This window comes from Phaseolus vulgaris, chromosome 9 (genome assembly GCF_000499845.2).
Source record: "Phaseolus vulgaris cultivar G19833 chromosome 9, P. vulgaris v2.0, whole genome shotgun sequence".
Lineage (NCBI taxonomy): Eukaryota > Viridiplantae > Streptophyta > Magnoliopsida > Fabales > Fabaceae > Phaseolus > Phaseolus vulgaris.
Genome location: NC_023751.2, coordinates 29,079,973 through 29,202,074, shown reverse-complemented (window position 1 = coordinate 29,202,074; position 122,102 = coordinate 29,079,973). Strand labels below are relative to the sequence as shown.

Below are 122,102 nucleotides of genomic sequence, written 5' to 3'. Positions count from 1 at the left end.
TTTTGAACAGCAAGAAAAGTTGATTATGCCTCTTAAATCTTTTGATAAACGATTATGTAGTTTTTTTAAGACAACTGATAATCGATTATGTTCATGGTTTTCTAGATTTTTATTTTTGATATTTTTTTTGAATATTTTTTCAGACACACTTTGATCTTGCTAACAATTGCATTGTTTTGTGATTTTGTTTTACTCTCTTGAGATATGTGTGATTTTTTTAAAAATGTATGTTTTTATTTATGTTTAAATTTTGTTTTGATGTTTATTGGCTTTGGAATTGAATTTGTTTAAATTATTTTAAAGTAGTTATTCATGTAATTAGTTTGTAATTTTAGATGTCAATATTTACGAGAAATTTATTAATTATATTAGTAAATTAATTATTGTGTGAAGTTGTTTATGTAATTGTATATTGGAAGGAAAAAAATTGATCAAATATCAATATTTATTTTATGTGAGATGAATTGAAATTATAGATATGAATATCTATTTTAAAAATATTATTATTAAAAGGATTATAAAAAAATTCGTAGTAATTAAAAAAGTTAGAGAAAAAATTTGAATTTTTAATAATATGTGTAGATAGTTCTTATTTTTTTTACATTTAATTTTTTATCAAAAAATATAATTATTTATTTAAATAAAATATTTTTATAGAATGGAAATAGAAATTTTTAATGTTTTTTTTCTTAGATTTTACATAAATTATTAATGTTATAATTACAAAAATTATAAAAAATGTTGTAGTAATAAAAAAAAAGTTTAGAGAAGAAATTTGATTTTTTAATAATATATGTAGATAGTTCTTATTTTTTGAACAATTAATTATTTATAAAAAATATATTTATTTATTTAAAAAATATATTTTTACAGAATGGGAATAGAATTTTTTAATTTTTAGGTTTTTTCCTTTTAAGATTTTACATAAATTATTAATCTTATAATTAAAAAGATTATAAAAAATGTTGTAGTAATTGAAAAACAGAAAAAGTTTAGAGAAGAAATTTGAATTTTTAATAATATATGTAGATAGTTCTTATTTTTTGAACCTTTAATTGTTTATAAAAAATATATTTATATATTTAAAAATATTTTTTTACAGAATGGAAATAGAAATTTTTAATGTTTAGGGTTTTTTATTTTATTTTAGATTTTACATAAATTATTAATCTTATAATTAAAAAGATTATAAAAAATGTGTAGTAATTAAAAAAACAAAAAAAGTTTAGAGAAGAAATTTGAATTTTTAATAATATATGTAGATAGTTCTTATTTTTTTAACATTTAATTGTTTATAAAAAAATAGATTTATTTATTTAAAAAATATATTTTTACAGAATGGAAATAGAAATTTTTAATGTTTAGATTTTTTTTTCTTTTAGATTTTACATAAATTATTAATCATGTAATAAAAAAAATTATAAAAAATGTTCTAGTAATTAAAAAAACAGAAAAAGTTTAGAGAAGAAATTTGAATTTTTAATAATATATGTAGATAGTTCTTATTTTTTTTAACATTTAATTGTTTATAAAAAATAGATTTATTTAAAAAATATATTTTTACATAATGGAAATAATGATTAGGGTTATTTTTTATTATTTTACATAAATATTTGAAATTTGAATATTTGTACATAGTTATTATTGTTATTATAGTTATTTAATTTGATGTAATTGTTAATTATAATTGACAAATTTAATTTGTGTATATATTTATATCACTTTTATTATATTACAAAAATGAAATGATAGAGTCATTTACAATAATTTTTTTATTAAAATTAGGTTTTAGGGTCACTATATTGGAGTAGTTTTACACTGACGCGGTAACCGCATTCAGTATGTTGTATTGCCACTTACTCGTAATCATGGTTCTGGATGAAAGTTAAAGATTACATGGATAACATTATGAATTCAGCAAGACATTATGACGAGGCAGAGATGGTATATTTTGAGGAAACGGTTGCAATTTATGACAATCTTATTGCGACGAACATGAATTTAATTTCACAAATCCAATAACAAATTAATAAAATACTAAAGGTGCATCAGTGATGATCCTTTGTATGATTGCTTTTGGATTGAATTTGTTACGCATGATGCGTACTAGAAGCAACTCTATGAGTGAGTTCCAACCACAAAAAGAGCGTCACAGACAAGAATTGATGGAGTACTTGGTTCACACTGAACAATGTCGTGATATTATTCGCATGGGACCGAAAGTTTTTCTTCAATTATGTCAACGAATACGGAGAATTGGACTTGTTAAAGATTCATATTGGTCAACCGTGGAAGAACAAGTTGCTAAATTTCTGCACATTATTGGGCATAATGTGAAGAATTGAAATGTCATTCTTTTTCCATCGGTCTAGAGAAACAGTTTTCCGTCACTTTCATAATATTTTGAGTGCAATTTTAAGGTTGGAAAGAGAATTCTTAATTCAACCAAATGGAACGCTTGTAGAACCGCACATCCTTAACAATAGTCGATTTTACCCCTACTTTAAGGTTGGTTTATGATAATATTATTTTAAATCATGTATAATGTTTTATTTATTTTGTGTTTAATTAAGGTTATGAAATTTGGTTTACATTAGGATAGTTTAGGGGCCATAGATGGAACTCATGTACGTGTTAAGGTTGCACGTGCTGATGCACGTCGTTTTCGAGGGAGAAAAGATTGGTCAACCCAAAACATATTTGCAGCTTGTGACTTTGACATGAAGGTCACTTATGTCCTAACCGGTTGGGAAGGAACTGCCTCGGATTCAAGGATATTGAAAGATGCTTTGGTACGAGACGATCCTTTGGTTATTTCAGAAGGTTAATTTTAGAGGATTGGGTATGCACAACAATAAATAGGTTATAGTAGTATATACTAACGCAACTTTCCACAATCTTTGTGTGGAAATACTATCTTGGTGATGCAGGTTTTATGTTAAAACCAAATATAATAACACCTTATCGCGGGGTTAGATACCATTTGAAAGAATATTCGCGAAGAGGGCCACAAAATGCTAAAGAGTTGTTTAATCTTCAACATTCATCACTTAGAAATGTAATTGAAAGAACATTTGGGGTGCTGAAAAAATGATTTCCAATTATAGCCAGTGGGGCTGAGCCATATTATGATGTTGATACTATGACAAAAAATTGTTTTAGCTTGTTGTATTTTGCATAACTTTCTTCGCGAGGTCGACAATGATGAGTCTCTAATTGAAGTAGATCATGAATTGTTACAAGAAGATGTACAACTAATCCCTACCCATGCTCGTGAGCATGATTATAGGCTAGGGTGTCATATTAGGGACACTATAGCAAACGAAACGTGGGAAGATTATGTAAACAATTAATTTGATGAAAGAATATATTTTATGTTTTCTTCCAATGTTTGTCATCCTAACTTTATTTAAGTAAATTAGATGGATCGCGGGAAGAATGTTGCTCCAAATTCATCAGGTGGTTATCGAGAGTTCACTAAGTGGACGACGGAGATGAACCTAATTCTGCTAAATGCAATTATTAAAAAGGTACATCAAGGATGCATAATTGACGGTAGCTAGACCACTCAGGGATATACTAACATTGTTATGGCACTACACGAGGCTGGATTATCAAATATTAAGAAAAACCATGTCAAAAACTGTCAAAAAGTTTGAAGGACAAGTGGAAGAAATTACATGATTTGTTTGGTGGATTGAGTGGTTTTGCATGGAACCAAACCACCAAACATTTTGAAGCGGAGGATGAAGTTTGGAGTGACTTGATCAAGGTACGATGATAAATATATTTTACAACAAATACATTTGACTGCACATTAGGCATAATGTACTAATATGTCACATTATTTAGGTTAAACCATTTGCGACGAAATGGCGTGTCAATCCCCTTCGCCATTATAACCTAATGGAGGACTTGTGGTCTAATGACAGAGCCACAGGAAATCGGGTCAGGATAGCCCGTGACATCAATTCACCTCCTGACATAAGTAATTTCAATGTCAACCTTGACGACAATAATATGGATTATATACTCGAGCAACCCAACTTTGAAGAGGCAGATGACTACGTCCCACGGTCACCTGCTCCTCATATTCAATCAAATGACACTCCCTCAAACACTCCTTCTATACCTTTTGCGGGCTCTGTGGGCACATCCTCATCTCGAGGATAAAAAAAGAAAAGGGCCCACCATGGACAAAATTGATGAACATTTTGCTTTATTGAATACAAATCTTCAACAATGTGTTTTGTCAATGAAAGATGGAAATCAAAATGCCTCTCAGTTGGTTGACATTGCTCGTGCACAAGCAACCGGAACACAAGATATAATTGTGGAAATTAGACGAAGAAATGACTTATATGCTGAGCATGTACACCATCATCGTCGCCATGCATCGTACAAATTCTCTGAGTATGATATTTGGGCAATGCTGATGGAGCTTAACATCCAGGATGAACAAGTCATGTTTCAGTGCTACGAGTTTTTATGTGAGCATCCAGGAAGAGTTAAGCAATTATTTGAGATGCCATATGAGCGTCGTATAACAAAGTTGTTTGCATTTATGACTAGGCGTTGATTTCATATATATGCGTCCGCGTTACCTTCATGTCTTTCAATTACATGTTGTCGTTTTATTTCATTTGACTTGTTGTGTAATTTGTTCGTGTATGTTTGTTATTGGATAGTTATGATCAGAAGTTTTAGTATTCTAGTTGAAGACTTCTAGTATTTTCTTTTATAGGGTAATGTAATATTCAGTTTATATTATTGTCATAACTTTCCTTTACTTAAAAATTGGGTTTCATATTTCATGTCATGAATATTTCTTTTTTTAGTAATTGCATTATACATTGCATCATCATCCCAGAAACGCCACATAACCCGTAAGGGTAAAGCGCCAACAGAAGATCATGTCGTTCGTCCTCCCCCAACAACGGAGATTGAAGAAGTACTTGATTATTCAAGATACTTTACTACAAAATGGCAAATGATGATGTTTGAAAATATGTTTCATGGAAGACCAGTCTTATCTCCAAAAGCTATGCATTCTCCATTTTTTGCTACTCCAGGGTTTGAATTCCAAAACCTTTTGAATTTCCAACGTTTACAACCTTTCCTTGAAATGAAACTTTCGTATTATGAGACTTGGTTTGAGTGTTTTATACAAATTTGAAGATCACACCTCTTGGTGACCTTGCCATTGAGATTTGTGGAAAGCGAATACACATTAATCAATTGGATTGGATGAACATTGTCGATCTCAGGTATGACGATGTTAAGTTAACCCCTGGGACGATCCCTGAGGAATGTAATTATGATTTAGCCTTAGCATTATCGTCCACGATTCGTGAAGATGTTCAAGGTCAGAATGTCAAAAATGCTGGTAGTCTGAAAATGAATAATCGACTATTACATTACACATGAATGCATATCTTGTGCCCTCATGGGAGAAACTTCGCACAACTATTAAGTGAAAATATTTTCATGATGTGGTGCATCAAAAATAATATATTGATTAATTGGTCACATTACATCATGCAACACATGATGAAATGTCGGATACCAACATGTTGTTGGGGCTTTATCAAGATCGCTTGCTAAAAATATGGATATTATCTCACCCAGAGAAACAATGACAAGATAATCATTCAACCATAAGCACCCCACTAACATATCTTCAATTCCGCCAGTGCCAAGACAAGTCAAAGTTTTCTTCACCTTTTCGATATTGTCCTCTGATATGTCCCATACTTTAGCAGAATTGTCCGCAGACACAATCAACACCTATATACAACATTACAACTATGGATCAGACTGTTATTACTCAAAATGTGCATTGCAGACTTGAACAAAAACAGACAAGCAAAAAAGAAATGGAGGAAAAACCTAACAATTCAGCAATTATAACAATTTTCTTATATACATTCCTAAGAGATTACCTAGCCCAACATTGAACTATGCAAATTGTATCAACATGCCTTGAGGTGTCTAGCAATAGTACAAGCAATTTGGAAGACTTTTCTTTATATATTTACTTTTATACTTAAAAGATATTTGGAAGACTTAAAATCCCTTACACACATCACTAAACTCACCTACTACACTCCAATACTAATATATATCAGTTCTCGCATACCAGTTTAGCAATGCTGACAAACACACACGGTTGAAACCTTCTTATAGAAAAGTGAGTGAAATATATCCTTTAACTCAATCGAAAAGCTAGTGGGGATCCTTTATCATATGTTCTCAATATTCTCTTGCAATTACCATTTGGAACAGAGTGTTCTCAGTAAGCGCAAATCACAACTTAAGGTGTGTTTTGTAGCTTATATAAATATCAATCTACCAATATGTGTATTGGCTTATTTGAGTTTTTAATAAATTTGAGTCATACAAAGATGATCATTACTTGGAAGTTTTTGGATCTTTCAACTGTCACGGATTTACAAATATTATGAAGTTATGAAACAAACCACAAAATCGTTAACAACACAACCATTTAAAAATAATACAATCCTTACTAGAAGACAAAGAAGGTTCATTTTAATTTTCGCCTTAATGTTGCAATTGTTAATGTCGATGAGTACAACTGACACATTCTTTCTGCAATCGTTGCTACAGAGAAACAAAAATAAAACACACATCAACATACAAAAATAAGGTAGTCTGCAATTAAGAACCACAATAGATTTCACAAATTAAGAACCAACACAAGGCAAAACAATCCAGCAGGAGATTTCAAAGATAAAGTTATAAAGCACAAACCTAAACAAACTATGGCGGACAAAATTTGAAATCGTTGCGAGGATGCGGCGATGGCAGACAGAAGAAACGATGACAATGGCGGATAGTGAAGGACGCGAGAGTGAATGTTAGGTTTAGGGCGTGCAAGAGCGAGAAGATAGTGAATGAAAAAGTGAGTGAAGGCAAGGTGAGTGAAGGCAAGAATGAAGGGCAACAGTGAAGAGAGTGCAAAAGTGTTTCACGAAGAGAGTGAAGGGAAGGGAATAGGGTTTTGTGAAGAGAGGGTTTGTGAAGAGTTTGCAAGAGAAAGGGGGAAGATTCATGTTTCATTTCAAAATCCAATGGAAGGGTTTGTCAAGAGTTAATTAATTGTATTTGATCGGTTTTTATTTTGGAGGAGAATTATCACAGTTCAAAATGTCATATTTTGAAGGACAATTGTGGTGGTTATTAAGATGTTGTATTATACAGTTACTTGTGACAGTTATTAATAACCCTCATATTAAAACTGCCACTTTATACACGATTTTTTGTAGTGTAACACACATCTTGCTGGTGTATGGCTTCGACTTGTCAAATGAGCAAGCAATATGCTAGGCTGGAATCATTATTTTGAAAAAGAGTATGACAAAATTAAATATATTTCAACTCAATGGTGTATGGCAACTTGGTAGGCCTCAGTAGGATGACGAAGAAGATGATGAAGAGGATCAATTGCCACAACAAGATGTTGAAGGTGATCAACTTGAGCTGACAATCCCCAATCAAACCAAATTGTTAACCCAAATTTTGTCCGAGATACAAAACATGAATACCCGCATTGACAGGGTTGATCAAAGGATGTACCGAATTAAGGATACTCTGAATGACATTCGACGTCATCAATGCCATTGATTGTGTTATCATTATGTTATTGTCATTGTTATTTTTATTTCTAATTTTCATGTTGAACATTAATGAATTATTATTGTTATTGTTATTTTTGACGTTGAACATTGACAAATTGTTATTTAATATTAAGGTTTTATGGTACTTTTCATGCTACTTATTTACATAATGATATTGTTTTGAATGTAACTTTTTTAACATTTTATTTCTATTATGCATAAATCAAATTTGGGTTTCATTACCTAATACGAAACTTCAACAACATTGGTTAAGTAACCTTCAATGTTTGTGTATCACAACACATCATCGTTTAGTTGTACTGGTTGTAGTGTGCAAAAACGTGGTACTTTTACCCATGCTACTGGGAGCACAAATGTCTTCGTTGCTCCTATTTGTGATTGTGGATAATTTTCTGTTTTGAGAATAACAACAACAGAAGAAAAAATGTTGGAAAAAGATTTTGGGGTTGTCCCAACTACAAGGAAAAATTTATTTAATTAGGTTTGATACAAACTTAAGAATGTTATTTTAAACTTATTCATTGTTCAATTTCATTCTTTTCTTGAAAACAAATTAGAAGTGTCATGGCTCTAGGCTGTAATTTTTTCAAATGGTGCATTGAAGACGTTGCCGAAGAAAAAGATGCAATTATTGTCATATAACGAAATAAAATATGTCTTCTAGAAAACCGTTTGAAGGTATTCACAAGAAGGATTAAAATGTTATTTGTGAGGATGTCTTTTCTTTTTTCTAATTAACATTATTATGTTCTTCATGTTTTCATAATTTCAAAATTATAAACAAATTAACACGTGTTTATCTCTTTCCGAATCAAAATTAATGACTTTATATTATATATTTTGACAATTACTTAATATTCATGCTATGATCTAATGATAATAATTGAAATCCTTATTAATTTTGTATATAAATATATATATATATAACATAATTTAAAAAAACATAAATAATATTAAAATTATCTAAATAAATTAACTTAACTAACAAAATTAATTTAAATTAATAAAATGGAAAATAATAAAATTATATTTAAATATAAAAATTTATTTATTTATTTCTTTGAATTTTACATTATTTTTTCTTTTATTTATAATTACACTTTAATCTATTTTCATTAAATAAAATATGCACAAAATTAATTATCATTTATTTCTTTTTTTTATATACAAGGGTAAATTTGTAATCTTACAATTAACACAACTAAAAATAATTCAAAATATCCTTACACCATTACATTAATCACATATTTCAATAAACTTTTCTGACATATCCACTCCCCACACCCTTTACTTTTCACTTTTCCACACCCTCTAACCAAACAAAGCATTAATGTTTTCTGCACATTTTTTTATGTAAATTTATTGATTGGATATTACTAATTATTTTTTTTAATTTAATACAATAATTTTAGAAAGGAAACTATCTCTCGAAGATGTTTAATGTCTAATATTTATTACTTATACAAACTATTAATTTTTTTTGTTATATATATAGTCAATTTTAGATAATTTTTTATTTATTTGTTTAATATGTACCCATCATATATATCATATATTTAATGTTTCAGTGATTTTGATCTCTACTTCAATCCAATATTATTTCAATTGTGATTTTTTTGTTTCTCTATCAATTTTATACCTTTTTTTAATGACGAGATAATATTAAATTTTTATTTCTTTAAAGATTAGAATTAAACCATAGTAGGATATGTCAAATAGCATGTCAGTGTTCATATTATCATATAATATGAACAAAAAAAATATAAAAATTACACAATTATGATGTATAAAAATTATAAAAAAATAATATATATATATATAATAACTTTTTAGTCTTTAATAGGAAATAGATTTTTTCATAGAAATTTTAAAACGTCAAGAATGTTTAAAATTTTATTTTATTCTATTTTTTATGCACATAAAATCAAATAATAAATTCTTCAAAAATAAGTATTAAGTATACTCATTATTACTAAGGTTTGTTTATAATAATTGAAACTAAACTATAACACCACTGATTTAGTAAGAGAAAAGAATTATTAAGTAAAACTATTTAAAAAATGAAAAATATTTTAAATATTTCCTTAAAGAAATGGATATACTTTTATCCTAAATTATAAAGTAAATAATCAAGTTTCCCTGAAATCTTTGTTAAAAGTTATAATAGAAATATAAATTTTACTATCTGTTTTTATTAATTTATATTTAAAAAAAATATAATTTCAGGAATTTCAACAAGTAATCATTTTATAAAATGCATTTGTCTTAAAATATAAACAGTAAATAATTTTATCATGAAAAATATGTAAACAAGTAAAACTAATTTTTTTTTTCCAGGATGGTATTAAATTTTTTATCAAATCACATTTTTAAATATTTTATTAAGATAAAAAATTGATATGTCAGTAACATGAATAGATACATGTTTATTAATCATTTTTCACTTACAAAATACTTTTTATAATTTTATTTAAAATGAATATGATAAATATAATACAAATCTTCGCAACGATTCCACTTACCATCTTTTCATTTTTCCCACACTTTACTTTTTGTTTCGTATTCTTATTTTCATTCAACACAAGCACAGAATAAAAATTCGGTGAGGAAGTTTTGCACAAACTTGCAAGGACCGGAGTCTGTGAGGGTATGAACACAGAGCATAACAGATTTTGTGCTGTGAAATGGAATTGAAAGCACAAACTAAATGTTTTCTTCCATTTGTTGTTGTAATGTTGTAGTCAGAAAAACTTTTTTCTTAACCCCTTTTTTCTATTGTTTGCTTAATACCAAGTATTCAAGCAAGACATCACCTTTTTGTTCTTCTAAGTTCTTCAACACAATTTTTTTTTTATACTCCTGTTTATAGTAATGCATTTCCAAAGCTTTTCGGTTACATGCATTCATCAATACTTTTTCAGTTTTTTTTTTCTTCAAAAACTTTAATATTAAAACTTCTTAGGATTCACCCTTTGTGGAACTGTCTTCTTTTACAGTTCACACACTCCTCCAAGAGATTTTTTATTTTTATTTTTTCTATACTCCTGCTAATGCTAATGCATTTCCAACAGTTTTGAGTTGCATGCATTCCTTTGTTTTTTCTTTTTTCAAAAAATTAGATATTAAAAGCTTTTTAGGACTCACCCTGTGTCGATTTGTTTTCCTTTTCAGTTCACACTCTTTTCCAGAAGAACAATGCAGCCACACAAGGAAGATGATAATGTAAACAAAGAAAAATACAAGAGCTCATTCTACTTTTATTTTCTTGTTTTTTTATTTGTTTATATTTTTTATTTATTTATTTATTTATTTATTATTTTTATTGATTTTTTTTTTTGCTGTTACTGTGATTAATATTATATTGGTGATTAGGAGGCTGCTGGGATTTGGTTATTTTTGCTGCATTGTGTTGTGTAATTTGTTTGAAATGTCAAAATTTTACATAAATAGTTACTTACTACTTCATTAATTTTGAACAGTGTTATTAATTCTTCCTTAAATACATCATAAATTTGACAGCTTTTACATTTGAATCATTTATGGATAGTGGGGGTTTGGCTGATCTTACAAACCAATACCAATTTCTTCACACTCCTTTTCTTTTTTTTTACAAGGTGATAATCAATGTGAATGCGTTTTTCAATGTCAATGCTTTTTTTATTGAAGATACAATTTTGATAGTATGTTCAAGATTGCTACATTATCACATATGAACTTCACTGGTTGTGATTTCATACATTTTAATTTCTTAACCATTCATGTTTAGATTTTCCATTTCACTTGATAATTACAGTTTGATTCTGATTTTTCATGGATAATCCGTTCACCCAATTAATATTTGCACTATACTCTCTGCATGTCCCTTAATTTCAAGAAGTAAGAATTTTGTTTAGTCTTATCAAACAATGGACATTCATGTTCACATTAAGCAAAGAAAAATTGGTGTTTTGTTAGTAAGTTACCTATTTTTTAACAGACTTTCGACAACCCTTTGTTTTTGTAGAAGTTTGACATTTGAATCTACATATTTATCTTTTGTTTTGCTTCTTAGAATGCAAACTTTTTTGTGAAAAGGAAACATAGAGACACATTTTTTCTTCATTGGTTTAGCATGTTTGCAAGACATTGTACTTAAGACTTTGTTTTTTGCTGTTCTTTGTTGTAGATTTTTTTATTTAGCGTTTGTTATTCTTTGCAGGCTGAATGCTGCGATATATGTGGCGCTGTTGGTTGGAAAGAAACACTGCTTACTTGTTGTATATGCAAAGACAGACGTGAACATGCGTAATAATCTCCCACATACCATTCTCTTTTTTTCTACTTATATTCCTTCTTTAAATGTCTTGATATCTCGTTACATGTCATTTCCAAACCATTTCAGTTATTGCATGAGATTTAATACCTTAAAAATTCCAAGATACTGGGTCTGTGAGTCTTGCTCGTGTGTGTCAACTTCACCACCTGAAGAGGATCAGGGTATTAGTTCAAGGGCTTCTAAAATGCATCAAACTGGCAAAGCTGCGAAAGTGAAGTCACTTTCAGAGGATGAAGTCATTAGACTCTCTTCTGGTCCAGCAAGTTGTACTTTGCTAAGCTACGGGAAGACTGTTGTTGGGTCCAATTCATCCTTGATTCCATATTCAAATTCTCCTGTTTCATCATCTACTATGGAACTTGGGAAACATCCAAGAGATGATGAAATACACAAGAAAACAATGACTAGTAAACATGCCTCTTTCCCATCATCAAAAGGTGAGAGTTTTTCTCCACCTTTGCTGCCATTCCCATTCTTTTATTTTCTCTTAACATTTATGATACATGTTCTTATTCCCAAAAACAGAATATCAAGTGGAGGTTGACTCTGTCTTTGCTTTAATCTGAGTTGATGGAATTGAAATATTGTGCTTATGAACTTGCGCTTATTTATGGAGTGGAAATAAGTTAGACAATTCGTATGGATCTATGGCCTAACCTGATCTATTTATTTGTATGATATAATTAAACAGAAATAGTCTTTTAATTTAATAACCTTGATTGTTTTTAAAAGAGTGTTATCATAAGTTTACACTAGGAGTTTACACAATTAGTTATATAGAACCAAAGTGTAACTGCATTTTGGAAAAGTGTTTAATGCCTTTGCTTTGCAAATTTACCATGAAATTTCTTATTACTATGAGACAATGAATCTTGTAGGGGAAAAGGTTTAATAGCTTGTTCGTTTTGTAAATAATGATAGGAGTATATACAAGTAGTTACTACTCATAAGTACAGATATTATAATTCCTGGTTTGTGTATCCTATTTTAGGAATATTATTATATACAATTGAAGAGAACAAACTAATTTATAATTTCTCTGGCTTAGTTTTAGGAGAACAATAAATATAATTTAGGATATAAAATATAATTTTGTCTAATGATGTCCAATGTTTTTTCTTCTTAGCTTTTTGGGTGCCGTGCAGTGTTGTTTTTTATTAACTGCGGATAAGTGTGGAACCAGAGTGTGACTAGTTTAGAAAGAATGTTTAAAGCATTTGTTGTGCAGCTAGTTTACCACATGTTTGTTGATTTGTTTGTACGAGTCTATAGATGTTGTAGGACCACCAAAGAAGTGTTTAGGAAAAAATCAGCGACCAATGGGTGGAGTGACACCTGCTAAAAAAGTTCAAATCCATGATCCTCAGAAAGAGAAGCCTGCAAAAGCGGCACCTTTTGAAGCTTTATCTGCAAGGAAATCTTCCCCTATTGTCTTCTCAGGTAGGATACTTTTCTTGTCTGTGTTATATCTGATGTTTTTTTCCGATTGTTTGTTGCACCTATTTCAGTCTATTCGTGGAAATATGGGCATGTATATTACTCACATTACAGTTTTTGGGTTTTGAACCTATCATCTTGTATTTTATTCCTTTGTCTTTTGCTCTGTTTCTCTCTCTCTCTCTTCTTTAGGTGGTACCCCTTTTGCTAATGCTGACTGTAACCAGTCTGACATTGAAAAACATGACCAGAGTATTCAGCAAAGCTTAAACCTTGATTGCAAATTTTTACCCTGTTCGATTGCTACTTGGAGGTATGTACCTCTCTTCACTTATCATTGATAACTATTTCCCTTCAATTACTCTTCCTTTAAAATTCACATTAAGCTCCAATCTGTACTGACAGATGAGAATGAAGTCTCAGATTTCCTTTCAATCTTATGTTACTATTTATGAATTACAATGATATCTTTCAAGCAGTTTCAGTTTCATCAATGGTTATGCACATGGGTGCATAGAAACTAAATACATTCACATATCTGTAGTGTACTTTTGTGATCTTTTCTCCAATTTCGAATATATATATCAGTAGAAAAAGGTTTGCTAGGTGAGATTGTTATGGGTACCACGTGCAAGTGTCAATCATTTGAGCAAGTATTATATGACACCAGCTTCATTATCTGAAGGTTACAGTTTTATTAATCTGAATTTAACATGCTGTTGACCATTTTCTAGGGGTCAATTCCAAATTATTCATACCGCTGGACTTAGCACATTTTATGATGGGTTTGAAGCCCAACCACCATTCATTGTTAATCGGAAAGCATTTGCATTTTCAAGAGAAATGCCATCGGTCCTTAAATTGGAGTCACATACTGCTTTGAAGGTCTTGACTGACATATTCCAAGATGATTCTCCTAAGCTTCAGGATATTGCATTGTACTTCTTTCCATCAGAACAAACTGAGAGGTTAGCTTTTACTTCATTTTCATTTCCTTTCTCTCTTTTGGTGTCAGCCAGACCAGTACTCATTGTTTAAGCTATTCTGTTTATACATGTTCTCGATGTAGGTCAAGAAAGAACCTGAACAGCTTATTGGGGTTTATGAATGCCGAAAAATCACTGCTGAAAAGTTATATTAATGGAGTGGAGTTGCTGATATTTACCTCAAATCAACTTGGCATGGACTCAAGGGGTATGTAAACTCTTTCATGCATTAAATCTTCTCTGCCACTTCCTTAACATCCTAATCTACAATTCCTTTCAAAGAATATTTGATATCAAATACTAAAATTTTCTTTTAAAAGCTGTGTTTTGTTGAATTTGTTTGTCCAATTTGCCCACATGACTCAACCAGCATTTATTATTACATTTTTTCTTGGCAAAGATCTCATCAACTAGTTTGCACAGGTGATATTGCTGCAGTAAACAATGGACAGTTCCTATGGGGATTCTTTCGCAAAAAGAAAATTGATAAAACTATTGAAAGATTTCTTGAAATGGAGCCAGTTAATATGGTGAGACCTGATCATCACCTTGGACTAGTTACACCCAAATTGGAGTTTGATAGCAATCTGGATGTTCCTCCAGGCTTTGAAGAGTTACCAAAAACGTCTTCTTGAAACTTGCTGCGGAAGATCACGACCTAAAGAGCACATGATTTGAGACCTTCATGGTGGTCAGTGGCCACCTTTTCAAACTTTGAGCAAACTTAACTAGTTGAAGTAAAACATTTTTTGGTGTTTCTATACTACAACCTTTGAACTCGGTTAGAAATATCTCGAGGTTTAGCTGGTGTTAGAATTTGAGAAGTTTGTCCGATGAATTTTTGTTATCATTTGTTGTTTTTTTCTAAATTAAAAAATATTTTTTTCTCATAACATGAGAAGATGAATAGTATTCATTTTAAATGGAGTGAATTTGTTCTAATTGTGAAAATTTTCTCATCGTAATATCTTCCAAATTTGTTCCTTCTCTTGTCCAAATTTATTTCGCCGTTACTTTAATAATATCTTTCATTGTTACTTTAATAATATTGTTAACGGTTTAATAATATCTTTCATTGTTAACGGTTTAATATGGATTGTTTCTTCTTGCACCTTCATATTTTCTTTTGTCACCTTCATACACAACATGAAAATACTTTTTTGTTCTTCTTGTGTCACTCTCATAGAGTAGTTTCTGGATTATGTAATTCGGAAACTCATTTGAAAAAAGACTTCTGGATTACATAATTCGGAAGTTAAATAAGACTTCCGGATTATATAATCCGGAGAATAATCATGCATCTGAAAAATGGCTTTTGGATTAGGTAATCTGGTAGCTAATTACAAATTTAAAAAATGACTTCTGGATTACGTAATCCAGAATATTATAAAGGAACATTTTTGGAAATTTGGAAACTTATGGAGGTGAGAGAAGAAAGTATGGAGGTGCAGGAAGAAACAGTCTTTTAATATGATATCAAGACAAACCGTCTTTAATAGTCTTTAATGATATCAAGACAAGAGCTTTAAATATTCTTTGTGGAATTGTGATAAAAAAAAAAAAGAGAACAAAAAAAGTCAAAATAGAACTTGTCTCCAACAATTCCAAGAATTTTCATGAGTGGGTTACAAAAATGAGAACTTGCTTGAGAGATCAAAGCTTATGGAATATAATGGAAGACAAGGGTGTTTCTTTTACACCCCATCAAAGTTCTTCCTGCACCTCATAAAATAGGTGAATGACCAAAATACCTATTTAACTCGTTCTCATCCTAAAAAGCTCTTTCCAAAATACATTTAAAAAGGTTATTTTGGAAAACACATTTCGAAACGTATTATACAAGTTATGGAAATCTTATTCTCAATTTTTTTTTTCTGAAAAATGTTTTTCATAATACACTTATAAATTTAGAAAAGAGGTGTTCAGAAAGATTCTGAAAAGGCTAATCTAAAAATCATTTAAAAAAAAATGGTAAAATCATATTTTCGGATATTAATGGGATGTAGGAAGAACTTTGACGGGGTGGAGGAAGAAACATATTGTATTTAAACTCCCTTTCCTAAAAATTCAACAGTAGCACAACTAAAAAATCACGATGACGAAATAGAAAATAAAGGAAGAGAATTTGTCATCATATAAGTAGCTCTACATGATCATTACATTAGGAACTGCCAAAGAAGTTTGAGATTAATTGAAGAAAAGTTTTAAAAGAATGATAGAACAAAGAATTCAAGTTTTAAATTTGAAAAGAGAGTTTAAAGCAGTAAGAATGAAGGAAAGTGAATATTTTTTTTAAAAAGTCATTATTCAAATTTTAAAGGTAGTAAGACATATAAGGTTGTTTGGTGAAGAGCGAACTGAGTTTTATCAAGTGTGGTGGAGAAAGTCTTAGTTTGACTTTTTAAGAGGATTGAATAAAAAATATTTTTTCTAAAAGAGAGCAAGGATTTCTCCATGATAATAGTAACAAAACTTCTAAATGCTTTACAAGCTACTAAGCATAGATCATCTTTTATAATGGAGGGTAGTATGACTTATTAGGCCTCAATTAGAGAGTTTTCACTAAAATTAGAGTGAAGCATAGAACATATGCAACATATAGTTTTTATAGAGTTAATATAAGATGCGTCTAAATGTGTGTTTGCATGAAACAACTTTAGCGCATCTTTCGAGAGATGTTTAATGATGATAATAACTTATGATATCTTCTTGGTAGACATGAAGACGAGAACATTCTTCGCAACACATAATAAGCTTAAAGAATTTCATTAATTACAATGTTAATTTAAAAACTCTGTTCATATCATCTGACAAAGGTTTTGCTTTAGACGAAACAAGAGAACATGTATGATATATTGTTTGTTAGAGAGAGCATTTGTCTCTCATGATTTGTTTAAAAGTTACTATCAAACAGACGAAGCATATTTATGTTTTGCACTTTATTTTAAAATACACATTTTCTTTTCTTCAATGTCAAATTAAAGAAAACAAATTATAATCACTTATTAGATTAGAATACAGAATAACAATTAGATAGATGTTAAATAATTATAAAATAGAATAAAAATGATAAATGTTTTGATTCGATGAAATTGAGGATTGCATTTTCTAAAATGCAATGCTTCGTTTGAATAAAATCATAGAGAGAGAATGAAAATATCTTGGAAATTTAAACAAAAATGTTGGATATTGAATGAGTTGTTGAAAGAGAATATTTTTTTTTCCGTGAAACTAAATTTCTTCAAATAAAATGAAACTAAGGGTCAAAGATAACAACAAAAAAAACTTTTTATGTTACCAGTAAACTAAAGATTTATGTGATTGAACACTTGAAATTAACAGTCAAACATTCTCATGTGAGAAATATAAACAATAAATAAATATATTAGAAAGAGTACAAATAATCAAATGTGTGTATGAGAAACTATTTTATTCAATGAAATTAAGGTTTGTGTTTTTTAAAATGAAATACATCAATTGTACGAAATCACACAAAGAAAAAAAAATGTATAATCAAGATTGTGATAAAAGAGAAAGTAATTAGTGGATTTGAGTGAATGATATGATTTCTGAACCAATTGAATAGTTGATAAAGAAAAAAAAAATAGCGGGAGAAAAAAAGAAGGGTTATGAAACTAAAGACTAAAGAAAATAATAAATATAAATATTTTAGGTTATCTAATAAACTATAGGGGTTTTAATAATTTAGAACAATGGATGGTATAAGGATGGGACAACAGGTATGGGGACGAGCAGATAAGTACATACTAATAAGTGTCAAATTTTAGTAATATTTCATATTAAAATATAAACACTTATGAATATTAATTGATAAAATAACCAGTAATTTATTCGAACTTTTATGTATTGAGGTGATATTTAAATATAATATTTTGTTCTTGATTGATGATTGGTATTGTCATTTTATTTGTAATGCTTGTTTTTATGATCTAGATCCTTATATTTGACTGGAAAGTACTTCTAAGTTTTTGACACAAATGATAATGCTTAACAAAATGTAAATGCTAGGAATAAATTTGAAATGTTAATTGCTATCAACGTCTAATGGTAATGATAAGAAATTTTTATAAATATGCAAGAAATCGATATTTAGGAGACTCTTTTAATAAATTTATATGCGAGGAATTGATATAAATAATTTTTATACGAACTTCAATATCAATATAGAATATTACCATGCTATTCAAAATACAAAAGAGTAAGAAGGATGAACCCCAATCCTAATTTTCTCAATTGAATCAACAACTCTTTACTTTGTTTTTATTTAAGTTTCATGAAAACTATTGTAAATATCAACTAAAATCAAATTATTGTACATATTCTTATACTTAGTGAATGTTACTATTAGTATTTTAAATAAATGTTTCTTGTGGGTTTGATATCCGTCCTTAGTGATAAGGAATTACTTTTGACAACAGAGTGCACTTGCCCTAAATCAGTCATCACATACACATCCTTGTTTCCATATCTAATTTAAAAAATTAGGTATTTTTCATACTTGTACTCGATTAATGCAAAGATTCTTTGTCAAAATCGAGATGGGTTCAAATAAGACCTGTTTGTCATACCTAGGTGCAAACCTCACTTTACTAAGCTAGTTTTGTTAGGTTGAGTTAATGTTAAATTTTACTTTTTTTAAGATGATATCATAACTATTCATAGTTTATTTTAGTCATGTTTGTTGGCCTATCATAATAGCCACTATCAAATTTCCAACTGGTCTTATGCTCGAGATGTTCGATCCTTGCCACGAGGGGTATGTTGAAGATCTAACATCAACTAAACATAAAGTATATTGGAGAAAAATCCAAAATCTTATGATTTTGGTTAGTGTTGAAAATAACTAATTATAAACCGAGTATACTTTGTTTTTAAGACGTAGCTTACTTCAACAAATGGAAGACGCAAGTGCAATACAACATTATACAATCTTAATTTACATATAAACCTTTTTACAAGATCAAATGATGTGGACATATATTTAAACTAACCTCGTGCAACACAAAAATATATATATATTTATTCTATATCGCAGATAATGTTTTTACTCCATGTACCAACTCATCCATGTACCAACTCATCTACTACACAAAAACATTTACAAATACCTCCTTGTCCTGTGTATAACTATACTTTGTTGAATGGGAATTAAGTTACTCTTTTGAAAGTATTTTTCCTATTCTTAAGGTCATTAAAGGAGTATTTCTCATGTTTTTTTTAAGGAATCTTCCTGGAAACTAAATCATGTTAAGTTTCTCTTAGAAACTTAGTGGGTTTAAAAAAATTTAATCTCCTCCTGGAATCTTCCCCTACAATTCCTTGTTATTTGCACCAAAGTCTGAATGGTCTTTGTCACCTATCAACATGAACATGAGAGACACCACTCCTTATTCTACCCATATATGTCCAAATTAAGTCATATAACAATTCATAATGTAATTATAAACCATGCATATATATTACACATTTAATAAAATATTTTTTATGCATAAAAATTATTTTAGATTGTATAATCCAAAATTAAATCCAAAAATATATTTCAAATTCCACCATCCGTAAGATATTTGTATGCATAAAAAATACTTTTCAGAATTCAATTTAAAATACATTTCTTAATTTCAAAGTATACTACTAATTATACAATTAAAAAAATACATTTTTATGCACAAAAAGTACCTTTTAGATTCTGTCAAATCCAAAAAAAAAATGTATTATCAATTTCACAATCTTGAAGGCATTATCAACTCAACGCTTTCATATTGAAGATTTGTAACTACTTCCTATATTCTGCAATATAAAATATTCATGGATTAAACAATACAATAGTATCACGCAATATTAATAAAAAATTAATTTCTTCACCAACAGTAATGGGTGATGACAACAATAGATGTGGCAGATGGGAGTGACAGCGATAGTGAACGGAAAAAGAGGTGTAGAAAGGATGAGATAGTTAAGGTCATCTTTTAATAAACACTGATAAAGATGCTGGAAAAAATAATGGATAAAAAAAGTAATTGCCTATCCAAATTTAGTACCTATCTTTTTTCATGTAAAATATTTCTAATATAGTAGCTAACCAGGAGAACATACCCAGTAAAAATACGACATTACTTTAAGATTACCCACGTTTTCAAGATATTTATTAACATTTGAACAAAATTAAAACATTTTCTTTCAAATTACATAACATAATTTATATTTTAAAAAATTACTCTAAATTCAAAAGACAACGTATTCAACTTTCTACTTAATATCAGCCAGATTGAATTGGCACAAATTGGACAAGACAATTTTGAACAAGTTTACGATTGTATTTTCAATGTAATTTCTATGTAATTATTGTGTATGTTCACAGTAATGGGGATCTAATTATCACTTGTTTGAGCATGTAAAAAATTTTGATATCACACAACCTCCCCTCTTCGTAAAAATCTGGATGGGAGGTAAAGTGTGATTCCATGAGAATCTTCTAAGAAACCTCCTGCAGTGATTTCTTGTCTACTGATAATCTGCGAACATCTCGCAAGTTATCATTGGACACTCTTTCATTAAAATGATCTCTGAGAAATTCCACAGCCATGAATGTAAGTGCTGAAGCCGGAATGTACCATGTAATCCTGGGGATGCTACCCCTGAAAATCCCCTTCATGCCTTCTGTGGCCCATATACTGCAAATTGCATCCAACCAACCACTATACCTAAGGCAATGGTAGAAAGCAAATTACCACAAAGTTAGCTTAAATAAGTCAATAAAAAACCTTACCGCTCAGCTCACTCAATTGGCACAAAACCATGTTTGTGACTATCAATAAAGAAATATGACTAATATCCAGGTGGAGGCACACAATGTGCATGCCATAACCTGTTCAAATATTTACTAAAGGAAATGATACCTCAAAGTTGAACCCTGCACTTGCAGTCTTGTTTTAACAACATCCAAAGGAGTAGTAAGATATGCGCTGAGACCTGTTGAATTATACTGAACATACTGAGTTTTATGGAAGACAATGAACACTGCAGCACTTAACATTTAAAGCAGAGCACTGCACATACCACCCGCTAATCCTCCTAGAACCAGTCCCTCGAATGAATGGTTAACACGCCAATTTGGGCTAGATATCCCTTTTTGCTCTACATATTTTGTAACGTCTTTCAAAGCTTCATAGAACATGACCTATACAATGAAAACAGCAATTTCATATAAACAGAAAAGGTATGATGGTTGTGAGTAGTGACTCTATTTACTGAAATCAGGACCGAGTTGATCACCAACACAGCCATCAATATTTAAGTGTGTTCATTCCAATTGACAGTAAAAATGCAAACAATCTCTTTCAACCATTGACGAGGTAAATACATTGTTTCAAAAGTTTGCACAATATTATAAAGCTGGGACTAGACACTGGTGAAGTGTTTGGAATTTAACAATATTCATTTGAAATAAATGGTTCACAAATAATGAATTATCAAAAACAATATGATTGTACATCTTGTATCATTCCCAATAGCAGATTATTAGGATAAAATATATTCTCAATATCTACATAATAATTAGGAAAAAATATCTTCAAAATCTTCCAATTTATTTTAGCATATTTTTATTTCCTTTTTTAGAGGTTTTGGTTATTATAAATAGAGATAAAAATGTAATTTGTGATTGATATCAATAAAATAATTCTTTAGTTTTTAACTTCGGATATTCACTCTAATGTTCGGGGACTTGTTTTAGAATCTATTTTTGGAGCAAAATGGTTTGTTACTTTCATTGATGATTGTACTTTGTCATGTGGACATACATGACAAGTAAACCTGGAGTCTTTCAAATTTTGTTAAATTTTTCCAAAATCAATTTAGAAAAAATATCAAAAGAATTAATGGTACTTATTAAGAAGTGAAAGCCTAACTCAACCTCATAAAACCAACTTATAAGATGAGGTTTGCATCCACTTATATACTATGAAATGTCCTAATCTCTAGTCGATGTGGGATCTCCAACAACACTTAATATCATGATAGTAAGTATCGTGTGATACACGATTCGATTCTACTTTCTTATAACACGAATCGTGTAAATAATCGTTTTTGCTTCCGTATCGCATGATACAAGTGCGAATTGTTCAAAAAATCACAGAATCGCAAATCACTTATGTATCATGCTTTGAATCGTGCAGTGTATTTGGGTTTGGTAAAAACCCTAACTTTTTTAACCACAAACTTCAACTATGATTTCCCTCTTCTCCTCCAACGGCCCAAACATAGTGACGCATGGAGAACGACGACGAGAGCGAATGACAAGGAAGCGAACTGCAAGAGGAGCGAGAGGAGCGACAGGAGCAAGTGACGTTCAAGTTGCGGGAGATGCATACCAACTTGTGCTCTTCCTTAATCTGATTGTCAAGTGGTACCATGCGAAAAGGAAGAGACAACTGCAGTAGCAGTAACATGCCCATGGAAAATGAGGAGGCACTCGTGCAGAAGACGGCCATATAATCCAACCCAATCCAACCATTATAATATTAACCTAGTCTGGCCAGTGATACAATCACTTTTTTATAATGTGGTTGTGAGTATTAATTATATTTTTACATGTTTATGTCTTATGTTATATTTTTTAAATGTTTATGAATCTTACGATTCACGATGCGAAACAATTCACGATTCGAAATATAAGCTCTCCGATTCATGATTCAACTACTATGCTCAATATGTGAATCAATAATTCTTCACTTTTGCCTCATAAAGGTATTCTCAAATATTAGAGTAGAATAGAATGATTTTATCGCTAGGAGTACATCATATATATATATATATAAAGAGAGAGAGAGAGAGAGAGAGAGAAAGAGAGAGAGAGAGAAAGAGAGAGAGAGAGAGAGAGAGAGAGAGAGAGAAAGAGAGAGAGAGAAAGAGAGAGAGAGGGGATAGGAAAGCTAATTTTTAAAATATTATAACAGCACTTAATATAATCAGGTCTAGTCCCTAGTATTCAAGAATATAATCAAATCCTTATTATTCAAGGATGTAATTAGATCCCTATGATTCAGGAATATTTACATTATACACTTTAATTATAATATGCTAAATATGAAATGATAAAATATGATTGATGACAAGTATTGTTCATGAATTAACATATGTTAACACTCCACAACAAAACAAAGTTGCAGAAAAGAAAAATCATCATATTTTAGAGATGGTTAAATCCCTCCTTTCCTAGATATTTGTTCCTAAACCTATTGAGGATAAGATGTGTTAACTGCTACATACCTCATTAACAAACTATCCACCCGTATCTTAAATAATGTTATCATCCTGATAGACGTCGTGTCTATATAATAATGGATGTCACCTTTCATGAAACAAAATCTATTTTTGTCAGCCCTATGCTTTAAGGGGAGAAAACACTTGAAGCGAAGGAGCTCTCCTCTGTCACTACCATATTTATGTTAGGATCCAAGTGATGATGTCACCACAAATGGGATCAAACCAACCTATAGTGATGGATAAGAAAACAAATTCTTTGGCAAAAAACATTAAAGAAGACAACACTTTGACTCCAAAGCAAGAATAGTAGCCTGACTTGGAGGTGAGGATCCTTGAAGGCAATAGTGAGGAGGTAAGTGTTACTGAGGATTTACCGCCCCATTGCGTTGAGAAGGGGAAAATGATTATGTTAAATGTCCTATCTCTAAATATCTCTACCGTGACAATCTTTCTAATAGAAATCGAAATTTTATCATTGTCATTGATGCCATAAAAATTCCTACCTCGTTCCAAGAAGCCATGAGAAGTGAACATTGGACTCATGCTATGAGAGGGGAGATGGATGCATTAGAAATAAACTCAACATGGGTGATTATTGATAAACCAAGAGACAAGAAGACAATAGGATTCAAATAGACATTTATATTGAAACACAAGGAAAATAGGTAAATAGACAAGTATAAAGCTAGATTGGTTGCAAAGGGGTATTACTCAAACTTATGGAGTTAACTATGAGGAGACTTTTCTCCTATACCAAAGATGAATACAGTTCTAGTTGTTCTTGCTCTAGCAACTCATCTTGGAGGGGAATTACATCAGTTGGATGTGAAGAATGTCTTTCTTCATAGACATTTAGAAGAAGTGTACATGGAGATTCCTTCCAAAATTGAAACTCATGGTGGAAGGAATAAGGTATGCCTCCTAAAGAAGGCCTTATATGGTATTAAACAATCTCCAAAATAATGGTTTAGGAGATTTAGAAAAACAATGGTTTCCTTAGGATATAAGCAAAGTCAAAGAGATCATACTTCATTCATAAAACACTCTGTTACAGGTAAACTTACACTTTTGATGGTATTTGTGGATGACATCATTATTGCAGGACATGATAAAATAGAGAAATTGGCTTTAAAGGAAAAAGTGGCGGCTCAATTTTATAAATACCATTCTTGATATCAGAATATACAAAATGTGTCCATTATTTCAAATCTTTATGTTCAATAATACATTCCTTACTTAAATTAAACTTATGATTTCATAGCCCGTTCGATGTGTAGCCAGCAGTACACAAAAAGACGATGCCTTGATCAAATTGGACAAGACATTCAACAAAAATGAATAGAGACTAAACAAAATCTTTTCATATGCTCACAAAAAAAAATATAGCAGATTATAAAAAGAGCATAAGTAGTAAAATCGTGTGGGTAACATAATACCATTAGACCAGCAAACGGAACGTCCCTTGCCAGAGTAGATAAATATCTGCAGAAACAAGAAATATAAGGAATTAATTAAACAATTGACTCATTATAAGATAAGGACTCATTCACAGCTTGCTTTTTAAAAAACTCAAACTTCTTCGTGACACTAGTACAAGACCAGTATTTTCTAGTGTGTACCCTGCATATAAACCCTTTACGCCCTGTGTTTTCCATATTGAGCAGCCTGCGTGGATCATTCCAGTATAATAATCATACATTTGTGTGCCAGGATTAATTGCAATGCCATTTTTCACAGGAACTGAACTCCAAGATGTAATTGTGCCTTGAACCTGCATGCGTTGTTTCATCACTTCACATGGAACATACACAAAGGAACCTAGAGTGTCTCCTGAAAATAGAGAGAAAAACAAGGTAAATTTGAGCCCACTAAAATGGTTAAAGGTGTCATCTCATGCTCACAAAACCTTCAAATTTGGAACAAGAACAAAATTATAACACCAGGATGATAATCATTTGAATATTTACTTTCCTTTAAAAAGAAAAACTCGGTCAAACACCATTCAAAGTAAGCTCTAAAAACTAAAAGTTACTTTTTCAAAAAAGCAAAACGAAAAAATGATCTTCCTTAAAAGTTAATTGGGGGATCATCCACTTTTATAAAGAAGAAAAGCTAAAAAATGCTAAGCCAAATGCTACATGTGAAAATATATAGAATGTGCTACGATAATCGATGATGTCCAAAACAGAATACTTAGACATCCTATAACTTACTGACGAAATAATTATACAAATACAACAACAAAAATGGGTAGTGCATTAGAAAGAATAACAATAAATCTTAAAATGTGTACTTTAAACTTCACTCAACCTGACAAAACCGACTTGCAAAATAAAAATTGAAAGCCACTTATATGTTATGATTTGGTCATATTTCTAGATGGGGGATTTCCAACACACTCTCACAATGAAGATTAGACATCTTGAGCGTGGGATTAGACATTTGTAGGTAATCTAATAGAGTGGCCCAATACCAAGTGGCACGAAAGCCTAATAGCAAAAGGCATGAAGGCCCAAAAGCCCTTCTTAGGATAAGCTTTGATACCATGTAAAATAGAAGGTTGCTCCATGTAAAATTTCTCATCAAGAACACCATGCAGAAATGAATTTTTGATGTCAAGCTAAAATAGAGTCTAGGGACAAATAACTTCAACGCAAAAGAGAAGTTGGATAGATGTCATTTTGGCAACAAGAGAGAGTGTTTGTATACTCTTGTCCATAGATTTGTGTGTATCCCTTGACAACCATGCGAGCTTTATAGCAATCAATTTGACCATTTGGTCATGTTTTAAGTGTAAAACCCTACACCCAACAATTGATATGTCAAGTGGAAGTGGAACCAACTCTCAAGTACCACAACTTTGAAGGACACACATGTCATCCATCATTGTTTGTCACCACACTAGGTGAGATAAAGCTTAACCTGAACACTTAAGAATAGGAACAAAAGATAAGAAGGACAAACAAGTAAAATGCATGGTGTAAAGCCAATGATAACAAAGGCTAGTATAGTGGGGAGACCAAATCCAGAATGTCAGGGAAGAATTAGGCATGGCCACTATGTTATTATCTATCGAAGATGGTCCCGTATTGGAATGTTAATAGGTTGTGGGCAGCATTGATATACCTAAAGTGGTGTTGGAGAAGTCATCTAGTGATGAAGAAAGATTGACAAAAGGTGGGAAATTGATTAGAGATGATTATAAGAAACATTTCGAGCAGGAGATTAGATATTTATGAGTAGTCTAATAGTAGTCTGATAGCTAGTAAGATAATAGGTCCAACAAACATTATTAGGATAGGCTATGATACTATGATACCATCTTAAACTATAGGAAATAAAGACAAGATGTTGAAACTGTGTATTTCTGAGACAACAAGAGTGCTTTATTTATATTGAAAAAACAGAATCAATACAATAAAATAGAAGAAATATGGTATCCTCTAATACATGGTTCAAATCTGCTTACCAACAGCTCCAGCAATGAAATTCGCCCAGTGGCCCCTAAGTCTAGGATGTGAATCCTCAATCCACTTTTTTGTGGACTCTATGACACCAAAATATGTTGCACCAGTTGCAAGAGATCCAGTAATACCAGGTATTGCACCCCTGTAAAAGCCTATAGAATTTTAATTAATCACAACTTCACAAGGGACAAATTTCCAAGTTAATAGTCTAAAGTATATGTTACAAAATTCATGAATAAGTTTACAACAACAACAAAGTCTTATAGATCATGAGTAAATTTAGATAGAGAAAAAGTAAGAGTTGAAGTCATTGCTCATCTCTCTTAAAAGTTTTGATTATAAGTTCTGAAAGAAAAATAAAATTAACTCACACATGCATGAAATGCCATTTAACATAAGGAAATTCATTACTAAAAGCCATAAAAAATATCCATAGCAGGAACAAAAATATTAAATGATCAAAATAGCATACCTTTTAGTCCATCAACCTGCCAGACATGTTGCACCATCTGCAATATGTTTTTCTGGTTCTAACGGATGAATGATGTTCCAAAGAAGGAGAAAAACTTTAGAAGATGGATATATGAACAGCTCGTAACTTTTTAAACATGTCGACAATACTGTCTAATTCATCTATAGGCTGCCATTATACCTGAAGTCCATTTAGAATAGCTTGACTTTGTAGTCGGGTTTTAATGGTATCCACTGGATGCATCACTCCTTCTCCAAAAGCACCAGCAACAGCTCCCCACACAAACTCTCTCCATACTTCAACAATATCATAAGGTAAGAAAAGTAGTAACCGTATATTTAAAAAATAAATGATTTCATACACAGATTATTCTCCAGTCACACAGTAAAGCTCTGTTGGGGAGAGATGAATGAGAAAATGAAAAGGGGATTAATGATAAAAAGTGTCTAAGGCAACGAGATCAGATGTGTGTCCCAAGCTAAGAAAAGGCTCAATTTCCTCATAAGGCTGTGCCTCTGCCAACCAAAACTCAGATAATGATAATATAACAGTTGAATTGCTCAGTCTAGACATATCATATTAGTGTGCATGACATATTGTAAACATGTCAATCCATTCCATTAACTATTAAAAAGCAAGATTATGTGCCATAATATTGGAACTCACACAAACAACTTTCAATTGAATAACTTAATCTCAAATCTGCAACAACTAAACCTAAAACCTTATGTTGAAATCAAGAAGCCATGACTCCAAATTCAAACATATTCAACAAATTTCTATTACATTTGTGAGATTGAGGGGAAATCAAGCACATTCACGAACTTTTGGTTCATTTCGTAGCATTTCATCCCTTTGATTAAATTGCAAAGAACATCTGTTCAGCATCAATGAAGTAGGAATTTTTCCTAATCCTAACGGAAATTTGTACCCTCCGCTTTTAAAACAACTCGTTAATTACTTTTAATTATAAAAATCAAAACCTATCATGAATACGAATTTGGTTATCGATGGAAGCAACTGCTTACAGAAGAAATGGTCATGCGAAACATTCTTCGAAGCTTGTGCTTCGTTGGAAGTGATCCTCTGAACCGCCATAGACAAATCAGTAGTTAGACATCTTTTCTAGGGTTTTCAAAGGGGTTTAAGCAAAGAGAACAGGTTCAGAAATGCTCAAGGTGAAAAAAGTAAAACAATAAATCACTTAATAAAACTGAGAAAATTTTCAGAAATATATATACATTAATTTATTTTCTTTAAAAAATTAGATTAATAATTATATTTTAGATGTATTTTAAAAAAAGTTACTATGATTTATTAGCAAATTCTTCGTGCACCATCTCAATTTGAATCTATAATATATTTTGAAAAAAAATTCAGAACATGAAATCTAAAAATATATTTTAAGAAAAGATTTCAAGAATTTAAAAATTATTTTGAAAATCTAAATCCAAAAATATATTTGAAAAAAATATTTTAAAAATATTTTTTATTTACACCCTTTCATATCATTCTTATCCTTTCACATATGGTGCATATTATAGTTAATAAAAAACCTATATGTTTATTGTCTCCTTTTTTTAGAATAAATATGTTAACAATTTATGCATGTGTATTTTAAGATAACAGTAACTTAATAATATATTTGCTGATAATTTTTTTTTACTAATATATTCATTTTAACAATAAGTGAATATAAATTATTAACAAATTAGGAAATTCTTTTTATCAAAATGAGAAACTTTGGAGTTTTTTAGTGTAGAATAATTTTTTTTGCGCAATATGCTTATTAATATTTGAATTATTAAGAATAAATTATATCTAAAGCATTTGTTATCTTCATTAGGCTTAGTAAAAAATCTTTTAAAAATATATTGATATTTTGAATCGAAGCCAACAAATAAAAACCAGCTGTCAAAATGAATATGAAGAATATTTTTATATGCTAAGTAATTCATACATTAACTTTTGGGGGTCCAAATTTCTATTCATCTATTTTTATCACCATAGATCTCATATATTTTAATACTTTTGCATAGTTTAATATTTCTAGGGCATGTAATATACTTATTTTATTATTTTGATCTTATAATTTTTTTACCATTTTAGTTCATACAATATGAATATTTACTCTTTTAGTTTTTGTCTTAATTTATATATAGTATTAGTTTAAAATGAGATATTTAATTTTTTATGAATATTTTCAACATATTATGTCATTATCCAAAAAAATTAAAGTTAAATAATTTATAAATAGTTTTTAATTTAGGTAAAGAAATGTTTCCTTTTTTTTATTTTTAAAGATAAGTTTAAAATAAATGTATTTCAGTTTAAAATATCACGAACAAGTCATATTATTATTCTAAAAAAATTAATTAATTACAAATCCTGTGTAATGTATATGACATATTTATCTATCAAATTAAATAAAATATGATAAAGAAAATTGAATATGTTTTTAAAAAGTTAACAATGTTTTAATCCATTAAATTTGAGTTAAATATATTTTTAACATTAAAATAGTTTTAGTATCTATAATTTTAAGAAAAAATGTTTTAACTTGTTTCTTAAATTTGTTGACTTTCTAAATTAATGAATATTTAACGAATGAAACAAAATATTAACTTTAAAAGTGGTTCAATAGAACTGCTTTTTTGAAGAATTCTTTTAAGATGATAGGCTCGAAAAGGATAATCAAAGTAAAATTAAAATATTTTTTCAAATAGATTTTACAAAATAAACAAGGTTTATAGAAGTGTATTAGATTAAGAAAATAAGATATTTTATTTTTACACATTTTTTATCTTAACATTATTTTATATTTAGTTTTTTTTTTCTAAACTCTAAATAGTTTAACTAAATAAATAACCTCACCTCACACTCACTCTCCTCTTATTTCCATAAATTTTCACTCCATGAAATAAACAAAGCCTTAATTTGTTGGAATCACATTTAACGAGTTATGGATTAGATTTATCATCATTGTTTTGATATCTCAATATTTTAATAACTATTTGTTCATATTTATTTTATTTATAAACATTGTTGATGTCTTATAAGTTATAATATTAAGAAGCATTGAAAATATTAATTTTGAATTTTTTAAAAGTTAAGAAAAAAATAAAATATTTTATACAATGAATAAATAAACCTTTAAAAATAGTCTTTACCAAAAAAGCTTCACCCAAAAATCTTTTAAAAAATATTAGACTTGTTTTCTATTAGTCACATTATCACTTGTAAGAAGATCAAAATAAATTAGAAATAGGAATAAACATATAAAAGTTAATTATATGATAACAATTTATTTTTTTTGCCACACATTATCTTTTTCATTAAAAAGACTACTTCCTTTTAATGTTTTATGTATGAATAATAATTACACGTGTCATTTTTTCAAGAAATGAAAAATAAATAAATTATTTACAAATTTACAGCGTTTATTATTTTCTAGTATTTACTTTTCTATAGGGGAATAGAAAAGTGCGTGCGTGAGGCTTGTGACACAACGCAACATATTACATACATATGCGACCACATTGAACATTGTTAGCATTGTTCCTGAACGAAAACAAATAGGGACTTCTTCACTTGTTTCTCTGTAACACCGTTAGGGTTTCGCAAGAGCGATCACGAACGAACGAAGATGGCAATGGCAGCTGTTCTGCGTCGCGAAGGGAGGCGTTTGACCCAACCAATCAACGCGCTCCATTCCTCTCTCAACTCTCAGTCAGTTCTTACTTTCTCTCATCATTCCTCAAATCTCAATTCCACCCTCTTGCTTTCCCTCTTTCACAGATCTCGAATTTCTATAATCGATCTTACACGCTAATCGTTAACGTATTTTTGACAGAGACCAAGCCCCACATGGCGCGCGTTCCATTTCCACCCAAATAGGTACGATCCGCTTTCTTCTCCCTGTCGCCGTTTCTTAATTTCGTCTTGGAATAAGCTTTCATTTTTTTTTTGTATGTGTTTGATTGTGTCATTGTGTTGGACTTGAATGAGTGTTGATTTGTGATGGTTTAATGAAATTAACGCAGTGAGGAACCGAATGAAGAGTGTGAAGAATATCCAGAAAATCACCAAGGCCATGAAGATGGTTGCCGCATCCAAGCTTCGTGCCGTCCAATCAAGAACTGAAAATTCCCGTGGCCTCTGGCAACCATTTACTGCTCTTCTCGGTGACAATCCCAGTATGTTCTCTTATCATTATTGTTATTATTATTTATTCTTGTTGTTATATATACCCTATATTGTGATCTAAAATACGTATGACTGCTTTATTGGATTTTTATGAATTGGCTAGGATTGTTATTATCAGTAGAGAAGTGTTACTTGTAGAACAAGGGTGTAAGGGAGAAAATTAAAAAAAGAATTGAATTGTAACAAATGATGTGATGGAAAGATATTGACACAAAAATTGATATTGTACAAATTATTGTATTATACTGCATCTCTTGTTATTGTTATTATTAATATTGTGATCTTTGTTAGGATTTGGGATCTTAAACATGTGCAACTGTTTCATTAGATTTATGTGTGTGAATTTTATTTTTCTGATGATGTCCTGATTTTCTTTTGGTTTTTGTTATTCTAAGGTGTTGATGTTAAGAAGAGTGTTGTTGTTACCATATCTTCGGACAAAGGTCTTTGTGGTGGAATCAATTCTACATCTGTCAAGATAAGCAGGGCTTTGCAGAAATTGAATTCCGGTAATTTTTGCATTTGTGTCTGTTAAAGACTTTTTTACTGTGTTGCTTTTAAAATATTAAAAGTGAGGTGTTTGGAAGTGTTAGTTTCATATGTGCAGATTTTATGACCTTATATATCCGAATGACAATTTGCAACTAGACAACTGAGATGCGATGAAACAAAATCATTTTGCAAATTGAGTTTTAACTTTAATGATTCAGAAACCACTCAATATTTTGTATCCTTTTATCCAATTGATGAGCTTATGTTATTTTCAACGTACACAACTTTTTTTGTCTGTAATATATTTTAGTAGGACTGTCTACAAGTCCTAATGTGTCTCTAGATTTTTGTACAATCAAGAAAACAAGGATAGAAGATCCTTGTAATACATGCTTTTGAAATATTATTTACCTTGATAATTGGTTGAAATTAGTAGATTATATGACTTGAACAGGGGTGCATTTGGTTTTAAAATCTTTAAAATCTTTTAAAAAGTCATAAAGTTAATATTAAGTGTAAAATCTAGCCTGGCTGATCTTATAAGACTTTAGGTGTAAGGGTGTGTTAGGATATCTAACATTAGTTAGGAATATGGTCAGAATACTACTTATAAGACTTGTGTAATCATTCTTGATCGAGTATCGTTTGGTTCAGATGGGCCAAGTTCATTTTTAACGTAGTATCATAATCAATCTAGTTTTAATATTAAGCCATGTATGGAAGTCCAGTCCTACTAACTTCATTCTCTAGATGTTCGTCTACAGTGAAGGGTGTGTTAAGGTTTCTCGTATTGACTGGAATATGGGCATAACTATTTTGGTGGTTCAGCTAAGCCTGGTCCATTTCTAATAGTAGTGTTGCTCACCTTTTTTTTTCTTCCTTTTTTGCATTCTGACTTTTACTATTTAAGGTATACAAATATTTGACTCCTTATTTTCATGACTTCTGTTATTATTTATTTGTCTTAGCTTAAGATATAACTTTTGCATATTAATTATGGATATATCTTAAATTTTGGATACTTCTTTTTAGCATTTTATTTGTAGTATAGATATTTAATTTGTATGTCCAATCTTTAATAATAGAAGGCATCCCGCCATCTGCTTTCTCTCTGTTCTGAAATTTATAACCACGGTTTTAATTATGTGCATATTTACTACAATAGGGCCTGATAAAGAGACAAAGTATGTCATATTGGGAGAGAAGGCTAAGGCCCAATTGGTGCGTGACTCAAAGAAAGACATTGAGCTCTCCCTTACTGAATTACAGAAAAATCCTCTGAATTATACTCAGGTTAGCTTGTTGTGTCTCTTCCATCCAATGATTGTTAAGTTTTGCATAATTATGTTTGTGCCTCTACATTTTTTTTCCAAGAGCCTGCTTTTGTTTTAATTCTACGCTATAGTCTGAAAATTCAGTTTTCTCTGAATTGATTATACTACAGATGGTAATAGAGCCAAGATTATCAAGATTTTGACAGTTTGGTATTTTAATTGGAAACCTTTTTAAGGATAATAGGAATCAAACAATGGAAAATATAGAGGTTGAGGCAGACAACATAGACAGAATATATTATAGATGTGAAATTTTAGAATTGTTTTGAATCTTAAAATACTATTTCTCATATTTTTAATGCAATTTAAGTTCTCTGCTCAGCTTCTTAAAAATTAAATTCTTAGAAGAAAGATTTAAATTATGACCTTCCCGTTATTGGTTTTAATAATACATTTTTTGATTGAGCCTAATATCCTCATTGGTCTTTGTAGCCAACCTGTCTTTGTTGAAACGAGCTTGTTCTTGTTGAAATTCAAACATAGCACATGTTTAGTTCACCAATTTTTTGGGGGACTATATATATATGTATGTATATTGACCTCAAGTCCACTAAGATAGAGCATTGTTAGGTCAGTTACTGCATCTTGGAACCACTTTTCAATTCCCACATATGATGTTCTAACTTCAAGTCTACTAAGGATGAGTATTGTTAGGGTCAATCAGCGCATCCAAAGCATTTCTGTTTTTGGAGCTTGGTAGCCTTGTCATGGCTTTGTACATAAAAGGCGAAGGGAGAAGATGTTTTTAAATTGTCCTTGATCTCGATTCTTAACAGAATAAGCAGCTAAGGAAATGTTTTTCATCCCTAATATAACCATATTGTAATACTTGATTTTGGTGCCTGCAAATCAGAATTGTCTCCAACATATTTACATTTTAATTAAAACATGCTTGATTTACTCAATCTTTCATTGAAATATCTCTGTTTGTTTTATGCTATTTGTTGGATCTTTCAGGTGTCTGTCCTGGCAGATGACATTCTAAAGAATGTGGAGTATGATGCATTAAGGATTGTTTTCAACAAATTTCAGTCTGTTGTTCAATTCTTGCCAACAGTGTCAACTGTACTATCTCCTGAGGTACTTCTATTTATTGTATTTTTCATATTGTCTGCAGTATTAAAGTTGTCATTCGAGTCCCATCATCTAATCGTGCCAACATTTTTGCTTTGATATTTTAGGTAGGTTTTGGAAAGATAGACAGACTTTGATATTCTACCTTTTACTTTCAACTTATGAAGGCAATTTTCATGTAGGTTATTGAGAGAGAGGCTGAATCAGGAGGACAGCTTGGGGAACTGGATTCATATGAGATTGAAGGTGGCGAGACAAAATCTGAAATTCTTCAGAATCTTTCTGAGTTCCAGTTTTCTTGTGTAAGTAATTTTAAAAACATTGTGACAAACTAACTTTTGGTGCTTTTTTTTTGCTTTACTATAATGATATTAACCTAAACATCTGGTATTGGTCTATTGAAATTTTATAATAACGTTTCTTTGACTTGATTATAGGAAATAATAAGTGGATATCTTTTCATACATAACAAAATGATGGAAAAGAAAAAATATCTTTTAAATATCCCCACTCTATATGTCTGCCTTTCCTAAACTCTGGATATTAAAATATCTTTACAAGAGAAAAACACCCATGACGAATTGACTAATCATTGGAGCCAAGGGCAGGTCTATACATGAGGGGTCTATGGGGGTGGATGTATGCATCCTTTTCTCTGCAAGGGAAGAGGTTGTTTCTGGGATTGGAATTAGTGACCTCCAGATACTGAGGCAACAACCTTATAGAAGGGATGTTTAAAATAGAGGTTGTTTGGTAAAGATGAAATATGAAGGAAAAAATACAAAGTTGGAGGTCCCATATAAAAAAAAATCATTTTTAGAGAGGGGGTAATTGAGTAACTTACATTGTTAGTTGCCCATATTAACCTTTCATTGCACGTCTCACTATCATTTGGTTGCAGGCTTTTCTTTACGACCATGCTTTTCTTTTTTACATTATGCAGGTCATGTACAATGCGGTGTTGGAGAATGCTTGCAGTGAGCAAGGAGCAAGAATGTCAGCCATGGACAGCTCTAGTAGGAACGCTGGGGAAATGCTTGATCGTCTCACCCTTACTTATAACAGGTCTCTCTTTCTTTCTCTTCTACATGCCCATCTTAATCGCTTTCAACATTCAATGCTTTCGTGGGAAATATTTAAAATGATACTCATAAGTCTAGACAGGTTTGGTGATTGAAAGAGAGAGAGAAAAATAATAAGTATTAATAAATACGTCTTTTGAAGTTAAGAGGGTTCATGTATCATTATTTTTATTCTTTGATATAATTCCATTATTATCTGTCAATTCAGTTTTGTACTGTGTTTTGACTGACTGGTCTCTGTTCATTTTGTGGCAGAACTCGTCAAGCATCTATCACCACAGAATTGATAGAGATTATCTCTGGAGCTTCAGCGCTGGAAGGATAATTGCTGGAGAGCAATCTGTAATATATTCAACAGTGGCGATATCAAGATAATATCGTTGGTGCCACATTTTTTTAATCTCTCACACCTTCGACTTCTGTAATAAGTGTTCCATGGTCTGATCCATTTTCAGGATTCCCTGGTTGAGACTAGATATTACTGGAATTGTGATTTTGATGTTATGGAGTCTGTTTTTTTTTAACTCGAAATGCCTGATCATAAGATTTTCCCCCATTCTAATAATGATGGGCCTTCGTTTCTTCTACCCCCAACATATTGTGAAACAGTTGGAAAACAGTATTTTATTGAAGCCGTGCGCTGGTTTGTGTTATTCCTGTAGGATTAAGTGAGATAAAGTATTTTTTTAATTGAATATTTGATCAAATTTGTTCTCGGAAACATTTGACATTTAACAGCTTATTAATATTTAGAATATGCAAACATTATCTATTAGCTGTAACTTTTTTTATATTTTAAAAATTTACTTCATAAAGTTTTATTATTTAAATTGTTAAAACTTATTTTCATTGTAAAGCTTGGTCTTCTGTTTAAGTATAGAGAATTAAAGGAATTCTTTTGTTAATTATAAAGATAAAAAATAGGTAGTTGAACTTTTGCGATTAAATAAAAATATCAATTTTGGATTTTATAATTCAAAATACAAATTTGTATTGTTCTGTACTTGTAATTAATTTGTATTTTGGATTATATAATTAAGAATATAAAATTTATATTTTAAGAATGGAGAATATATTATATTTCGGATGTAAAATTTAGAATATAAATTTTGTATTAAGGATTGTATATTTTTGAAATATAAATTTTTTATATTCTAACAATTGAGAATATATTATATTTTAAATTGTAAAATTTGGAATATAAATTTTGTATTATAGATCGTATATTTTGAAATACAATTTTGGTAAATACAATTTTGGTATTATGGATTGTATAATTTGAAAAGTATTTTAATATTATTTTAAAATTAAAAAAAATTAAAAAAAAATTTGGATATTTTTTAAAGTATGGGAGTGTAGAAAAAAATATACGTGTATTGATAACATTGATTAGAAAAATATGAACTTGAAGAAGCTCAACCTGATGTGGAGGATGAAGCATATATCCTAGAGTGTGTGAATAGGTCATTGTTGGGAAGTTATGAGGATTAAGTGACGATGCAACTATGAAATGATGTGGTAAGTAAATATGTTAAAATATGATAAGTGAATGTAACTTTTTGTTTTGGAAATTTGATATTGTTTTGGTTGGTTACGAAGAATCATGGTGAGTTGAAATTGGTTTCTTATAGAAGAAAATGAATAAGATGGGTGTTTTTCATGAATGCATATAAGTAGTAGTGAAATTGTCAGGCTTAGCTGGTCTTGTTGGTGCAAGGTATGACACAGAAGACAAAAACAAATGTATATACAAATACTTTTCATCTACTTATAGGGGAGTTGATCATCAATTTTATGATGTGTCAAATTTGTGGCATTTCTTGATTATCGAGCAATTCTACATTTACCTGAGCTTAAATGCAATTATGATGATGAATTTGTTAGTAAAGTCACTCTATGTTGATTGTGGCACAATAACTGGTGATACAAGGCACTATTGGGGTGGTCACGTGGTCTAAGTTGATTGAGGAAGGTCTATGAGGAGATATGCAACTGATAATGGATAATGACTATTAGAACGTATTTTCTCCACCTTGTAGGTTGCATCATAGTGTGACATCAATTAGTGTGTCTTACATGTGATTTTTTTTAAATTTAGGGCACATTAGGAGATACTTGTGGACGACAATTGATATGACCCACATGTATAATCAATTGTGAGATGCTAGTTACGCATATATGAGGTAGCTAGCTGGGTATGCCATCTTATTACAAGCGTAAATATTTGAGCATTTCTATGTTTTGGACAAAGACAAGTGCGGGATGAGTATGTTAAAGATTATCTCCTGAGTAGATTGTCATCACGAATGCAGTTAGATAACATCTCCCTAGGTGTAGTGAGATTTATGCCATATGAAGATCACAGGGTAGTGCATCCTTTGGAGTTAATTTCTTCATTTTTAGGATACATTCGGTTGGGGGCTTGTAGGCAGATGCATTTTCCTGAACGCATACTCTGATAGCATGATATATATAGACTATCTTGCATCACTCAATTGTCGTGATAGATGGCAACTCATCAAGGTGGACCGGTGATGGATACATTTTAATGGTAACTAATGTTGGAGCATGCATCCTTGGATATATAGAGCGATTTTGGTCTACATCACATCCATATATCATTCAAATAGTTGAGGATGATTGTCCTTTGATGATAATCCATGATGCACATGGAGATGTAATAGGACATAAGATGATAGTGACATTAAGCATCCCGTAGTGTTTAGAACTAATAATTGTTTTTTAAATTATACATGTTAACTTTTATTAAATATATATTGTTGTATGATTGTAGAGTGTTTGTCATAGAAATGCAATAACATTGTAGTTGATGATGGCAAAAAGTCACATCATCAAGGGTTCACCTACGTGGAAAGGGACACACAAAACCCTTATGTTAGCCTGATCAGTAACTGATGATATGAGTGTGTATGCCTGGAGGCCATGACAAAGTGTAAACTACAAATGTCATCTAATGGACATAATTGGTACACCATAATATATTTCTTGGTAGAATTGGACAACCTTCTTCCAACTGTACATGAAAAAAAATCATTAAATAATATAAGTAAACCTCTTTCCCTGAGTAATATAAGTGGATTATGAGTTAAATGGATTACACCTAAACAAAATGATTTTCACAAACGTGTCTAATTGAGATCATGCTATGGTGCCTAAAATCATTTAGTGGTTGAGACCTTAATAGGAAAATAGTTATTGATTGTTTAAGAGATAAACACACAATAACCACATTATATCAATTAACAATAATATATCTCATATTCGGAATTGTCATCCACTTATTTGTACTGACCTGCAAACCAAAGGAAATGAATTAACTTATGACAAAAAATAACATGAATTGAAATCATTACAATTATCATGTGATAAACAAGAAATGAGTTTTTTTTTTATATATTCATATCATGCATCCTCTTCAAACAAATTAATATATTTCTACTTCTATTAACTAAGTTTTTTTATGCAAGTTCATCCGCACAACAACCCCCGAGTCCTCCCCCACACCCAACAATGCAACAACAATATGGTACCTACAATGGTTGTCACCCTTGACATCAACGATATCAATAATGTATGGATGAAACCCTATAGAAAATTGATCTATCAATTGGTTCAATTTAGTTGGAGGAGTGTCTGTTGAATCCCTCGCTAGCTTTCAAAGTAGAAGAACTACCATGATGTTAATGTAGCATCAACATGCTGAAAATAAGAAGGGATTCACTTTGTTGATTTAACAAATTTAGTGGTACGTCCTTTTTTCGCACCTTTTGTTTTGACTTTCTCAATTGGTGGTGGACACAAAGATGTCTTATTTGGATATTCAATTTCACGCAACATGGCTTTGATGTTAACCTTACCAACAAAGTCAACCTCTTTGAACCGATTCATGATCACATCAAACTTTTGTTGGATTGAAGACTCTGCTGAAGTATCAGGACTTGAAGTATCTGAAAAACTTAATTGTGTACATATGAAATGTACTGACTACAACAGTATGCTACCTACACCAAATGAAGCCAATTCACAAACACATGGAAGGTTATAAGTAGATATAAAGGTGCATCCACAACGATATTTATTTAAGCCAACATATTCAACTCAATTACTCTCTTTTGCAATATGTAGTAAAGCATATTTGGACATAAAGCCACTCAATTTATTGTATCTTATCACATTAAAAACATAATCTATCACAAGGAATATCTTTTCAAATAAAGCTTTAATTGCATTATGTTGCAAGATGAAACTTTAATGAAGCTCTTGTTCATAAAATCCAAACAATAACATAAGTCTTTCATTGACGTCTGAAACATCCTATTTAGACTCTAATGTTCAGACTCAACCCTAAAAAGAATATTATATCAATAAATATGTAGCCTAAACCCTACAGAGGAAAACAAATATTATCACAAGTAAAACATATGCATACCTTTACTTGTATTTATTTAAGTTCATGACTTTATCCGTTAATGTCTTAATAAACTTTTCTTTGTGTGGATTTAACCAAATATCAATCACATATTTAATAAATATAGGTCATGGTAAACAAACACTTGAAATGGCAGTGCACAATGTTCATAGGCTTGTACATTATGACAATTGACAAAAGCTTCCCAAGATTTCATCACTTGATCACATGCCTCTCTTGGAATGAACAATCATTTTACATTTTGTTTTGACATTTTTTTTAATGTGGAAATGACATAACATATTATAAGCTTCATGAAAGATAACATTTATTGCATTTATTAGAGCAATATCTCTATCACTGACCACGACCGTAGGGTATGAATCAAGTATAAAAAATAACATTTTAAGTCTCTTAAGGGCCCATATAAAATTATCTTGATGTTCAGATGTGAGTAACATAAATGCAGCACTGAAGGTTAATCCCATTTAAGGAGTACCAACAACTTCAAGCAAGGGCATCATGTACCTATTAGTTTTGTATGTATTGTCCATCATTAATATAATGTTAAAGGCATTCAATAACTTCACTAAATCAGGATGTGTCCAAAATAAATTTTGCACAACATCCGTCCCTTCATCAAACCTACACAGAAATACATGTCTCGCTTAAGTAACATCATCAATTATTGCATTTCAGTTTTATCATTTTGTTCTAATCTTCTATACACATGCATGACATTATAAACTTGCTTTATGATGGTGAAAATTTTCTCATTATGCTATTTCATTCTTACAAAAATATTTGTAGGCTTCACTGCATTGTCTGTCATGTTCATAAGCATTAACTTCTCATTAAATGTTAATTTACACCAGCATATGGATGACCAACAAACATATCTTCAAGTTATGATCATGAGACCCACAAACTAATTTCAACATCCATCCTTCACCATCTTTTACAGCTTTTCCTCGTAATCTAAAAGGACAGTCACATTTCCTACTTTCACTCTTAGTCACTTGTAAGTTCTTCTTATTTCGACTGTATTTACCTTATTTCTCACAACCCAATAATATGTATGCCTTCATTCCTCGTTGGCCATTTGAGGCATCCGACCTTAATATAACAAAATACACAACTTTTCTGGCCCACCTCAAAAGCTCATCCCGACTAGGAAATTACCTACAAAACATTATCAAAATTTCATATTTAATTTATCAAATAATACCCAATCTAAACATATTTTGCAACCTTCATCTTTAACTTATCTATAGAAAACAAGTCACTATATTCATTTGTCTTACATTCATTGTCTAATGTTTTACAAAATATTGATTGCTCAATATCAACATAATATAGTCTCTCCCACACATCAACCTCGTCATATAACTTGGGTAAAATTCTACGGTACTCTCCATACCCCAACAAAATAACATGTTACCTTACAGAAAATTCCAACAAAAGGAATTTCGGAAGAGAAAATAACTATTTTGGAATACCCTTTCTAGAACACATATCTTGCCTTCCATATTTACCTTTCTAGAAGTCAAAATATGTCTTTCGAAAAGGGTATTCTAGAATGAGTTTGTTCTTATTTTGGGAAATAACTTTGCATTATGGAACACCCATTTTGGAATGAGATTTTTCACTTTCGGAAACCCCATTCCAAAATGTTTTTTTCTCTTCCAAAAACCCCATTCTGGAAAACAATTTTCCATTTTGGAGCATCCAATTTTTCGCTTATGGATTTCCAATTCCATGATTCATTTTACCATTCTAGAATACAAATTCCGGAACTCATTCTTGAAACCCGATTTTTGGAAACATCCACGCTACCATACCCAACCTAAAACAATACAACACACCTCCTTTTCTCACCTCAAACCATCAACGAAGCCTTCTCAACATACTAGCAACTCTCACCTCAAACCATCAACGAAGCCTTCTCAACATACTAGCAATGCCACCGTACCTCCCCGAGTTCAACCTTTGTTGCAACAACCTCTATGATTCCACTAACAATCATTAAAAATTCCTTTTGAAATGAATTATGAAGGACAATTTTAAAATTTCAAAAAATATGAGGGGCAAGAAGAAGAATGATGGAATATAGGAAGAAACACCCCTTATTCATCATACCCCGAGCCCATTATGCCTTGAGACCACATGTAACATGTTAGTAGGAGAAAATTGCAATTAATCATGTTATACTTTGTAAAACATTTTACTAATTCTTTTACGTTGCTATCATGAATAATTATAATGATATATATAAATTTTTTTATTTTTATGTTTGTTTTGTTAACTTTTTGTGTCAATGTTTATTAAATTTCATTAATAATTTATTATTTAAAGAAAAAATATAACATTTTATTATTTATTTATTTAAATTTATATTTTCTTTAAATTGTTTTCTAAAAAAAAAACAATGATGTGAATCTTAGAAGGTTTGGAAGGATCTTGACCAACTCAAGAAAGTGTAGAGAACTTAAAACCCATAGAAAGTGAGACAATAGTGACAAAAACATGAGGTGGTAACTTGTGGTATATTTCAAACAAGAACAAATTTTAAAATAAAATAGAAAATGGATTGAGAGTTAGCAATGAAGAAGAACATGTCACTTTTAGTGATGAATCTCAAATGATAAGTGCAAGAAGATTGACCACTTGAAAAAACTTCTCAAGATAAGAATCAAAGCAAGAATAGAGAACTCTTAAGACTCTCAAAATTGACCTTACAATTTTTTTATTCCATATTAAAAAGTGAAATTTCCAAAAAGGATGTGGCATCTTTATATAAAACATGTCATAAACTTGAAAGAGTATGAAGAGACACTTTCATGTGTCTTGAAAGTTTAGAATTTTTAAGTGTACCCATAAGACTAATTACACTAACTAATCCTATGATTAACACATAGTTAACTTCTAACTAACTAGTCATATGAGTGACTTCTTGATTTAAGGAAAAGACACATGATTTGCTCTTTGATTTAAGGAGTTATCTCGAGAAGCACATAGGTGACTCCCATGAGTCACAACTTGGTACCTCACTCCTTGAAAGGTCAAGTGAAGAAGTTATTGTTGGAGTTGTGATGTATTTGATAAATCCAACTTGATAAATCCAATGTTTTTCTTGAAGAATTTAAAGATTGGATATGATCATAAAGACATAGATGTGTTACATTAATTAGGATCTGATTTAAGTTTCTCTTTCTTGATTTGATCTTATAATTGTAATTAAAAAGTTTTTTCAATTTAATTAGAGCTTGTCTTGGTAATCGGATGCGTTTTAATGAATTAAAATATGGTTTTAGTATGTTAAAATGTTTTTATCTGGTTTTGAAATGACGGTAGAAAGCAATTTAATGTTCAGAATCTCTTAGAACCATGAACAATTTTGAACTTTCTATTTTAACATGTTAAAATGAGTTTTTAATTGATTAAAATATATTAAACCGTATAAAGGCTTTGGACTCTTCTATTTTAATTTATTATAACAACGATTCAACATATTAATTTCATATGATTCAAACTCATTTTTAATCTACATAACATTATATATCTCTCTCATTTCGAAATCCTTTTACATGAGATAAAAAATGATATCTTTTGAAAACTGTTCTAAAACTGAGAGCGAGAATCTAAGCTGAGCTAAAAATTATTTTTGAAGCTTTCTTTGTGCATATTTGAGTCCAATATCAAGTTTCAAGAGAAACATAGTTCTTCACATGAATGGGTTCTTTTATGTTGTGCTTATATAATTTCAAGTGATATTGTTTTCATTTTTGTATTCTTTTTGAGTTCTTAGATTGTTTTGGATAGGGTTTCCATATTCACTATAGTAACAAAGCGTTCTTAGACATGTAAACGAATCTCTATGGTTCAAGATTTGGTTTCTTGAGTTGTTTATTTTTACTGTATTGACTTTGTGTTTATATACAATTTGATTTTAATGTAAGCGTGACTGATGTGACTAAGCAACTAGTATAATTCTATATATCTTTCTCTCTTATATTTAGTTTTTGATATTTATCTATTTTTTTTTTCGTGTACTTATTTGTAAGCAACCAAATTCCCCAATCAATTGGTTTATTAAAGATATCATTCTAAGTTTTACAAAATTTGAGATAGTTCAATTCACTCATAGTTCTTTAAATCTAACCGTTACAACTAACACACCTGATTTGAAAGTAACATGTGTTAGAAACTCTTTAGGCATGTTTTGAAAGGTCAACCACTCTATATCTTTTGAGAGTGCCTTTTCATTATAAAATATTATATAATCTATAAGAAATTTATAAATATAAGTATAATATAAAAGATTTATAAATATAAAGTGTTTCCCTACTTCTTTAAATTCTATAAGCTCACTGTGAAACTCCATTGAGATTTATTTTTCTTCACCATGCTTCTTGCATTATTTCTTTTTTCACTCCTCTTCTCTATCTTTAGGGATGACAAATAAACATGTTCCAACGAGTATTGTTTGAACCCATTCTAATATTGAAAGACACACTAATTAGGTACGAGTGTGAGTATGTGTATAGGTAATACCGATCTTTTAAATTGGATATGCAGATACATATTTGGGACAAAGCGGATATGTATAAAATCATCTCTGTTGTCATACTTGTCTTTGTCCTTAAATATGTTTATGTTTTAAATTACTAAAACACTTTTAATTTATTAGGTAACATAAAAAAGTTATATTAACTTTTATTTGATCCTTAGTTTCATAGTTTATTTATTGGTCATACATTTGATCAACTTTACTCCTTTCTATAATTATTTCTATAATTATTTGACACTTATCAAATTGGTATTTGATACTCTCATTTAATATTTATATAATTATAATTTTTTTCTTAATATTTAATATTAAAAAAATATGTATTCTTTTAATATTTTTTTAATATTTAATATTAAAAAAATATGTATCCTTTTAATATTGAATAAGTGATAATATGATATTTCCATCATTGTTATTTTTTAGTTAATATTTACAATAATTAAGAAACGAGTATGGTGTAAGTACCATCGAAATGGGATAAAAATTTATACCCTAAACTTTTACTTCTTAATACTTCAAATTAAGAATGAAAGAGGGAAACGTGCAACATAGGTTCATCAAATTCTTTCCCTTCCTTATCTACATAGGTTATAATTCAGTGAGAGAACATAGCAATGGCAATAAGAATTCGGTAATCGAATAATGGAATTTTGCTCATTAGCTATGTCTATTTGGATATATGTATATATAAAGAGAGTGAGTGTGTTCTAAGATTTTTATATAAAATGAAGTTTAATAAGGAAGAATATTGGTTTGGTGAGTGTGTCTGCAAATTCACATGATTGTGGAAGGTGAACCAAACCAAAAATGTTCCTTTAAATATTTATATTTATTGGGCATGGCACTACCCATATCTCGGATAATGAATGCATGTGAACATTGTGAATTTGACAGAACCGTGACCATGTTGCTAGCGTTCCCCAGTCCAACCAGGTCTCGATAAGTATCCAATAATTTACTCTTGCAGATCTTGTATCTATTCTAGTCACCAGATAAGAACAAAAATTTACAACGGTTTCACTTTTTAACTGTTGAATTGTGAATAAATTCTCAATCTTTCGTAGTTCTGAACTGTTGTTTATCTTTGTATGAACCTGTCATGTCATTGATACGGGTTTGAAGCTTTTGGGTTTCAGGAGCTGAAAGAAGCAGAGTCCAGTGTGAAGTGGGTGGTGCAATTGTGCAAGTTTTTGAATACTGCTATTACAGATGGCTTATAAATCGCTGAGTTCTATCACTGTGTTGGATATTGAATCCCACGGAATTGCAAAAGAAGAAGCTACCACTCTCCACCAACGTCTCACAGAAATCATCAAAATTCACGGAGATGGCTCCCCTGCCACGTGGCAGCACATCAGCAGTAGCAGCTTCCTTAACCCTGAACTTCCCTTCTCCTTCCATCAGATGCTGTACTATGGTTGCTACAAGGATTTCGGTCCCGACCCACCTGCTTGGATACCCGACCCGTATGTCGTTTAAGATATGTGTTGTTTTTTCGATTATGTGGAAGTTGTTTAATTCATGGTGGTGAATGATTGAGATGTGTGTTTAGTTTTGTAGTGAAATGAAAGGTTGGTGACAGTTTTTTATTTTGAACCTTGTTAGGAAAAGTGCTGCTTTGACAAATGTCTGGCAGTTGCTAGAGAGGAAGGGGGAAGAGTTTCTGGGTTCGGCATATAAGGATCCAATTACAAGCTTTGACGATTTCCAGAAGTTTTCAGTCTCAAATCCTGAGGTCAGATGAGTTATTAATATATGCCAAACACTCTTTTCAATGCACTATGGGTGAAATTTATACGTATCTCCATCAAGATTTTAGATTGCTGTTAGTAATAGAATCTTGTTATTCCAGAAAGTTGCAGAAAAATGCAACTGCTGACTTTAATTTAAAGCTGTCACTCTCATTAATGGGGGTTCCGATTACATCTTTTGTGGATACATTTAATAATAGGAGTTTGTAAATAGTGTATTGGTAGCATTTATGTGGGATTTTTCTATTTCTTGAGTTTTCTTGTACTTGGCAGTTTTGTAATTGTGGTTGTGTACTGTTTCAGATATGTTGGAAAGCTGTTTTGGATGAAATGAACATATCATTTTCCAAGCCACCTGAATGCATCTTACGTGATAGCCCCCCAGGGGAAGACCCGTTATCACACCCAGGTGGTCAATGGCTTCCTGGAGCATCCATTAATCCAGCACAGAATTGCATAAATATAAATGGCAAAAGAGGTTTGAACGATACAGTAATAATATGGCGTGAAGAACAACATGATGATCTCCCTCTACAAAGGATGACACTCAAGGAACTGCGTGAAGAAGTATGGTATGCTACAAATAGCCTGTTCTTTTGTTATTATTTGCTTTTTATGCTTTTTCACATGTTGTATTTGTGAATTGTATATGCATGGTTGTTCATAACATGTGAAAATTTGGTTTTATTGATTATTGTTTTAAAGACAATGACGGTTAAGGAATCGAAAGTGGAGTTATTACTGGAAAAAGTAAGTATTATTTGTTACTACATTTCCACCAGGATTTCTAATACTAACTTTCTATATGTTGATTTCTTAATCATTATTTAAGGGCAATGCTTAGCAAAACTGTTTCAAGTAAATGTTTGTTATATATTTTGACTTTAAATGACAAAATTACGAGGATTCCTTGTCAATGCTCAATTTAGAGGCATCCTGACTCATGATTGTGATAATAACCTAGCAGGGACATGGGGTTCAGGATCTTGGCATATTGTGATTTTGACCATTTTGTCGGTTTAGTGCTTATAGAAACTGGATATGAAAACTTAAGGAAGATGAAGTTTACATAGATAAGAGAGACAAACACAGTATATTTCCTTCAATGTATGGTACTACAAAAACAATAACTCTTGTTCTTCTCTGGACCCTTGTCCTCCCAACATATATTTTTCCTGCCCTTTCTTTAGACCACAAAAATGATTTATACAAACCTATCTTATTCTTAAACTAACTCTAATGACATGGTAACTAACTCCTAACTAGTTGTAATTACATCAAATAGCCCTATTCCCATTTCCCTTATTTCTTTTCTCATAAACCTTTGTAATAGGGGTCATAACCTATCAATACTTGCCCATCAAGATGCACCTTGTTCTAAAGGTGGAATTGTGGAAAATGTATGACAATAACAAAAATGAATTGGATCACACTAACTGCATAGGCTATGTCACACTAATTAAGGAAAGAAATAATAGGTAATTAAAACAAAAAATAATAGGTAATTAAAACTATACAAATTAAATCAAAGCACCAAAAGATATCAAATATGTCCTAATAAATAGAAATGGAATTTGTACTAGTTATGGAATAATTATCTTACGCAACCATTGTGGACTAGAGGCACTATCCAGATCATACTACTTTCTCTCTATTTTATATATTGTAAGATTTTGAATTTTTATTTGTATCATATTGTGATAGAAGATATACATGGTAGCAGTATGCAGCAGTTCTTAAATTCATGGTATGTTGTTGGGTTAAGCTTTGAATCTAAAAGAAGTGCATGGTATGATTATTCTACATCTTCACACCCAAATGTTAACAAAATTAAAATTATACCCTGTTATTTCTCTTAACTTGTAGGTTAGTTGCATATGCTCTCAAACATCTGGATCTGGAGAAAGGATCTGCAATTGCGATTGATATGCCAATGAATGTCAAGTCTGTGGTTATCTACCTAGCTATTGTTCTTGCTGGTTATGTTGTTGTGTCGATTGCTGATAGTTTCGCTGCTAGTGAAATATCGAACAGGCTTAAAATATCAAAGGCAAAAGTCGTATTTACTCAGGTTGACTCTCTAATTTCCTCTTATGATTTTTGTTATTATGTATTTTCCAGTTGTTTTAATGATTGTTCTGATTTCTTACTAGTAAAAACCAAAGTTGTTTATTAGTGTTGAAACTATAGTGATTTTAAGAAGGAAGCGAAGGAGTAGAAAAGAAAATAGATATTGGATAATCTAAAATAAATATTCATATGATGTTTTTTTTTTTTTATCAGCAAAGAATAAAATTAAATTAAGAGGGATACAAAAGGGGTATCCCAATCCTTTTACATAAACCAAACCACATTAAGAATCTCCAAGAATAAAGAGATGAACAAACACCCCAGAAGCAATAGAAAGATAATGTTTGCTGCATAAGCAATAAAAATATTCATATGATGTAATACAAAATGTTGGTAGCAGCCCCTATATGTTCTATTAAGAAGTGGACTTTAAGTCTAACTCAACCTCATAAAACCGGCTTATGAGGTGAGGTTTGCACCCACTTATATACTATGAAAGACACTAATCTCTAGTCGATGTCGGATCTTTAATACACCTCCCTCACGCTGAGAGTGACAACTCATGCGTGGAACAATATATTATAAGTGGTCCAATAACGGTTTGATAGTGGGTGGCCTGATAAGCCCAATAAACACTTCTAGGATAGGCTCGAAATGACTTTGATACCATATTAAGAAGTGGACTTTAAACCTAACTCAACCTCATAAAACCAGCTTATGAGATGGGGTTTGCACCCACTTATATACTATGAAAGGCTCTAATATCTAGTCGATGTGAGATCTCCAACATGTTCTAATCCTGATTAAGGAACAAATCATGAATTATAGCGAAACTTGTCAATAGCAACAATAACAACAAAGCCTTTTCTTACTTCGTGATGTCGGCTATGATCACAAACGCCATTCAATTCAGTTGAAAAATGAAATCTTTAGAAATATTGATGATCATGAGATCTCCCGTAATAACTTACCCAGTGTCTTTCTTGGTCTCCTTTTCTTCCTTTTCAAAGGACTAAAAATCATGCAATCGTTCGAAGATACAACAACTCCAAGTTAAAACTTATTGTGCTTTAAGTTTATAACTGAACTTATTGACATAAAAAAAACAACTATAATACTAGGTAAGGTGAATTATATGGGATTATGTGACGCTTACTCATAAACCAAATTCTTTAGGATTTTATTCACCATAAGATATCCTTTATAATTTTCTCTGGTGTCTTTGGTCTATTTCTCTCTCTTTTTAGATGGTTGAAAACCATGTGATCTACTGTTTTCAATGATATCTCAATTGACCTTCTTTACAAATGTCAATTGCCCTTCTTTACAAATGTCCAAACCATTTCATCCAATTTTCTATCATCTTCTCCTCAATAGGTGTCATGCCAGTATTTTCTCATAAACAATCATGATGTATTTTGTCCCTTTTTTTGTGGCTACACATTCATCCTAATATTCTCATTTCTGCCACCCCTACTTTCTTTTTTCTTGTGTTTTGTCTTTGAAGATCAACATTCATTACAATAAAGTATTGTTGGTCATATGGCAGTACTATAAAACTAAGCATACTAAAAGAAAAATGAATTAAAAAATATAACACAATGTGGCATTTAGAACAAGAAATGAGGCCATGGTTCTTAGAGATGGAACTAGATTGCATTTGCGACATGAGATGGGACAGGGCAACATTTGTGATGGAGACTAGGGCTAGAATTGATCTCAACCAAAGTTAGGGGCTAGTCTACTTCAGGATGGTGTGATTCATACCCAACATAAGTCACTATTGATATGATTCAAGGGAGAAAGAACCTGTCACTCAGATGAATCGGTTGGAGATGTCACGATCACTAGTATGATTTTTTAGTGCTAAAGGACTACATGACAAACACCTTTTATAAATAGGAGTTACATCTAAGCAATGTATTTAAATTATCCAATCACTGTTCTCTTTTTCCTCCTTTTCCTTCATATGAACCAATAATTTGAACGTGTTTGAAGAACCAGTTTATTTCTCAATGGGTTGGTTATTATTATTCTTATTGTTAAAGTGGTTGTCAATTTTGTGGCTAATTGTGGTGTTATAATTATTTAGTTTTTTCATATCCTTTTCTACCTATTCCTTTAACATATTTCATTTTTCAGGATCTCATTAGGCGTGGCGACAAAAGTATACCCCTGTACAGGTGAAAATCCTTTTCCCTATTTGGTTAAGACACTGTAGTTGAGTTGTTCACTTTGTTGCTAAAAAATTTGGTGTCTCATATTGTTGCTTCACAAATGCAGTAGAGTTGTAGATGCAGATTCACCTATGACAGTAGTTATCCCTACCAAAGGATCTGAATTTAGCATGAAACTGCGCGACAGTGATCTTTCTTGGCATGATTTTTTGGAGAAAGTCTATAGTCTCAAGTATGCACTTTAATCTATTTATTCATAGATATTCTCTATTTATGAAATAAAATATTAGAAACAATAAAATATTTGTCGAAGATATGCCTTTACTACCATATTATCATGTTCACTGATGCTCAGCTAATTACAGCATGAGAAGTTTCAATTGTTTATGATATTCTCTTGGAACTCTAATTCTCATTTGTTGTCATGACCTACAGAGGCAAGGAATTCATAGCAACAGAACAACCAGTAGAAACATTTACAAACATTCTCTTTTCATCTGGAACAACAGGTAAGAATTTTGTGTTTTGGCTTGAAAGGATACATATTAGAGAAAAAAAAAGCTTTGTATTTTTGATAAAGGATATTTGAGGTAAAAGGATCAATGTCAACACTTCTTTAACGATATGAAGCTGGCCAAGAGCTAAGTTAACATCATGTTATTTGGTGGTATAGGTGATCCAAAGGCAATTCCATGGACCAATATTACTCCTCTAAAAGCTGCTGCAGATGCATGGTTCCACATGGATATTCGTAAAGGTGATGTGGTGTGCTGGCCCACTAATCTTGGATGGATGATGGGGCCATGGCTAGTATATGCATCCTTGCTAAATGGAGCTTCGATGGCTTTATATGTTGGATCCCCTCTTGGGTCTGGCTTTGCCAAGTTCGTACAAGTATATTTTTATGTTCTAAATTTTCAGTCGTTTATAGCTTTTGTTTCCTGTGAACTGTGAATGCTTGTTTTTCATCCAGATTGGTACATTCTCAGAATTTACTATATCTGAAGAAAAACAAGTACATGTTCAGAAGATAATATTCTGTTATTATTTCTGTTTTACTTTTATATTTCCATGAACTCAAGCAAACAAATCATAAACTAAAAGTGCATGTTCATTTTTTGTCTCTATTCACTGAAATGTAAATAGAAACTATAATTTTTAGCAGTTTTTTCATCTAAGATCTTTTTACTCTAGTTAATTTATCATTTAAAGTATAAGATCTACTAGTAGGTACGTGCATTTGGGGGAAGGTCAAACATATTGCATGTATTTTTGTTCTATTACACAACTGGATGGATGTAGTGTGTTCTGAAGCCTACACCTTTCAGCTCTTGATCTATAAAATGTAGTTAGTTTTTACCATTTGTTATATGTAATTTAGTGGCATAATAGTATATTTGTTTGTTCTACTTAGACTAGTTAACAAAGAAACTCTATTTCAATAATTGTTGTTTTCTTAATCAACTTAATGTTTGCTTTTCATAATTATAAAGGTAGGAAACTCTTAGAGTGAGTTTAGGCTTAACTCAACTATACAATAGATCAACTTAGCTACTATAATTTGATCATATTTCCAATATAATAAAATCATATCAACAATTTAAAATTAAATGTTATGTGTGAGAATTGTATACGAGAGTAGTTATTCAACTGCCGCCTTGTTGTCACAAGTAGTTAGAAAGCTATTGGTCAGCTGTTTTTAGTTCTGATAGTTGTCTGTAACAACTATGCATTCTATCGTGTATAAAATACACAATTGTAATCTCTTTGCTTATTACTTTTCAAATCCTCTGTTTTTTTATTTTTTTGAACTTCAAGATGGTATCTTGAGCCTTGTGATCTCTCCTGGGGACCAATGTGACTTCTTCTCCATGCTCTTTCACTCCCTCTTCTTTCTCTCATTTTATTTCAGAAAAAACTCAACAATATGAACTTTCTTTCATGGAGGCAACATGTTGAACTAGCTATCAAAGCCTTCAACCCTTTATTGTTAAATCCCTCAAATTTGTGTAGGTTTTTTAATGAAGCAGATCATGAAGTAGGTACTATGAAGCCTACGTGATTCTCGTAGGAACTACAAGGTCAAATGTTGTTGTCTTGGCTACAATCTACTTTCCTCTACTTTTGTTTTGTTTTGAGTCCTTGGAGTATTTGTTAAAATATTTGTGAACATATTTTAAAAGTATTAGACAATCTCCTTTCATTGTCTAGTAGACATCGTGCTCCCAAAAGTTTTTAAAGCATTTTTGTTAGCTCTACTCAACCCTCTTCCCCCTTGAAAAGTTGACATTTTATTTCCAATTAACAAACTCTGGAATTTTATGGCAAGTCCTATGGACTCTCATTGGCAAGTAGTAAAGAATTTTGAGATACCTTAACGGTTTCACCTTGGTCTACATATGTTAGCAATCATATTTTATTATTCCATATTTAGCACTTGTTGAAAGGAAAAATGGGCACTTACTTGACCAAACTCGGACTCTTGATTCTCCTTTTCCGCCTCTTGGTTTTAGACTTGTACGAGAAACAAGGACTGGAAAAGAAACAAATTCTTCAACCCACTGAACCCACTAAATCCACCCAAGATAGGGATGATGTAAGATTTGGGAAAATTCTTGTTTATACAAGGAAGACAAATACCATTCAAGAATCTGCCATGTCCATGAATCCAATCCAACATTACATGAGTAAACTATTTTTCCTAATTCTGTAATCTCTAGTAAATCAATCTCTGATTTCTCAACTGCACAGGAACCAGAATCCAGTTTAACACCAACCTATGAGGACCTAGACATTCCAATTGCCCTTTGGAAAGAGACAAGAAAAACATACCACCAAGGCACAACACCCTTTAGCCAATTATCTACCCTTGAAACACTTCTCACCTACTCATAAAGACTTCCTTACAAGCCTAAACACTACCACAACACCTACCTCTGTATCTGAGGCATTTACTGAGAGAAAATGGAAATAGGCCTTGGACCTTGAAATGAGGAACTAGAAATGAATAGTACTTGAACATTGGTTACTCTACCAAATGGAAGAAAACACCAATAGGATGCAAATGGACATATACTATAAATACAAGGTTGATGGATCCATTGAAAGGTACAAGGTAAGGTCATTAGCTAAGGAATTCACTTAAACTTATGGAGGGAATTACTCGGAAACATTTTCCCTAGTCGCAAAAATGAATACAATGAGGGTATATTATCTCTAGTCACAAAAATGAATTTTCCAGCAATGGTTTCTGGTGGTGGTCGGTGGCAGTGGCGATCAACGGTGCAAGGTGGTGGTCAATGAGAAAAGAAAAAAAAAACAGTTGCAGCAATGAAGGCTGCCTAGAAAAAATAATTGCAGTAATGAAGGTTGTGTAGAAAAAATAATTGCAGCAATGAAGGCTGCCCAGAAAAAAATAGCTGCCCAGAAGAAGAAAATAATTGCAGAAGCGTCTCCCAGATTGGGAGCTCTGATACCAAGTTGAAAGAAGAAGATTGAATATATTTATGAATGTATTTACAAATGTGATTACAGTCTAAATTTATAGACTATTTACAACTTAACTAAGGAAAGAAATAATAGGTAATTAAAGCAAGAAATAATAGGTAATTAAAGCTATACAAATCAAATCAAATCACCAAAAGATACTAAATCTATCCTAATAAAGAGAAAACATAATCTGCACTAATTATCTCATAATTATCTCATAATTATGCAACAATATATTATCTCTAGTGGCTAATTCTGGTTGGAACTTGCGATAATTTGATGTAAAACATGTCTTCCTTCTCGGAAACTTGGAGAGGAGATTTACATGGAATTGTCCTCTGGAAAGCTGTTGTCAATACTGTTTGAGTGGAAAGAAATAGATGAAATATATTTCTGAGATCTCTTACAAATGTGATTACAGTCTCTATTTATAGACTGTTTTACAACCTAATTAAAGAAAGAAATAATAGGCAATGAAAGCCAGAAATAATGAGTGTTTAAAGCTGTACAAATCAAATAAAATAAAATTACTAACAAATCTGTCCTAATAAATATAAAATGGAATCTGCACTTAATTATAACATAATTCTCCTGATTATGCAACACTCCCCCTCAAGTTGGTGAATGTATATCTATCATTCCCAACTTGCAAGTAAGATCTTCGAATTGTTTTGTGGAAAGTCCCTTAGTAAACATATCTGCCAATTGGAGTCTTGAAGGGATGTACTCAGTGGCTATAAGACCATCATCCAACTTCTCTTTAATAAAGTGTCGGTCTATCTCTACGTGCTTTGTTCGATCATGTTGAACCGGATTGTGTGCAATACTGATAGCGGACTTATTATCACATGCCAAACCCATAGGAGCTTCATATTTTATTTTTAGGTCATCAAGTATAATCTTCATCCATAAGAGTTCACACACCCCTTGAGCCATGGCTCTAAATTCTGCCTCTGCACTTGATCTTGCAACTACATTTTGCTTCTTGCTCCTCCATGTCACCAGATTTCCACCCAAGAACATGCAGTACCCTGTGGTGGATCTCCTATCAACAATCGATCCTGCATAGTCAGCATCAGTATATACTTTCATGGATAAGTTTTCCCCCTTTTTGAATAGCAATCCTTTTCCTGGAGAGGCTTTTAAGTACTGAATAATTTTATCTACTGCCTGCAAGTGTCTTTCTCTTGGATCATGCATAAATTTACTAACCACACTAACTGCATAGGCTATATCTGGCCTAGTGTGTGAAAGATAAATGAGTTTTCCCACAAGTCTTTGATATTGTGTCTTCTCCACTTTTGGGTTTTCCTCATCATTCCCAATCCTATGATTTTGCTCTATTGGCACTCCAGTGGGCTTACAACCCAACTTACCAATCTCTTTGAGAAGATCAAGGATGTATTTCCTTTGAGAAATAAAGATGCCCTGTCTCGAGTAAGCAACCTCTATCCCAAGGAAGTACTTCAGCTTCCCAAGATCCTTCATTTCAAATTGAGCAGCTAGTCTCTCCCTCAAATTTTGTTTTTCAATCTCATCATCACCTGTAATAATCATATCATCTACATAAACCAAAAGTAGAGTGAGTTTACCATTCTGAGAATGTTTTATAAACAGAGTATGGTCACCTTGGCTTTGTTGGTACCCCAAAGATACCATAGCTTGAGTAAACCTTCCAAACCAAGCACGAGGTGATTGTTTAAGACCATATAGGGCCTTCTTAAGTCTGCACGCCTTATTCCCTTCATTAACAATACCATAACCAGGTGGAATCTCCATGTATACTTCTTCCTCCAAGCTTCCATGCAAGAAGGCATTTTTAACATCAAATTGATGCATTGCCCAACCAAAGTGTGCTGCCAGGGAGAGAATAATCCTGACGGTATTCATTTTTGCCACTGGAGCAAAAGTCTCCTCATAATCGATCCCATAGGTTTGAGTGTACCCTTTTGCAACCAACCTTGCTTTATACCGATCGAGTGTGCCATCAGACTTATACTTAACTGTGTATATCCACCTACAACCCACTGCTTTCTTATCTTTTGGTCTCTCTACAATCTCCCAAGTCTCATTCCTTTCTAACGCGCTCATTTCTTCATTCATGGCTCGAATCCAGTTCTCATCTTTTAAGGCTTCTTGTACCGATGAAGGGATTTTGATAGAATCAATAGCTGAAAGAAAACTCTGGTGCTGCATAGAAAGTTTTTCTGTAGACACAAATTGGGATATAGGATATTTGACACAAGATCTTTTTTCTTTTCTCAAGGCAATAGGTAAATCATTTAGGTTAGGTTCAAAAGCAGTATTTAAGGTGTCCTCAAGAGTCTCACTGGTATGAGTTCTTACCTCCGGTTCAGACAATTGAAGTTGCTGTTCGACCAGGACGGGTTCTTGTTGCCTTCGCTGATATTGTTTTCCAAAATATTTGTCTTCATTATTCTTCTCTGGTAATGATGTTGGTGCAGGGTCTTTGTCATCCCCCCTAAGAACGAAATCCTGCAACAAAGGAAAAGGTGGCAACTCAAGGTCCTCAGCTTCTTGAATACTCTCCCCCTGAAGCTGAGAACTAGGAAAGAAAGACTCTGTTTCATGGAAGGTGACATCTTTGGAAATATACACTTTACGACTTTGAGGATGATAACATTTGTACCCCTTTTTGTTGGGGGCATAACCGATGAAGACACATTTGATGGCACGAGGATCTAACTTACCCCGATAAGGACTATGAACATGGACAAAAGCAGGACAACCAAAGACACGATTTTGAAGACTATTCAACATGGGAATAGAAGGATAGAATGTGGTCATAACCTGAATAGGAGTAACACCCTCTAAAACCCGAGAGGGTAATCTATTAATCAAATAAGTGGCAGTCAGGACTGCTTCCCCCCAGTAAGATCTAGGAACAGATGTTTGGAAAAGTAAAGCTCGAGTAACCTCAAGGAGATGACGATTTTTCCTTTCAGCAACCCCATTTTGTTGAGGAGTGTCCACACAGGTTAATTCATGAACAACTCCATTTTCCTCAAGGAACTTGGAAAGGTTTTGGTTCACATATTCTCTTCCATTATCAGAACGCAATCTCTTAATTGGACTTTCAAATTGTGTTTGAATCATTCTGTAAAACTTTACAAACAAGTGAAAAACTTCAGACTTATCTTTCATGAGGAATATCCAAGTAACCCGAGTACAATCATCAATAAATGAAACAAACCATTTTGCACCCGAGATATTAGGAATAGGTGAAGGTCCCCATACATCTGAATGAATAAGATCAAAAGGTTTAGAACTTTTATTACCATTGGGAGGAAAAGTTGTCCGATGGTGTTTAGCAAACTGACAAACATCACAATGAAATGACTCAGCAGACACTTTTGTAAATAAAACAGGAAATAAGGACTTTAGGATACTAAATGGAGGATGACCAAGACGTCTGTGTTGAAGCCATATCTGAGAGGATGACCAAGATTCACGACCTTGCTGAAAATTAGAAGTGTGTGCCTGTAGTCTAGCACCCTTTTTACTTTCTTCATGTTGTAAATAATATAACCCGCCCTGCTCTTTAGCAATTCCAATAGTCTTCCCCGTGGCAAGATCCTGAAAAACACAATGGGAAGGGAAAAATACCACTGCACAATTTAAATCTTGGGTAATCTTTTGAATAGACAAGAGGTTATTGGATAGTTTGGGAACATGAAGCACATTTTTTAAAGGAAATGAAGGTTGAAGGTGAATGTTACCACAACCATTAATGGGGGTAGTGGAACCATTAGCAACAGTAATATATGGCTTACCGGATAAAGTAGTGTAGGATGAAAAAAAAGAGGAATGAGGTGTCATATGATCAGTAGCACCAGAGTCTATAATCCAGATATTTTCAGTACTAGAAGCATTAAAGGATAAAAAACTAGAACTCTTACCACTCATAGTAAAGGAACAATAGCTAGATGGCTTACTAAGGGAGTCCATGAGAGTTCAAAACCAACTTTTTTCAGATTGGCAAAATTTGATCCTGTTCACGCACAAAAAAAAAAAAAATCCGTCGGAAAAATTTTCCGGTGGCGGTTTCCGGCGAGCAGTGGCAGTTCCGGCGAGCGACGGAAGTGGTGGTCGGTGGTGGAGGTCGGCGGTGGTCAATGGCGGTGGCAGTAACGGTCAATGGTGCAAGGTGGTGGTGGTGGTCAATGGAGAAAGGATAAGGAAAATAAAAAGTTGCAGCAATGAAGGCTGTCCAACAAAAAAAAAATTGCAGCAATGAAGGCTGTCCAAAAGAAAAATAATTGCAGCAATGAAGGCTGTCAAGAAAAAATGATTACAGCAATGAAGGCTGTCAAGGAAAATGATTACAGCAATGAAGGCTAAAAAAAAAAAATTGCGGAAGCAGAGTCTCCTAGATCAGGAGCTCTGATACCAAGTGGAAAGAAATAGATGAAATATATTTCTGAGATCTCTTACAAATGTGATTACAGTCTCTATTTATAGACTGTTTTACAACCTAATTAAAGAAAGAAATAATAGGCAATGAAAGCCAGAAATAATGAGTGTTTAAAGCTGTACAAATAAAATAAAATAAAATTACTAACAAATCTGTCCTAATAAATATAAAATGGAATCTGCACTTAATTATAACATAATTCTCCTGATTATGCAACAGTTTGCAATATGGAAAAGGCATTGTATACACTAAAATAATCACCACGAGCATGGTTTGGATGATTTCCTAAAGTTATGATAGGTTTGAGCTTCAGACAAAGCTAAAAAGATCACACACTATTTATTATATACAATGAGTCAGAGGGAGTAGCAATGTTACTAGTGTATGTGAATGATAATATAATGTCAGGTGATGATGAAGAGGAGCAACAATTATTAAGCCAACATCTAGCTAAGGAGTTTGAAATCAAGACCTTGTGAAAATTGAAGTAACCAATTCTAAAATGGATATTTTCATATCCCAACAAATATACACTACTGATTTTCTGAAGGAAACTGGTAAGCTAGCATGTAAGCTTGCAAGTACACCAATTGATCCAAATATGAAGTTGGGAAATGTAGAAGAAAACACCATTGTTGACAAGGAAATGTATTAGAGATTAGTTGACAAACTCAAATATTTGTGTCACACTAGACTTGATGTTGCATTTGTAGTGAGTCTAGTTAGCCAGTTCATGCACCAACAAAAGGAGATTCCCTTACGAGTTGCACTAAGGATTGTGCAATATTTGAAAGGGACTCCAGGCAAGGGAATTTTGTTGAAACAAAAATTGGAATGTAAATCTCAAGTATATACAAATGCTAACTATGTTGGGTCAATTGTGGATAGGAGATCAACTACTGGATATTGTACTTTCCTTAATTGAATCTTGTATCTTGGAAGAGTAAAAAACAAAATATGGTAGGAAGATCCATTGTTGAAGTAGAGTTCAGGGCAATGGCACAAGGGATCTATGAACTACTATGACTAAAAATAATCTTGGAAGACTTAAGAATAAAGTGGGATGAACCAATGAGACTTTAATGTGATAATAAATCTACTATTAGCATAGCTCATAATTTGATGGAATATCATAGAACTAAACACATTGAAATTGATCAATTATATCAAAGAAAAATTAGATAGTGGTCAAATATGCATTCCATATGTCTCCTCTCAAGACCTTGCAGACTTTCTAACAAAAGGGTTGAATAACAACACCTTTGAAATGATTGTTTCCAAGTTGGGAATGGAAAATGCATATTCAACAGCTTGAGGGGGAGTGTCAGCAATCATATTTTATTATTCCATATTTAGCAAATTATAATTAGTGTATAACAGAAATATCCCTGAATCATAGGGATCTCATTATATCCTTGAATAATAGGAATCTGATTATATCCCTGAATCATAGGGTTCTGATTACATTAAGTGATATTATTATATTTCCTAAATTAGTTTTCCAATGTTGTATTTATATCTAGTGTACTTTTAGCAATAAAATCATTCTATTGTACCCTAATATTTGTGAACATCTTCAATTAGAGACATCTAAATGACCTTTCTCTCCAAGCCTTTTGTGATGCAAATTAGGTAGCTGACCTTGATGATAGAAGATATATTTCTGAAGCAGTTGTGTTCCTTGCTCTTAATCTGATTTCTTGGTGATCAACAAAGCAACAAACCGCCAAATCAAGTATAGAAGTTGATTACAAAAGCCTAGCTCAAGTTACCTCAAAATTGTTGTGGGATAAAACTCTTCTCAATAAACTCAGTGTTTCTTTCTTTATATCCAAAGTCTTTTGTGACAATCAGTGTTGTATCTCTTTCTCACAATCTAGTCCTTCATGTTAAAACTAAACACATGGAAATTGAACTACTTTTCGTCAAGAAAAGAATTCTTGCTAAGCAACTTACTGTTTGACACATCCCTGCATCAAATTTGTGGTAGATGTCTTGGCAAAAACTCTCTGTCCAGCACGATTCCTAATTTTTAGAGACAAATACAAAGTGCTAGAGTCTGGTACGAGAACTCAACCACCTTGAGTTTGTGGGGAGGAGGTTGTAAGTATTGACTTGAGAAAAGATTAAACTGTACGAGAGAAAATATCTTATTGAATTGATTCAAGGAAACATTACATAAGCTTTCATATATTGAGAAATCTATTCCTAAAGTAATGATTACAAAAAGATCTTTAGTATCTTACAACAACACACTTGTAATGATTACAATATCTTGTTGTAGCTTAGCAAAATATTTTCTCTTGACTCAACATGTTGCATACATGAATAGTTATTCAAGTGCCTCCTTGGGTGTTAATTTTTTTGTACCAATAGTTAGAAAGTTGTTAGTCAACTGTGCTTTTACTTATGATAGTTGTCTCTATGACAACTATGCATTCTACTATGTATATATACACACAACAATACTCTTTTTGCCATTGGGCTAATTATATCTTTTAGAATTACTTTTCAAACTCTCTGTTTTTCTTTTTCTCTCAAACTTCAAGATTAAGATAGAAAAATGAATTACTGGAATGCTAGAAAGTACATTCAGTCAAGTATCCCTTGCCTTAGATCTACGGTTTAACAAGCAAAACACATCACAATAGTTATGCTCTATTTTGGTCAATCCTTAGGATTACTTTGTATATCCTTTTCTTCACTCTTTATACTTGTGTCTTTTTCAGGATTCTAAAGTAACAATGCTTGGTGTTATTCCAAGTATTGTACGGAGTTGGAAAAGTGCAAATTCCACATCTGGATATGATTGGTCTTCTATTCGGTGAGTAATTTTTGTTGAAGTGAATCAACTCTCTAACAAGGAGATAGGTCATAAATTTGAATATAATTTATGGTTATCCAATATATGATTGGAAATATTCTTTTGAATGGTGTAGTTGCTTTGCCTCCTCTGGTGAAGCATCTAATGTAGATGAATACCTTTGGTTGATGGGAAGAGCTCTCTACAAGCCTGTTATTGAATATTGTGGTGGTACAGAAATTGGGGGTGGATTTGTGTGTGGATCACTACTACAAGCACAAACAGTAGCTGCTTTTAGTACGCCTGCTATTGGCTGTAGTTTGTATATTCTTGGTGATAATGGCCATCCTATTGTAAGTGCTATTCATTAAACTTTTCTATTGATTGAAGTATTACTTGGCACAATTATTAGTGTTTCATATGCTAGTGTGTTAGACAAGGATGTAATGAGAGGTGTTGGAAAGTGTATTATAGGAATAAGTTTAAAATAAAACTAGTCATTATAGGGGGTGAGACTTTTTGAAAAAGTCTATATATTCTTATCTTGTGGGGTGTTGAGAGAAGAAGAATAATAGTTTGTTGTGACAGGGAATACCCTGTGTGAAAGGAAGGAATTCCTTTGTAATTCTTGTTATTCTGTTTTGGGTGGCTAATTGTTGAATAATATAGAAACGAGTCTCTTTTTACATCATCTCTATCTTCTTTTTCCAACTCTTCAGAAGACACGTAACAAGTTTGGTCTGACCTTTCGGATCCTTGAAGGGATACAATGGAGAGTTGACAAAATGCGTTGGAAAGATGGGCCACTGAACAAGGAAAGGTTGTTGCAAAGCTTATGCAGTTAGTGTGGTTAACCAATTCATGCATGATCCAAGAGAAAGACACTTGTAGGCAGTAAATAGAATTATTCAGTACTTAAAAGCCTTTCCAGGGAAAGGATTGCTATTAAAAAAGGAGGCAAACTTGTCCATGAAAGTATATACTGATGTTGATGATGCAAGATCAATTGTTGATAGGAGATCCACCACAGGTTATTGCAAGTTCTTGGGTGGAAATCTGGTGACTTGGAGGAGCAAGAAACAAAATGTAGTTGCAAGATCAAGTGCAGAGGCAGAATTTAGAGTAATGGCTCAAGGGGTTTGTGAATTATTATGGATGAAGATCATACTCAATGACCTCAAAATAAAATATGAAACTCCTATGAGTTTGGCGTGTGATAATAAGTCCGCCATCAGTATTGCACACAATGCAGTTCAACACGACTGAACAAAGCACGTAGAGATAGACTGACATTTCATTAAGGAGAAGTTGGAGAATGATCTAATAGCCACCAAGTACATTCCTTCAAGACTCCAATTGGCAGATATGTTTACTAAGGGACTTCCCACAAAATAGTTTAAAGATCTTACTTGCAAGTTGTGAATGATAGATATACATTCACCAACTTGAGGGGGAGTGTTGCATAATTAGGAGATAATTTTTCCGTAATTAAGTGCAGATTCCATTCTCTATTTATTATGACATATTTGATATCTTTAGTGATTTGATTTGTATAGCTTTAATTACGTATTATTTCTTTCCTTCATTAGGTTGTAAATAATCTATAAATTGAGACTGTAAACACATATCAGAAATACATTCCATCTATTTCTTTCAACTCAAGGGATGTTTGGTTTTGTCAGCATCCTCAAGCTGCATTCAAAAACTTCTCCATCAATATCACATGACACTTATGGGAGGAGATTCAAGAAGTTTTTGCACCTATCGGCGAATAGTTCAATCTGTATATTAGATTGGCATGAAGAAAACAATAACATAATTTTTGGCAACATGTCTGGTCTGCCAGCAGAATAAATATCAGACATCTTCACCTCAGGGCCTCCTCCAACCTTTACCTGTTCCTATGGCAGTATGGGAAGTTATAAGCATGGATTTTATTGTAAGTCTTCCTAAATCAAATGGCTGTGATGCTATCCTGGTAGTGGTGTACACTTAGCAACTATGGCCATTTCATTGCCAAAACTATTGCAGAATTTTTTTAAGTTGCATGGTATTCCCTCTTCTATTGTTAGTGATAGAGACTACCTTTTTGAGCCTTTTCTAGAAGGAGTTGTTTAAATTGCAGGCTACAATACGCAAAATGGGTACTGCTTATCATCCAAAGTTCGATCGGCAAATTGAGGTTTTAAATAGGACGTTGGAAAAATATTTATGATGTTTCAGCTTAGAGAAACCTAAGACATGGGTTAATTTCATTCCAAATATTGGTACAACAACAGCTTTCAAGGGGTAGCTGACTGCACAAGATCTCCACTATCATTGGCCAAATTTGTACTGGGGGAAACGGCTATGGAAGTTGTAGCACAAGACTTGATGACAAGAAAAGAAGCCCTCAAGCAGCTCAAATTTCATTTGGAGAGCTCAATACCAAATGGTTAAATTTTCTAACTGACACAAGAAACCATCACAGATAAAAGTAGGTGATTAGGTGTACCTAAATATTTGCCCTCATAGACATACTTCTGTGCCTACACAGTTATACCTAAAGCTGTTAGCACACTATTATGATCCTTATGTTGTCCTCAAACAAGTGGGATCTGTGGCTAATGGGTTACAACTTCTCGAGGCTTCCCGCATACATCCAGTTTTTCATGCATCTCAATTGAAAATATTAGTAGGAAGTCACCCAGTTGAGAAAGAACTGCCAAATGAACTACAGGGACAAGTTTCAGTTTGTTTTCCAAGCCAGATTTTGGATAGAAGGATTATATAGCACCAAGGTCAGCCAATAAAACAAGTGCTAGTGAAATGGCAGGAGAGAGGTCTAGAAGCGGCTACATGGGAAGACATTTCTACCATACAAAACCAATTTCCAAAATTCAACCTTGAGGACAATGTTGTTAAAGCAGCGGCAGGTAATGTTCGGAAGAGAAGTAATGAGAGGGGTTAGAAAGTGTATTATAGGAATAAGTTTAAAAATAAAAGTAGTTAATCATTATAGAGGGTTGAGACTTTTCGAGAAAGTTGATATATTCTTATCTTACTGGGTGTTGAGATAAGAAGGATAGTTTGTTGTGATAAGGAATGCCCTGTGTGAAAGGAAGGAATTCCTTTGTAATTCTTGTGCTTCTGTTTTGGGTGGCTAATTGTTGAATAATACAGAAACAGGTCTATTTGAGTCACCTCTATCTTGTTTTGCCAACTCTTAAGAAGGCACGTAACATATGACATGACTTTATAAGTAATGTTCGATAATCCTAGTCATAAGATTTTTTGTGACCACTGTATTTTTGAGTTCGCAATGACCAAGAGAGTCTATATTTTATTGTTTTAGTTCCAGAAGATATGATTCTGAGTTTTTACAAACTGATAAAATTTCAAATGATCTATGGCCCTTCACTTTTCATGAGCAAACTAATAATACTGAGAAAATTTTTTCAATCTTCTTTTCTATTGCAGCCACAAAATGTTCCGGGAATAGGCGAGCTGGCTCTTGGTTCCCTCATGCTTGGGGCATCAAATACACTGCTGAATGCTGACCATTATGGTGTCTATTTCAAAGGAATGCCTCTATTGAATGGAAAGGTGGGCATACCATTTATTACGTGGTAATTGTGTATTTGGGTTATGTGAGATTATACAGTTGAGTTTCTCTTATCAGGTTTTACGGAGGCATGGGGATGTATTTGAGCGTACTGCTAGAGGATACTATCATGCACATGGTCGTGCAGACGACACAATGAACCTTGGGGGAATCAAGGTAAACATCCTGCCTAGATATTAGTAAATTATTTAGATTGTTTATGAATATGAACATATGATGTCAAATAAAAATTAACCTCTTTTAGAGAAAAGCAAACATTCTCTATTTCTTTATGTAGTTCCTGGGAACAAGGTGATGTTCTGTCACTGATTTTGATGTATACAAGTATGCTATGATTCCTCTTGAGTTCGTGTATTAACTTCGTTTGGTACAATTGTTATCTGCCGTGTCTCATTCTCATTTTACATTTATTTATTTATTTTGGTGTCTCTTACAAAGATATAAGCAAAGACTGGTAGGTTTTGAATATTTTAGATTCAAAATGCAATTGCAGAGGATCTCCCTAGGGTGTAATAATCTTCTATAGCTGGTAGAAAATTGTAGGGAGAGAAAATCATGGTCACTTAATTGGCATATTAAAATAACCTTAGTAGAATGCATCAAAATTAAATGTTAGTCTACTAAGGATATGTGGCATGAGTTGGATAGTGTGCAGCCTAATCATTGAAACAGAGAAAATATATTTATCTTGGTGATATCAAGTAGTTGAGGCTTGTTTCATTAAAGCCTTTTTAACTAAAATTTGCTATATTTTTTTTGTACTTCCAATCATATACATTCTCAATTCTATTGATGTTTTCTTTCTTAATAAAAAGGTTTCTCTGTCTGAGAAAGACTAGTCTTTTTCTGTATATAGTTTGAAAAGTTTTAGAATTCTACTTTATTAGTGTGTTCTGACATTTCATGCTGTTTGAGTGGACAGGTGAGTTCGGTTGAGATTGAACGCATATGCAATGAAGTAGATAGCAGTATTCTGGAAACAGCTGCAATAGGAGTACCACCTTCTGGTGGTGGACCTGAGTTGTTGACTATAGTAGTAGTATTCAAGGATGCAAATTCCAAGCAAGATTTACACCAATTGAGGATGTCTTTTAATTCAGCTCTCCAAAAGAAACTAAATCCACTGTTTCGGGTACTGATTATTTTCCTATTAGAAGAGTACTAGGAATACACTCTTTCTAAATACATTGTTTTATTGATTAAAATTTATTATAGATTAAATATGATGTGGGATCCATAAAATTTTATGATTTTCAATAAATTTCAGTTAATAAAAGAGAGTATGTTAAAAATTGTGTGCTTAGTATTTCTCTTTGTGATAATTGTTTTACTTATGTGAAGGAGGTTAATGTGCTAGAGTAGGTAAACTCATTTTTGGTATTACCTATCTAGCACCTATCTATAGTTCATCATATCTTTTTGTATTTTACTTGTAAGAGCCCATATAAATGAATGGATCAGCTAAGAGATAATTAAGCTCTCTTAGGCATTTTTTTCAAATTTCCACTCTTAAGTTGGTATTACTATTAGAGCGGGTAGAGCAGGTTGATTCTGCTCTATTTGTCATTGTCCAGTGTGTTCACCGCTATCTGTTGCCATGTTGTGTCGTCCATCGGAGGCCACGGTCACTGGCCATCCTCCATTGTTGTCTTTAAATTTTAGCAAACACTTGGTTGGGTTTGTCTCGTCAAATGGCACAACCCAGTACTCACTGTTGCCATCAGCAGGCGTAGTTTTCGCTTGAAAGAACTATATCTAAAGCACCTTAGCAATGGAGAACCCAATCACTCTCGGAGGGCAACTCCTCCCCACAGCTGCCACAGGAAGGATTTGTGGATGATGCATCTGGGTCACCTCCGTTACTATGTACAACATAAGTCAAGGAATTTTGACACTCACTTATGAGTTTGTGTGGATAAAAAGTTCCTTCATAGCTGAAATTGTGAGATACAATAAATGAGAATATCCTGTGGTAACCAAATAGCTATTCATATTAGCTTCCAATTCTGTATTTCATGATTGAACCATAAATATAGAAATTGATTGTAGTTTTATTTGGAAGAAGTTGTTGCCCAAGAAAATTTGCAAGAAATTTGTCAACTCAAATGATTAACTTGCAGATATTTTGACTCAGTCTTTTAAATAGACCTTGAATTCAATACGTTAGTTCCAAGCTTGGTATATAATCTTTATGTTCCATCTTGAGAGGGAGTGTCAAAATTGCTTAACTAATCTGAAGGGGGTTAACCTTTTTAGAATAGGTTAACCCATCTTTTGTATCACCTATCTAGCACCTATGTGTAGATAATCTTATCTTTGCATTTTACTGAACTCATATAAAGGAATAGATCAGCTAAGAGCAAATTCAGCTCTAGACATTTTTTTTCATATTTCCATGTTTAAGTCTCTTATTTGGACAAAACTTACATAGAGCACATATGGTATTGTTGGTGTTGTTTTTCAATTAGAATTAGAGTTTTAATTCAATAATCTGCATAATATAGAATTCCATTAAATGTTATCTCACATTACCCAGATGAATGTCTAAATCTAATTGGAAAACTACATCAATGTCATCTATGATACTGTGTCTGTTTTCTCCTTTTTATTATTCAGCAAGTTCTTTCATTATCACAGCAGTTTAGTGCTCTAAATATATGCTCATTTGTGTAGGTTTCTCAAGTAGTACCACAGCCATCTCTTCCAAGGACGGCTTCCAACAAAGTCATGAGAAGGGTTTTGCGTCAGCAGCTTACAGAAACTAACCAAAGTTCTAAAATATAAAGCTGTCATGTTATTCAAGAGTCATTATGGTTCACAGTTAAAACTTTTTTTTTGGTACTGTAAAAGAATAATATTTCGTCAATTAGAAAATAATGCACAAATGGTATATAACTAATTCCCATTTGTAGAGATGGAAATAAAATATGAATAGAAGAGTTTGAATTGTACTTTGAAATCTTTTTTTAAAACCTTTTTCTTGTGGGAGGCTTAGTTTTACAGAAAAAAGGTTCACTGAGGGCAGGATTATCGACTCATGAGATAATATTTTTATCAATTGGTATTGGTTATTGTTGTTTAAAATAAAACTCCTTACAATGGGATTAACCAACCGAGTTGAATGAAAACATCATAGTCGAACAGATGCTGACATTTTGAGTTTTAGTGTTTATGAACTTGTCGCCTCTGCAAGTTACATATTTGAAGCATCAGATTGAAAGTAGTAGTCTGTGCAAAGGGATTAAAGTTACTCAAGAACACTTTGTGACTCCTAATGAAGTTCTTGGAGCTTCATGTGTAGTTATTTATTGTAAAAAGAAGAAATAAATATCTCATGCATACAATTTTTAAGTTAGTGGCACGATTTTATGGGCATTTTCATGCCTCGTCCACAATCTGAGTTTTTTTAACTATGTAGCATAGACTTGAAATTATAAACCAGCTAGATTAACCACAGTGGTCTCATAAGCATATACGTAAAAAATTTATTCAACTTTGACTTTCTACTCCAAATATCTTTTAGGGGCATTTCAACCAAAGCACTTTGGAATTTTGATGTGTGGCTTGGTGATCTTTGGTGGAAGAGTTTTGCATTCATCTTGCCTTTCTATGTCTTTGGATTCTCAAATTATTTTCTTCTTCATCTTGACTTTACAAGGAAGATGTTCTTGAACTCTTACCAATATCAAAGAGTCTTCTTTCTTTTTACCAGTTATCGTTTGTCATCTTCTAGCTTTTGCCTTTTTTCTTCTTTAGTTTGTTTTCTTTCCTCTTCATTTTTTTATTCTTCAACCTTTATTTTTCCTTCATCAACCTTTCTTCTTTCTTCATCCATCTTCAACAAATAGCAATAAAATATGAATAATGTTTTTTTTACAATTTAACAAAGTGAAAAACAAGTATTTTACAACGGATGAAATGGGTGTTAAGGGCATAAAATATACTGTAATTACATTTTTTTCCCCTTAATTTCTACCATGAAAGCAACGCTGTTTTTTTCATTCTTTATCATGTTTCTTTATTTCTTAGCAAACAAACAAGAGGTGGTAAAGGTAGAAAATAAATTTGTAGATATTTTTGTTTAGTATTTTACACAACAAAGAAAAAAGAGAAAGCGAAAAATATGAAGTAGGTGATAAGTAAATTGATGTGGTGAAAAAGAGTAAAAGGTGTACTACTAGTTCATGAGATGCATGCATGGGTTCAATGGGGAATTGGTTTCAAGGGTATTCTCGTTCTCATCTTTCTCTCGGCGGTGTAATTGGAGTAGTCCAATCGGTTGTTCCTGATGGCGTAGCAGCCTAAGACGTAGATGCTGCTCAGAAGCACAAACACCAACCCATTGAATATGCTCAGAAGTCTCCACTGCTTCCTCACGCTCGCTAGCACCCCACCTTTGCATGAATCGCAATCGAAACACATTTTCTCTTCCTTGTTGCTCCAAGCCCTGCAATCAGACCCGTTCACTGCTGCACCCGCTTCCGGCGGCGCTTCCCACGAACTTCCGTTCGGTTTGAATCCACATTGCACCGGCGGCTTGCAGCACCCAAACTGTGTGGTAGTTAAGTGTTTGAAGACGAGAGAGACGTTGTTACCGCCCACGGCGAGGCCGTGACAGACACGCGTTTTCACGAAGCACCTTTTGGCGTCGTCCCAGCTGTGGTCGTCAGTGACGTAGTTGCGCAGCCAGGGCGAGAAATCCCGTACGGTGAAGCCCACGCGCGAGGAGTGGTGGCCTCTGGTGACGACGAAGAGCGCGACGAGAGTGAAGCAGGCGAAGGCGATGATGACGAAGAACGCGGCGAGAAGGTAGAGGTAGAGGGCGACGTTGACGCGGCACAACGCGCCGACGAGGCCGAGCGCGGAGACGACGGAAACGAAGAGGCCGCTGAATAAGAGCGGATATAGAAGCACCTTGTGGCAGTCGCCGTGGACGCGGATGTAGGCGGAGACACCCATGGCGGCAAGGCCGAGGAGGAAGGGCAGCGTGTGGAGGATTCCGACGAAGGTGTTGTTTATGCGGAACATTTTGATGATGATGATGAGTAGAGAAAAGAAGCGTAACTGTTTTATTAGGACAGAGGAAGAGGGAGTTATGGTTTGTGAGGAAGTTGGCATGCATCACAAAGGGATACCAACCGACACGATTGCACAAATTAGTGTTTCGTGCTTATTCAAGTTTTTAGATTTCAGGTTACGGTTTCTTTTAGATCACTTTATAATTCTCAATGAATTTACAACTGAAAATGTTGATAAACACCTTAACGAATCTATTTGTTTATTGTTAGTCACTACTAGTTTAATTAATGAGTAATTAAGCATAGTAGTGACTAAGTACTTAGTCTATATTTAGTTCAAAGTTAATAGTGACTAAAGTATTTGTTTTCTTACGATGATAAATGGTCCTGATATAAGTTTCAAGGTTAATTATATGTTTAATGTTTTGAATTTGAAGGTTAGATGTTTTAATGTTTTCAAAATTAAAATAAAGGATGTGTAATCATTTCTTACAGATTTCACAAATTTTTTTTCTTTTTTTAATGTAGAAATGTAGTTTCGCTAGGTATAAAAGTATAATATTTCTTTCGTTATATACAAAAGTAATAATACAATTTAAAAGTGATTAATGAATAAATTTTGGGAATTTAAATTTTTTAGAAATAGTTAAAAGAATTATTTAAACAATATTTGGCAAGTTTTCAAAACCTTCAATAAGTTTTACTGATAATAAAATATAATATAAAAAATGAAAATGTATATTTTAACTGTGAGGAATTTTTTTTCTGCGATTAAAATATACATGTGACAGTTATATATTTTAATTGTCGGAAATATCACTTTTTACTGTTTTAATCTTTATAAATTATAATTTTAACCATCCAAATATTATATTTTTTTTAGTGTACCTATGTAACTAAATGTATATGTTGGTTATCTAAGTTTTTATTTTAGGGGTCCAAAAATCTACAAATACATTATAATTCATAGGTTTAATTTTTTCTATTCAATAGACTCATATATATATTTGATATTTTCAAAAAGGTTTTACAGATCTCGACATTTCGAATTTGGAAAAGGATAAACTCAAATCCCTAAAGGCACCACTCTTTCCACTTGGAAATACAATATTCCTTTTTGGTAAGAAAACTTGTTCATCATGAGACTTGGGTAAACCTTTTCTCAAAGCAATAGTTTTTTTTATTATTATTAAAAGCAAAACTATCATCTGGTTTTCATCCAAATCTTGAGATGAGCCCATCATTCCTCAATATTCTCAAAACACTCGTAGAATACCTTTTCCAAAAGAAACATGCAACAACAATTGGTAGAGGAGAATCAACGAATTCAGGACCAACTACATGAACAATTACTGATAAAGAGTTAGTTCGGAAGGATTTCAAGAAACTCTTTATCTATCCACTAAAAAAATATTATGTTGGGTTGAATTTCTGTATTTTTTTTATGTTAAACTAAATTATTTTTTGAGCAGGTTGAATTGGATTGGGTTGATTGAGTTTAAGATTTTGAAAAATTTAGTTTTTTTAAAAAAAATGTAATTTTCAATTATTAACCTTGTTTCGGTGCGTCTAATATAGTCTCATATCGTTTAGAAGTCGAAGTCAAGGGTAGTTTAAATACATCTTCCTCTCTTAACTCACTGAGGCGCCTTTTAAGGACAAAACCGCGACGGAATTTCAAGCTCCAAAACGGACAATACTTCAGATGCGGTAATTAACCCTAACAATGTTATCTCAACAAACTTGAGTTCAGAACAAGAGGTGCACCATTGCTCGGTATGACGAGTGGGGAAACGGCTCGGGTGAATCAAGTGAATCGGGAATGTTCTCGGGCTTGATGGCGTCGAGGTTGCTCCCCTTAACACCTTGGTTGGGCCATCTTGCATAGACCCAAATAAACCCTATCTTTGGCATCACAAGCTTTTTCCCTAATGTACTTCTTCTTTTTATCAGCATAGAGGTTGTGAGTACTAACCAACTCCTCCACGAGCCATGGGGAAGTAAACTCCGAAGGGCATGCAGGCACCTCCCTGAAGACCTAAAGATAGTTCCCATAGGGCATGGAGTGAAACCTATCCATACGCTTCTTGGGAGCCTTGCTAGGGTTCACCACTTGCCTAGAGGACCCCTTCCCGGTGCCTCACATTGAGTGAGGTGGTAGGGGTTGTATAGAAACGGAGACCCCCTCTGAACGGTTGGACAAAGTCTGACTTGATGAGGACTCACTAAAGAAGGTATAGAGAAGGAGGCCATGAAAGCGTACCAAGAGGCAAAAAACAAACCTTGTTGAATAAGAGGTTGAGAACGACGATCACAAGTAAGCAAGGATGCAAGAGTAGCAGGAAAGGCAGAAATGCGAAAAGATGCATTTTTCGAAATATATCAGGAGAAGATTCTAGAAAAAACAGAGTGGGGAAAATTCAGGTGATGGGACAACACCTGTCATGACAATGATGCGCTGTCACAAGGGAAAAAACCGTAAAAAGAAAAAATGTTTAATTGCCATTTTATTATTTTCATTAATAAATAATTTAGGCGGGAACGACTTGATCGATTCTTCCATCACAAGCTCTTAAGGGCGAGAATTGTGATACTTGATAACTTGTTCACCCATTGCTTCATCATCCAATGATCACCTCGGCTTTTGAGCCGGGACTTGTGTGTCTAAGAGCTCGGGGCAATTACATGACTTCCCTAACTGAGCCTTTATTGCTATCAATGGCCATCATGAGCAAAACAACCTAATTAATGAACCTTAAGAGGATACCACCTCACTATAAATATCAACTCTCTAGGAAGTATAATTTATCTCATCTCATACTCTTAATTCTCATACGGTTAAGAACTTATCATCTTTGTGCACCTATTGACTTAAGCATCGGATAGTCCTTTTCAGGTGGACCTCCTCCTCTCATCGGAGACCAATTAAAAACTCGTTCCCCGAGGAACATCCTATCCTCGACGAGTTGCACTGCTCGAGTTCATTTCTGGTAGGAACAAACCTAATTAAAAATAACACAATCTTGTTAATTTAAAGTTTCAAGAAAGTAAATAAGTCAAATCATAAAAAAAACTGTTCAAACTAATATAAAACATGATTTTTTTTTGTTTATAATAGAAGTATAAAAGTATGTCTCGAGTGGAATCTCATGTTAACTCATCACTAAATCCGTATAAGAGTGTTTTTTCTTGCACCTCTACATTTTTCTTCCTGCACCCCTACATTTTTCTTCCTGCACCCCTACATTCATATACAATTACAAAAGTATCCCTGGGATTTTTTAAGAACCTAAAAGCAGCATACTCACTCTTTCTTTCTTCCTTCTCTGCAATCGTTGTGCACCTTATTCAAAGAGCAAACAAAGGGCAAGGAGTGGTGGTGCATTGGATTGTTGTTGGTGGTTTCTTTTGTGGAGGTGGTTCATTTTTCGACGACTTGGTGGTGTTTAGGTGGTGTCTACAACGACTTTGAGTTTGAAGAAGAAAGTAAGTAATATTGTTTTTGTTTACGGATTGGGTGTTCCATTTTTTGGGCGAAATTGAGATTCCACAATGTAATTTTTAGGGTTACGGACAAGTCAATCCGTAATAGGGCACCAAATTGATTGATCTAAGAATGAACTGGATTGTTGTGTCCGAAATGAAATCGGATTTGCAATTTTGGTAATTGGTTTTAAGCCCATCCAGGTTAAAAGAATTGAATCGTAAGTGTTGTCATATACTCGAAAAATTAAAGAACGAAATGAATAAAAAGTAAGTAGTTATAAATATCCTTCTACCTTGGTGTTTGTGAAATGAAAAATGGAACTTAAGGATGTGGATACTTATAAGGGAATATGCACATGTTGTGTCCTTGGGGGAGCAACTTTATAGTTGGTTCATGAAGATGTTTTTATGGTATGGTCCCTAAAAAGTAATGTAATGATTAATTGGCCTCATTATATCATGCAATACATGATAAAATGTCGTGACAATGATATGCCTCTTCTATATGGTTGTTTAATCACACTTCTCATGTTGCTATATGACATGAACTTGATGGGAGAGTCATTAATCATGTTAGGGTGAAATAATTTCTTCGAAAAAAAACCATGAAGAAAATGAGTATCTTTGAGGTCAATGGTGTGTGGCAACTTGGAAGGTCTGACGACGAACATGAACAAGAACACGAAAACATTCCATTGTCTCAATAACATGTTGCAGGCGGTCATCCTCAACCCAAAATTCCTCATGATTCGATGATGTTAACACAAATTTAGGGGGAATTCAAAATATACATGAAAGTATGTTAAACATGAGGTTGGATATCAACACTATCAAGACACGTTTGAGTTGAATCGAAGAGACATTTCACCAGCTTCAAGGCAATGTACAACATTAATTACATTTTTATTGTGTTATTATTCTTATTTATGTTGAACTTATTTTGATTTTCGGTTAAATTAAATGTGTTATTGGACATTATTATGTTTGTAATTTTTTTAAATTCCCATGCCACAACATCATTTAGGATTCTAATGTAATGACTTCATCTATTTATTGTATTATTTCATGTTATCCGATATTTATTAATGATAAGCAAAAGTTGTTATTTTATTGGATATAAATTGAAATAAAAAAATTATACATAAAAAATAAAATATAATTTTTTTTCATGTTATTAGTCAATATTTCATAATATTTCTGAAAATATGTGAATTTTATAGTGCTATTAGGTTTAAATTGTACATTATTTTTAAAATATATAAATTATTCAAAATATGAATAATATTAATTATTTTATTACTATTATAATTATTAATATAATTATATATACAATATACAAATTTAAATATTAGAAAATTTATTTAATAATTTCAAAAATATTTAACTATACTATTAATAACACCATATAATTATAAATAATATAAATAATAAAATAAAATTACAATATCAACAAAATATATATAGTTATATAAAATAACAAATGTATATAATAATAAATATTATTTTCATAAATTTTAATATATTTAATAAATTTATTTAAATTTAACACAAAACTATTTTTGTTACAAAATAAGAGTAATTATGAATATTATATATTAGAAAAAAAAATAATTAACTCAAACCTACATAAAAAAAATACCATAACCCATTATTAAAATGTTTTTTAATAAGAAGGATAAATTTATAAACTTACATTTTACATCTTTAAAATAATTTTTAAATTATTTCCTAATTATCACATCACTCACAAGTTTCAATACATCATTCTCACAAATTCATTATGTCATCTCTCAATCCAAATAACATCACATATCCTCACACATCCTCTTTAATTCACTTTCTCCCCTTCTCACAAATTCTCACATCAATCCAAACACAAGGATAAATCACCTTCTCCTAGCGTCAACAATCAACCAACAAAACACAAGGATAACCATCATGGAAGCCATCAATGATGCCTTTTGAAATAAAAATAATAAGACTTATTTTGGTATTTTAAAAAATGTAAAGGTGGAGGAAGAAAACTGTAGGGTTGTAGGAAGAAACACCCTAAGTATAAGAGTGTGTTAATTTGAATTAGATAAAATTTGACCCAATTATAAACAAAGCTCAACCTAGTCTAATTGGGTTGAATTGACAAAAGTTGAGCGGTGAAATAATCTAAATTACTGAACAACTTTACTTTAATTATAAATTATATAATATTAATTTTTTTTATAAAATTACATTATATTATACAAAATTGTGTAAAACTATAAATTTTTATAATTTAAATAATAAAATTATTTAAAATAGATCATTTATATAATTTAAACAATAAAACTATTTAAGATATATTATTTAATAAACTGATTACAAAATTATAAATACATACATTCTAAACAATAAAATTATTTAAAATACATTATTTATATAATTTAAGTTACAAAACTATTTAAGATATATTATTTATGTCATTAATCGATGAACTAACTGATATATAATCTTTAATAAAAAAAATATTCTTTAACAATTGTTCTATTCCTAGATTTTGAAAATTTAATAACTTATCAAATTAATTTAACACAAAATTTAAAAATTACACACAACTTTATATATGTTTTTGTAGTCCATGGCTATTATTTAAAAGACAGTTGACTAGGTGTATAATGTTGTAAGAAGTAGAAAACATAGAAAACGCAAAAGTGAAGGCATGCAGGGAAAGAAACCAAACCACCTACCACGCCACCACCTTACTGACTCAGAGTAAAGATTTGGCCAACAACCTTCGAAAGGCGTTGTTTTTAAGGTTTGTGTTCTGTTCCAGTTAAGTGAGTTTCATCGCCCCTTTCCGGACTTTCCCACCTACCCTTTCATTCCTACCTTCCTTCACACAATAAAGGCGTTACCTTTTACACCACCCACACTCTCATTTCACAAATCTCATTCAAACACTCTTCCTAAAACAATGGCGCTAAGTTTGGCACATAACGGCGCACTCACCAAAACACCTTTTTCTTCTTCTTCTTCTTCCTCTTTCGTCACCCATCGGACACCTCAGACCGTCCCTTTCCGGACCCAGAGGCGCTCCCTAACCGTGCGCGCGGAGGCGGCGGCGACGGTGGGGAGGGAGTGTAGGGTGAAGTCGGTGAAGGCGAGGCAGATCGTGGACAGTCGGGGGAACCCGACGGTGGAGGTGGATCTAGTGACGGACGAGCTTTTCCGATCGGCGGTGCCGAGTGGCGCGTCGACGGGGATTTACGAGGCTTTGGAGCTGAGGGATGGGGACAAGAGCGTTTACGGTGGGAAGGGCGTTCTTAACGCCGTTAGGAACATCAACGAGGTCTTGGCTCCGAAACTCGTTGGCGTCGACGTTAGGTAACGGACTTTGTTTCTCTGTTGGTTAATTATTGATTTTACTGTTTAACGTATAAGTAAAGAGAAGCCAAAAGGAACGAAGGGTAGGTGGAGTGGTAGAAGGAATTAACATGGAGCGTTGTGCTGTAGATTCTAGATTCAGAAGGTTTCGTTGGAATGTTTGGAAGAGAAGAAAAGTGAAGAGTAGTACTGCGTTTATGTATGAGAAAAAGTTTGTAAAATTGAATCAGCCAGTCAAGGGTGGCTCGAACTTTACCAGAGAGAGGAATGAATCATAAGGGATGAAAGCTGATTTTCCGTGTGTGTTTGGTTATCACGGTTTATCAGGATTTATTTTGTATAGTGTCAAATGTGATTTTGGTGAAGTTACTTGTTTCTTTAGTGTTACGTAAAATTGATTTAGCCTCCAAATTTTGGTTTGACTTACGGTAGTAAAAAATAGCTTTTGCTTTAGGTTGAAGATTTTACACCGAAGTTTTGCTTTTACATCAAATTGACTTTTTAGGAGAAGACATTTAAACATAATTAACTTTACATCACGAATAATTTTAACTAAAATAAATGCAATGCTTCCTTTATACCAGCATTTGATACTGAGTAATCTGTTATTAAAAGAAGATTCTAGTTGTTGGAGCCTTTGTAAAGTAACTGGTACTAGAGCCTTACAATCAATATCAAAGGCATATTTTGTGTTTTTCTTAATGATTAATGATTCTTAAATCATTACAAAAGTTGGTAGCCTGAAGTCATGCTGCAGCAGTGTGTAGTGTTTCCGTGGAAACAGCTCTGGATCAAACGTCTCTGAACTAGGTGTATGTAGCACACCATACATTGCGATTTGGATGCCACTTTTGGAGTGCTATGCTTGGTTCTTGATACTGTTTTTGCTTTCAATGAACTATATCTCCATCATTTCTTCTTTAGGGTTGTTATTGTTTTTGAAATAAAGAAAAAAAGAAACCTGTTTTATATTTACATGAAATCTAAACAAAAATATGGGGTTCTGTTTTTGACATGCTGTGCTGTACAACTGACATTTATGATTTCGTGTTTAACAAGGAACCAAGCTGATGTTGATGCTATTATGCTGGATATTGATGGAACTCCCAACAAATCAAAACTAGGGGCTAATGCAATATTGGGAGTTTCACTGAGTGTATGTAGAGCTGGTGCAGGAGCAAAAGGAGTGCCTCTGTACAAGCACATTCAGGAGATTTCAGGAACGAAGGAACTTGTTATGCCAGTTCCAGCTTTTAATGTTATAAATGGGGGCAGTCATGCTGGAAATAATTTGGCTATGCAAGAATTTATGATACTACCGGTTGGAGCACCTTCGTTTGCAGAGGCATTCCGCATGGGCAGTGAAGGTTAGAAACCTATTTCTTTGTTACCGACTGTAATACTGAGGAAGTATGCATGGACATGTAATCATGCATCTTTTGCATGCGTTTTCTTATCTTTTGCATTCAACTTAATGACTTCTTTTTTGGTTAATAACTCAATCATTATGGTGAGTGCGATTTTACGAGTTCAGATATTAGTTTTCATGCAAATGTTGTTAGTGTATATGATTTTATGGTTACTCTAAACACCAATTTTCCTGATTGCATATTATATATTGTTTATAGGATACATTTCACGACTTTTTTAATCTCATTGGCAGTGATCTAGATATGGTGACAATAACTTAACTTGATTATTTCTGGTAGAACAGTTTATCATGTATTAAAGGGGATAATCAAGGCAAAATATGGACAAGATGCATGTAATGTTGGAGATGAAGGAGGATTTGCTCCCAACGTCCAGGATAACAGGGAGGGGTTGGTTTTACTCATGGATGCCATTGAGAAAGCTGGTTATACTGGCAAGGTGGGTGCTGCTTTCATTTTGCTAATTGCATAATTTGAATATTCACTTGTGCTGATCTGGAAATAAAAATCCATGGTGCAGATTAAAATAGGTATGGATGTTGCAGCTTCTGAGTTTTACACCAAGGATGGGAAGTATGATTTGAATTTCAAGAAGCAGCCAAATGATGGAACTCATGTTCACTCTGCTCAGAGTCTAGGTCAACTCTATAAAGACTTTGTAAAAGACTTTCCCATTGTGTCAATTGAGGATCCCTTTGATCAAGATGATTGGGGTTCATGGACTTCCCTGCTCTCTTCAGTCGATATTCAACTTGTAGGAGATGATTTGTTAGTTACAAATCCAATTAGAATTGCTGAGGGCATCAAGAAGAAGGCTTGCAATGCTTTGCTTCTAAAGGTTATCAGTCTTCCCCAATTTTTGTTTCAATTATAATTCTTAATTGCTAATATGTAATGGGATTATTGCATTTCATTCTATCTATCTTTAGTTTAGTTTACCCAACATTTCCTCTTTGCAGCTTGCTTTCACATAATTGTATTTATTTGAATCTTATCAAAACTAATGAAAGACCAGTTGCATGTGGCTGAATTTGTAAAGGTTTCAATGCACTTAATACTTCAATTGATGTTTCTGTTCTCCATGGACTGCAGGTTAACCAGATTGGTACAGTAACTGAATCTATTCAGGCTGCACTTGACTCAAAGGCTGCAGGTTGGGGTGTCATGGTTAGTCATAGGAGCGGCGAGACTGAGGATAATTTCATTGCTGATCTCTCTGTTGGCTTGGCCAGTGGACAGGTTCTATATCTTTAATCCTTTGTTTGGTGAATAAATATTCTTAGCTACTTTAAATTGTGTGTTATAACTTTCAGACTGATTATCCATGTTCTGTTCTCCAGATAAAAACTGGTGCTCCTTGCAGAAGTGAGCGATTGGCAAAGTATAATCAGGTAATGGAATATTGTGTTGCCTCTTTGATTCAAGGTTTTAGCTCACAGCCAATATCATGAACATTTTAAAATAACTTAGAGATCATTTGTGGCTGACCTATGTTTCTCAGTTTCAAACTTCATTTATATTGTTTTCAATAGATGAAGTATCATTGATCCTTCTTTAGCATTGAATTGCTAATATCATGTGGATGGTTTGCATGATAATGAAATGATCTAACATACATTCTCCACCACAAATGCATTCAATTTCTTTTCAGCTTCTTCGAATTGAAGAACAAGGAAGTGTGAGATATGCTGGTGAAGCTTTCAGATCACCTTAGAGTGAAGACAACTGATAAAAGATAAACATATTCTAGAATGATTCAGTGCAGGAATAATTTCCTTCATTGATTACCAAGGAAAATCCTGAGTTTTGATATAGCTGTAGCCTTTGGGGGTTTTCAGATATACTTGATAAGTTAGCCTTAAGATGGGTTCCATAGGTGTAACTTAGTATTTTCTAAAGAGAGTACTTGTGAATTAGTTTCTCTGCTTTTACGGCAACAATTCATAATGGTCTTTCCCCTTTTAAGAAGGGAGAAGCTTTTATAGTTATGTTTTTAGTTCACTTCAATGTTATTTTCTATTCACTTTCATACTTTCTTTTTGCAAATCTATAATATACTTGCAGAATGGCATCATATTTATAGTTCATTTGAAATTGTATTTTAGACAATCTTGAAGTTTTGGATTGTGGAATTCATGATATTTAGTTTGAGATACAGTTCTAAATTATAGAATCTAAAATAGATATGGTAATCATCATATTTTATAATTAATTTAAAATTATATTTTAAATAAAATTCGAGATTATGAAATTTAGAATATTGTTTTGGAGTATGAAATTTGAAATATGGGTAATCTTGATTCATATTTCAAATGTTGTAATTTAAATATTTTAAATTATCTAATCTGAAATTTTAAACATGATTATGGATTATATTATGAAATTCATCATATCTTTTGGATGGTAAATTATCTAATTTTGAATATAATTTTAAAAAATGTTTTTAATTATCTAATTCGTAAATTATTATTAAAATAAAATAACTATAAGTTTTTAGAAATAATAAATCTGTAATATAGTATTCAATAGACTGTTTCAAAATCTATTTGAAACATATAATCTGAAATTCAAGAGGTCTTATATTAGTTAGGCAAATTATTTCTCTACTGTGTAAATTTGAATATGTACTCTCTTTATTTTGTATTTAAGAATTCAGAATTCAAAAAATACAGTTCGAAAACCAAAATCAAAATATCATTTTGAAAAATTAAATCTGAAATGTAAAAAATATATTTTGGAAAAGAAAATTCAGAACACAAAATTTCGAAATACATTTCAAAAAAAGTTTCCGAAATTCAGAAATATGTTTTGGAAATCCAAATCTGAAGATGTATTCCAAAAAATTTATGGAAGTATTTTTTTATCCACATCCTCATTTCATTTAAGGTCCTTTTTGTCATTTCACAGGGATGTTTTTGTCATTTTAGTAAAAATGTCGTGTGTATGTTAAAATTGACATGTGGCCATTGAACTTAAACATTTCTCTCGAACAAGCTTATGTTACCACCAAGGGTATTACATTATGCAGTCAATTTCTTCCTCCACCTCCATAATTCTTGCACCTACATAAATATTTTTATTCTAAAACTATCATTCGGTAAAAGTTGCAAAGTTTTTTTTTTCTCATTTCTAAATTATATAATCTGAAATGTATTTCAAATTATAGAGTTTGAAATTTTAGGGTATTAGGAAGTGAAAGTTGAATTTTTTATTTAAATTTTTTGAAGATTTTTGTAATATCAATTTTGATGGAATATGATTAGATACAATTTTAGCTTGTTTAAAAAAATCTTTCCTCTTTGACTAGATGCAACTTGATAATATGCAATTAGAAAAAGATGAAGGTAGAGAAAGATTTACTTTTTTGATATTTTTACCTAGGTTCATTTGTTAAAGAAGATTATGTTAAATTCGTAATCAACTTCTCCTATGCAGACTACCATAGAAAAATACAACTAAATATATATATATATATATATATATATATAAATAAAAGATCTCTTGAAGAAGAAAGGTTGGCGATTGGCAACTACAATAATATTCTTTATGTTATTATGATATTTAAGAAATTCACAAACCCTAGTTTGTGAGAAAGAACATGATTATGTTCATTAGCAACCTAATCAAATATTTATTTGTATCTTGTGTCTGTCTTCAAACACGACCCTCTTTTAGTTAGTAAACATGTGATCATTTAAATCACGTCCTTTGTACTAACGAAGTTATTTATGGTTGAGTTCTAAACAATACTATGTTTAGTCATAAGTGACCCAAGTCCAAACAATACTTATTTGTTTAGCTAAGAGTGACTAAGATCCTATGTTATATATATATATATATATGATCTCTTGAAGAAGAAAGGTTGGCGATTGGCAACTACAATAATACTCTTTATGTTATTATGATATTTAAGAAATTCACAAACTCTAGTTTGTGAGAAAGAACATGATTATGTTCATTAGCAACCTAATCAAATATTTATTTTTATCTTATATATATATATATATTGAGAAAAAGGAGTTGTTTAGAATCCATTTCTAGTTGTTATCAGAGTTGGAGAAGTTCTTCTTTTACAAGTTACATACCCACATACAAGTGTAGAGAGGCCTTACATGCTCTTCATGCAACATTAGTTGTATATCTCTTTTTCAAGCATCTACCCACATATAAGGCATGACTTATCATTTATAGAATTGATATATTTTTTATGAAAAGTTAGACCAATATCATCTTTTTAATATTACTTAAGGGAGAGAAAGATAAACTTTAAAGACATTAAGTCTAAATGGGAAGAAGATAACAAGTTAAGAGGGAGCTTAGAACAAGAAAAAAGACGAAGAAGAAAATGTTATTTTTTTTCTTTTCCCCTATAATATTGTAGTATTCTTTATCAACATAAAAGAGTGAAAATTATCTTGTATTTTTCTTGAGACATAACACCTCTTTTAGTTAGTAATCTTGTTAAATTTTTTTTATCACATTTCTTATAAGCATTTTTTTTTATCTTTTAGTTAGTTACTCTTTCACTAATTAGCATCTTTGTCCCCTTCTTTGCTTGAAAAAGTATTTAATTGTCTTTGAAAGGGAGGTGTTAAATATGGGAAGTTTGGAGGTATGCCAAGGATGTCATACAAAATTATAACTGACCCTTTGCTATGTAAAGGAGGGAAATGTTCTCTTTTTTAGCAAGGATAGTGTATGAAGGAATGCCGAAATTTGGGAAAGAATAAGCATCCTACTGGGATGTTGAAATGCACGCTAAATGTAATATGTGAAGGGTTTTAGAAGATCACAAGATAGACATTTCTTGGAGGATAATCTAGAAGTGAGAGTTGCAATTATGGTCTACAGTTAAACAACCTTGATGGCTGAAGAACACTCCAAGAGGAAACCATGAAGATAAAAGTGGGGGAAAGTTTTGGAGTAATGCAGAGGTAGTCTTAATTGGAAGGTTTCTTATAGTAAGGGTGACTTATTTGTTTTGGTGAAGTTATACAAGGAGAACATATGATGTGCAAGTTTGTGTGGTTTGATTGGAGTCACGTTGTGTTGAGTATGGATGAGAATTATATGTTTTGGTTGTACATATTTGACTCTTAGATTAGCTATGTTTTAGTTGTCTTGAACAACTATTTTGGGACTGTTGTTTTTTTCCTCCAGAGAGTATTTTTTTGGGGTTATGCATATTCATAACTGTCGGTTGTAATAGGGTTGGACCATCCTTAAAATGCTTCACATTTATTTATTCTTTTGTTGATAAAAAATATAGGAGTGATTGTTGTTTCAAAGAATATTTAGTGCGTTATCATTACAAGAAAATCATTAAATAATAACTAAATTCAGAGACAAAAAATAATTAGTCACTATATTGACTAAATTAGATACTAATTTAGAGACTAAAAGATTATTAGTATCTAAAGTAGTTTCTATTATTAATAAAATATTATAAATTGATATCTAAATTAGCTACCAAAGTTTTAGATACTAATATTTTAGATTCTAAATTAGTCTCTAAAAATTTGATCTTTTTGATACTAACATCTGGTACTAATATTTGATCTTTTACTAAGTTTCATTGTTATTTTCGAAATTATTTTGAACACATGTTAATAATTCAAATATGTCTTTAATTGAAGTCTTATTTAGTTATCTGAATAATCTCTTAGATGCATGATTCAAAAAGTAAATTATTAAAAACCTTATGAATAAATATGCATTGAGACAAATCAATAAGGTACTATATAAATTAGTACACTCGTGTTTCATTAATGAGATTCAATTGTCTTTAACTAACACATTTCGTCAATAGTCAACTTTAATTTATGCTAAACAAACTCTAACTCCCCTTTAATTTATTGTTATTGCTAATTTTTTTATCACTTACCGATATATTTTGAATTGTGATTTACTAATTTCACTATTATATTAGATTCGTTAAGAGACAATTTAGGATCATCTAACCACAATTATATTATCATGATTATCTATGCTAAATATCATTTTAAATTGACTACTAAAACGATAGTTATCAATGCCCCCACAACATAAAGACTCATTTGAAATGATACTTTAATTTCATTATGCTACAAGGTTATAATGTTATTAGTTGCATCTCAAAAGTTACACAAATCTATCATACTACTTTGAAGAACTCTCTTGAAGTTCCCATGAGAAGCTTTCACCCTGCAAATTAAATATATAATCAAAAACAATTTTGACATTTATTTAGCGTAAGACATACAAATAAAAAATATTTATTCCTTGTCATATTTTCTAAATGCATTCATTATCCATCCACGCATTAACAATTTTTTACTTGTGTGGATTTACCATATGTCATTTACATATTCAACAAATAATGAACATGGTGAACAAGTAACATCAAATTGTTGAACACACCCCTAAAATGCATCACGACTTTGGACATAGTATGGAACACAAACTAATGATGCTTATAAGAATGTGCAAGGAAAGAACATCTAAAACTTTTATGATGAGGGAACATAGTATGGAACAAAAAATCCACTAGTATTTATAGCAAAGAAACTACAGATTTATTTATCAAAATCTTTGCTCAAACGCATTGGAAAAAAGAGGCATATATAAAACAGAACATGCCATCCATCAGCAATTTAGATCCTCTTGTGTGTAGCTTCCAGGTGCAATATTGGATACCTGTATTTTGCGCGTTAATGTGACCAACCAGAGCTAGAGCTGAATAGCTGGACCAGCATATACCCCCTGACGCATATAAAGATCACTAGGTGATTCTAACTCTGCGAGCCAAGCATATTCCTCCTCTTCCCCATCACATACAGGTGCATTTCCAGCTGCTGCAGAGCCACAGGCATCAAGAAAATCACTCGTAGAAATCCATATTTAACTCACTTCCTAAAAAATGCATGAGTTCTATAAAAGAATTCTAATTTCTATAAGGGCATCAACATATTTTCAGAATTAAGAATTGTAATTCAATTTTTTCATTCCCTAATCATAACTTATTTTGATCCAATGATATATAGCACAGAAGGTTTTAAGCTGTTGCAGGTCAATTGTGGCTGATGCAATCCATAATCATGTAACAATTGCATCATGTGATATGATCTGCAATTGAAACCTTGATCACTACAATATAGTATGATGTATACAAAAGAAGCAATATTACTAAGCAGTTACTTACCGAATGCTGAATAAGGATAGTCATGATAGTAAGTACACTTCCTTTCTTCTTCAGCATAAGGAGGAGTGAGAATGTCTAGCATCGCACAAGGTGTTACCGCTGTAAAACAGTGCAGATTTCCACCATGTTTGGGATATAAGACTGATGTTTCACACGGTGCATTCAACACCTTATCAACTGCTAATTTTGCTAGTCTAACTGCCCCAGAGAAAAAAAAACTCAATTAACAAGTAGGTTCAATATATGGATACAGTAGAGCGGAATGCATGAGCCATTACATGATGATTTTCACGTTGTCAAATTTCAAAAGATCTACTGAAGTTCTATATAAGAATGTATATTTAAGTTCTCAATGACCGAATTAGCAAACTAATCACCAACATAGCATAATGATATTACTTAATTACTTGTAAGCAATTCCATTATGAGGACTTTAATCACTTTCTAAGTTGATCATAAGGCACTGCAAGTTTGCATCAACTGCCATTTTTTTTTCCGCTTTATCAGTAAACTAAGGGGAAAGGAATATAAAAAAGTCAGCAACTCTCCACCCGAAATAACCAAATGAAGGGATAATGGAGATGAAACAAATAGCAACAAGTTATTGGGTTTTGTATCGTAATATGTAGAGTAAATCACACTAGGACCCCCTCCTTTTGGGTAACATTACATTCGTACCATCTCTGTTTTTTGACCCTACAAAAGATCCCCTGAAATCCATAAAAATGTGACAGATGCACTCCCTGTTCTGTTAGGGGACTTTTTTTTAACATAAAGCCGTCAGATGAGGTCTACATGCCTCTTTAAAGCTTTTATCTTCCTCATTGCAACTAAATTACAAAACACTAACATGATTCTCGGTCCGTGTTGAAGAAAACCCCCAAAATGACAGCAATAACTTTGATTGAAGGAACTATACTTGAGTAATTTTAAGAATGAAAATGCATTAAAATGTATTTTAGGTATGAATATGCCATTAAACAGACAAGGGACTTAAGGCACAATCGACCTAATACATGGGTAGACGATCTAATCATGTATAGTCTAATCCTTTATCAATCAATACAATCTTGTCTACGACAACCCATCAAAGTTACTTAGCATGTATTAGGGAAAAAAAGTCTAACATACAAAAGTTCAAAGTCTACACAAAAGAATACAAAGGTTACACAATGTTACGTGAGGTTTAGACCATGCTAGATGGAGCGCTAAATCTACACTATCTTGACAATGTTACACCATGAAGCATTAGACGCAACAAAAGTTTAGACAATTATATACATACAAAGCGCTAGACAAAGGTACACATAGTCTATCCAAAAGTGCAAACGACTGGACACATTGCAAGAGTAGATACACTGCAAGCCTAAACAAAGACTAGACATTACGTGAATACAAGACAAAATCTAGAAAATGTCAGCATGAAAAGTAGACATATTATACACATTAATATAACAAGATACAATTTTGAATTGCTTGATAGTCTCTAGTGATAGTTTCCTAACTTTGAAACAACTTCTGTTTCATGCAGAAAAGACTAAGGATTCTAAGTGATATATGTAAACTTATTGCTATCTCGTAATGCTCCTATGTGTTAGATCATGAGATTGTCTACTAAACGACTTAGAAAGAGTGAACAATATTTGTGAAACCTTCATTGTGTGAATCTATTCTCTCATACAAGGAGCATTTATAAATCATATCTCTAGTTACAGTATCCTTGTAATCAGTTTTAAACAACTTTTGTTACAAGGTCAAGAGGAGTAACAGTGTGTACTCGAAAAAGCCAAAATTGGCTTAATGTAAAATAATACTTGTATTTTATCTTAGGGGGAGATAAAGGGATAGCCATAGTCACTTTGTGCACTTGGGATAGTCAGGGGTAACTTTGTGTACTAGCCAAAAGTGACAACAAATAAAATACTTGTAATCAAATTTGATCAGCAAAACCTTTTACGATTTGTAAAGAAGAACTAGACACACCTCAGATTACGGTGAACCAATATAGAAATTAAAAGTGTTAATTTTTGCATCTATTGCTAGTGCACCAACTCTTTTTTTAATAAGCTCTTACGAAAAAATTTGTTAACTATTATTTTATTAGCTCTACTCAAACCTCCCTTCTAGAGCTAATTTGTTATTTTCAATTGGTATCAAAGTTAGCCTCTTAGGTTAATTCCTTGCATAGCATAAAGAGTATCCAAATGCTGCAAGGGAAAACAAGAGTCAACCAGTGAACGAACCACCTCTATTCAAGGGTTAAAAATCCGACTACTAACAGAGTGATTGTATTCTTCGAATCATGTCATATCAACATGATGGATGTTATAGAGAGAATGTAATGTACATCCTAGTAGACCGCAACAACAAGCTCGTGCCTAGAATGTAATGGACAAACAAGCATAAACAAAGATATTAATGAAAGGCTTGAAATATGCTGATGTGTGCAATATCTCGTACAAGTATACGAATTTCCTCATTGTCCACAAGTAGACTAGTCTCCAAACTCATTTTCTGGTGAACTCAAAGTAGACTCGACCAAACCCAATTCACTTGTGGTAAACTTGTGAGTTTGAGTTTGAGTCACTAAGTCCATGGTTGGGCACAAAAACCGAATGAAATGTAGTCATCCTATGTTTTGAAAACATATATCATAGGGTAGCAACTTCAAACGTACCTCTAGGGTTTGATTATATCTCACACATCATCTTTGGCCACCTCTGCTTCATGTTGCATCTTAAGCCCTATTCACATCTAAATTGTTTAAAGACATTTAATAGAGGAATTTTCATATTCAAGCATCATCTGGTCAGTACTAGATATGATTTTGAACCTTGTGCCTTCGTGCTAGAAGTTAAAATTGTAATGATAAAAATTGTGGCAGAGGCTAAGAAAGCATCAATGAAGAAAGAAGGTTGAATAACATTGAAGAGTTTGATGAGCAAAGTGAAGGAGTGGATACCACTTAAAGTAGTGGGAGGATGTTCAAAAATAAAGGAAATACAAAATTTAGTGATGGTGTTCAAGCTACTTTAAATCAATTGTATAAAAGGTGGGATAAAGAAAAGGTTGATGGTCAAGTTGTTGAAGTTTTCTACACAAATGTCTTTCTATTAAATGTTATTAGAATCTGACTTTTGCAAAAATATGAGATGATTGGGAGATATGGTGTTGGCTATAAAGATCCATCTTATCATGTTGTTAGAGAGAGGCTTCTGGAATGTACAATGCAAAAAATTGATCTAATCCTTGAAGAGTAAAGGGAGGAGTGGAAGAGAATATGTTGCACAATTATGTCTTATGGTTGGACAAATAAGAAAAGACATTCAATTTAACGGCTTAATTGACTCTAGCATGTGTAGATGAATTAAAAGCATCATGGATGGGTTTGTTTAGCTCTGGAGAGTGGAAACAAGCAAATTTGGAACATATATTGAAGGGAGAAAAGTTGAGAATGTGGTTTTGTTATAATTATAGAAATAAGGAGTTGATCCTATATAATCAAGAATATCTAGATTATATATATATATATATATATATATTTCCGTATCATATCTTTGTTATTAGAGGATATCAAATCTACTCTGCTTATTACATTGATTTCTTTTTCTCAGTATAGATAAAGCACTCGTGCTGTCTCAATAAAATTCCTAAGGAGGATAATATGTGCTGTGCAATATAAGGAACAATGTCTTCAAATTTCAATGAAAAATTAATAAGGGCAGCCTCACCTTATTCAAAAACACAGCAGACATAAAAATTAATAATAAAATAAGAGGCAAAAATGAAACAAGGAGACTAAATAAGAAAGCCATAAGTAAATGAAATATACAAGTCAAACCTCGAGGATATCCAGGTCCTTTACTTTCTACGACGAAGGGAGGCTCAACCCAGTCATAAGCTTTCACATGCAAAGAGCCATAGAGAAGTTTACTGAATACAGTCATCCCAGGATGATCATGGAGTGGAATGACTGAAGAAGTTGGGAAACAGAATATACACATCTGCACCAATTGACATTGCTTACTTTTAAATCCAAATCTTATTACACACATTAGATTATCGCAAGAAAACAATTATAATGAAAATGTCATGACAAACCAATTCACAAAATATAATGAACAGTTTGGCTATATATGAACTAATGAACCGTACAATAAACACCTTATACTAGTACCGAGAAGGCAAGACTAATGAAAAATCCATAACACGGACATATAGACATCAAGCTAGCAGGCTTGCAGCAGTGCAGAGGCAGCCTACTAACACAGCATACATACAAACACATAAATGTTGACATCATAGTGCTGGAGTAGGGAAGAAAAAAATAAGATAGATGGTTAGCATATTGCTACTATGCTGACGTTGAAATTAGCCAACATGTTCATATACTGACATGAAAGGATAAAAGCAATGATATCTTAACTGTTTTGCTCAATCATCCAACATACACGCAGAATCTGACATTAAAACATTGCTACCAAGAAGAGTTTGAAATTGGCCAACATGTTCATGTACTACTTGCAAATGGATAAAACCAACGATATATTAACACTTTTGCTCAATCATCCAACATAAACGCAGAATCTGACATGAAAATATTACACTTCCAAGAAGAGATTGAAACTGGTCGACATGTTTATGTGCTACTTGCAAAAGGATGACATCTTAACTCGTTTGCTCAACCATCCAACATTAACGCAGAATCTGACATGAAAACATATTGCTTCCAAGAAGAGGTTGAAACTGGGCAACATGTTTGTGTACTACTTGCAAATGGATAAAACCATATTTAAAATATTTTCAATCATTCAACGTACAAGTAAAATCTGGTATGAGCCTGATTCCAGTTAAAAGGAGTACAAAGTGCTCAAATGGCACCGCTTACGGTTTCGCCTTTTCTTCTTGGTTTTCTGCATTGCAGTTTTAGCCACTATTCATGCAAACAAGAAAACAAATCTAGGCTCGGATGCAGAGCAAACTACTTGCCAGCCAAAGACTTTGATATGCAATAACTAACAACAACACCGAGCTAATATAAATAGTTGTCTTACTGTGGTGGTGCATACTAAAGTGGTAAAGCTCACCGTAAAACTATCACAATCATGAATGTCCAAATATGTTATTGGTTGAGCCCATCGAGCTACTCTATTAAGTACATTAGCACCAAAAAAGCCATGCCCTCGATCATTATCTGCAGTTTCTTCTTCAAGGCCAACATCAGCAGGTTGAACAGTGTCTGCCAAGTCACGAATAATTAACAATAATCAAGATTCCATTATCCAAAGCAGCGCAACATCTGCATTTCAAAGTTCAAAAATATATGAAAAATAATCTGGATTTAGATAGGAAATCACCAACTTACAAAATTCTGCAGAAACAATAAATACCCTCTTAATATGCACAAGTAAAATAGTGGTAACGTTCATCTCGCTAAACAGATCAAACGTGACAACAATTTACCAACATCATATTCGCTATTCATTGAATGATTGCCCAAAATCCGTGACATCAGAATGCAGCAACAGGCCAAATTCCCCACAAATCTACTCTTCGAAACACCCTTTTCAACCCCCAAAAAAACAAACGGGCAAAGCTACTTTTTTGTTCCACAATTCATCTTGGACCTCTCCAAGAGGTAAAATAACCTAGATTAATTATTAATTACAAAAAAAAAAGAAATACCCACATTGCAATAAAATAACCTAGATTAATTGGTGGTCGCAATAAAATTCGCAGCTTTCACATTTTTAAAGTTGTATTGCTCTTCGCCATTGTGCTCAGTTTTTTTTCTCTCCATAGATTAATTAGGAGTATATTCATTTTTATTCTTCAAAACCAAACCAATCATAGAACTTTCATGCATTACAATGTAAAGCAACATCTAGAAAATCAAAACCAACCAACCATAGCGCTTTAATTTAATCGTAAAAGACCATGCTCACCCAACAATGTTCCCAAGACTCGAAAGCCCAATTTGACAAACAGAACGTTGAGGACGATTGGAGAAAAAAAATGCAAACTTGAACTTCGAGAACAACCAAAGAGACATACCCAGAATCGAAGAGAGCTTCTGCAAAGCCTGGGACGAAGGAGGAGGTGTTCCAGAGGGTGAAAAGATGGTTTTGCAGTGGTCATACAATGTCTGAACCTTGGAGCTTTGGGACCTCATACTCAAGTATCTGCGTAATGAAGAGAAAACCATGTCCTTTGTTCTCTATTACTACCCTCAATTCTCAGATAATACTTGTCGTGATCTGAACACGCTTTTTTACTACAATTTGTAAGGTTCAAAAACAAAGCCATTTCAGTTCAAGGAAAATGCCATCTTTTTCCCCATTTCCTCTGCCCCCATTTTTTCACCTCAAAATTTAACTTCTTATAAACAATATTATGATCCTACATTAGTTTTATATGTTTTTTTTTCGTAAATTGATATAAATTCATTTCATATTTTCTGAATTGGATAAAAAAAATTATTTCAAAATTGGATCGTCGTAATTGTGTTGATTTCTTGAATAATTCTTTTTTTTTTATCTATTTCAGAAAAACTAAATAAAATTAATCTATTTAAGAAAAAAAACCGTTTCATATTGATATTCAATAAAAAGAATATGCTAAACTTGCCTTTTTTTGCATAATTATATAACAATTAATAATGATATTATAATTTGGAGATGTCTCGCTTTTAAAGACGAATATATTCTATGAATATTAGTTAAAAAAAATTATTGAAGGATGAGTCTTTGGAAATATTTTATAAATTTTGTATATAAAAAGACTTATTTATTCCGTAAGTAAATGTGGAGAAAAATTTGTAAACAAACACATTCAACAATTATATGATCACAATTTTTCACAGCAAGAACACTACAATAAAATGGTGTACTGGATAGAAAAAATAAGCCATTGCATGAAATTATTAGAATAATGTTTAATAATAATTCAACTTCCTAACACTTATCTCAGAGTCAATAAATACATGTTATTTTCAAAAGTATAATTTATACAATATCTATCTTTGTTGAATACTTCTTATAAATTATGATAGGGAAGAAAACATAGTATATCTTACTTTTTATCCTTTGGGATGTTAATGTTTTTATATTGAAAGTCTTAGGAAAGTTGACTCTAGAAGTGGTGAAAACATCATGCTTAAATATTCATAAATTTTTAAGGCATACAAAATTTACAAACTTCAAAACCAAGTTGTGGAAGAAGTTATTCATATATAAGGTTAGAGAATAAAACTTTTATTCAATCTTTTAACAAGATATCAATATTACAAATGATAAGTTAGGCTATCCAATACATACAACTTTCAACAATAAAACACAACTTATCAATTTCAAAAAAAAAAAAATCAAAAGAGAGAGAAGACAACATCAAATTATATTGGTTCACTCTATAATTATACTTCATCAAGTTGTCCAACTACACTAACTAAACCAAACCACTATATTTTTCAAGTTTTATACACACTCAACAAAACAATAAAAAAAAACCATCAAGAACACAAGTCTTGATGTGATCATGAAAATGGAATCTTTAATTAAAGTAACACTTGGAGAAGAAATATAAAAAAAAAAAAACAAGTTAAAGAATATAAAAATGTAAATAAAATAGAAGAAAACCTCCCACGTGTAAACATATTAGCTTGAAAAGAGAATAGGATAGTAATTCCTATGATAACTTATTTTAGGGTAGAATAGGAATATATGAGGTGTTTTAACACTTTGGGTAGAAATTCAATTCTCACATTATAGCTAAGACCTTATAAATAGGAAACCTTATGAGCTTGTAAAGCACACTTTAGAAATACAAAATCATTTTAGCTTTGATTAACTTTAGAGTTATTTTCTATTCTTTTGTGAGTGTTGCTTACTTAGTTGAGTTTTTCTAAGTGGTCTTTCTATTGTCTTTTTGGAGTACTAAGAAAGTTCCAAAAGACTTGGTAAGGCAATCACCTCCCTATTCCATTTACTTTTGTCATATTCAATATCTTCCATTGCTTTGTTCCATTCAATTTCTTGCATATTAATTGTGTTCATACTAAACTTTCACTCCTTACCTCTTCCACCTCCTAAGATTGACAAGAACCACAAAAAAAATCAAAAAAAACAATTTGACCACCAACCCAACCAAACATAATCCAAGATTACATCAAGAAATTCCATTTCTTTCAACACCATATACCTCTCAATCTTTTTGAATTTTCATCCCTCAAATCACATCGAAAATTCATCAAAAAAATCTTAAGCCCTTCCTCCATTAATCTACAACAAACCCCAACAAAGAACCCACCAAAAAGACCAAGAAAATCAACTAAGAACATCACCTCTACCAACTTATTGTTTCTACCACCTATCATCATAGTTCTCTCAATAACTCTCCAAGAACCTATCTTAAATCACCTCTAGCCTTCTAAGAGCCTTCATATCCCATAATAAATCCCTTAAACATCTTAACCTTTTTCTAATTGCAACCTTAACCATCCTTTCTCAGCCTAAAAGACCACCAAGACTCACATTTTTAGAATATTAGTGTCTTGTCAGTTATGTTACACCTTTGTATCTTAAAGTGAACTTTTCTTGACACCTTTGGTAGCCTAAGTGGGTTCTTATCAAGTTTTGAACTCTAAGAGAGACTTGATTCAACCTCTTGTGACACCCTGAAACAAGAGAAACTTAAAGACCCAGTACAATAATCTTCTTAAATTTAAAGTTAAAGTTTATACACGGTATTATATTAACTAGTTTATAATTTGTGTTAAGTATTCTATATATACTTTAAATTATTTTATACTTTCTGTTAGATATATTATACTTATGATAGAAAATTAGGTTGTAGATGGAGGTTGAACTAGGTTTTTATCAAGATGTATGCTTACTTAGTGGAGAAGGACATTAAACTAAACATCAACATCAAGAACAACTTTGGGTGGAAGATATACTTTTCATTCTTAATGGAAGAGAACTTTCTATCTTATGTAAATAAAATCAAGTGATGTGTGTGCTGATAAATTGACATTTATTTATATAGAATCATTTCATTGGTATAATAAGCTTCCATCTAGTTTGTTCTTAGAATTCTTTATGATTAGGTTATGTCGGGTTACGTAATTGTTGTTTGGTGTCAAGGTGGACTGGTTGGCTGGTTGGACTGCTATAATTCGTATGTGTAGGGGGGGGGGGTCGGTGCAGAAATGAAGGTTTCAATTGGAGAGGGTGTGATTTGAAGGGTGCCGTGGGGAGCAGCTTGGAAAACTGGTGAAGAGTGTTAGGATTTTTTAGGTGTTGTCGTGTTGTTCTTTGGAGCGCAGTTGGGTGTTGGGTGCTGTTATTTTATTGATTCTGTCATTTGGTTATGTTATAAGTGCTGGTTTGGGTTTGACATTCCCTTTTGTAGGCTTAGGTTTTTGGTTATACTTTCTTTTGTGGAAGTGTAACTTTGTGGCTGTGGTACATGGGTTGGGATACCCCTTAAGTATCCCCTTAATTTTATTCATTTATTGCTGATAAAAAAAAGGTATTGTGTACCTATGTATCGTTTTTGTTAACATATAAGTTTTGATCTAGTTCCCCCATATTTTTTTGTACTTTTTTAATAATACTTTTTTCATATGATGACAGATGATTGTTGTTACTTGAAGTGTCAACCTAACTGAAATGTCAAGTTAAGTTGCATAATAATACTTAACATAAAAGTTTTTATATAAAAAAATAAAACCAAGTGATGAAGGGACATTTGTACACTTAAGTAGAATAATGTAGTCCAAAACTCTTAGTGGTTCTTATTCAGCTCACACAATCACAAAATTTTGTCATGTTTAATAAGAACTATAGGATCCCTATTCTATCTTCGGGAGGTACATGAATTTAACACAAATAAAATTGGTGTCAATTGTTAACTTAAATAAATATTAAAATAATTATATAATTGTCAAATAATACTAATTTAAATAAATAATTAAAAAATATAATTAACATCGGTTAAATTAATATTAATTTAAATAAATATAAATATTAAAAATAAATAAATATTAATTATATATTAATTGAAATAATATTAACTATATATTAATTGAAAAAATATATAAATATTAAAATTAAAGAAGATTAGTATTACTTATAATAGTTTAATATTAATAAATATTAAAAATAAATTATATTAGTGATAATTTAATTTACACTGATTTAAATAGATTAAATTAACATGGATCAATTTAACATTAATTTTAATAAATATTAAAGATAAATTAAATCAGTGTTGATTTAACTAACTAGCTTAAATAAATTTAAAATTACCATCAAACTAACTTTAGAGTCAGTTAGCATTATTAATATGTTTTAAGTTCAACTCATTTGGATATCGTTATGTCACTAATTTGATGGATTGTCTATGTAAATATAATTATTCTTGATTTAGATTATTTAATATGTAAAACATTTTATATGTCACTATTATTTATTATTATTATTGTTCAAAAGGAGTGAGAGAACTTCTAACCATCGAACAATTCACTTTTTTACTTCGGTTGGTTGGTACGTGTTTCGTCTTTCACTTCTCAAACTCCTTCAACTTGTCCTTCCTTTCTTTGTTCTTGTTTCTCTACTTTAGTCAAGTTCTTCTTCCTTTGTAGGCTCTCGGTCTGAAGAACACATACAAAAGATGCTCCGACGCTCAAGTGAGTAGTCAATATTTGATGTTGAGTGCAATAAATGCGTAATAATGACGTACCTTTTTTCTTGGAAGTTGTGTTTATTTATATGTTTGTAATGGACCCGTTACTATTGTGTCAATATTAACATATGAGTTGTGATTAAGGGTGTATTATCTAGTTTTATGTAGGGGTGACAATGCGGGCTGGTCCGCCCCGCCTCGCGCACGGAGTGTGAGCTCATTTCACTAACCTGTCCCACATAAGAGGTAACCCGTAGACTAGTCCGCATAAGAAAAATATTTTTATTTCCAAAAATTATAATTTCATTAATTATAAAATTTTTTATTACTACTACTGAAAAATTAAAATTTTATTCTTGTTTCAATTCATTCATTTAAGACAAAAATATAAATTTAAGTATGAGGGTTGTTAGAAGAATTGATTAAAAATAATTAAAGTTTTTGCTTTGCATCTATTTTTCCTATATATATGTATGTAAATGTATAAGAATATCTTATCAAAGTTTTGCTACAAAATATTTTAATGAAGATGAATAATTTTTTAATTATCCTATTGAAATCTCTTATTTATATTATTTTTTTATTAATAGATTTTAAATATAAGACTTACTTAAAACTAAATTCATTGTCACTCTTCATATTACATCCATGACTCAACTAAAGGTCTGGTCCTGAGTAACCTGTAAAGTTCCTTCTGCTTGTTTTTTTCTTTTCTGATTGGTGTTTGGATCTCCTGATTTGTATGTATTCGATTAAACATAAGTGATTTATTTAGGTAGGTTAGACTCTATTTGTTCTAGTAGGAGGTTAGTGACAAACTTTTGGAAGGAGGAGTTATTCGTTTTTGTGTGATTTTTTACATGGTTGGATCACCCCTAAAATGATTTTTTTTTATTGTTAATAAAAAAAACTAACTCCTTTAAATGATTAAAATAAAATTTTCTTTTTTTTAGTACATTAAATTATTATTTTTTAAATAAAATAAATTTCACACTGCAGTAATGGATGAATGAAGTATGATTTTTTTTTTTTAAAAATATTTCTTTATTTATGCGGGTTATAGCTGGCCAACCCGCTCCGTCCCACTGTTAGCCCGCACAAATTGCGGATTATACAGGACGGACCTAAACAGGTCAGCAGACTAAATTAGTGAGTCCATCCTGCATTTTTTAGTAACAAACTGCGAGCCAACCTGAATGACCTACTCAACATTGTCATTCTTAATTTTCCGTAGGACTTAATGTTATTAATATTTTTTTTATTTTAATACATTTTGAACAACTAATAGGCTAAAATCAAATGCCAAAACTTATAAAATTTGTCCCATTGTTATGGGTACAATTATGATTATCTAAATGTCAACCGGTACAATTATGATTATTTATATGACGATGTAGTTGGTTATCTACATGCGATGGTTCTAAATAGAAATCGACCCTGTCCAATAAGCATTTCATCCATGATTTTGAAAAAAAAACTCACATTTTCTCTATCATTAATTAACTATTAAAAAATTAAATTAAGTTATTTAATTTAAATATAAATTAAATTATTAAATAAAAATTAATAAAAATGCTTGTTAAATTTTGAAGAGTGTCAAATGTTCCATGATTTCCCCCCATTTTTGGCAATATGTTCTTACATTTGATGCTGGAACCTGTTCCTAGGACTTCTTTCACATGTCATATGAAATAATTCACTTAATATAACAGGACTCTTAAAATTTCACTATGATTCAGTGAATGAGTAATAAATCCAAGTGATCATGAAAATCTTATTTTATCCATCTTAACTTAAGGATATCCATAAATAAATAAAACTATAAATATTACAATAAGTACCATGATATAAGAAGAAGAATGAATGAATATTTGGTGTTTGAATAAAACTACTTGTTTCCCAGCTAAAATATTATTTGGGTTTATGTTTTGTGATTTTTATGTTTCAAAACTGACAACTCCCAAACATATTAACTTTCAAATACAAGAATCATGATAAGTTAGTTAGATATATCATGCAACCTTAATGTGAATCCATAGCAAATAACATTTAATTTGTAATTATCCAGTTTCTTGTTTTCTAATTAAGGACAAAGATATCTTCTAAGTAAAAGATATTAACTTTACAAAGATCAATTAAATTTTACTAATATCTAATATCTTATTAAGATGTCCTTATCAAAAAAATAAAATTTGTTTATAAAAAATACTTTATTTAGAATTTTGGTTTCCCCTATTTCAACAACTGATTTATTGACTAATTTGACTCACTGTTGAAACTCCTCATACACGTCATGACCTAGTTTCCATTTTTCTCATACACATGAAAAAGAAATGGGTATTAGAAATTAAACAGATTTGCACAAGTACTCACTAACACATGCATGCTGCAGAAAATAAATGTGACATTCATGTTTTCTTGCTCAAATCCTAAATATCATAAGAGTCTTGTAACGAAACATAGTAATTTGTCGCAAAAAAACTAAAACCTAAGAAAATAAGCTATTCCTCACCTTAGGTATTATTCACCTTGACTTTGCTAGGGTTCTAAACTGCAGGAGCCTTACCTTTACTACTCATTAAAACCATCTTATTCTTTTCAACCCTTTTTTCAACTACTTGATTTCCCTTTGATTTACTTGCTGTTATTCTCTTCTGATCTGAGCAACACTTCTCCTTCACTTCCTCCTTCTGCTGCTGAATATGTGTGATGCCATCATAGCCACCTCCCAATGGATTAATTACTCCATATTGACTCGGCCCAGAAGAAGCATCAGAAGCCATAGAATCGTCACTTTCTACATCTGGATCAGCTTCTGCATCTTCATAATCATAATCCAGGCTATAACCCTTCTCTTCATTATCATCACAATGTGCCTCCTCATCTCTGGGAGATCCAATGTACATGGTCCATCCAGATTCATTGCTGTGACATTCCTCTTCACCTCCCAACATCACATGAGGTGGCTCCATCCTGATGCTGCCAAGAAGAACAGAAGAGGGAAAAGTAGGTTTATCAGATAGTTTTGAGAAGGATAAACAAACCAAAGCATGTAGAAACTACAGAAAAATTGAAGGATATGCTGAAGTATAATATAGTACAATTTAATATAATATAATAGTATAATATGATATGATATGATATGATATCTCTCTTGAATAGAAGTGAGGAGGGAGGTTTTACCAGACACCTGAAAACTCTTATCCCTCCATGTTTCTGACCCGAAATCAGTTTTCCCCAAACACAGAAGATACAGGCAGATTGCAGCCTCAAAAGCCACTTAGAAATATCATCATATTAATGGCATGGAGGAGCCTCACCTCACCACAACACCTGGAAAATCTACATAACTCATTAATTGTTATCTGACTTACCTAGCAGCAGCAAAGAGAAAGAGAGAGAGACAGGTAGAAGCTGTCAATGAAAGTGAAACAAAAAGCATAAATACATATATATGTATATACCACAGTTGCTTGAATTTGAAAGGACGAGGGGTTTCACAAGAGAAGATGCGATCATCATTATTTCTCTGCATCGGTCATTAAATAAAAAGACAGCTTTAAATGCAAAGTGCAGATTGCTGCAGGCTGCAAAACCGGAGAGAATATAAGACCCATTGTTTAAATAGGACGCAAGAGCACCTCTTCATTACCTGATTTAGCTTTTAACTCCTTCAAATTTTTTTGTCACTTCATGCGAAACAAACTGGCCCTTTCTCCCTTCTTCACCTCTGAAATACTGCCAAATTTAACTTCAGTTTTTAAGATTTTACATTAAGCCCTCACTGCCAAAGCAAGGGGAAAAATTCTTGCTGTATATGTCAACAGACTTCTCTGCTTCTCTCTGATGCTCTTTTTGCTAGCTATATAGCTTTCTAGTTTGCTAGCTTCTTGGCTAATTTATTATCAGAAGATTATATATATAATAAGGATTTCATTTTCCAGTTTTGGTAATATGCTTTTTATTGATGATAACTTGTCCACAGTTTTGATGCAACAGGTTTCTCAGTGATTAGATATATAGATAGTGTGAGTAATATATGGCACTGGGGATTTCATGTTTGAACAAAGTAAAAAACTTTTTTTTTGTCTTCCAGAAAAATGTTTACAAATATCTGCATATTTTCTTTTTTCTTGTTTATCTTAGTTTCTATTATTTATAGAAAAAATGTGGTTTTTCTATCTCAGGTGATGAGGTAAAAGTGAAGTAAGCATATATATCCCTTTCACTACAGCTTTGACTAATTTTTTTTAATAACATTTCTTTTAATATTTGAAATAACCCGGTATTATTAATGTGATATTTCTTATTCTTAAGATTCAGGATGCTGAATTCATTAAAGATTACAGGTCAATTGTTGTTGCCAATTTTAAATATAAGATTATTTTCATGATTTTGGCAATCAGTTTGCTCTTGTAGAATGGGTTTGTGCAGGGCAGACAGATTCATGATTGTATTGGTATTTCTTCTGAAGCTATTAACTTGCTTTCTAAAAAGGTTCACGGAGGTAATGTGGCTTACAATGATGATATTCACAAAGCCTTCGACACTATGAGTTGGAGTTTTTTACTATTAGTTTTGTCACGCTTTGGTTTTCACCCCTCGTTTGTCGATTTGATTAGTACTATTCTTCGTTCAACTATGCTTTCTATCAGAATAAATGACAGTTTGGTGAAATTTTTTCCTTGTAGTAAAGGTGTTAGAAAAGGTGATCTTTTGTCTCCTCTACTTTTCTGTCTTGCAGAGGAAGTTTTTAGTGGAGGTCTCTCAAAGCTTGTGAATGATAAGAAGATACTACATATGGTTAGCTCGCAAGGTTTTCTCACTCCCTCTCATATTTTATATGCGAATGACATTTTTGTTTTCTGTAGGGCATATAATAAGTCTCTTAATTTGAGTATTTTTATTAAAACATATGGTGATTTTTCGGGTCAATATGTTAATAATTCTAAGAGTAGTTTTTTCACCATGGATAATTCTGCAAGATTTGTCACCAAAATTCAACGTATTCTTTTTTGTAGTCATGGTTGTTTGCCTTTCACTTATTTAGGAGTGCCTATTTTTGTTGGTGCTCCAAGGTGTCGTTTTCTTCAACCTTTGGTTGATAAATTCAAATTGAAGCTTGCTTCTTGGAAAGGTAAATAGTGATGGATCGTATTCAGTTGGTCAATAGTGATTACGGGTCTTCTAGCTTATAGTTTTAATTTGTATAAATGGCTTGTCTCTCTTCTTAAGCAAGTTGAGCAGTGGTGTCGAAATTTCATTTGGACTAGTGATATACTGAAAAAAGATATAGCTACTATTAATTGGGCTAGGATTTGTTCTCCCCTTGAGAATGGAGGTTTGAAGATTATTAACCTTCACCATGAAAATAATGCATACCTTCTTAAGCTTGGTTGAAATTTTGCTTATAGCAACAAACTTTGGTCTTTGCTCTTGAAAGTCAGGGTTCTTAAATCAAAATACGAGTTTCGAATGGTTTATAGATCCTCATCTCTTTGGCCTGAAATTAAGCAGTTTTATTCTACTATACTTGATTATACTTCTTGGATTGTTGGTACATGTTCTTTTATTAATTTCTGGAATGATAAATGGTGTGGTACTACTTCGTTAGCAAATATTGTAGGATTATCTGATGGAGCTAGCATTCCGGATACAGTCTCTCAGTTTTGGGTAGGTGGTGATTGAAATATTTCATTGTCTTTACAGCATATCTTTTTAGTCATATCATGGTTAGGGCAGAATAGAATATTCCTAATTGGATTCTAGATGAGTCTGATCGTTTCACTCTTAAATTAGCTAGGACTTTTTTCTTGGATTCAGGAGTTCCATGTGGTTGGGGTAAATTTATTTGGTCTTCATATCTTTCACCTTCCAAAACTCTTGTCCTTTGGAAAGTTTTTCGTGGGCGACTTCCTACAGATCAACATATTCAAAATAAAGGTCTGCATATTTGTTCTATATGTACGCTTATCATGAGGAATTTATTCAACATTTATTTTTTGAATGTTCTAATGCTTTGCGTATTTGGAGTTGAGTTCGACAGATTTTTCTTACTTCTCATTTCTCTAATAAGGATGATCTTCTCTCTTTTATTAAGAGTGATGGTAGTCCTTTGGTTAAATTGATTAAGCTTGTTGTGATAACTTTTTCTATTTGGATGATATGCTGTATGAGAAATTATGTTCGTTTTCAGGATAAGATTGAGGTTTCTACGGCATTTTCAGTTATTAAAGATTTAAACCGTCTAGTGGGTAATTCGTCTAAAGCTTCAATGAAGAATGATATGTTGGATTTCAATGTGATCAAGTTTTTTGGTATTAATACTCGAACTGGTAAAGTTCTTCGTTCTCTTTCTGTTAGATGAAGTTTTCTTCACCAGGTTGGGTTAAAATTAACAATAGGGCTGTTAGGGGATATCTTGGTCTTGCTACTTGTGGAGGTATTTTTCGTGAGAGTATGGGGGAATTTATTGGAGCTATCTCTGCGTTTCTTGAAGTTCAGATTGCTCTGGTTGTTGAGTTTTATGGGGTTATACATGCTGTGGAAGAAGCTCAAAAGATGGGCTTACTAATGTTTAGCTGAAATGTGATTCTGCTTTGGTTTGTGTTGCGTTTACTGCGTCGTTTACTGAGGTTGTAGAATAAACCTTTAAAATTTAATGAAGGTTAAAAAAATCTCTGTTATTTTGCTGAGATTTTAAAATAAACCTTTGAAATTTAACGAAGGTTAAAAAAACCTTTGTTATTTTGCTGAGGTTTTAAAATAAACATTTGAAATTTAACGGAGGTTAAAAAAACCTTCATTATTTTACTAAGGTTTTAAAATAAACCTTTGAAATTTAAAGAATGTTCAAAAAACCTGTATTATTTTTCTTGAGGTTTTAGAATAACTTTTAGAACTTAATAAAAGTTAAAAAAACATCCATTGATTAAATCAATTCATAGAGTTATATTAACCTCCGCTAAATAATCTCTGTTAAAATATTTTTTTCCTATAGTGAGGAAAGACTAATTGGCATATCAGAGTTAATAGCAACGGTTATAAAGAGTGTTGGGAATTTGAAACAATATCTAAATATAATTTATTACAAGTATTATTAGAATTCTTACTATTATGAGTTTTATTATTATATAAGTAATTATGAAATTTACAAATAGTTTTATTTTTATTTGTTTTCATATTAATGGGTGGAATTCCTGTATGTAAATATTGTTAATACGAATAGAAGTGTCTTGAAGATTTTCCATCTTACACAAAATTATACATATCAATACCTAATTAATCATGATAATTAGGATGTAATTTAATTTTTAAATAACATCTAATTATTACTTGATTATTAGATTGATTGTAATCAAATTATAAATTATACATTGAGGTATAGGCCATTAATACAATTTCTTTCAATAACTATCTCTTTAAGCATATCTCTTTAAGCATGGGAAATAGACTAGATCAAAACTTTTTTATTAATATTGTTTAGAAAGTAAATGGATGAGAATAATGATGGGAAGACATCATTGCTTAACCTCACTTAGGAAGTATGTCAAGGAAAGAAATAACCCTTTTTTTAAAAAAAATAGTTCAGATAAAATTTGATTACGAGTGCAACTCCAATGTTGAAACCGAAAGAAAAAAAAAAACTTAATTCCATAAGTCTAAGATGTAGTGGAATCACTTTTTATTGAGATGACAAGAGTTCAACAGGTCAAACTTAAACTCATGGACTGTATGAAGGTAAAGTGTATTATGACTTTTCAAAAAAAATTGTTTCATTTAGAATATATCTGAAAATAAAATGAATAAATAAACTTTACGAAATTAGAAAGTTAAATTTAAATTTAATTTATGAAACAAAATATCTTACTTGCAATGCACAAATATCAAAAATATTTCTATAAAATAAAATATAATAAAATTTAAATTTATGTTAGCATAAATATTTTTATTTTTATTTTTCATAAAAAGTATTTGAATCATCGACTTTAATTTTTAAAAACAATTTTAGACAAATAATTATACATTTCTTTCTATTTATTACAAATTATTTAATCAGTTAAACAAAATATTCTGAGCACATACTTTTTCAAAATGCCTTCAATCAAAGTCATATTATATCCAAACACGAAAAAAATATATGGAGTACTATATTCGTCACCATTTTCCGTTTATCATTTAAATCCATCTTTTCCTAGACATATTTATTTAAATAAATATTGGAAATATCTTTTTTAATCTATTGCGAAGTTGAGCTTCATCTTTTGAGATGTGGACAATAAACTTTTGATGAAGATTGAAAAACATGTATCTGCAACAGATTTTTCGATGTTGAAGTTAATAAGAATGATTGAAAATATCAAGTATATGAAATTAAGTGAAGGAATTGAGTAAGTACTCATTACCATTACTATATATTTATTTATAGACTTTTAGACCCCTACAATAAAAACTTAATAACTAAGAGATATAGTTGGTTGTATAAGTACTTAAATAATATTGTATATCAATACTCATTTGATTGCTAGTTATGAATAAATATCATACATAGTTATTAGTTGTTTATCCAAGTTATTTGGATATATTTTCCTTATTTGAATACTTAAATATTTTATCAATCATATTTAGTTATGGTTATATCTCCAAATATCTCGGGTGAGTACATAAGTCTAAGTTCGGAATTTGTACATGTGATTTTGCAGTTGAATCGATTTATAAGCTCAATGAGTTTTATTATATTAACGACCCTGGGTTGTTAATTATGAGATTAATTTTTTTTCCTGGCATTTTTGTTTAACCTTACAACAATAAATTTAAAAGTTATCTACGGATAATTATTTACGAATTTAGATGCATAGATAAATTAATAGATAAATTAGGACTTTCATATAGATTATACGCACGGATATTCCTATATAAAATCAAGTTACATCTAGATTTTTGCATATGTAACAGTAAAGTAGTATGATGACAACAATTCACAGGTAAAATCCTTACATAATTTTTGTGAATTGGGGTGAACATTTTTTTGAAGGATGTTATCCTTATGGTAATTGGATCAGTGGGTATATAAAGTCATGCATGCCTACTAATATTTTGTGGACCACTTTAGGAGGAGAGTGGAAATTTGGTACGTTACTTTTCTGATTTAAACTGATATTTTTTTTTATTAAAATTGATTTAAGAAAGAGATTTTATGATTCTTCCCTACACATAACCTATATAGGTACCTACTTCCCACTTTCTCTCTCCACTACTCTTTAACTTCTCATTTTAATGTTATTAAGAAAAATTGTTTTTAAAAAATAAAAAAAAATAAAAAAAATAAAAAATGCGGATACACAGGCACGTCAGTGCCTGTGTTCCCGCTAATAATAATAATATTTCAGTTACCTTGAAACACATTGTTAATATTTTTATTTTTTTTAGCTAAAATCCTCTTATTTTCAAATGTAATATCTCTTACATGCTTTTAACATATATATGTGGGACTTTATGCTCCATCTTCCTCTTCCAGGGTGCTTCTTCCTGCACCTCCATCCCTTCTTCAACCACCCCCATATACTTTTAAAATTCCAAATTTGTCCTTCAGTAAAAAAAGATAAAAATAGAAAATTTGTTTTACTTTCTACTCATAGTGAAAACGAAGAACGAAGGTGTTTGGTCTTGGTGCTTGGTGCTTGCCGGTGGTGCTTGTGGTGGTAACTGTGGAGGTGGTGGTGGTAACCGTGGAGGTGGTGCTGTTGCTGTGGTGGGTGGTCTTCCCTGCGCTCTTCCGTTCAGGTAAGTCTTTCGTGCTTTAAACACATTTCTCCGGATTGGGTTAATCCGCTAGATCACCGGATTGTATAATCCGTGCAATGAATCCACCCCTATAATCCGGAATGTTTTCACAATCCGTAAGACAATATTAAATTGTTCCGGATTAGTTAAAGCTGGGGTAAACCGGATCCGGAACAAAGATATTCACTTTTCCGGATTGTATAATCTGGTACATTAAAATGAACTATGGATTACGTAATCCAGAAGTCATTTTAGAACTTTAAATATGACTTACAGATTATGTAATCCGGAATGCAATTTGCTGTTTTAATTTGACTTATGGATTAAATAATCCGGAAGTCACTTTGAAGTTGTGAAATGCATTACGGATTATCTAATCTGGAAGGTACTATTTTACTTATGGATTACACTATCCGGAAGGGTAATTGAATGTTGTTTTTATTTTGCATACTTGTTTGAATTTATGAAAATTAGAATAAAATAGAAATTTATGTTTTATGAATGAAGGTGTAAGTATGGACATGGAGGTTGGATTGATTACAAAAAGATCGGATGAAGTAGAAATGATATATATGGAAGAATTAATGAATTCTATTCATCAACATGAATTAGTTGAAGATGATTATGGTACTCATTTTACAACAGATGAGGTGAATAAAATTTCATTCTATTTATGTTTATTGCTTTATAATTTGAAGAAGTGTTTTTGTAATATTGTTGGAATAACTTTGTGTAGGTTTTTCCTTCGCGAGAAGACTTACTTGAATGGGTCCGTAGGGTTGCTTATAGACTTAGTTTTGTGATTGTCATTATTAGGTCTGACATAGCAAATGGGAAGCAAGGGAGAAAAACATATGTCTTGTTAGGTTGTGAAAGGGGGGGTAGTTACAGAAAGTATAAGGATGGTTTGGAGGTTACTGTAACTGGTACTCGAAAATGTCAATGTCCCTTTAAATTGCGAGGTAAACCTATTGGAAAGGGTCAAGGTTGGGTACTTAAGGTAATATGTGGTACTCATAATCATGATTTGTATGATACATTAGTTGGTCATCCATATGCGGGCAGATTAAAAGCGAATGAACATTTCATGCTTGTTGATATGACTAAAAGCATGGTTAAACCGAGTAGCATACTACGTACTTTGAAGGAGAATAATGAGGATAATATGACAACAATAAAGCAAGTATACAATGCAAGATACTCATACAAGAGATCAGTTAGAGGACCACGAACTGAATTACAACAATTAATGATGTTGTTAGACCGTGACAACTATCTTCACTGGAGTACGTGTCATGAGTCTTCCAATATTGTTAGTGATATTTTTTGGACTCATCCTGATGCTGTGAAACTTTTGAATGCATTTAACATTGTATTCTTGATGGATACGACTTACAAAACAAACAAGTATCGACTGCCTTTGCTTGAGATTGTTGGTGTGACTTGTACAGGTTTGTCCTTTTCTGCTGGTTTTGCATTCTTATCTAGCGAGAAGGAAAAGAACTTCATATGGGCACTACAAAAATTTAGAGGGTCACTTTTGACATCGCATGTGGGGCCTGAAGTCATTGTTTGTGATAGAGATCTTGCTTTGATGAATGCCATCAATATTGTGTTTCCTAAAGCAAGAAACCTTCTTTGTCGGTTTCATATCAATAAGAATGTTAAAGCAAAGTGTAAAATGTTGGTTGATTCTGTCGAGGCTTGGGAAGTTGTGATGGATTCATGGAGGACTATCATTGATTGTACAAATATTGCTCAATTTGATGAGTTTGTTAAAAGTTTTGAAACTATTTGTTCACCGTGGCCATTACTTGTTGAATATGTGAAGAACACATGGATTATTCCGCACAAAGAAAAATTTGTAAAGTGTTGGACAGATTCATTAATGCATTTGGGAAATACAACATCAAACAGGTATATCAATGCCTTTACTTTGTTTAATTCATTATAACGTCTAATTGTTTTATGTTTTATACTTATACAGGGTTGAATCAGCTCATTGGTCTTTGAAACGAATATTACAACATAGCATGGGAGACTTGTGCTCATGTTGGGATGCTATCAAGCATGTTATTATACTTCAACATAATGAAATCAAGGCATCCTTTGAAATGAGTCTACATGTGATAGGACACACATTCAATGTGCAGTTGTACAAGATGTTGGTTGGCTTTGTATCTAAACATGCTTTGATTCTCATTGCTGAAGAGTTTGATCGGGTCAATGATGTGGGGTTTGATAGTGAATGTTGTGGATGTGTACTTAGACGGACTCACGGATTACCATGTGCTTGTCAATTAGCCAGATATGCTATGGGTGTCATTCCCAAGCCTCTTGAGCGCAACATTCCGCATATATATCTCGAAGCCAACTCAATCGTACGTTGACGCCTCGACACTGCCTCATCTCAGCCTTCCCACGAGTCTCCTCCACCCCTAATAACTCAGTTAAAATAGTTGCAGCTCCGTTGTACTCTAAGGGCACATACGTAGGGAATTGACCCAAAATGGGGAGGTGTAAAAGAGATGACACATCATCAAGTGTGATGGTCATCTCACCTATAAGAAGGTGGAAGGAGTTTGTCTCAGCATGCCACCTTTCAACAAAGGCTAAAATCAACCCCCTGTCCCCCACCTCATAGCTTATATTGCACAGACTAAATAATCCAGAATTTTGTATAAGAACTTCAATCTCAGCATGAGGCATCCCAAATTTACGTAATTTCCTACCCTGGGATACCAATTTAAGTTCTCCCCGATCCTAATACAAAATTTGTATATATTTAATATAATTAAATCAATTTAAACAATAATTAACAAAAACAATTTAATTGAAGGTTTTTTTGTTCTTACCTCACCATCCCAAAGCTTAACAGCAACATGGTCAGCAAAATTTACCAGCAAAGACATATCAGAAGGTCCTCCAGGAAACCCTTCTCCCTGGTCCATTTGCCTATCATCATGTAATTCTTGTTGATTGTCATTATCAATATTAACATCACCAATTCTTTCCTCCACAACACCTCGATCTCTTCTACGGACAGATGTCGTTGGTCTTGTTCGATCATGACCTTGAGATCCACCACCTCTTGTTTTAGCCATATCTGTCATAGGTGAACCATGGCACATAATCTAAAAAAAAGTTTTTCAACTGGAAACAAAATAAACTAAACAAGATTGCATAAGTGAAACTCCAAAAAAAGTCATTACCGGATTAGCCTAAAATTAATACTACCGGATTATCTAATCCGAAACCAACAATTAAAAAACAAATACCGGATTATCTAATCCGAAACCAACAATTAAAAAACAGATACCGGATTATCTAATCCGAAACCAACAATTAAAAAACACATACCGGATTATCTAATCCGAAACCAACAATTAAAAAACAGATACCGGATTATCTAATCCGAAACCAACAATTAAAAAACACATACCAGATTATCTAATGCAGAAGCAACAATTAAAAAACACATATCGGATTGTCTAATCCGGAACCAACAATTAAAAAATACATACCGGATTATATAACTAATTAATCACTACCGGATTATATAATCCGAAACCTATGTAATCCGGAACTATTCAAAATAGACTACCGGATTTGGAACAATTGAAAAACACTACCGGATTACTTGAATACGGAACCTAACTACACTACCGGATTTTAGAGATTTCTGTGATACGGAACAATGCTTTAAAAAAAATCTGGAACTAACCTTGGATGAAGAGGCTCAATGCTTGGAGTTACAATGGAGGCTGCTGGACGAGAATGGAGGCTGCTGGGCGAGAATGGAGGCTACTGGGCGTTTGAAGAAAAAGAACGTGAATGGAGGGGTGGGTGCCGCCGCACCCTTCTGCTGCTGATAAAGGAACCAGAGATAGTAAAGTGGGTGGGTAAAATTAGGTTTAGTTTTACATTTTTAATATTATTTTACTGAGGGGTATAATAGTAAAAGCACGTTTACTATGGGGGTGGCTGAAGAAGGGATGGAGGTGCAGGAAGAAGCACTCCCTCTTCCATGCTTGAACGCTTATTTCAATGAGTTTTGGCTAAATTTACAAGCCCAAATTGAGACCCAAATCCAACCCCACTCATGCCTTTACAAATTTTTCAATTTTAAGAAAAAATGTACACCTATACAATTTGTTTAAGATTAAAAAGAAAGAAGAAAAATTCTAGTATTATACACTCTAAAGCAATAAAGTTTTTTTTTTAAAGCCTCTTCTATCCTCTTAGTCATGGATCCTATTAAAGCCCCATTATGTTGTTTTATGGATGGTCCTCCATCATTCTATTGTGCATTATCTCTCATATACTTAATTATTAAAGTTTTTGTGATCATAAAAAAGAAAACAATTGTTGAGGCTATAGATGGTCTAATCCAAGTAGCTTATCTAAATGGTATAATCCCAGTAAACTATCTATCTGTTTTGATGATAACAAAACTTAAATGTGACTTACTTGTTTAAATAAGAGTTTATTATCTAAACATTTCTAATGCGTGTTTTGTGCTAGTTGAAGGATCTCTAGACCATTCATTGGTATCACTAGTTTCATGACAAGTGATCTAATATTTCTCATATGTTCTTATTCTAAAATAAATTTGTAATAAGTTATAACAATTAAAGTTTTCTAGATATGAACATATTTGAAACAATATCTACAATGTATATATGTCCAATTGTGGGAAGCTTTTATATGAGAAACAATTAAGAAATTGTTATGGAAACAACATATTTGAACAATACAATTTCACTTTTCACTTTGATTAATTGTTAGATATGCAATCTTATTTAAATGGGTTCTATCAATTAAAGTCAAAAGTTCAAAAAGAAGCATACAATGACTATCCAAATGAAGCTTCTTGTCAAAGCACTAATCAAGGAAATATAAAAGATTTTTTTTATAGATGACAAAGCAAATATCATATCTTAGCCAAAAAAGTGTTGCAACAAAAGCTATATAAAAAGGATTCAAGATAAAGATGGTCTAATTCTTTCTATCTTATAACGATCATATTATGCTAAGTGTTATTTATGGGTAAACGAAATCATTGTAATTGTTCACATTGTGAAGTAAACAGTGTAAGCTTAAATTATTCTTTCTTTAAAAATATTCTTATTTCTTTCTTTGAGATCTGAATCTCGGAAAATGTGAAGATGGTACAATCAGGAATGGTTTGTGCACTCATTGTAACTAGGAGTGGTTTGTGTACTCATATAATCATTAAATGGATTAGTGGAACCTCTTAAACATTTGGTTAATGAAAAATTAGACATAGCTTGTAAGTATTAGTGGATAGCTTATAAGTATTAGTGGACCAATATAAAATGGAAAATTCTTCATGTACTATATCAATTTCAACTTGTACCCTATCATCTTTTAAACTTTTCAAAATCATCCTCTATTATGGATTTTCAAATCTGAAATTCAAAAAATATAACAAAAATCAAAATCTCGTTTTGAAAAAGGAAATATGAAAGGCAAAAAATAAATTATGGAAAAGAAAATTCAAAACACAAAATCTGAAAATGCATATTATGGAAAAAAATTTACAAAATTCAGAAATGTGTTCCAGAAATCCAAATCCAAAAATATATTCTAAAAAAAGTGTTATGCAAATATTTGTTTATCCACACTCTCATTTTATTTAAGGTCATTTTCATAATTTCACATTTTTATCATTTTAATGATAAATTGGGTACCGTTTGAAATTGATATGGTGCAGAATTTGTCCTATAAAATTTGAAATGGCAAATATAAAATGGCAAATTCTTCATGTAATATATCAATTTCAACCTGCACTGTATCATCTTTTAAATTTTCCAAAACCATCCTCTATTTTGGATTTTTAAATCCAAAATTCAAAAAATACAATTCAAAAATCAAATTCTCGTTTTGGAAAAGAAAATCCAAAATAAAAAAATAAATTATGAAAAAGAAAATTCAAAACACAAAATCTAAAAATGCATTATGAAAAAGAATTTCCAAAATTCAGAAATGTGTTAAAAATATCCATATCTAAAAATATATTCCAAACAAAAATTTCAAAAATACTTTTTCTATCCACACTGTCATATTTCATTTAAGGTCATTTTCATATTTTACATGAGATTTTTTATATTTTAATGATAAATCGAGTACAGTTTGAAATTGATATGATGCAGAATTTACCATATAAAATTTTGTTTGGGTTGTTAGTATGCTAGACAGTCAAACCTAATAAAAAAAATTCAAGTTCTACTGAACCCCTTCTAGATCCAATTATACTAATATTAAAAATTGTAATGTTATTGACTTACACTTTCTCAAGTTGTACGGTACAAAAATATATCTACCTAAAATTATTGTTTATTTTTGTCGGCCTCCTACCTTATTGGTGTTGGTCTGAATAATTCATAGGCAAAAGATTGAAATTACATTTCTTACTAATGGTACCTCTGGAAAAACTTTTTCTTTCCATTTTTTTGAAAAGTGAGAGTATTTATATTTTATATTACACCAGTTTAAGATTCCAAGATTGGTTTTAATTAAAAAAGTGATTAGCGGAAAAGTAGGACTCATATTAAAATGAATGATAATTTACATATAAAATAGCCTTGAAGGATGGAGAAATAATCCACAATAGGACAATAGTTTATTGATCCATATGCATAACCAAACAAATTAATAACAAATTTATTTCACCCTACAAAAATACAATCACGATGAATAATGAAATCACCCTATACGTATATCCTAGAAGAAACACAGAAGAAACTGAAAGCACCCCCGCATAGTAATTAAAATGAACTATGACACAAATAAAGCAGAAGCAAAGTTTAGAACAACAATGAGTTTACTACAAGGGTTGTGAAAAGAAGAGAGAAAGTTGCCACTGTGGAGGTGGCGGAGCCCGGTGATGGAGGTGGTGGTGGAGTTGAACCTGGCTCAGTTGGCGGTGATTGAGGTGATGGTCCTGCTTCGCTGGTAGGTGGAGTAGGTGTTGTTCCAGAACCAGGTGGGGTAGGAGTGGTTCCAGAACCAGGTGGTGAGGGTGAAGGTGAAGAACCTGTGACGCTGACGCTCAGTTTTTGGCCACTGCTGCAATGACCTTGGATTGTGCATGCAAAATAGAACTCCCCAGTACGATTCAGAGTGATTCTAGCTGGTGATGTTGTAATCACTTCCTTGTTTTGATTCACGCTGCAACCGTCAAAGCTTGCCTTGTCGTTGAGCTCGGCCACGGTGTGGCTTGCGCTGAATGTGAACACTGCAACAAAACATCATAACATAAACAACACAACATAATGCCAATTATAAACATAATAAAACAGAAACTAAGATATGATGATAGTGGCACTCACCTAGGATGTCCCCCTCTTTGAATGTGATGCCGGAAGCCCAGTCGGAGTAGAATGAAGCGCCACCGGTAGGACCACTTATCCACCCTGTGGTGTTACCTACTGTGTATTCTGCAGCTTCTGTGGCTTTCAGAATCGTTGCAGAAACTGCAATTGCTACAAGAATGACCATGTTAAGAAACTGACCCATCTTGTTATGAATGTGTTATCAGATCGACCCTGTTTGGTTGATGAATCTGTTCCTGAGAATTAAGAATGGCTTGAATGTGGCTTCTATCTGCGTTGAATATATAGAAGATAGAGAGGCTAACTCCGAATTATTAATGGAGAAATTTGATGGAGCATTTAGCTGGGTTTTCATATTTTAATGCAACAAGTTGTTGGGTAGCATACCAGATCAAGTCAATGCAAATACACGGTTCCAGGCTTCAACAATATAATATAAAATTTGTCTCCATTGTTTTTTACCCCCTCTCTCCACCCACCCCAACGTCACTAATTCCCCAATCTTAGAAATATGTTAATTTCACAAATGCATACTCAAATACACATTCTACATATGGGTTAACCCATGAGTTAAATTGATTTTTTTTCCTAATTCAAACTTTAAAATTTTTAAAATTTTTGGATGTGTAATAAGAAAACTATTATAAAATGAGTCATTGTTAATTTTTTTATATAACAAATGAATTTTCAATATCGACTAATATGCTAAAAGATTTCACGTTGATTCATAGATACCGTTGATGTTATAATATTTATAATAGAATCCAGGTTGAAAATTCTTTTAATAAGAAAACATTCTAATAATTTTCTTACTATAAACAATTAAAAATCTAAAGTTTAAATTAGAAAAATAACTAATTTTATTCTATTATACTCCAAACACAAAAAATATATATTTAATCAGTAAAAAATTATTCGATTGTTAATATATTATGAACCTTTGAAAAATTACTAACTATGTATTATTTGTGTAAAATTTATAAAATTAAATTAAATTTATAAAATATAAATATTTTATGTTAAATAATAAAGTTTAAACACTTTTATCATAAATATTATTTTTTTCTCTAAGTGAGATATTAAGTTATATAGTAATGTTTAAATAATAATAAAGTTTAAACTTAAATTAGGATACCATAAAGTTACCTTCATCATAGAATACAATTTACCCCACAAGAATAAAATTACGTTCACTCCATCACTAAAGTCATTTAAACTTGATTATTATTGTGTATTTCTTCCACTTTTTTTAAAACTTTATATGTTGTATTGGTAAAAAAATAATAGGGATTGGGTCAAACGGAATTTTGTATGGCTGGCCATTAAGTGTGAACCAAAAAAAATCTTCAACAAAGTTGCTTATTCTTAGAATTTAATATATTGAATTGAAAATGAAAGGATTAAAGAGAGGGTCTCATGTCCAGAACAGGGATGGAGCCAGGTCATACTCGTCGGGTCAATTAAAAATATAAAACTCATCAAATTTCACAACAAAATTATAATTATATAGTTTTTAAATAATCCAAAAAACATGGCTAATAATTTAAAATATATATATATATATATATATTCAATTAAAATAAAGTGCATTACTTACTAAGTTATTTTTACAATGTTTTACTTTTCTAAAGATGAATACTTTAAAAGAAAGTTGTATAATATAAAATTTAGTTTTCTTTTCCGAAATGTGTTTAGTTGAGATTAAAAACGGTATAACCTTACAAATAAAAGAAGATAAAAATAGTAAATAGAATGTGAAAATAGTAGAGATAGGAGAAAAGGGTATATTTTATGTGTTTGTTTGAGTTTTGAAGTTTATCACACTATAAGTAGTCTTTAAATATGAAATCAATTACTATCAAATCAATATAATAATATTAATAAATTATCTTTTTTTCTTGTCACGGTTCCTAATTTTTCTTAATTATATTGCGTTCAATAATTTAATTATTATTAATTTGATGAAAACAGAGATTTACAACTTTTAAAATAATATCACTACAACAAAATCAGGAAATAAAAACTAATTTTAGAGACAAAAAATAATTAGTTGCAATAGTGATTAAATTAGACACAAAAAATTTGGTTTCTAAAATTAGTTTCTATTATTGTAAAATAGTTTCTAAATTAGTATTTAATTCACTACCAAGATTTTAACTACCAATTATTTATATTCTAAATTTGGTAGCAAAAACCTTGGTTGCTAATTAGATATCAATTTAAAAATCATTTAACAATAGTAAAAACTAATTTAGAAATCATTTTTTTTTTAATCTCTACAATTGGTTTTTATTTCATGATTTTTCTGTAGTGTATAAATATTTGAATTATAAAATTATTATTAAAAAACTATAAAAAAAAAGAATGATTTGTAGTTTCAAATATATAGATATTAATTTATAACAAAGAGTCTTCTTAAATATTTGACGCTCTTATCCTAGGTCTTTTAGCTGGACTTGATGAAAGTTAAAGATATATTGTTATAATTATGACAAATGGAAGACACCATAAAGTTTTAGATACATAAAGCTATGTAGTAGGTGACATTTCCATTTCTAGAATTTGATAAGGTCAAATAGATTTAAGGGTTAGTTTTTCAATAGGTTAGTCATACTTACCATCATTATTTATTCAACCTTCTTCTTATTTTTCAAATATTTTAAAAACTATAAAACCGATTTTATTAAATAGTTAAGAATTTTGTTTTGTAAAGTTATCTAAAATAATGGTTTCGTTTTTATTAACATAAAATCAATCTAGTATTCATTCCTAAAATTTAAAGAACCAAATTTAAATTTAAATTATAGATTATAATTATTCTGTATATCCATTTTGTCAAAATTTAGTAAAAGTGTAAAATATAATTTTTACAAGTGTTAGGTCGCATAAAAATATTAAATTAAAAGGAACACTTCAGGGTGTCTTAACCCTTATATACTCTCAACACCTATGTAACTCACCAAAATATTCATCGAGCACAAAGGACTACTTTGGTTTTAGGTAAAATAAAATAAAAACGTAGCTAAGTCAAAAAGGGCCATCTATATCAGCTTCTTCCACCACACTTCCTATCTTGTAAACCTATAGGCTCCACTTCTCATCATCTACTATGCAACAATAGGATGCATAGTATAGCACCAAACTTAATTATGCAGGCAAAGAGTACCACTATGATGCATAGTACATGGCTCCACTAACCATATAATTATGTTTACACAAAACAGTCGTTGTCACATTAGATATTAGTCTAAACCAGTACCAACTTAGACTAACTCCTATATAGCAGCAACTGGCATCAAGCTGCAAAAAACCATAAGTTTCCTTCTGAATCCAATCATCAGGCCTTTTGTGTGGCTCATGACAACAACTTTAGCTGACTCCTCTCAACTGCATCCTAGAAACCTGAAAAGGTGAAAACTAGCAAACCTGCACCACACGCACACTGGAACCAGCTGACATATGTTCTGCATTCTACAAATCTTTGTATTCCTTGACAAATTGTCATTGTTCTCATAATTCTTGACCACAATCATATCTCAAGCAATCTCTTGTAGCAGCATTTGTATTGTATCAGCAACAACAACATCCATTTTCCATTATCAATGATTGACCGAACCAGAAACCAGCACTTCAACAACTTTTTAGGCAGAGAACAGGGTTCAAAAGCCAATCCGATAAAGCAAAATTAAAGAGTGGAACCTGTACTTCATTCTTAGCCAAAAAATAATCTGAGCTGAATGAAAAATTTCCTCAGCATCGGGAACTCCTTCATTAAATACCACCAGATTTCTCTGTTCCCAAATACACCGGACAATGGTCACCCACATACCTTTCCAAACCTTATTGTGATTGGTAGACATAAATGGTAAGTGAAAGTTCTCAAAATGGTATTTGATATTGTTATGTTGTACAGATAAGATACCTATCCATCTAAAACAAAGGGACCAAACTCGGTGTGCATAGATGCATTCAAGAAACAGATGTTGAGAAGATTCTTCCATCGCTTTACAAAGCATACAAACTGAAGAGATACCCATCACCCCTCTTCTGATAAGGTTGTTACTCTGTCAAGTAGAATCCTCCAAGTTGTGGTTAAAGCTTTAGGCGTCGCTTTTGATTGCCACAAGAGGTTAAACACATCATCCATATAGCCACTGGGTTGATTATTCAAGCATCTATAGGCAGATTTCACAGAGAATGTTCATGTCGAGTCCCCTTTCCATACAATCTGATCCTTAATTTTTTTAACTATGCTTCCTTTATTGATAAGATTAAACTTATCTTCCTCCAGGATGGATTCCCAGTCAAACCTCACTCTCCTCCAACTTAATCGCCATAGCCACCCATAATCCCCTCAAATACCTACCTCCCTCACCGTCTTCCTTTGATCTAAAGATAAAGAATACAACCTAGGGAACATGAAGCTGAGTTTCAGTTGTTGTCAACCCACGGATCCTCCCAAAATCTGGCTTTGTCTCTAGAGCCAATTTTCCAAGCTAGTTTTTCTTTAAACCATTTGTCTCCTTCTTCCTCACCACATACCTTAGACAAGTCTTGCCACCACCAGGAGTGATGTTTTTTTATAGGCTTGAGTTCTTCCTATTCCATTGTAATATTTATAGATAATAATGTCTTTCCACTTCCCTTTTTCCTCGCTCAATAGTCTCTATTTCCATTTCGCCAACAGTGCATTATTAAACTTTTTGATATCTTTGATCCCTAATCCTCCTTCCTCCCTAGGTTTGCAAACATTCTCCCATTTAACCCAAGAAATACACTTATGATCACTGCCCCAAGCCCAAAGGAATCTCCTTTGTATACTAGTGATTTTGTTACAAACCGAAATCGAAACTTTAAAGAACCAAAGGTAAAAGAGAGGTAGAACAGTAAAGACTGATTTGATTAAGCAAACTTTACCTGCTAACGACAAACATCTCCCATTCCATTTGCTCAATCTAGCTTTAATTTTCTCCACAATTGGCTCCCAAAACTGCTTCCTCCTTGGGTTACCTCATACTTCTAACCTCAGATATTTGAAGGGAATCCGCATCATGTTACAATTGAGAGTTCTTGCATATGTTTGAAGAGAATTCCTTTCAACCTTAATGCCCGTCAAATTCGATTTGTGAAAATTAATTTTAAGACCGGAAGCCAACTCATAACACCTTAGGATAAACTTGATTGTGAAAATGTTGGCATAAGAATCTTCGCACATGAATAATGTATCATCCGCAAATTGTAGCATGCAACATTCAATTTCAGACCTCCCCACCTTTAGCCCTTTAAGTAGGTTCTCCTTTATAGCTTTTCTTACTAGACTAGTCAACCCTTCAGCTACAACAAGGAAAAGAAATGGTGTCAAAGGGTCTCCATGCCTCAACCCCCTCGTTGGTTTAAATTCATTCGTAGGACTACCATTAACCAAAATTGATGTCGTTGTCGATTCCAGACAGCCTTTTACCCATGTTATCCATTTACTATGGAAACCCAACCTCTGTAGCATATTGAACAAGAAATTCTAACAAACCAAGTTATAGGCCTTTTCATAGTCCACCTTTAAACAAAACACACTTCTCCGACTTCTCCTCACCTTTAAACAAAATTTAAGAATAAAAATTTCTAAAAATCTTATTTATGATGGGCATTACAACGAAATGGCTAACGGAATCCAGAATTCATCAGAATTTTAGTTGAGATATTTATATTAAAAAGTAAATATGAAAGAAAGTTTATTTAATTGTAAATCAAATTAATAATTTTCATTGAAGTTTTAAAATGTTTACAAAAATCAACTTAATTAGTTTACTAGAAACTTAGTTGTAATGATTGGAAATTGGCTAGGGACTAAACTATAATTACTAAAAGTATTCAATGACTAAGTTGAAAATAATAAAAATAATAATTAAGGATCAATTTGCAATTAGTGATTAATTTGTCATTTTAATAAATGGTAAGGGTTTATATACAATTATAAAAATATTTCTAGAGTTAACAATATTACTCACTTTTACTTTTCAAGGATCTAAAATAAATTTTTAATTCAAGTAGAAAGTCAAACAAAAGTAATAATTAATATTTCTTCCTACATTATGTACATATAAAAAGAAGGTGTTACAATGATAGGCTAACGTATGATATAAGTTACTTCATAGAGCTTTTCAAAATTTTGATCCCTATATATAATATTATACTATAGTTGATACATCATATAATCTAATATTTTCTTATATATATTTGACTAGTCTTAGTTAATGGTACAATTCCTAAAATTTCACTTCTGTATTAGTTTCATTAAAAAATAATTAAATAAAAAATAATTTTAAAGATAAAAAATAATTAATTATTATATTAAATAAATTCAATAATATTTTATAAATTAAAAAAATTATTGAATTTAAAGTAATTTTTATTATTAATAAAAAAATATAAATTAATTTTTAAATTGATATCTAATTAGTTATCAAAAGATTTTAAAGTAGGTATTTAAAATCTTGGTAATTAACTAATTTATAAATTTTTATTAAAATAATAAAAACTATTTTAATCAACATTAATAAATTTTTAATTTATAAAATAATATTTAATTTAATAATATTTATGAGACGTTCAACTTTAACTTTTTACATATTAACATCATGTTATATATTTTACTCTATCTTATTTTTTTTCATTCTAGATCACTAAATTATTTCTTTTAATTCCTTATATATTTTTGTCGATCTTGGGTGAATATGCAATTTATTTTTTTATGTTATTCTAAAGTAAAATTCTTTCTCTCTTCATCGTTCAATATATATTACGTACTTAAATCTCAAAATATTATCCATTTATAAATTAAATTCTTTAGCCTTTTTATTCCTATCTAAAATTTGATTTTTGCTTTATAGACAACAGTTAAAAAAAAGCCAATGAAGACGGTTCCAAAGCCATTATTGATACATACATTATTAAACGTTTTGACAACATGGTTCAAGGAAAACCGTTAATGTAGGTGTGGGGATACACTCAAGGTTATAAGGAATCCATTGTTATATGGTTGTCATGCCACTATCCAATATATAATGTTTGAAGCCATGCAATCACTATTGTGCTCATAATCGGTTTCATATGATTGTTTTTATGACATCTGGTGTTATAACCATAATCGTCACATATATTGCATTATTTAAATGTTTGCTTTTTTGTTTTGTTTTTGTTATTCCATACCTGCAATCCACAAACAGTTCAAAAAAGTCTACTTCATAACCATATTCTTCGTAATCAACCATATTTAAAACAATAGTCAATCTTCTAATATAATAATTATAAAAAACTATAATATAAAAAAAAACAATAGTGATGGAGGACCATTCAACAATCACATCGTTGGCTAAGATGAAGGGAGAAGATAAAGTCTTTTGGAGGGAGAATCAATATTTCAAAATCATTTTCTTATTTTTAGTAGTCTTGTAAAAATGTGTAGGAGTAAATAAAATGGAAGTAGAAAATTGTATAAGACTAGGATTTTTCTTATGTAAAAAAATTAGATGCATAAGTGGGCTTAATTTGGGCTCAAATTAGGGTTGGAGTCAAAACCCTAATTTGAGGAGCCAACATGCAACCATCTCCATTAGGGAAGTCAAGACCTTAATTGGAGAGACATGGAGAGAGTGCAACATGACCCACTATAGACCCACATGGCTAAACAACAAGTGGAGGAGCATTAGAGCTCATAAACACTTTGAAAATCAAAGAATTGAGTAATGTGGGACTTGCATCATATGGGGTGATGAAAATTCTAATGTACATTTAGTCTCACATATCCTTGATCATTGTGTGTATAAAGCTCCTTTTACTATAAATAAGAGACATATCTCCCTTTTGAACTCACTTTTAAAATGAATAAGACTGAACTTGCATATTAGATTGTCTTTTTATTCTTCACTTAAAATTTTCTATCATGTCACTTAAAATTTGGGAGTATCTTTCTCTTCGGTTCTCCACCTCTCAAGTTTCTCTTTTGAAACTTGGGAAAAAGTTTTAAGTTATTTGTGAGTCTTTCAAATGATAAAGGGTTGGGCGAATACAATACTTAACCATGAAGAAAGCCCAAATTCGTTCAGAAAGGGCTCAAGCCTAAATGCACCGAAGTTGGGACTAAAAGAATCTCACTTGGAGCCTCTGACAAGCCAATCCTACATCATGATTAAAGATTTGGCAGAGATTGGGAAGATCTGAAGTCAATCTTTGATGAATTCCTGACTCTGGAATCCTAAGAAGCCCAATGAATTGCTTTGCGTTGAGTGAAACACCAATTACCTTGGATTCCTTTGAATCCTAATTCTAAAATCTTTAAATAGGGACCTTGAGGTAACGCCCAAACATTGAGAGTCATTGAGAGGTACCAAGATGAAGTGAGTGATAGATAGTAAGAGGCCTCAAAACATCAAGAGGTACTAAGATATTTAGGTAGAAGAATCAAGTGAGATCCTTAAAGAGGCTTAGATAAGGAGGTTCTACTAATTTAGACTTAGAAAGTATAACTTCATAATCTAATCAGGTTAAGAAGCCCAAAGCCTCAAAAGAAGTGAAGATCAATTTTTGGAGAAGGGAATCTATAAGCCAAGTTGGCCACAACATTCAAGGATCCGTGTTTGTTGTAGCTTCTCATCATGATATGTAATTTAGCTTT

The 122,102-nt window shown here is 31.9% G+C and overlaps 10 protein-coding genes across 11 annotated transcripts; 4 read left to right on the top strand and 6 right to left on the bottom strand.

Moving 5' to 3' along the window:
• Window positions 1-10,241: 10,241 nt before the first annotated feature.
• Window positions 10,242-15,359, top strand: LOC137821698 (PHD finger-containing protein 6-like). Its single transcript, XM_068626413.1, has 9 exons — window positions 10,242-10,305; window positions 10,830-10,880; window positions 11,857-11,942; window positions 12,040-12,410; window positions 13,246-13,413; window positions 13,603-13,723; window positions 14,145-14,378; window positions 14,480-14,604; window positions 14,820-15,359. Exons 2-9 carry the CDS (start codon window positions 10,854-10,856, stop codon window positions 15,029-15,031), a joined length of 1,344 nt encoding a protein of 447 aa, XP_068482514.1. The 5' UTR covers window positions 10,242-10,305; window positions 10,830-10,853; the 3' UTR covers window positions 15,032-15,359.
• A 5,351-nt stretch (window positions 15,360-20,710) lies between these two features.
• Window positions 20,711-28,808, bottom strand: LOC137822235 (uncharacterized). The gene is made up of 9 exons (XM_068627132.1): window positions 28,649-28,808; window positions 27,801-27,916; window positions 27,621-27,678; window positions 27,151-27,300; window positions 25,301-25,511; window positions 25,118-25,163; window positions 21,474-21,594; window positions 21,314-21,386; window positions 20,711-21,118 (listed from the first exon to the last, which is right to left on the bottom strand). Exons 1-9 carry the CDS (start codon window positions 28,716-28,718, stop codon window positions 20,890-20,892), a joined length of 1,074 nt encoding a protein of 357 aa, XP_068483233.1. The 5' UTR covers window positions 28,719-28,808; the 3' UTR covers window positions 20,711-20,889.
• A 2,301-nt stretch (window positions 28,809-31,109) lies between these two features.
• Window positions 31,110-36,461, top strand: LOC137823120 (ATP synthase subunit gamma, mitochondrial). The gene is made up of 9 exons (XM_068628247.1): window positions 31,110-31,349; window positions 31,474-31,517; window positions 31,664-31,816; window positions 32,222-32,335; window positions 33,484-33,611; window positions 34,610-34,732; window positions 34,909-35,028; window positions 35,670-35,791; window positions 36,064-36,461. The coding sequence occupies exons 1-9, from the start codon at window positions 31,267-31,269 to the stop codon at window positions 36,131-36,133; spliced, it is 957 nt and encodes a 318-aa protein (XP_068484348.1). The 5' UTR covers window positions 31,110-31,266; the 3' UTR covers window positions 36,134-36,461.
• An 8,863-nt stretch (window positions 36,462-45,324) lies between these two features.
• LOC137823115 (hexanoyl-CoA synthase) lies at window positions 45,325-68,087 on the top strand. 2 transcript variants are annotated; one of them, XM_068628239.1, is made up of 15 exons: window positions 45,325-45,740; window positions 45,944-46,273; window positions 46,413-46,542; window positions 46,862-47,130; window positions 48,425-48,629; window positions 50,771-50,811; window positions 50,912-51,037; window positions 51,241-51,314; window positions 51,479-51,699; window positions 61,459-61,553; window positions 61,669-61,885; window positions 64,992-65,117; window positions 65,194-65,292; window positions 66,059-66,268; window positions 67,810-68,087. In XM_068628239.1, the coding sequence occupies exons 2-15, from the start codon at window positions 46,017-46,019 to the stop codon at window positions 67,918-67,920; spliced, it is 2,181 nt and encodes a 726-aa protein (XP_068484340.1). In that variant the 5' UTR covers window positions 45,325-45,740; window positions 45,944-46,016; the 3' UTR covers window positions 67,921-68,087. The 2 variants fall into 2 exon arrangements, with proteins under 2 accessions (XP_068484340.1, XP_068484341.1); XM_068628240.1 differs by lacking the exons at window positions 64,992-65,117; window positions 65,194-65,292; window positions 66,059-66,268; window positions 67,810-68,087 and adding an exon at window positions 62,252-62,501 and having other exon boundaries at window positions 45,467-45,740.
• Window positions 68,088-69,270: 1,183 nt separating this feature from the next.
• Window positions 69,271-70,280, bottom strand: LOC137821814 (tetraspanin-11-like). Its single transcript, XM_068626577.1, has one exon. It carries the CDS (start codon window positions 70,252-70,254, stop codon window positions 69,340-69,342), a length of 915 nt encoding a protein of 304 aa, XP_068482678.1. The 5' UTR covers window positions 70,255-70,280; the 3' UTR covers window positions 69,271-69,339.
• A 5,984-nt stretch (window positions 70,281-76,264) lies between these two features.
• Window positions 76,265-80,456, top strand: LOC137821172 (uncharacterized). The gene is made up of 7 exons (XM_068625640.1): window positions 76,265-76,997; window positions 78,057-78,364; window positions 78,712-78,866; window positions 78,948-79,265; window positions 79,520-79,666; window positions 79,768-79,818; window positions 80,079-80,456. Exons 1-7 carry the CDS (start codon window positions 76,588-76,590, stop codon window positions 80,139-80,141), a joined length of 1,452 nt encoding a protein of 483 aa, XP_068481741.1. The 5' UTR covers window positions 76,265-76,587; the 3' UTR covers window positions 80,142-80,456.
• Window positions 80,457-84,479: 4,023 nt separating this feature from the next.
• Window positions 84,480-91,943, bottom strand: LOC137820082 (plant cysteine oxidase 3). The gene is made up of 6 exons (XM_068623871.1): window positions 91,662-91,943; window positions 90,695-90,846; window positions 89,449-89,611; window positions 85,608-85,805; window positions 85,103-85,260; window positions 84,480-84,610 (listed from the first exon to the last, which is right to left on the bottom strand). The coding sequence occupies exons 1-5, from the start codon at window positions 91,810-91,812 to the stop codon at window positions 85,136-85,138; spliced, it is 789 nt and encodes a 262-aa protein (XP_068479972.1). The 5' UTR covers window positions 91,813-91,943; the 3' UTR covers window positions 84,480-84,610; window positions 85,103-85,135.
• Window positions 91,944-98,683: 6,740 nt separating this feature from the next.
• Window positions 98,684-99,262, bottom strand: LOC137822601 (protein SOB FIVE-LIKE 1-like). Its single transcript, XM_068627510.1, has one exon. It carries the CDS (start codon window positions 99,260-99,262, stop codon window positions 98,837-98,839), a length of 426 nt encoding a protein of 141 aa, XP_068483611.1. The 3' UTR covers window positions 98,684-98,836.
• A 9,133-nt stretch (window positions 99,263-108,395) lies between these two features.
• LOC137822372 (protein MAIN-LIKE 2-like) lies at window positions 108,396-109,177 on the bottom strand. Its single transcript, XM_068627258.1, has 2 exons — window positions 108,929-109,177; window positions 108,396-108,836 (listed from the first exon to the last, which is right to left on the bottom strand). Exons 1-2 carry the CDS (start codon window positions 109,175-109,177, stop codon window positions 108,396-108,398), a joined length of 690 nt encoding a protein of 229 aa, XP_068483359.1.
• Window positions 109,178-112,689: 3,512 nt separating this feature from the next.
• LOC137820081 (cucumber peeling cupredoxin-like) lies at window positions 112,690-113,811 on the bottom strand. The gene is made up of 2 exons (XM_068623869.1): window positions 113,429-113,811; window positions 112,690-113,334 (listed from the first exon to the last, which is right to left on the bottom strand). The coding sequence occupies exons 1-2, from the start codon at window positions 113,613-113,615 to the stop codon at window positions 112,904-112,906; spliced, it is 618 nt and encodes a 205-aa protein (XP_068479970.1). The 5' UTR covers window positions 113,616-113,811; the 3' UTR covers window positions 112,690-112,903.
• Between the last annotated feature and the right edge of the window lie 8,291 nt (window positions 113,812-122,102).

What these genes read in the sequence shown, in the direction of transcription:
- LOC137821698 (XM_068626413.1), top strand. Translation starts at nt 10,854, where the DNA reads ATGCAGCCACACAAGGAAGATGATAAT. An exon ending in CTCTTTCCCATCATCAAAAG is followed by an intron (nt 12,411 to 13,245) that starts GTGAGAGTTTTT and finishes ACGAGTCTATAG; the next exon opens with ATGTTGTAGGACCACCAAAG. An exon ending in TTCCCCTATTGTCTTCTCAG is followed by an intron (nt 13,414 to 13,602) that starts GTAGGATACTTT and finishes TCTCTTCTTTAG; the next exon opens with GTGGTACCCCTTTTGCTAAT.
- LOC137821814 (XM_068626577.1), bottom strand. Translation starts at nt 70,254, where the DNA reads ATGCCAACTTCCTCACAAACCATAACTCCCTCTTCCTCTGTCCTAATA.
- LOC137821172 (XM_068625640.1), top strand. Translation starts at nt 76,588, where the DNA reads ATGGCGCTAAGTTTGGCACATAACGGCGCACTCACCAAAACACCTTTT. An exon ending in CTCGTTGGCGTCGACGTTAG is followed by an intron (nt 76,998 to 78,056) that starts GTAACGGACTTT and finishes GTGTTTAACAAG; the next exon opens with GAACCAAGCTGATGTTGATG. An exon ending in AAGCTGGTTATACTGGCAAG is followed by an intron (nt 78,867 to 78,947) that starts GTGGGTGCTGCT and finishes TCCATGGTGCAG; the next exon opens with ATTAAAATAGGTATGGATGT.
- LOC137822372 (XM_068627258.1), bottom strand. Translation starts at nt 109,177, where the DNA reads ATGGCTAAAACAAGAGGTGGTGGATCTCAAGGTCATGATCGAACAAGA. An exon ending in TTAAGCTTTGGGATGGTGAG is followed by an intron (nt 108,837 to 108,928) that starts GTAAGAACAAAA and finishes ATTTTGTATTAG; the next exon opens with GATCGGGGAGAACTTAAATT.
- LOC137823115 (XM_068628239.1), top strand. Translation starts at nt 46,017, where the DNA reads ATGGCTTATAAATCGCTGAGTTCTATCACTGTGTTGGATATTGAATCC. An exon ending in CCTGCTTGGATACCCGACCC is followed by an intron (nt 46,274 to 46,412) that starts GTATGTCGTTTA and finishes GAACCTTGTTAG; the next exon opens with GAAAAGTGCTGCTTTGACAA. An exon ending in TATGATTGGTCTTCTATTCG is followed by an intron (nt 61,554 to 61,668) that starts GTGAGTAATTTT and finishes TGAATGGTGTAG; the next exon opens with TTGCTTTGCCTCCTCTGGTG.
- LOC137823120 (XM_068628247.1), top strand. Translation starts at nt 31,267, where the DNA reads ATGGCAATGGCAGCTGTTCTGCGTCGCGAAGGGAGGCGTTTGACCCAA. An exon ending in TTCCATTTCCACCCAAATAG is followed by an intron (nt 31,518 to 31,663) that starts GTACGATCCGCT and finishes AAATTAACGCAG; the next exon opens with TGAGGAACCGAATGAAGAGT. An exon ending in CTCACCCTTACTTATAACAG is followed by an intron (nt 35,792 to 36,063) that starts GTCTCTCTTTCT and finishes ATTTTGTGGCAG; the next exon opens with AACTCGTCAAGCATCTATCA.
- LOC137820082 (XM_068623871.1), bottom strand. Translation starts at nt 91,812, where the DNA reads ATGGTTTTCTCTTCATTACGCAGATACTTGAGTATGAGGTCCCAAAGC. An exon ending in GAAGCTCTCTTCGATTCTGG is followed by an intron (nt 90,847 to 91,661) that starts GTATGTCTCTTT and finishes GTGACTTGGCAG; the next exon opens with ACACTGTTCAACCTGCTGAT. An exon ending in ATGATTGTGATAGTTTTACG is followed by an intron (nt 89,612 to 90,694) that starts GTGAGCTTTACC and finishes CAATTGGTGCAG; the next exon opens with ATGTGTATATTCTGTTTCCC.
- LOC137822235 (XM_068627132.1), bottom strand. Translation starts at nt 28,718, where the DNA reads ATGGCGGTTCAGAGGATCACTTCCAACGAAGCACAAGCTTCGAAGAAT. An exon ending in CTATTCTAAATGGACTTCAG is followed by an intron (nt 27,679 to 27,800) that starts GTATAATGGCAG and finishes TTCATCCGTTAG; the next exon opens with AACCAGAAAAACATATTGCA. An exon ending in GCAGGTTGATGGACTAAAAG is followed by an intron (nt 27,301 to 27,620) that starts GTATGCTATTTT and finishes AAAATTCTATAG; the next exon opens with GCTTTTACAGGGGTGCAATA.
- LOC137820081 (XM_068623869.1), bottom strand. Translation starts at nt 113,615, where the DNA reads ATGGGTCAGTTTCTTAACATGGTCATTCTTGTAGCAATTGCAGTTTCT. An exon ending in CAAAGAGGGGGACATCCTAG is followed by an intron (nt 113,335 to 113,428) that starts GTGAGTGCCACT and finishes GTTTTGTTGCAG; the next exon opens with TGTTCACATTCAGCGCAAGC.
- LOC137822601 (XM_068627510.1), bottom strand. Translation starts at nt 99,262, where the DNA reads ATGGAGCCACCTCATGTGATGTTGGGAGGTGAAGAGGAATGTCACAGC.